The following is a 111,850-nucleotide window of genomic DNA, read 5'->3' as shown; positions in this document are numbered from 1 at the left end:
ACACAAGCAGGGGGAACACCAGGCAAAGGGAGAAGGCAGGGAGCCTGATGCAGGACTCAATTCCAGAACCCTGGAATCATGACCCGAGCTGAAGGCCAAAGCTTAACCAATTGAACCACCGAGGCGTCCCCACGCTTTGGTATTTTTAAAACGCATTTGTCAAAGTCATCCAGCCGTGCATTTAAGATCTGCGCATCCTACTTGTATGTAAATTATATCTGAAAATACAAGTTCCCCAGGGGGACTCTACCAGCCAGCGCAGAGAATGACTGGTCTAGGCCAGGGACCCTGGAGTTTGAGAAGACACTACGTGCCTCTTTCCTATCGTCATACCAACACGCTTCTCTGGACTTTGCTCAGAACTGGAGCGTCCAGGGTTCAGAGGGCCACGAGATTTGACCCAAAGGCAACAGCTCCCTTAGCATCTCTGCTTCCTCCCTAGCAACCAGCTCTCCGAAGCTTCTGATTGGCTGGGGAACGCAAGGGCGGCTAATCGCTCCAGATTTTCTATTCGTAACTCTTTATTGGCCAAGAGGAACGTTAGTCCGTCCTGTAATTGGCCAGTCGGGGTCGAAACTCGGCGGCGACTGGCCTAGCCGAGTTTGGGGACAAGGCGAGGGCTAGGTCTTCATTGGTCCCCTACCCTCGGCGGCGGCCGAGATTTACCCTTTATTCCAGGTCCCGTTAGGTCGAGGCCGCGCTCCTCTCCGAGGTACTTGCCCCCATTGGCCCACGGGCCAGGCCGTAACTCCGCCCCCCGGCCCTCCCGGCGCGCCGATTGGCCGCTGCGGGGCACGGGGCGGGCTGCGGGCCGGCGCGCCGTGCCCGCGGAGGGAGAGCGGCGCGGCGCGGGCGTGCGGGCGGCCAGCCGGCTGCATGGCGCGCTGCGAGCGGCTGCGCGGCGCGGCCCTGCGCGACGTGCTGGGCCGGACGCAGGGGGTCCTGTTCGACTGCGACGGGGTGCTGTGGAACGGCGAGCGCGCCGTGCCGGGCGCCCCGGAGCTGCTGGAGCGGCTGGCGCGGGCCGGCAAGGCGGCGTTGTTCGTGAGCAACAACAGCCGGCGCGCGCGGCCCGAGCTGGCCCTCCGCTTCGCGCGCCTCGGCTTCGGGGGGCTGCGCGCCGAGCAGGTGTTCAGCTCCGCGCTGTGCGCCGCGCGCTTGCTGCGCCAGCGCCTGCTCGGGCCGCCGGGCGCGCCGGGCGCCGTGTTCGTGCTGGGCGGCGAGGGGCTCCGCGCTGAGCTGCGAGCCGCGGGGCTGCGCCTCGCGGGGGACCCCCGCGAGGACCCGGGCGAGGCCCCGCGCGTGCGCGCCGTGCTCGTGGGCTACGACGAGCACTTCACCTTCGCCAAGCTAAGCGAGGCGTGTGCGCACCTGCGTGATCCCGACTGCCTCCTCGTGGCCACCGACCGCGACCCGTGGCACCCGCTCAGCGATGGCAGCCGAACCCCCGGTGAGCGCGGGGCTGGCGGGGAAACCGAGGTGGGGTGGCGACCTGCGCTCTCCCTTCCACGCCTGGGGAGAGGGGCGGGGAGGGGGTGTCTACAGGTGACAGGACACCTGGAGAGACGCGAGGGCCGGTCCCACCCTGCAAGAGCCCGGGCGAGCTTTGTCGTGGCCACGTCTGTTAATTCTTCAAACTGCCACCACTGGAGGGGCAGCAGAAGGGCCCCTATACGGCAGCTGAGAAAACTGAGGCCTGTTGTGGTTCAGGGGGTTGCAGGCGGATACCCAGCCCTTGCCTTCCTGAACCTGTCTCAGGGACCCCTGTCATTTTGTCCCCCTCATCAGTCAGGGGTTGAGGCCGGAGTGTTGGAAACAGCCTGAAAGGACTGTGTCCCCCGCCCCGTTGAGCTGTTGGAACACCACTGGCAGCCGCTGATTGTAGGCGGGTGTGTGATGAGCATAGGGAGGTGGATGGAGTTTGACCTGAGTTCCAGTTCCAGCTCCAGGGCTCAGTAATCTGAAGTTACATAACCTCGGAGCATCGCTGTCCTGGGTGTAAAATGGGAAGGCTCTCCATGCCAGTTTCCTCCCAGAGGAGAGTGAGCAGGGTGACTGCCAGGCACATAGTAGGTGTGGGTTGTACCCAGACCCCTCTCCTAGTATTACAGAGTTTTGTGAAGTACCTTGCGGTTTGTTCTTAGTTCCAAATTACTCCGGAAGTGTCCCATTTCTCAGTTAAAGTAACTGAGGCCAAGAGAGGGGAATTGAGCTGCCCCAAAACAGGAGGACCTGAACTTGGCTCTTGTGGCCACCCCACCCCCATCCAAGGTACCCTTTACTGCTGTCATCTGGGTATTCAGGCCTTCAGAGGAGGCAAGAGCAGGTGGAGACTCCCACATTTTGGAGGGTTTGAGTTAGTCAAGAACAGATGGTAGCAGCAGCTAACTGCCAGGGGTAAGTGTGTGTGGACAAGTCAGTGCCCCAGCCAGTAGGCTGAGGGTGGGGACGATTTCCATCACGCCCTGCTTGCTGGCCACTGATTTAGACTGTCACTAATACCAAATTTTGGGGGAGTGGGTCTGGCATTGACAGAGGAATAGACATGGTATTGTGATGGGGTGGCAAGGAGGGCCTAGAGTCAGGCGGATCTGGGAAGGGTTCCTGGAGGAGGCATCCTACAGGGCAGGGCAGTCGGGGATGAAATGTGGAGCCGGGCGTGGGCCATGGCAGAACTGATTCCAGGCCCAGAGTCTATAATTCTAGGCTAGTTCTGTCCTCGCTTTGTTGCAGACCTACTTGCTGCATATTCCGGTCTCCCCAAAAATCCAAGCTGAGGGCTCTGGTCAGGGCTTTCTGCTGTCGCAGCTGCTGCCTGTCCTGGGCCATGCTGTGAAAAGCGAGTTACTCCCTGAAGGCTTCAAAGTTCGGGTTAAGACTGTGGGTTAAGAGGCCCCCCACTCAGGAAAGGTGGGTTGGAGGAGCTGGAGACCAGCCAGGCCCTGCCCATATGGCTCCGCCCCTTTCATCTCAGTCCCCACCTGCTGTGTCGCACAGGCCCTGTTGATCTCTCCCAGACCTAGAGGGGGTGGTAGAAGCTTGGCTATAACACGGATGTCCTGTTTGTACATAGCTGAGTGATGTGGCTTTGAAACAGTGGTATAAAAATATTAATAAAGGCCCCGATATGTATAAAATCTGAAAGAATGCAAGTCTGTCACCCCAATGCCTCCATCCCCTTCCCCTGTGGGTCTCCTAAATTGTGTGTTTACCCTCTTGCCGCATGGCAGCCACTTGAACTGGCAAATAGAAGTGCCTGCTGTCTTAGAAAGATGTCACCACCAAAACGTGTCAGCCTTGGATTACAGGATGTTGTTGTTGTTGTTGTTTAAAGATTATATTTTAGGGGCGCTTGGGTGGCTCAGTTAAGTCTCTGCCTTCGGCTTGGGTCATGATCTCAGTCAGGGTCCTGGGATCGAGCCCTGCATCAGGCTCTCTGCTCAACAGGGAGCCTGCTTCCCCCGACCCCCCTGTCTGCCTCTCTGCCTACTTGTAATTTCTCTCTCTCTGTGTCAAATATATAAAGAAAATCCTTAAAAAATATATATATATATTTTATTTTAGAGAGAGCATAGAGCAGGGAATGGGGCAGAGGGGGAGGGGCAGAAGCAGGGGGAAAGGGAGACCAGACTCTCGGTTGAGCACAGAGCTGGACATGGGGCTTGACCTCACAACCCTGAGATCATGACCCAAGCTGAAACCAAGAGTCAGACACTTAAGTGAGCCACGCAGGCGCCCCACATTACAGCATGTTCAGTGAAGTAGCATAATGGTGGTCTGAGGACAGAGCTATGTTCTTAGATGCTTCTGCTAGGACACTCACTCCCCTAGGGTAGACACCGTGTCCCTCGCGCTGCTCTATGCCCAGTGCCTAGCAGAGTGCCTGGCGGGTAGTTGGGCCTCAGTAAATATTAGCCGAGCGGATAAAGTAGGACATGGGGGCGCCCAGGGTGATCAGCTCCATGGTGGTGGGAGAGGGCATTGCTGATGCGGCTGAGACCATTCTGGAGGTGAGAAAAACACTTTGGGGTGACTCACTTGAGCCCTACCCATCCTGGAAGGAATTTCTAACCAACAGGGCAAATGGCTTCTCTTCCCTACCCACTTACCCGAGAAAACAAACAAGCAAGCTCTAGGTCAGATGTCAGGCAGAACCTCCCAGCAGAGTTGCCCTGGGTCAGCTCGTGACCTGAGTCAGGTCGTGTCCTGATCTCGTGACACTGGGGAATTTCCCCCTCCTCGTGTGGGGGCTGGGCGGGCCGAGGATTCTTGCTATTTGTGCCCACTCTTCTGTTCTGTAACTTTGACTTAATGCCACGGAATGTCCTCCCCTGTGAAGGGAGACAAGACCCAGAGCGTTCGGGGGGTCTGCCCCGTGTTGTACCGATGAACGTTTGATAACTGGGGGGGGGGGGGGGGGCTTGATCTATACCATTTCCCAATCTCTGTGGTGATAGCCAGGTTCAAGTCTGCAACATTAAGTCACTGAATGTGGAGTTGGGAAGATCTGAGCACAGCGTTATGTAGTATTTCCATCATTATAGATGTAAAGAATCTCCAGAGCATAGATAATGGCAAAATACTTGGGAACTAATGAGCTTTGAGACTTTATTCTCTTTATTTTAAACATAATTAGACCATCAGTTTATATAAGTTGACTTTTCATAGTGGCTTTCACAGCGAGCTCACGAAATCCCTGAAAATGAAATATTCGGCGCTCCCAAGCCAGGACAAACTGGCCCAGCACATGACTGGGTCGGACGCATCTGAGCACGTACCCTGTCTCTCCCATTATGAGGCTGTGCAACCCTGGATAAGTTACTTAATGGCACTGAGCGGTCAGCTTTCCCATCTGTAAAATGGGCTTCCGTGAGCAGCCAGCACAGCCCCTGGCGCGTTAGAATGTGCTCAGTAAATTGCGATCCTCATCATCATTGGTTCAGGGACATTAATGTGAAGGCTGAAACTTGCAGCACAAGGACGGGCCTGTGGGACGGACACAGTGGACTTATTGTGCAGGGGGCCGCATGGTCCTGGGCTGAGAGTCAGGACTGTCCTTTTCTAAACAGTCTTCCTATTGTTAAACACTTGGGCGTGTTCACAGTTTTGCTTATTATAGCTACTGGGGCCACGGACATCCTCAAGCATGTCGCTTTTTGTCTCCAGCTTGAATTCTCTCCCTGTGATCACTTTCCCGGCCACCGAGGCTGCCTGGGGCCGGGGGATGAGCATTCCTGTGCCCTGCCACGTTCTAAAAGGGCTGTGCCCATCTCTGCAGCCAGGAGCCCCCATTCTCGCAGCAGCAACCACATCTCCTGTTTCCCAAGCACTTGCCCCCTTCAATACCCACAGCTCCTCTTTGAACGTAGGCCTGACTTGGATCCCCCTGTTCCAAGCAAGGACTGACTGAGCCAAGCCCAGTTACATACCATATGGCTCATTCAGCCCCTGCAGGGCCATATTAGAAATGGGGAAACTGAGGCACGGAGAGGCACAATGGCTGGCCTAAGAAGGGTGGAGGTGATGAGGTCTGAACTCAGGCAGTTGGTTGCAGGATCTGTACCTATACTTAGCGCTATGCTAAGCCTTGGAAGACTTTTAACTCATTTCGGTGCCTCCTCTAACCCCCCATGCCAAGCGGCCTCCCTGGAAGTCCAGCGTCTGAGCCTGACTGCCCCTCCCCCACCCACCCCCCCTGTCCCCTCTGCCACTGGGCACTGACCACGTCTCCATCTCCCTGCAGGCACCGGGAGCCTGGCTGCTGCAGTGGAGACGGCCTCGGGCCGCCAGGCCCTGGTGGTGGGCAAGCCCAGCCCTTACATGTTCGAGTGTATCACGGAGCACTTCAGCGTGGACCCCGCACGCACGCTTATGGTGGGCGACCGCCTCGAGACCGACATCCTCTTCGGCCACCGCTGTGGCATGACCACCCTGCTCACGCTCACAGGCGTCTCCCGCCTAGAGGAGGCCCAGGCCTACCTGGCATCCGGCCAGCACGATCTCGTGCCCCATTACTATGTGGAGAGCATCGCGGACTTGATGGAGGGGTTGGAGGACTGAGCCCATGTGACCGGCACTGCAGCCCCATCCCTCCCCGACCCTGATCCTGTAGATGGAGGCAAGAGGCCAAGAGCTGCCGGCTCCTGGGCCCCGTTTACTGCAGCCTGGTGGGGTTGGGACCCAGGGAAGGAGTTAGGGCCCTCGCATCCCCTCCCCGTGGTGGCTGGGCACTCTGCTGTTCCAGAAGCTGTCTGCCCCATCATCCACCAGTTCGCACTGGCCTGACCCAGCCAGGTGGCCTTATTTCCTCCCTTGTGACCTCCCCCCTTGGAAATCTGGGCCTTGATGCTCACTGAAGATTTCCCCCAACCCTGAGCACTTAACCCCCCACGCCCTCCCAGACTGGGGTGAGGGGGGCGGGGTTTGCCTCTAGAGCTGTACCTGCCCCTCCAGCGGCCTTGGGTTCCTGTTGACCAATCAAAGGCCTAGGTAACCAACCTGCTCCCTGAATGGACCAATCAGAAGGCTAAGTGAGAGTGACCCATCGATGGGTCTGTCCTGAAGGGTTTCATTGGGAACCCAAGTGACACTGACTCTTTGAAACCCGTCAGAAGGCTAAGTGACAATGCGCCTTTAATGTCCCTGGTCCTGAGTTGGACCAAGCAGAACACCAGGTAATAATGACCTGTTGGTCTCTTAGATCCTGAAGAGAACCATTCAGAAACGGAGACATCATGGTCCCTTGACAATCCGGATCTCACTGGACCAGCTATGGGTCCAGATTTCCGTCTGTAAGGGTCCAAGGGCTGAAGACACTCCTCCGCAAAGGCGGTGATCATGGGGTCCACACAGTGGCTCTGCGGGGGTCTGTAGTGGAGCGCCCCGCCCTTCCCTGATGATGGTACCGGTCCAGCGTAGACGGTGGCCATGGCTCCAGAGGACGGGGCTTCCGTGTCCCTCCCTGTGCCGTCCGTGTTTGCTGTGCCACCTGCCCCTAATGCCCACCCCCCTATTTATTTATTTATTTGTTTGTTTATTATCGTGTGCCAGTGATGGTGGGAGTGGGGGCTGGGCCTTCCCACTGCTTCCACCCGTTGTAACTCGTCCTCCCGTACTTAATAAAGTGCGAGCGGAATGTCTGTGTGGGCTCCGGTGTGTGTGTGTGTGGGCAGCACTGTAGGAGGAGGACCCGCTCCCCATGCCCGGTCTGCACAGACCTGGCCCAGTGAGTGCTCCTTTCTCCTGCAGGAAATGACCCACTGCAGGCCCAGAGCATTTTTCTGTGTGTAGTACTTACTGCCCTAACCCCATGGCACTCTGGGCCTCATGGGGGCTTTAGATACCAATGTTTTTCAGGCCTTCAGAAGACAGCGAGCTTGTCTTACTGGGCTCATTTTACCACTTGGGGAAGGAGGATTAGAAATAGCGGCGTTAGGGGGCGCCTGGGAGGCTCAGTCAGTTAAGGAGTCCATGATCTAGGCTCCGGTCTTGATCTCAGGGTCATGAGTTCAAGCCCTGCTACTTAAAAATGATGAGGATACTCTAAGAATGTGGGGTTAACTTACACAGTGGCACATATCTAGAAAGCGTGATCTCCCGAGGCAGGATTTGAACTGGAGTCGGCTGATCCATGAGGGGGCAGCTCCCACTCCGCCTGGACTGACGGGAAATGGTTCTGTAAATGTTTCCCTCACTTTTAAAGAAGTGCCTGGATGGAGGAAGGAAGCATTCTTCTGGGCTTTGGGTGTGGAAGCTGTTGCAGCCATTCTGTGATCGTGAGGCCAACCCCACATACTTCTCCCCTCATGCCTCTGCTTCAGGTGGCAGAGCAGGAAGATGGGAAGAGCATGGTGGGGACCAAAACTTTTTTTTATTCTTTTACAAGATTTTATTTTTAAGGAATCTCTACACCCGATATGGAGCTCCAACTCACAACCCCAAGGGCAAGGGTCCCATGCTCTACCCACCGAGTCAGCCAGTGGTCCTTCCCCAACTTTTTTTTTTTTTTTTAAGATTTTATTTATTTATCAGAGAGAGAGAGAGGAGCGAGTGAGCACAAGCAGACAGAGTGGAAAGCAGAGGTAGAGGAGCCCGATGTGGGACTCGATCCCAGGACGCTGGGATCATGACCTGAGCCGAAGGGAGCTGCTTAACCAACTGAGCCACCCAGGAGTCCCCTTCCCCAACTTTTAATTCAGAAAACTTCAAACAGGTAGAAAAAGTGCAAGAACAGCACAACACCCGTATGCCCTTCCCGCGGATTCCCAGTTAATATTTCAGGAAGCTGATGACACCAGTCCACAAAAGGAAAGAACTCCTTCCCACTCCACTCCCTGGTCTCAATTGTTTTCCTGGTTTTGCCATCCCCCTATTGACTCGCCTCTTGGTGACCAGAGGCCTTAGAGGGAATTTCTGTTGACTGCATACATTTTTCCTATGGAGGTGGCTTTGAGGCTAGGGGCTGAAATGCAAATTTGTTGAAATCAGCTTGGTCCAGCACCAGCGTCCGCCCAGCACTCCCTTGATTTCATTTTAGCTACTACGGATAACCATGACCAGGGGATGATCTATGTGGCTCTTTTTCACATTTCCTTACATGTCCGGTATACTGAATGGGGAGTTGGAGCCATCTCTAAATTCCATTGGTCACTTATACCATGAGTAACAGTTCAGCACCGATGCCACGCAGCTCTGTGGCCACCCGGGAATCAGAGGTTCCCCTTCCCAGCCCTGCCTTTCTCTTCCCAAACCACATCTTTCCATGAGCCTGGGCAGTTCTAGCAAATCCCACTCTTCTGACGCCAACTAAAACGGAAAACTTTCCTCTACCCACAGAACCCTTCTGCCACCAAAGGTGTGGGTTTTCTGCACCAAGCAAGTCTGTAGTTTTAGGCAGACCCCAGCTACGTGTCCTAGAATTCAATTCAACTCTGGCACTGAGTCAAGTTCATGCAGGCCCCTCAGCTTAAGGGTTCAATCCCACAAGACTCCCTGCCCGTCCCCCTTCAGATGCCATCCCTAAGTCCCCAGGCATCACTTGTGCCTCTGACCAACTAGCTATAAATTGGAGATTCCCAAAGCCCCCTTCTCAGATTCAGTCATTTGCTGTTACAGCTCAGGAAACTCAGGGAAACATTTGTGTTTACTGGTAACAAACCAGTAACAAACGGGATATGGAATGATACAGATGAAGAGCTGAATGCAGAGACGATCTAGAAGGGCAAGTTCCAGAAGGTTGCCAAGTGCAGGAATGTCCCCATGGAGTTAGGGTGTGTCGCCCTCCCAGCATGGACATGGTTCACCAGCCCACAAGCTCCAAACCCTATAACTTAGGGAGGTTTTTTTATGGAACCTTCATCACATAGACATGATCAATCATAGTTCAATCTTCAGCCCCTACTCAGCATCAGAGCCACTGAATTAACAGCTATGGAGGGGCGCCTGGGTGGCTCAGTGGGTTAAAGCCTCTGCCTTTGGCTCAGGTCATGATCCCAGGGTCCTGGGATTGAGCCCTGCCTCAGGCTCCCCCCCACACACACATTGGGCTCTCTGCTCAGCAGGGAGCCTGCTTCCTCCTCTCTCTGCCTGCTTCTCTGCCTACTTGTGATCTCTGTCTGTCAAATAAACAGCCGCGGAAATCTCCTCCTTCCAAATTTGTTCATTTTAAAGCAATTTCCTTTGCATTTTCTGTGGCTTGCTGCCCCAAACTCTCCTGATATGCAGGCCTCAGGCACCTTATTTAAAACAGTAAAATGGGGGGCGCCTGGGTGGCTCAGTGGGTTAAGCCGCTGCCTTCGGCTCAGGTCATGATCTCAGGGTCCTGGGATCGAGTCCCGCATCAGGCTCTGTGCTCAGCAGGGAGCCTGCTTCCTTCTCTCTCTCTCTCTGCCTGCCTCTCTGCCTACTTGTGATCTCTCTCTGTCGAATAATTAAATAAAATCTTTAAAAAAAAAAAAAAAAAAAAAGATGACTTCTGGGGCACCTGGGTGGCTCAGTGGGTTAAAGCCTCTGCCTTCAGCTCAGGTCATGATCCCAGAGTCCTGGGATGGAGCCCCGCATCGGGATCTCTGCTCAGCAGGGGCCTGCTTCCTCCTCTCTCTCTCTGCCTGCCTCTCTGCCTACTTGTGATCTCTGTCTGTCAAATAAATAAATAAAATCTTTAAAAAAATAAAAAATAAAAAATAAAACAGTAAAATGCACCCACTTCCCGGAAAGTTAAATATATGTGGGTTTTTTTGGCTATACAGTTTCAAACTATTTTTCGACGTTTATTTTTTATTTTATTTATTTATTTTTTAAAGTAGGCTCCACAACGAGCCAGGAGCCCAACACAGGGCTTGAACTCACGACCCTGAGATCGAGACCTGAGCTGAGCTCGAGAGTCGCTCATTTAACTGACTGAGCCACCCATGCACCCCTGTATGTTTGTTTTAAACATTATGTGACTTGGGGGATCTAAGGTAGGCGTGCCCAACCTCTAGGAAGACTTGGACACACTTTGGAAATAAGAAAATTCAACCCTGGAGAACTGGTCTCCAATGTTTCCACTTTTATGATGAGCAGGGTTTACGTCTGAGCACCCTAAATGCTGATTGGCTTCAGCTTTGCAGTTTTGGCCTTTTGGAGCCAATGTATTTTTTTTTTCTTCAGGTCTCAAATATTTTATAAGCTCTCAAAAAGCTCTCAGCTTCCTGTGAGTCTATAATTATGTCAAAAGAGAAACATGAAAAAAATTAAACGACTCCTGCCAGAGCCCTAGTGGGCTGATAAATGGTACGATCCCACCCAGACCTCGTATGAGAGAAGGGATGGCTCCCCAAAGATGACTGAGGGTCTGTAATCAGAAGGGGGACAGACAGCAGGTGGGAAGGCAAAAGAACGCCACTGTGTTTGGAGAGATGGCTGTCTGGGCAGGTAGAAGAGCACAGCAAAGGCCGGGAGGTAAAAACAGACACTCAAGGTAAGTGGGGGTTGGAAGAGCCCCTAAGGTTGGGGGCCATCTCCCTCCCCCGCCCCAGTTCTTTCTATACTTCATGGAGCAAGTGGAAAAAAAAAATTTTTTTTTTTTTTTTTTTGAGGTCCAGATATCCCAGGACCACAGTGTTCTTCTCTCCTTAGCTCAGGAGATGGAAAGCAGGTCAGCCCTGGCTCCCTGCGTGACCTTGGCCAAGTGGCCAGCCTCTTAGGGTGGTTTCTGCATCATTAAATGAGGGAGTGGGTCAGGTGCAGAATCTCTGGGGCCCATTCCCACTCTGACTTGTAGGACTCTGGAGCTGGCTCTGATCAGCCCCACCATCCCTGGCTGGGCCAGCCAGGTTGGCTGAGGGGTGTGGATGGTGTTTCCGTGGGCCTGGCAGCCCTCCCAGCCACTGCCCACTGGAGGAGGAGGCACAGCCTTCCCGTGGGCAGGGCAGGCAGGAGTGGGCAGGCTGGGAAGGGCCATGCTGGCCTGGATCCCCTGTCCATGGGTACGGAGCTCGAATCTCACCACAGCGGCCAAAGTCCAGCCTGTAGGATGGAGGAATTCCACAGAGTTCTCTGCCTCCACTGCAGGGCAACGAGGGAGGAGGAGTCCCAGGACGGGGGACCCTTGACCTTGGGGGAGCAGAAGAGAGGACAAATGCTGAGCCCCCCCCCCCCATCACCTCTGTAATCCAACCGCTAGGGAATGGTAATGTTCCCACTTTCCAGGCCTGGAAACAGGTTCAAAGAGTTCAAGGACCTTGGCCACCGTCACAGTCAGGCAGCCCCCAAATTAGGACTTGCCTTCCCTTCTGATTCATTTCAGGTTCATTTCAGGGCCCAGAGCAGCTTCACTGTGCGGTCCATTCCAGTTGACAGGCACGAGGCCTAGGATGGTGGTGGCGGGGGGAGGCGTAGATGGAAAGAGGTAATGTTTGAAAGCAAGGAGATAAGGTGCCCATTTATCCGCGCAGGGCCTGGCAGATTAAGTGGGTGCCACCTCTAAGAAGCCCTGAGGACTGGGTGGGGGTGGGGTGCACAGGGGCCCCTGTCACCCAGGAAAACCATGGTCCCTGTTACAGGAAGCTGGGGAGACTTGCTGCCCCAGAGTAGGCAGGAGGGCACTGTTGGGGATGAGGTAGCGAGGGGTGAGGGGGAGACCTCCCGGCAGTGTGGACCCCAGGAAGGTAACCTCAGCCTAGGAGAAGAGACAAGAGGGAAGCCAAACCCTTCTGAGACTGTGGGGGAAAAAAAAATCACTATTTAGTTCAACAGCCATGAACTCCAACCTGGACTAGCTTTGTGCGGGGAGCAGGGTTTCACCTCCCCCAGTTTCCAGATAGGGAGGCCACCTTGGGAACGGCGTGGCAGGGCTAGGACCCGAATCCAACTCTCGGGACTCCGCAAGGGGCCTTTCCGGAGGCCTGTTCATGCCATGGCACCCCTCTACCGGCCCAGAGCCAGCCGAAACTGCCCATCGTCCAGCAGCATGCACTTCCTGACACTGGGCCCATCCTCCAGGTTGGAGGAAGCATGGGAGCAGCTCCCGAGGCCCTGAGAGCTCAGGACTGGACCTGGACCAGAGCAGCCTGCCAGCCCCACGTCACAGCAGCCGGGCTAGGACCGTGCCCACACCACCTCCGCTCCTCGGTCAGAGCTCCCCAGATGCCCGCCTTCCCTGATTCAGGCAGAGAGTGCCTGTGGCACTTGGAGGGGAAACGCAGAGGAAAAGCAGCCCAGCAGCTCGGCTCCACGCATCCCTCCCTGTGCTGAGGTTGAGGGGAGGCCCCGGAGGAAAAAATGAAAGAGCTGGGCTTGGTTTCTGAGGCTTGGTCTTGGAGGAGGGATGAGAGCCTGCCTCAAGGCCTAGGGCACTCCCCACCACTCCTCCTGTGCCAGGGTGGGGATTAGTCATCTGTGGGGGTGTGGGGGGCAGGGGAGAGGGCAGTGGAGGACCTGGCTTCCAGATGTGAGTCCCTCCTGGTCCACATCTTCCTCCCTCTTCAGTGCTGGCAGTTTCGGAAGGGAGAGGGCAATGTGCAGAAGGAGGTCCCGGTGTCAAGTCTCCTAACAAGCGCCCCCACCTTGCCCAGTGCTCCCCACACCCCTCTCTCCTAGTTCCTGGCTATGAGGTGAGCACCCCTCTAACCCACCCACGCTCAGTTCTGTTGCTCCAGCGATCTTCCCCGCACCCCACGTCTGCTCTCAGTACTTACCTTCCCTACAACCTTCCATGGCTGCCGCTTCCTGACGGCACACGGGAGAAGAACGAGGCATGAACAAGTCAGGTACAAGAGAGAGGGGAGGCACCTGGGTAGCTCAGTGGGTTAAAGCCTCTGCCTTCAGCTCAGGTCATGGTCCTGGGGTCCTGGGATCAAGCCCCGCATGGGGCTCTCTGCTCGGTAGGGAGCCTGCTTCCCCCTCCTCTCTCTGCCTGCCTCTCTGCCTACTTGGGATCTCTGTCTGTCAAATAAATAAATAAATCTGAAAAAAGAAAAAGAGAGAGGGAGCAGGGGGCGACAGGAGAAATGACTGTCGCCCGGAACAACTCCTCAGTCCCGTATTTATTAGACATAGACAGCTCCCACAAAGGAGCTGAAGAAGGGTGTACATTAATCATCTGCCTCATAGATAAATAAGAAGGAAGGCAAAATATATCTGGCCAAGCAGCATAAAGTTTGTATTTGAGCAGCACATTCAGAGGGAGCATCTGATTAGCCACAGGTGCTCTAACGGAAAAATGCAGCAGGCGGCATCTGCCCTGAGCAGGTCGGGCATCCTGGCCACTCGGCCTCAAGGATGGATATTGTCCTCTCCCCCAAAGACCTGTTGCCTGTCCATGGTTTTCTTAAGGCCATATCTAAACATGCTCGTAACTAGTATAATTTCTCATGGGTCCTGATGAAGGAGCAGGAGGTTGGCTGAGGACAAAGCAAAAGCTGGCGCCTTGCACCCCCTCTTCACCCACTCCCCTCCATATGTGTAGCATTCCTCAGGCACCCCTGATTGCCATAAAACGATAAATAGTTAACTTGCGGAGATCGCAATCCTGCAGAACAGGAATCTCCCTTGCTCTACAGATGTCCTAGAGACCTAAATAGGGAGATTACCTTATCAATAGCACAAATTTCCAGAGGCAAAGAACTCTTGGTTCCTGAAGCCCTAATGTCTCCCTCCCCACCGTAAACTGGAGGAGACTGAGGTAGAAGGGAATGTAAATGACAGCAGGATCATAACACTGCACCAAGAATCTCCCAACAATCTTGATGTTAATGCCTGACCTAAGGACGACATTGATCAAGCCATAAGGGCAAGGCCTCCCCCACCCAGCACCTTGTAGGCCCTCCCTAACATGTGAGAACTCTGTTGAAATCTCCCATCCCTTCACCACCTCCCCCCAACCGTGGGGTATATAACATGCCGACCCTCACAACCCGGGGCAGCAGCTCTTCCTGCCCACGGGTCCTTCCCCGTGCTTTAATAAACCACCATTTTGCACCAACGACGTCTTAAGAATTCTTTCTTTAGTCGTCGGCTCCGAACCTCCTCACCCCACCGAACCTGACTTAGGTTCTGGGACTTCATCAGGTCCTATTTTAAGTAATACATTATTCTGAGGGACAGTTACACATGGCTCCCCAGCACCCTCCGTTAAAATAATGGCCCAGCCCCTGGAATGAGGCCCTTCCTGATCCAGATGCTGTCGGCCTCCCATCTCATGCCCGGACTTCCCCAGCATACCCGAAACTTCAGCAGTGCCCAGATGCTCCCTGTTCCCCAGAAGTGCGCTTTCTCACGTCTGAGCCTTTGCTCATGCTGGAATGCCAGCTCTTCACCCATCCTGCAAGACCCACCTCGGGGGCACCTGGGTGGCTCCGTTGGTTGAGCGTCTGACTTCAGCTCTGGTCATGATCCCAGGGTCCTGGGATCGAGCCCCGCATGGGGCTCTCTGCACGGCGGGGAGCCTGCTTCCCCCTCTCTCTCTGCCTACCTCTCTGACTACTTGTGATCTCTCTCTCTGTGTCAAATAAATAAATTAAAAATCTTAAAAAAAAAAAAATGAACAGAGAAGGGAAAGCCCGGGCCTAGCCTTGGAGAGAGAGATGTGAAGAGGAGTGGAAGGGAAGGGGGCAAGAGCCAGACACCCAACCCCTCCTGGCCTGGCCCACCCCGGGGCCCCCTCTCAGGCCTGACTCAGGCCTGACGCTGTCAGGCAGGAGCCCTTGGAGGCTCCGCAGCAGGCCCCTCAGGAGGGCTGAGGCATGAAGCCTGAGGCCTGGCACCCGGCCCAGGCTTTCTTTAGCGCTAAATGAGGAGCGCCAGCAGCAGCCACAATCCCAGCTTCCGGGGAGGCCCGGGTGGGGCCAGGGCCTTGTGGTTCAAGGTCCCGGGCCCTCTGCAGAGGCCTGCAGTGCAGGCCACGCCCTGGTCCCTGCAGGGAGCAGCCACATGAACCCCAGTTCTAATCCGCTGAGGGACCCTGGATCCCTTCAGCCATCTTCTCTGGGTAGCCCCTGAGCTCGGCCTGCTGGCCCTAGGCCCCCTTCCCGCCAACTCTAGTGCCTAACTCATCCTCAAACTATTTTCCACTGGCTCCCCCCACCCCCAATCCCTGCCACAGCACAATTTTTTTGGTGGGGGTGGGGAGGGATGAAGGGGAATGGAAGGTGGAGCCTGGACCCTGGGGGAGTGGTTAAGGAAGACGGTGGGGGGGGGGCTTGCCACTCTGATTGGTCACCTCTGCTCCAGAAAGTCTTCAAAATTCCATTGACCCCGCCTCCAGTGGGCCCCCATCCCTGTCCTGCCTTACAATTGGCTGGGATTCTAGGGGGCGGGACTTACCGGAGCCCGGTCCCGTTAAAAGGGTGGGAGCGGCCCAGGGTCCCACCTCTCCCCTTGAGTCTTGAGACAGCTGGTGTGGCAGGCATTCCGCGGGAACATCCTCTGGTCCTCAGTCATGGCTTGTGTGAGTGTGGGGATCCCGTCCCAATGCCCAGGGATGGTGGGGGGGCAGACAGCTGGGGGAGGGGGGGGGTAGATGAAGATCTGAGTTTTAGTCCCTGGGGTGTGGCTTTGACCGAGTACCTTCTCTTTGCTGTGCCTCAGTGGCCGCGTCTGTAAAATGGGGGTGGGCGCCATGGCCCCTAAAGGCCCTTCCTGGCCTAAGAATTATCTGAGTTCCTCCGGGGTCTGACAGCACAGTTATTTCCGCCAGGGTTTGACAGTCTGCAGCACTCCGATACTGGGAGAGAGAAGGGTGTGGCAAACTGGTGGGGTGTTGACTTTGATGACACCCAGCCTGCTGTCCCTTCCCCCTCCTTCACCCCAGAGAGCCTCCTGTCCCTTCCCCCCCTGCAGCTGTCCCCAGTCACTGGGCCAGGGCAGAGTCATCCTCTGCTCTAGAGAGCTCTGAAAAGTCGCCAAGATTTGACCGGCTGCCCGAGAGGGCGCCTGCTTGGGTTAGTGGGTGGAGGGTGGTTCTGTGCAGGGTAGTCAGGTGGGGGCTGGGTAATTCCCATCCCCCTCCACACACACATTCTCCATGCCTGCAGATGGGGTGCTAAAGGGAAGAGAAGGAGGCTAGAATCTTCTGCAGGCCCCAAGGAAAGGGGTTCAAGTTTGTAGCAGAAGGAACCACTCACACCAGTTAGCCTGTGCGGTCAATCTTAATATTGCTGAGCTGGCCGGGCTACCGAGTCTGGCCCTTGGCCGCTCACTCTTCCTTCTGCACAGGAGCCTGGCTGCGCCCCTTAGGGGTCTCCTCTCCAACCCCTGCGCCTTTCTGTACGGAGGGGCTTGAAGGGGACGGTGGGGGATCTCCCAGCCCCGGGTTGCCTCTTCTCCAGCAGGGGGGCCAACCCAGGTGCCTTTCTTTGCCACCCAGTCGCAGTGTCACTCATTCTGAGTCCGATTCTCTCCATCCATCTATTAAATGAAGGAATGGAACATATCATCTCACCTCCCAAGCCGCTCTGAATCTAAAATCCCCAAGCTGAATCGCAAAAACTTCTAGATCTTGCCTTCCACAACCTCGGCAGTGGTAACAGACAGGAAATGGACCCGGCTGGGAGCAGCGACTTATCCGGGACCACACGGAGAAAGAGAGTCTAGAACTTGCTCCAGATTCCCCAGGCTTCCCGCGGGCGGGGCCAGAGGATCCAGGGCGGGCACGCCCCCGCCCCTCCCCCTCCCGCACTGTGTCCTCTAACCCCGCTGGGTGGGTCTCCTCGTTGCAGGGTCTGATCGCCAGCAACCTGAATCTCAAACCTGGGCAGTGCCTCAGAGTGCAGGGCGAGGTGGCCCCCGAAGCCAAGAGGTGAGAGGGTGAAGGTTGGGGTAGCAGGCCGCAGGGGCCCGGGCTGCGGAACCCGGCGGAGCGGGGCGGCGGAGCGGGCCCCGCTCTGGGAGGGGCGTGGAGTCCCCGGTCAGACTGCCCAGTCCAGACCACCAGCTGGGGGACTCACTGAGCCGGGAGACTCTAGTTCTGGCCCTGCCGCCTCCTGTGTGACGGAGGCCCCGCACCTCCCTCCCGCGGCGAGGGGGTTAACGGCAGCCGCGTTCTCTGGGTGAGTCACTTCCTCCGCGCGGGGTCTGGATGCCCCCACTACAGTCGCCCCCATCCCTCCCCGCTGGAGCCTCCTAAGCTAAACCAGCTGCAGCCTCGGCCTCTACCTTGCCTGCCCCGCCCCCACTGTGGGCGGGAGCCGAGGTCCCTGGGGGCCTGGGAGAGGGAATGGGGGCGCCGCTCCCCTGCTGGTCCGCTCCCCTGCTGGTTCTAGGAGGTCCTCTCCTCTTGCCCCCACCCTCTTCACTCACTCAAACTTTCACTCCTTCAGCCCTTCTTCCAAGCTGCCTAGTCTCTCCGCAGCCGTGTGACCTTGGACCCGTCAACCCACCGCACTGCACTGCACTGCGCTCCAATCAGTTGTCAGTTCCCTGCTTGGGGAGGTGGTTGTGTGGAGAAAGTGAGATGCTGGGTCGCTCGGTGACCGGTGACCGTGACGCTGACCAGCTGATCTTAGAAAGAGCCGCACACATCGTGTGCTTTATGCTTTTCATGCCTACCAAACCCTCCGAGAGACATAACGCTCTTCTCTCCACTTAGCAAATGCGTTTTGGATGATGATGATGGGTTTGCTAGCCACCCCCCCCACCCCCCACCCCACCCCCGCTCTTGAGCACCTACCGCGGGCTGTCCTGCTGGGCACCAGGAGCACAGAGATACACAAGGCAGACAGGACATGCGCCCTCCCAGAGGTCACCGTGCGGAGGAGGTCTGTTGGTCCGTGACCAGAGGGACACAAAGTCATGTCTGTAAGAGTCTGGGCTTGGCCATCCGCACAGTCAGACCCTTAGCGATTCCTCCTGGACAGCCCCCATGGGGCAGATGAGGAGACTGAGGCCCAGAGAAGGGCAGGGACTTGCTCAAGGTCACACAGCCAGGAGGCGGCAGGGCCAGAACTAGAGCCTCCTCCCTGCTCCCCCAGCTGGTGGCCTGGACTGGGCAGTCCGAGGGGGGACTGCGGCCGGCTGCAAAGGTCTCAGTGCCCCCTGCTCCCCGCAGCTTCGCCCTGAACCTGGGCAAAGATGGCAACAACCTGTGCCTGCACTTCAACCCCCGCTTCGAAGCGCACGGGGACGTCAACACCATCGTGTGTAACAGCAGAAGCGAAGGGGCCTGGGGCGAGGAGCTTCGAGAGTCTAACTTCCCCTTCCTGCCTGGGAGCCCCATGGAGGTGGGCTGGGGCCTGGGGCCAGGGGCGAGGGGTGGCTGGCAGAGCAGTCCTTAGCAGCTACAGACCTAGATCCCACCCTGCCCTCCCTCCCATCCCCTGTCCCCTCTCTCCCCTCCCCTGCTGTGATCAGGCCGGTGAGCACCAGCCCCTCTCCCAGGGAGCCTGTGTCCTGGGACCTGCAGGCCAGCTGTGACCGCAGAGCCCAGGCTCCCGATTCAGGGCCCCTGCCACTCCCTGCCCCTCTCCATCCTCCAGGTGTGCGTCTCCTTCGATAATGCCGACCTGACCATCAAGCTGCCGGATGGATACTCCTTCAAGTTCCCCAACCGCCTCAACCTGGAGGCCATCGAGTACCTGTCGGCTGATGGGGACATGAAAATTAGGTGTCTGGCTTTCGACTAAGGGCAGCCCGGACGTGGCCCCTAATAAAGGCAGCTGCCTCTGCTGCCTCTGGACCAGCCTTCTGTGTGTGTGTTGGTGGGGAGGGGCGCGGTGGAAGGGGAGGTTGCCACCAACTCCCGCAGGCTCCCCCTCCTTTCCCTCCATTTGCATGGGAGGGAGCTGGAGGCTGATGAAAGAAACCCAGTCACAGCCCTCCCAACGGCTCCCAACCCAGGGAGCCCCAGCACACACTAGGTACTCAGAAGAGGAAAAATCAACGAAACCAGGGGGAAAGAGGCAAGGGAGGACTGATGGGTGCCGTGGTAGCTGGCGGCAGAGAGGGAGGTGGAGGGAAGAATCATGGGCTCCTCGACGGCTCTCAGGAGCTAGAAAGAGATGGGGTTCAGAGCTGTGTGTCCTGGTGCGTGTGAACTGACCTCTCTGAGCCTTTGGTTTATGTACCTATACAAGGCAGGGTTTGAGAGCACATAGCCTATCAGAGGGCTGTCTGAGAAGATTACATGAGACCTGAGAAGCAATTCAAGTTCAATGCCTGGCACAGGGCAAATGCCCGATGATGGACGTTGGCTTCCTGTCCCTGCTGCATTAGCACACGATGTTATCAATGTGGTTTTCGAATATAAGTGAAATTGGGTGGGATGGGGCATGGAGATGGCCCCCAAGAAAATTCTAAAGACGTATTTGGTGTGAAAAGCACGGTCCCATGAGCAGAAAGAGATGCCTGGGGTTGTGAGGAGTGGCCCATGATCCTTTCAAGTTGGGAGGGGGTTAAAGTCTTAGTCATAAGACCCTTCAGATGTATATCAGTGGGCCATATGCTTGGGGATGATTGTCAACACGTATCTTGGAGGGGTTAGAGATAAAAGGAAGTTTCCAAAGGAATTTTTTTTTTTAAGATTTTATTTATTTAGTTGACAGAGATCACAAGTAGGCAGAGAGAAAGGAAGGGAAGCAGGCTCCCCGCTGAGCAGAAAGCACGATGCTGGGCTGGATCCCAGGACTCTGGGATCATGACCTGAGCTGAAGGCAGAGGCTTTAACCCACTGAGCCACTCAGGCGCCCCACCAAAGGAATTTTTATATGGTAAAGTAGACCTGGGGTGGGATGTGTGTCAGTCAGGCTAGGTTTGCCTTTTGCCCTTAGCAGAGTTTTAACATTGAGGCAGTTGTGTCCCTGGAGGAATGTCACTCCGCCTATTTCAAGGACTTGTCAGTGGGCTGTAGTTAGAAAGGAATTTTTTTTTAAAGATTTTATTTATTTGACAGAGATCACAAGTAGGCAGAGGCAGGCAGAGAGAAAGGGGGAAGCAGGCTCCTTCTGAGCAGAGAGCCCGATGATGTGGGGCTCGATCTCAGGCCCCTGAGACCATGACTGAGCCAAAGGCAGAGGCTTTAACCCACTGAGCCACCCAGGTGCCCCGACAGTAAAGAAATTTAATAATTTTTCTTCTGCCTTTGTTCCCCACATCAAAGAGGACCTACAAGATAACGCTAAAGGGAACCTACAAGATACTGCTAAAGAGGCCTTGCCACTGTCAAGTTAAGGTTGTTTACCCCTCTACAAAGGTATTAACATTAAGATAATTGGGAGCTTTCTGGAGGAATGTCACACTAGTCCCACCCAGGCGTGGGAGTTGGGGGGGGAAGGTTGTAGAGTGTCAGCTCCTGTGTCTTCAGACAGGCTTCTGCTCCCTCATCGATCAGCCCAGTTTGAAGGGAAGGAAAACCGCTCTGCAGGATGGCATGGCTGCCTGGTCTGCACCGGCCCCGCTGAGAGCTGCGAGGCGGCCCAGACAGCCCAGCCTTGTGGTTCCAGGCCACATGCCACCACGCTGGAGCCCAAGGGCGACCAGGTCTGGAAGCTGCTGGTTCTGTGACAATGGCAGAACCCTCATCCTGACACTGGGGAGAGGGGCTCAGGCAATGATGCTGGCTCAACTCCTGGCCCGTTCCCCCACCCACCCAGAAGTTTGTTCATTTGCTTATAATCGCTGTACCAAACCTGGGGCTTGAACTCATGACCCCAAGATCCAGAGTCACATGCTCTGCGGACTAAGCCAGCCGGGCACCCCTGTTGGCCAGGTTCTGTATAGGAGGAACTGGGGCATGGGGTGTGGGGGGGACATGCCAACCCCCCCCACCACAAGGAACTGGGTAGAGGCAGGCAGTCTCCCTGCTCCCAGAGGTCCCTTTCGTGCAGAGCAGAGGAGTTCAGGGAAACTCAGTTGGCCTGGGAGGAGGTCTCCAGGAGCCCCTCCTCTCTTGGATTCCAAAGAGGACATGTCTTGCAAGACCCACCAGGCTCGACTCCCCCAGAGGGCATTGATTATTATTTTATTTTATTAAATATTTTTATTTATTTGACAGAGAGCGAGACAAGAGAGGAAACATGAGCAGGGGCAGAGAGAAAGGGAGAAGCAGGCTTCCTGAAGAGCAGGGAGCCAGACGCGCGGCTAAATCCCCGGACCCTGGGATCAATCCCCGGACCCTGGGATCATGACCTGAGCCAAAGGCAGATGCTCAACAACCAATCCACCCAGGCGCCCCAGAGGGCATGTTTAACCCAGCCCAGCATACTCACTTATATAAGTGATGGGACCTGGGATGAGGGCCAGGCAACCCGGCAGACTGACCATCCCCTGGCTCCTTTTTGCTTCCTGCTCCCTGTTCCAGGGCCCCTACCTCCCTGGGAAACAGCCCCTAGACCTGAGCCAATGTTCAGGATGACTTAGTATGAAAACGTCCCACGGGCTCCCCCCAAACCACAGGGCGCTGTCACCTGACGTGTGGAGGGTGGGAGCCTGGCCAATTTCGGTCTCCAGGAGAGCCAGCACTAGGTGGGACCTAGTGTGGGACCTGTGGGACCCAGGGTGGCGCTCCGCCACCCACCCCCCAGCCTTAGTTTCCTCATCTGTAAAATGGGGGTCGTTATTTGCACCTGAGCCCTTTTGGGTGGATAATCCCCATCTCAGGGGGAAGCACGTCTCTAGAGGAGAGCCCAGGAGGATGGAGTGTACACGCTGGGAGCTACCCCGAGCCTCAGGCAATCTCCAGGGCCAGCCAGAGAGAAACGGCTTTGGAAGTCTGGCTGTGACGGAGCGCCCTCTGCTGGACGTCAGAGAAAGTGTCTCTTGGACCTCCTTTCTCTGGTCTTCTTGGTTCAGCGCCACAGATTCTGGACAGACCCGCTGAACTCCCACAATACTCCAGGACTGGGAGGGACTACAACCTGGCAGAGGAAAGTCCTGGGGCAGAGAGGAAAGGAAACCACCGTATCTGGGCTCGGAGTCAAACAATCTTGTGTTCAAACCCCAGCTCCATCCCTGTGTGCCCCTGGATCAGTTAGGAGAGAACTCTCTGAACCTCAGTTGCTTCAACATCATGTTGCATGAATACTCTTATCTACCCCATGGGGCTGTTGCAAGGATTAGCTGAGATAAGGTGGAGAAATGCCCAGTTCCTAGCACACAGTAGTGAAGTAGGAAAGACGTTAGAGTTTGAAGCCAACGGACAAGAATTCTTGAGATGTCTTTAGTGCAAAAAAGGTGTTGTTGTTGTTGTTGTTTTTTAAAAGATTTTACTTTTTTATTTGACAGACAGAGATCATAAGTAGGCAGAGAGGCAGGCAGAGAGAGAGGAGGAAGCAGGCTCCCCGTTGAGCAGAGAGCCTGAAGCAGGGCTTGATCCCAGGACCCTGGGATCCTGACCTGAGCTGAAGGCAAAGGCTTAACCCACTGAGCCACCCAGGTGCCCCCAAAACGGTGGTTTTATTAAAGCACAGCAACAGGACCTGGGGGCAGAAAGACCTGCACCGGAGTCATAAAAAGTGGCCCACTATATACTTTCTAGTTGGTAGGGGGTTAGGGAAAGCTTAAGTCTCTAAGGAACTTGGAAGCAAGGTTTCCAGGACCTTGAGGGGGCTAGCTATTATTAGGAAAAAGGTCATTTTACTGTCTAGTAAAACCTTAGTCATGAGACCCTCCAGATGTATACCGGTGGGCCATATGCTTGGGGATGATTGCCAACACATATCTTGGGGGTTTAGAGATAAAAGAAATTTTCTTTCTTTCTTTCTTTTTTTTTTTTTAAAGATTTTATTTATTTATTTGAGAGAGAGACAGTGAGAGAGAGCATGAGAGGCGAGAAGGTCAGAGGGAGAAGCAGACTCCCCGTGGAGCTGGGAGCCTGATGCGGGACTCGATCCCGGGACTCTGGGACCGTGACCTGAGCCGAAGGCAGTTGCTTAACCAACTGAGCCACCCAGGTGCCCAACATAAAAGAAATTTCTAAAGGAATTTTTGTATGTTAAAGTAGACTTATAGGTGGGGGAAAGAGTTGGGCTAAGATTTTGTCCTTAGCAAAGCATTAACATTGAGTCCCTAGGAACTGTCACTCTGCCTGTTCCAAGGACTTGTCAATGGGCTGTGCCTACTCAGCAAATTTAGTAATTTTTTTCTTGTGCCTTTATCTTCCACATCAAGTAGATGCTCAATAAACAAAAAAGTGATTCAAGGTGAAACCAATTCAAAGAATTATTATTAAGATTTATTAATTTATTTGACAGAGATGCCCGCGTGCCCAAGTAGGGGGAGGGGCAGAGAGCCAGGGACAGAAGCAGACTCCTGACTGGGCAGGGGTCTGACCCAGGGCTCAACTGGGGCTCCCTCTCATGACCCTGAGATCATGACCTGAGCCCAAACCAAGAGTCAGACACTTGACAGACTGAGCCACCCAGGCACCCCCAAAGAGTGGTGGGTGTTTCTGGAGTGTCTTTCTGGAGTCTGGAGTCTGGGTGTGGTCCCAGTCCCTTGGCTCCTCTCCTGGGGCAAGGGGATCTGAAATCCCCTGGGAAGTGTGAAGCAATGGTCCCTGCCTGAGGTGGAGGGCTTCACGCTGCACTGGGTGGGGGCTTTTGCACAGGAGGCCTCCCGGAGCGCTCTGCCACCCCCACCCCGGGGGGAGGGCAGGCAGGCAGCAACGGCTAGGTGGGCTACAAGGGCCAACCAACCGCCCAGAGCTCCCTGATCTCCCTAGCCTGGAAGCTCAGCGAGGGCAGCAGCCGGAGAACGGCTCCATACACCGCTTACCTACTGGGCGACTTCCCCGCCTGAGCCTCCCTTTCCTCACCTGTATAACGGCCTTGGAAACAGCACCAGGAGGGTCAGTTGGCTGGCTCGGGGCAGCACGACACTCTTGATCTCTAGATGGTAAGTTCAAGCCCCACCTTGGGTGTAGAGATAGCTAAAAAAAAATAAAATCTTTAAAACAAAAGAAAGAGGGCCGCCTGGGTGGCTCAGTCGGTTAAGCCTCTGCCTTCAGCTCAGGTCATGATCTCAGGGTCGTAGGATCGAGCCCTACATGGGACTCCCCGCTCAGCGGGGAGCCCGCTTCTGCCTCTCCCTCTGCTTCTCCCCCAGCTCCTGCCTGCACACTCCCTCTTTCTTTCTTGCTCACACTTTCTCAAATAAATAAATAAATACCTTAAAAAAAAAATAAAAAGAGAGAGAGGAAGGAAGGGAGGGGAGGAGGGAAGGCACAAGCACCGACCTCACAGGGCCCTTGTGAGGATTCACTGGAATAATCCACGGGAGACCCTGAGAACATTCCTCAGCACAGGAGGAGACAGACTAGTCCTGTAACCCCCGACAAGTTGCCTCCACTTTCTGAGAGAACAGGTAGGTCCCTTCTCTGGGTGCCTGGCACACAGTAGGTGCTCAATACATGTATACTTACTTATCTCCCGGCCCCAGTCACTTGTCCAAGGAGAAGGGGGGGGTGCTTTAAGAGTCTGATAATCTTCAGATATTCCTACTCTCAGCCCGTTCTGGGGTCACTTCCTCTGGTGGCCCTCTGGCAGCCTCCTGGGCTCCCCGCGGGAGAGGTACCACCCCTGCGCTATAATGATCACCAGCTCTGCCAGACTGGCCAGTCTTTCAAGGCGAGGGCAGCCGTCCCGCCGCAGCGCCGCTGCAGGGATGAAAATTGAGAATGGGGCGTTCAGGCATACGATCCCAGTTACTAAGATTCCCCTTCAGGTGGTGGTTTACTGAATGCCTTCACACACCCGCGCTCATCTTCCGTAAAGGTTGTGTTATTATGACACCCCCAGGCCACACCGGGGGAAACGGAGGCACAGAGAGGGGAGATGGCTTGTGTAGCAAACACTAGTGTGGCACGTGTTACTTACACACAATGTTACACAACTCACGTGTCCTCCTCATCGTGGTTCTCACAGTGTGGGCCAGGAGTTCCAACATCCCCTGACAACTTGTTAGTGTTGCAGATTACGGGGTTCACTGTAGACCCGCGGAATCAGAAACTCTAGGGTGGGGCCGAGCGGTCTGGGTTTCAGCAAGCCCTCCAGGGGATCCTGATAAACGCCGAAGTTTGAAAACCATTGTCTTGCACAACCCTACCAAAGTCACTATAATTATCCCTATTTTACAAATAGGGTAATTGTGGCCAAGCGAAGGCAATCAGTGCAGAACCACAGCTGTAATTGGGAGTACCAGGATTCTAATCCAGGGAGTGTGGCGCCAGAAATGGGTTCATGGAGACCACTAACGATTTGACATCAGAATCAGAAGTACGATCAACAATATTTGGCCATTTGCTAATTCCGTATGGAGCGGCTACTGCGTGCCCAGGCACCGTGCTAAACTCTGGGACGTCTCTTTCTCCGTTGCTGGCCTAGGAGGGGTACTGGGGTTAGGAATCACCTAGGAGGGGTAGGTATCTGATTGTTACACTCAGAAAGTACGCACCGGGAGGCGGGGTCCGCGGCCCCTTTAAAAGGCGGGGCCTGAGCAACGGAACTGAGGAGCGTAAGTGCGACACGTGCCCGAGAGGCTAAGAAGGATACACCCGGAAGTCTCTGAGGCGTGCTGGAACCGCGCCGCCGGAGGCCTCGCAGCTATGGGCCGCAACAAGAAGAAGAAGCGAGATGGCGACGACCGGCGGCCGCGGCTCGTTCTCAGCTTTGATGAAGAGAAGCGGCGGTGAGTGTCAAGGCTGGAGCGGATTTCCTTGGGGCCGCTGGCCGGGGCGGGCGGCTGATGCTCACGCAGAGGTCCCTTCCGGCCCCTCCCTCCCGGCGTGGCCCGGCTCCCCTCCGGCATCCCCCTCCCCTGCGGAATGGAAGCGGCCGCGCTCGGCCCCCGCGCCCAGGGGATGGAATCGCCCGCCCCACCCTCCCTTCGCTCGGTCGGCGCTCGGGCTGGCCTGGCTCCTGCTGCGCGCGCAGCGGGAGGGCGGGTTTGGGGACCCGGAGCTGAGGCGTGGACGTTCCGGACCCAGCCCGGCGGCGCCCCACGCGGTAGACTCAGCTGTTGTTGATGAATGAGGAGGGAGTGAGACGAGCGTCGCTTAAGTTGATTTATGCCCGCATCACAGGTGTCCCGAGTTCCTTCGGTGTGTGGGTGCCAGATCTCAGGACGCCCGAGCTGCACCCCTAAGCATCAGATGTTTCCCGCTCAGAGCGCCACTTTGCCATGTGGTAGTCAGCGAAAAGCCTCGTGTTGGGGCCCCAGAACCTTTGGAAATGATGCGGCCAGCACTAGAGAGATGAGGAGCCCCGATCAGATAGGGGAGGGGAATGCGGGGTGCGGGGGCACCCACGGGCCCTACAGATGGGTCGGGGGGCAGGTGTTCTGGGGAAATGGGGTGCCAGGCCAGTGGAAAGTTTGTGGACGACGGGGTGAGGGTGTGCTCTTTTTTTTTTTTTAATTTTATTTATTTATTTGACACAGAGAGATCACAAGTAGGCAGAGAGGCAGGCAGAGGTAGAGGGGGAAGCGGCTCCCCGCTGAGCAGAGAGCCTGATGCGGGGCTCCATCCCAGGACCCTGAGATCATCCATGACCCGAGCAGAAGGCAGAGGCTTTAACCCACTGAGCCACCTAGGCGCCCCGTGTGAGGGTGTCCTTAAGAGCCTACTAGAAGTGGCTTAATTGACTGGGTCAAGGAATCTGGCAACATAGAAGGGGCCCCACCTGTCCTGCTCACGTACCTGGCCCTGTTACCTGAGGCTGAGAGCCCTGGAGGGAGGTGGATGGAAGAGGTAGCATCTCCCTCTTTCTCCGGACCTTACACTCTCTATGACTTTTGGCAAACAGCCTCGCTTCTCTGTGCCTCAGTGGCCCCATGCGTGAAATGGGGATCGGTTACCTACCACATAGGTTGTTGTGAGGAATACTTGAGGTAAGACACACACTTTTTAAAAAAATTTATTTGAGAGAGAGAGCGAGCACACAGAAGCAGCACGGGTGGGGGTGAGGATGAGCAGAGGGAGAGAGAGAAGCCGACTCCTTGCTGAGCAGGGAGCCCGATATGGGACTTGATCCCAGGACCCTGGGACCTTGACCTGCCCAAAGGCAGACGCTTAAACGACTGAGGCATCCAGGCACCCCTGTGTACATTTTTATAGCGTACGGTATTAGGGGTTTTTCTCTTCCTGGCATGAGCCTTTCTTTCCTTGTGTCTCCTCCTGACTCTTCATGCTTCTCTCCTGCAGGGAGTACCTGACTGGCTTCCATAAGAGGAAGGTAGAGCGGAAGAAGGCAGCCATTGAGGAGATCAAGCACCGGCTCAAGGAGGAGCAGAAGAAGCTCCGGGAGGAGGTGCAAAGGGCGGGGAAGGGTGCGGGAATGGGGGTAGGGAGGGAGAGAGAGTGTGTGTATAAAATCTGACTCTTAAGGGGTTTGCATCCTTGGATGGCCTTAATAGGGGCATCTGCAGGAATGAGGGAAGGCGTGGGGAACAGTCTGTACAGGTAGAATCATGGTGGGCCCTGGTCTGGGGAAGGTTGAGGATGGAATCTTCTGGTGTTTCACCAGGAGTCAGTCCGTCATGGTCTCACTCACCCTGGAGACGAGCAGCGCTCCTGCCTGGGGTTGGCAGGAGAGGCCACACTCAACTGTGTTCCCTTCCCTTTTGGTTTCAGCGGCATCAGGAATACTTGAAGATGCTGGCAGAGAGAGAGGAGGCCCTGGGTAAGTCCCCTGACCTTGGGGGTCAGGCCAACAGGCCTAGGCTTATTTATTCTTTTGTTGGGTGGAAGCGGAGAGGTGTGGGGGCTGGTCAGAAGCTAACTTCCCTAGCTCTAGGGGTCTTGGTGGTGAGGCAAGGGCCAGGGGTGGTCTTCACTGACCTCTAAAAGTGAGTGGATCAGACAGACACAGGGAGGACCAGCCTCTTGGTGAAGTGACCCTGAACAGAAAGCCCAGTTCCGGAGGCCTGGACGGACTAGGGATAGAGGGGAGGGGGCAGCAGCAGCTGCTGGGGTCACACCAGGTTTTTCCTAGATGAGAACCAGATGGTCTGAGGTCTCCCCGAAGCATCAAGGGAGGAGTTGAATCATTTACATTTGTCTGCAGGCCGGACTCTGGAGCTGGTGACTTCCTGGAGAGGGGCCACTGCACTCTAGGGCTGGGCAGGGGGTGATAGTCCGGTTACGTGCGCTCTGAGGCTGAGACCCGGTTCTGTGCCCACCTTGCGCAGAGGAGGCAGATGAACTGGACAGGCTGGTGACGGCAAAGACAGAGTCGGTGCAGTATGACCACCCCAACCACACAGTCACCGTGACCACCATCAGCGACCTAGACCTCTCGGGGGCCCGCCTGCTGGGATTGCCTCCACTGGAGGTAGGTATAACTTCCAGCCCTAGGGAAGATGGGTCCCAGGTGCAGACGGCCTGTCGGCAGTGCTGAGTGCTGCTCCCCGTTACGGGGATTCCAGTGCAGGGGCTCTTTCCCTCCTGGGCACTCTTTCCGGCCTGGACAAAATCCCTGACCCTGGGGCTTGTCGAAGCCGGTTCTATGACTCAGCGGCTTTGGGCACATGGGCAGGTATCTTCGCCAGTAAGTTGGGAGGGGGTGCAGCAGTGGAGTCCTGGGTGATAACACCTGTCTCGTGGCATTGCTGAGAGTGTAAAAGTGGTCCATCCAAGGGAAGCACTGGTGATAGGGGTGTGTGGTGGTCACTCCAGTACGTGGGCACAGCAGTAACATGGCCCAGCCACGCACACGAACGGTGAGTTTGCAGCTGTGAATGGGGAGAGACTCACAAATTGCAACCAACATTTATTTACTTAAGTAGGCAGAGAGAGAGGGAGGAAGCAGGCTCCCCACAGAGCAGAGAGCCTGATGTGAGGCTCGATCCCAGGACCCTGAGATCATGACCTGAGTCGAAGGCAGAGGTTTTAACCCACTGAGCCACCCAGGTGCCCCTGCAACCAACATTTAAAAAAGAAAAAAAGGATCCCCCTTTTATTTATTTATTTTTTAAGATTTTATTTATTTATTTGATAGGGAGAAACACAGCGAGAGAGGGAACACCGGAGGCAGAGTGGGAGAGGGAAAAGCAGGCTTCCTGGCAAGCAGGGAGCCCAATGCGGGGCTCAATCCCCGGACCCTGGGATCATGACCTGCGCCGAAGGCAGACGCTTAACTGACTATGCCACCCAGGTGCCCCAGGATCCCCTTTTTAAAAGCGCTCGGTGGGCCCTGATCGGGAGTCACGGAGCCTTCCAGAAAGGGCAGAGGAAAGCACTGCTTTCAGGTGAAGCAGCAGCGTGTTGTGTTGTTTTGCTTGAGTTGGTGTGACCCGGTGTTCCCCCTCGGTGGCGGCGACGAGCTGCTGGGGAGCATGAGCGAGGGAGAGGCTTTGGGAGCGCGAGGGAAATGTTAACACAGTCAGCACTGCCTAATAAGCTCTCAAAACAGCAACAACAACAAAAACAAAATTAAAAGGTCTTAAAAGTTAAAAAGAAAAAAGGAAATAAATAGAGCAGAATGTCACTAAAATAATCAGAAAGCCTCCCAGTGAAGTACTGTCTCTCGAAACGGTTGTTTCCGTTGGAGCAGCGTCCGTCTGGGTGGGGTGGGCCCTTCAGTCCCTGTCCATCCCCAGTCCACGGCAGAGCACGTCTCCTGCCACGGGGGAGCCCAGAGCCAGCGCTTCTGGCGTCCCTACTGCGCTCCCGCTCCTTCTCTATCTCACACTCATTCTTCTGAGTCCTCCTGGCCTCTGCAGCGGACGTGCGGACGCTCACAGCTGAAGGAAGGGCACAAGGCTGGGAAACTCGGCTCTTCCTGTGTCATCTCTGCTGCAGGGCTGTGTGTGGCTTGTCCACTGTGGTCTTCTCTGAGCCCTGAGCCAGGCCTCCAGGCAGCAGGACGTGCCCCTCCCTGGCAGAGCCGGGACAGCTGGTGTCAGGTCCTTTGATCTACCGCTCTGTGTGACAGTCCTTGTTCTCTGCTTCTTTAGCAAGGGACTGGCCACAGGCCCGAGGAAGAGGTGTCCTCCACGGAAAAGCCGACCAGAGCCTTACCCCGGAAATCCAGAGATCCCCTCCTGTCCCAGCGGTGAGCCCTGGCCTGTCCTCCCCTAGGCTTCTGCTTCCTCGTGACTGACAGTGGTGACGGGGCCGGTGGAGCCACCTCTGGCTGGCCGGTGGCGGGTGGCATGGGGCAGCGACTCTGCTCTGCCTGTCGAGTGTCCCTCCTCCCCAACAGTGGCCATCCATGGGTGTCCTTAGTGCCTGTGGTAAGGGCGCTTTTTATGAGCCGAGGAACTGGCAGGCCCTCTGGGATCCGAGCGGCCGCCTTTGGCATGGATTTGGTGTTCCCGGCATTCCAGGCCTGTATGACTTCCTCCGCGAGTCAGGCGGTCCGTCGTCCTCCCCGGCCCAACCTTCCCCGCACGCCCCGAGAGTAAATGCGGCCCCAGCCTCACCAGCCTCGCACCTCCTACAGGATCTCCGCTCTCACGGCATCACTGCACGCACACAGCCGCAAGAAGACCAAGAGGAAACGTCCCCGACGGGCCCCGGACTCCACCAAGAAGCCCCCAAGTGCCACCCGTACGAGCAAGACCCAGCGCCGCCGGCTGACAGGCATGGCCCGGCACGGCGCAGAGTGAGCCCCAAGAACCAGGCTGTGCCCAGCCCGGGCTGAAAGCTTGGCTGTCCCAGGAACCCAGCCCCAAGGGGGCAATTCTGCGGCCCAGGCCTGGGAGGCCAGCACCTCTGGCCCGGAGCTGGGACTCGGGAGGGGGCAGGCAGCTGAGAGGTGGCTCCCGGCGGGAGGAGCCTTCAGAGCCGAATCGTGGGCATCTTCTTATCTGTGTCCGCACGGAGCCGTCATCAGATTTGTGAAGCTGAGTGCGCTCTTGGTCTTGTTTGTCCCTGACCCTCACGCCACGTGCCAGGGGCCGGCTTCTGAGGTAGATGAAATGGTCAGGCGAGGGGGTCTACCCTCACGGTCCAGCAGTGTCCGTGTGGGTGTGAGAAAGTGGTAGAATCCAGTCACCCCACCGCTGCGAGAAGCCGCTGCTGGGCGGGGGGCAGGGGCGCGGTGCCAGACTCCCCCTTTTACTGGCTGCGACTCTGGGTTTGTCCCTTCCTGGCCTCTCTTCAGCCGGAACTGAAGTGGTGGGAGCAGGTGAGTTCCAGGAGTTCTCACTGGTCCCCACCCAGCTGGGGACCAGTGAGAGACAGGAAGGTGACAGGAGAAGCTACATGTCCCACCTGGCCCCGGGGTGGGGGTGGGGGTGGGGCTGCTGGCAGGAGGGGAGCTGAAGTCCCAAAGCGGGCTTCTTTCTGCTCAGCCCACGCAGGGCTGCCGTTGGGGAGGCTCAGGAACAGGGGCTCCGTAGGCTGTGTCTCGGGGGGACTGGCACTCTCCCGTGTCACCATCCAGACCCGACATCTGGTGCCTGTGTGAAGGCCACACCTGGACATGGGAACGCGAAGCTCAGGGCGTATGGGTGGGAGACACTGTGACCCGGCCCTTTGGCTCTTCCACTGGCTCTTCCTGCTAGCTTCCCTCTTCTTGGGGTGGGGTGACTCGCTCTGCTGGGCTGCATCCATCCTGGGCAGAGGCTGGGGCCTGCTAGCAAGCTCGCCGGGTGCTTCTAGTGCTCAACCCGGGGTGGGGAGTGTGAGCCTTGCCCTCACCCGCCCCCCGGGAGCAGAATACATCCTGGGCCCAAGGGATTAGTGCACAGGGGTGGGCGTGGGTTTGAATCTTCATTCTGCCACTTGGCCTCTGTGTGGGCACTTTGCTGTGCTGACCTCTCTGGGCATATCCCCACAAGTAAGAAGTCAAGACACCCCCTTCCTAGGGCTGCCCCAAGGCTGCCAGGAGCCCTGAGCACGAGCCACCTCCTGCAGCCCCTGGCATCCCGGCCTCTGCTGACCCCTGCGATGGCTGACCCACAGCTCTTCTCCCGTCCCCAGTGCCACAGGGTCATTTACCATTTAGATCTACACGTTGTGATGTTTAAAAATATTAAATTCTCATTCGCGCTCTTCTGTGTGCACCGTCAATTCTCACAACAGCCCAAGGAGACTGAGTCTGCGATTTTGTCCCATCTTGCGATCGGAAGTGGCGGAATCAGAGCCCTCTGGAGGACTTGCCTTTTCTCCCCGGAGCCTCTCTCTCCGTGCTCCACACCAGGATTCTTTCCTCGCCGCTCTCCCATCTGGTGGGCCTCCTGGCCTTGGGGCTTCTAGGAGCAGTGTAAAGAAGGATTCAGTTTAGCTATATACAATAGAAAACAAATTTTAAAAACAACAGGCTTATATCAGAGGTTAACAGGGAAATAACTAGCCTGGAGCTGGGGGCATGGGGACTTGGGAGGCTGGGATGGCAGGCTTTTAGCTCTTTGTTTTGTGCCTTTTTCAACCTGTGGCTTCCACCTCATGGTCCAAGATGGCTGCTTGAGCTCCAGCCGTCATACTTGCCTTTCAGCCAGCAGGAAGGAGGAAGGGTTGAAGAACATGTCCCTCCCTTTTTTAAAGAACATTTGACGCTTGTTTTGTGCCATGGATTGGGCAGAGGCAAAGACAAGGGGTAGGAGGAAGAGGGAGCTCCTGGCTATGGGGAAGGCCGGGTCCTGTGGTTCATTCTGGGGAACCATGTTCCCAAATAAGAATTGAGGGTTGTGTGGGGCACTTGGATGGCTCTGGTCATGACCCCCTGAGTCCTGGGATGGAGCCCTAGGGAATCTGCTTCCTCTCCCTCTGCCCTTCCCCACTGCCCGTGCTCTCCCTCTCACTGGCACTCTCTCTCTGCCTCTCAAATAAAAATCTTGGATACAAGCAGCAGAGTCTCCCGCAGAAGCCTGATACATAAGGAAAGGACTGTCATGACCCAGCTGTACGGAACCAAAGCCACAGCAGACACTCGCTTTTCTGTTCCTTGGTTACTGTGGTGAACTTCCCCGATGCTACTAGAAGGAGCAGGGCCTCTCAGCTTGTAGAGGCAAGACCCTCCCGGTAGGACAGGATGTATTTTCAGGTGGCTGAGTCCTCTGCAGGGGGATGAGTGGGGGTCCTGCTGGCCCTGCCCGCCTGGCCCCAGAGCTATAGAGAAGAGGGTTCCATGCCAGGGAAGCTGAGGCTTTCCTGCTCTCTGAAGTCCCCCGGACCTCAGAGGCTCGGAGCCACCAGGTTTGAACTGTCGACCTCAGTGGCTCTGGCCTGGGGTTCCCAGTTTGTCCTGAGCTGGAGACCTCGCTGCCTGTTCCGTTGTGAGCGGCGCCAGCATGACAAAAGTCTCCCAGGTCTCAAGCTGACACCTTGCAGAAGTCGGAGACGGAGACACCCTTTAGATGTTCACGGGCTGCTCACGCCTCACTCTGCCTGTGAGCCACCTCCTCAGAGAAGCCTTCCCTGACCCCTCCCCCAGCCCTGGGAATCGATCCTTCCCACCCCCTCCCCACGTGGGCTCCAGTGATACTGTGTTTCCTTCTCGTGAACACTGACCACATCTGTAACCCGCTTATGTCTGTCCCCTCTGTCCCCACTAGCAGACCATGAGCCTTTTTTTTTTTTTTTAAGATTTTATTTATTTGACAGACAAGAGATCACAAGTAGGCAGAGAGGCAGGCAGAGAGAGGAAGGGTAGCAGGCTCCCTGCTGAGCAGAGAGCCAGATGTGGGGCTCCATCCCAGGACCCTGGGATCATGATCTGAGCCAAAGGCAGAGGCTTAACCCACTGAGCCACCCAGGGGCCCCCAGACCATGGGCCTTCTGAGTGAGAAGTTGGGTCTCTCTGAAGTTGCTGTGTCTGCTCCTGGCACAGGGCCCATCTCCCCATAGGTCCTGAGCCGGTCCTGGCTGAGTGACATGGGACCCAATCCCCCACCCCACAGGTGCTCCCAATAACCCTTGGAATAATCTGTTCTAGAATTTTCTTGGCTGCACTGCCATGTTTGCCTGTCTGCAAGCTTCTGAATCTGTTTTTTCTTTTTGTTTTTCCCCTTCCCTTCACCACATCCATCTGTCCTGGGCGAACTTTGCCCTCTCCCTTGCACCCTAGTTAGCACGATTGCCAAATAACAACCAAGAGAAAGCAGATGGGAAAAGCAATTTATCAAGCACTTCTCATGTGCTGGTCACATTATTAACTCAGAAGCATTGCAAAGTGGAAATTACCTCCATTTGACAGGTGAGAAAACTGAGTCTCCACTTACATAATGTCAGAAGTTATCTGTCACAGCTAATAAGACATGGTCCTTGCATCCCACGGAGGGACAGACACATGGATGTCCCTCTGGAGGTCAGGGGTTCAACAAAGTGTCAGAGAGCAGGCATCCTTACAACCCAGAGGCAGAGAGGAAGGCATCCAAGAAGGCTTCCGAGAGGAGGTGAGCCTTGATCTGAATCTTGAAAGATGATCTGGGTTGGCCAGGCAGCTGAGGGAGGGGATGGGCAGGTAGAAGGCCCTGGTGAGCAAAGGTGGGGAGTAGCCAAAGGTGGGGAAGCAGCTGCAGAGGCCCATGGGCCCCAGACCCTGAAAGGCCTCAGACTTGAGCTGAGGACCTAGACCCTTATCCTGTGGGCAGTGGGAGCCCCTGAGGTGGGGCTGGGGAGTCGCCAGGGGCAAGTCAGGGTCAGTGATTGATTTAGAGAGATCTCCCTGGTGGCAGTGTGGAGGCTCCAAGACACGGTTGTAGTTATTCCAGGAGAGGCTGGGAGGCCCTCCTTTCATGCAGGCAGCCATTCACTCTCTTGCCAAGTATTTATTGAGCACCTCTGAAGTCCCAGTCACTGGGGTACATTGATGAGCAAGAAGGGGTGGTCCCTGCCCTCCAGCCACTTATATTTCATGAGCTGTAGCTGTAGGGACTCAGTGGAGGAGAGAGAATAATGGTAGCATTTATTGAGCACTTACTGTATACCAGCCACTCTTTTTTTTTTTTTTTTTTTTAAAGACTTTATTTATTTGTTGCGGGGACATGGGGAGAGAGAGAGAGAGAGAGAAAGCGCACGCAACCAAGCAGAGTGGCAGGCAGAGGCAGAGAGAGAAGCAGGCTCCCCGCTGAGCAAGAAGCCCAATGCAGGACTCAATCCCAGGACCCTGGGATTATGACCTGAGCTGAAGGCAGCAGCTTAACCGACTGAGCCACCCAAGCATCCCAGTATACCAGTCACTCTTTACAGGGTTTAACTCTGAATTCTCACAGTAACCCCACAGGCTACGCAACTCCATTAAGCCCATTTTGCAGTTGAGGTACATGGAGGTGGCCCCCTCAGGAAGCAGGTCACTCCCTAGATACAGACATTAATACTGTCTGGCGAACAAGCTGAGTTTTACCTTCAAGGGGCGCCCTCACAAGGTCCAGAATGGGAAAGACGCCCCAGGAACCATGTGGGTCCTGCACAGGATCTCTGCTCAGTGCAGTGAGACCTTAAGGCTGGGGAAACCAGGGAGGGCTTCTTGGAGGGGGTGGCATTTAAGTTATCACTAAGGGAATGAAAAATCTATGATTTACCATTTCAGAAACACTGCATAGGATAGAAGGCCTGAACATTAGTTTGGTTTGACTCACAGAGTATTTAAAAACAGCTTGACTAGAGGCACCTGGGTGGCTCAATCCATCGAGCATCTGCCTTTGGCTCAGGTCATGATCTTGGGGTCCTGGGATCGAGCCCCACGTCGGGCTGCCTGCTCAGTGGAGAATCTGCTTCTCCCTTTCCCTCTGCCCCTTCCCCTACTCATGTTCTCTCTCTATTTCTCCTCAAATACATAAATAAAATCTTTAAAAAAGAAGAAGAAGAAGAAGAATTCTGTGAAAGGCAACGATTCTGAATGTTTACCCAATTTTTTGAGGCGAAAACCAAAACCAAAATAGGTTGACTTTGCCATATTTTCAGATGTTGCAATTTCATGCGGAAGTTCGGGTTTCTGGCTTCTTCAGTAAAAGTAGGCCTGGCTGCACCCGATCACCACTTCCCAGTGTCACCGTGCACTGGAGTCAGCCCTGGTGACCCTGTGAGACACTTGGGCCTTTCTGCTTCTGCTCCATGGGGCCACCGCCCCCCGCCCCGGCATGTCTACCTGGCCCGCACACAGCGTGGGATCCTCCGACAGGCCTGTGGACATGGTGGGCTGGGAGGAAACTGAGGTCAGAGGGGTGGAGTGGGGCTAGAAGTGTTCGTGATGGTTTAGCCACCACCATCCCACCCGCGAATCCTGGCCACGGGGAAGAGCATGAGAAAAGGTGGAGGTGAGCAGGCGCAGACCCTGCAGGGAGCAGAAGGGGGGTGGCGTCACCAGAATAAATGGTGACAAGGGTGACACACTGCCCTGGCTGCCTTGCGTCCTTAACCCTGAGTCATCTGAGCCACACCACAGGACTCCGGGAGTGTGTTTTTTAGACCAGGCTCTGTCAACAAGTAACTGAGCAGCTTCGGGCAACTTGCTTCAGCCGGCGTGAGTTTCACTGCTGCATGATGCGGATGGTGACAGCTGTCCTTCTCTTCACAGGGAGGTGTTGGGAGAAACCCGACTGTGTACGCAGAGAGGCCGGCTTTGCCCCCTCGGGGGAAAAGGAGGGACTGTTACCCTCAACCAGTCTTAGAGCCACTGTCCCCCCACCCCCAAGAGGGTGACCTCTTCCAGTAGTCCCCGGAGCTCCCTGGCCCCCTCCTCCTGCCTCCTTCCAGTCATCTCTCCTCCACTCTGCCGGCTGCTGCCCACCTCCCTGCTGTCTCCTCCTGCCCTCAGGGCCCAGCCAGGCGGCTCCAGAGCTAGGGGCAGCCCTCGGGACAACCCCTGGCTTGCCCCTTGACTTTTCCCTTCCCCTCTCCCCCTCCTCAACCTCACCACTTGGTCCCCCTCCACCAGACTGTTTATCCCCCCGGGGCCGGCAGCCTCACTCCCTCTCCCCTAGGGCTTTGCTCGGATGTCACCATCTCAGCGAGGCCTTCCCTGACCCCCTTATTTCAAGTGTAATACCCGCCCCACCCAGCCACTTCCACCCCCTTCCTGGCTTCCTGGTTCTCCTTAGCACCTCTCACCAGCCTTCATACTCCATATCTTGCTTATTTAATCTTGTTTGGCATCGGGGCGCCTGGGCGGCTCAGTGGGTTGAGTTCCTGACTCTTGATCTCGGCTTGGGCCCTGATCTCAGGGTTGTGGGATGGAGCCCCGAGAAGAGCCCCACATTGTACTGGGCTCCCTGCTGAACGGGAAGTCTGCTTGGGATTCTTTCTCTCCCTCAGCCCCTCCTCCCCCTCCCTCTCTCTAATAAATAAATAAATCTTTATCTTTTGGGGGGTCTGTTTGTCTCCGCTAGAATGTAAGCACCAAGGAATCACGAAATTCAGTCTTTTGTTCACTAAGTATCCTCAGTACACAACTAAGTAGGAGCTCCATAAGTATTTAATGAATTGAAACGTCAAGAGGGCCACCCTGGGTTAGCTCCAGGTTTTACTGATTGGTGGGAGCAAGAGGGTGGGGGGATGTGGCTAAAGTGCCCCAGCGGTGTCCTGACCCTCAAACTCAAACCAAATGTCTAACTCACACCAGGCTCAGAGAGGTCAAGTAACTTTCTCAAGATCACATAGCCAAGAAGTGCTAGATCCAGATGCCAAATCTCAGTCTCACAACTTCCTGTTTTGCTCACAGTAACTGGGATCAAGCTAAAAGCTCATTATCCTTGCTACTAAACTTGCTACTAAACCCATTCCATCCTGGGCCAGGATGACCTGTTCAGGGGCTATCTCTTCCACCGGTCAGTGGGGTTCTCATCTCAGGAGGCACATTTTATCCATGTTGCCATCTCCCCAATGCCCAGCAGATATACGTGTGAAAGTTTGAACTAGTGAATGAAGATGTTCTGTGGGGCTAGTGGAGTCAGACACACCAGGGTTTTAGTCTCGGCTCTGTCTTGTACTAGCTGTATGACCCTGGCAAGTTAATTGTCCTTAGCTGTAGTGAAATGAAGATCTTGGTACTTAGCTCTTTGGGTTACTGTATCCCAATGAATGTGAAGACTTTGGAACAGGGGCCAGTACATAGTACAGAATAAATGTTATCTTAAAAAGGGGACAGATTAGGGGCGCCTGGGTGGCTCAGTGGGTTAAGCCGCTGCCTTCTGCTCAGGTCATGATCTCAGAGTCCTGGGATCGAGTCCCGCATCGGGCTCTCTGCTCAGCGGAGAGCCTGCTTTCCTCTCTCTCTCTGCCTGCCTCTCTATCTACTTGTGATTTCTCTCTGTCAAATAAATAAATAAAATTAAAAAAAAAAAAGGGGGACAGATTAAAAAAAAAAAAAAGGAGAGTTGCACATTTTGTGAGTGAGTTCTGCATCAGTGGAAGCGAGCGAATGGAGGCTGAAAACCCCTGGGCATTTCGTTTCATCCCGGCAGGTACTACTACTCTTCCTATTTTATAGATAGGAAAACTGAGGCACAGAGAATTTAAGTCTCTAGCCCAACATTTGGAGTAAGGCAAGTGCAGGGAACTGTATCGAGAATGCACCGGCGGGAAAGAGATCAGGGGGAGCCAGACCCATCACTGCCAGCCCTCTAAAGGGTCCCTTGGGAGCCCTGACCCAGCAGCGGCTCAAGCTAGACGTGCGGCCGGTCCCGCGCTCAGAGGCATCTGGGCGCCGCCCGCCTCCGCCCCGCCCCCTTGCCCTCGGGTTGTCCAATCCCGCAGCCTTTATGTAAATGAGGCTCCTAGATCGAGCCTATGCAAGAGCGGCAGGGGAGTGGTCTTCGTCCACCTCCCGGGCGAAGATCTGATTCATTGTTAAAATAGAAGCTGTGACCCCCAGCACCCCACCCCGGTACCCCCTGTGCGTGGAAACCGGAGCCGAGGTCAGTAGTACTGCGCGGCGGAAAGGGGGGACGGGGGCGGGGAGAAGACGCTACCGGGGTAAGGTAGAGGGGCGAGGCATACGGAGAGGGACTGGGTGACCCTCTGGAGAGGTCCAGGAGTCCATTCTCCGGGTGGGGCATGATTGTCCGCCGAAGGTTTTTCATTGTTACAGCCACACCTAATGTGCATTTTAGAGGATTCTGCCAATTGTCTGGGGAAAAGGAGGAGGAGGAAGCGGGAGCAGTGAGGGGCACGTGAAATAGAGCCCCCAACATCCCCCAGGGAAATGAGCCGCCCTCTCTGTCTCAGGCGATGGTCCTTTTTGTGGTCAGAGCAGGAAAGAACCGCCCAAGCTGGGCGGGACCGGTGCGCGCCCCGTTCCACCGATGGGGCAGGGTCGTTGCGGGGAGATGATGGCCCAGGGAGGATTAAGGGGCCAGTGGGTACCCCTGTCTCTCTCTCACACACACACACTGGCTCCTGCCACCTCCCCAGGTCTGATGGTGGAGAAGCTGGGAACCTTCGCCCTGGCTGCCCCAGGGGAGGATGTGAAATTCCGCAGGTCTCAGCTGAGATTGGCCACCAAGGCCTTATGTCCTGGTATGCTTTGGAGGAAACTCACCAGGTGAGGACCAGTGTGTGGGCAGATGACCTGGGGGCACCGCAGGGTACTTGGGGTTTGGGAATATGGGTTCATCTTCTGCGCCACTTGCCTCCTGGGGCTCTCTGTGAGCAAGAAAGGCATCTTCAAGTCACTCTTATTGGGGTCTACCTCTTCTCCCCCATCTCAGAGCCCTCAGTGGCCTCACCCAGATGGGAGGGCCCCGTGCTCAAGTCAGAGCACCAGGGCTTCTTTTTGGCTAAACCAGGCTGCCTCCTTGCTGTGTGACCTGAGGTGGTTCACTTTTGGCCATGACTTTGTCCTCAACTCTGAAAATACCTGCTGGCCTTTTGCTTCACTCCCAGCGTTGCCCAAGGAACTTGTGTGAACTGGCGGTGTGATCCAGTGCCCCTCATTTCCACCTCCGAGAGGGTGGGGAGGGGCACAGACCTGGGCTGGAATCCAGATCAGCCCCTGGGGCCTAGAGCAAGGTGTGGACTCTCGGTGAGCCTTAGTTGCTTCGTCTGAAATTGGCATTGAATTCATCTACAATGTGGTAACTTTAAGGCCAGGGTCCTCAAACTTTGGGGTGCATTACATCGCCTGGGAAACTTGTAAATGCACAACTGCAGATCTCCTTCAAGAGATTCTCACTGAGTGGCTCTGGGGTGGGAATTGGGAATATGTTTTTATTTTTATTTTTATTTTTTTAAGTAATCTCTTTGCCCAACTTGGGGCTCAAACTCACAACCCCCAGATCAAGAGTCGCATGCTCCACTGACTGAGCCCGCCAGGAGCTCTAGGAATGAGCATTTTATGAGCAGCTCAGCTGAGTCTAATGCAGTGTCCTTGGAACACACTCTGAATAGCACTGCAGTGATGACTAGAAATCTCGGGACAAGTGCTTGGCAGAGTGCCTGGTGCATAGTAGGTGCTTAATGAGTGTTTACCAAGTGAATGGATGAACAGCTACATGAATGTAGTCCTTATCTGTCTGGGGGCAGCTAAGGCTGGGTTCTGGGGGACGCTGCCAGCCAGTTACCTGGGTCTTGCCCTCTCCCCCCGCCCCATTCTTCCTAGGTCCCCCCATAGGATCGCAGGAGCTACTTAAGCCTGACTTAACCAATATGCAGGAAGACACTGGGAATGCCCCATGTGAATACTCTGAGGTCAACGTGCTTGCCCAGAGCTGCTGTCAAAGCTGCTTCCACCCCGAGGAGGCCCACAGACCAAGGCAGGAGGTAGGCCAGCTTTCCTGAGAGGTTGTGGTGGTCTGGGATGGGGGTGTCCGTGACAGGCTGCGCCTTGTGGGCCACTAACTTGTCGCCGAACACAGACACCAAACCAAGAGGTTCTGCCCTCGTACAATGAGCTGGTGAGACCACGTTGTGTTTCCCAAGTGCAAGTCATTCTCCTTCTGCTTTTGCGATTTTTTTGCCATGGCCTCATGTAATCTAGTACTTGTTTTATTCTCCTTCTTTTTTTTTTTTAGATTTTATTTTTATTTATTTATTTGAGAGAGAGAGAATGAGAGGGGAAATGTCAGAGGGAGAAGCAGACTCACTGCTGAGCAGGGAGCCTGATGTGGGACTTGATCTCAGGACTCCAGGATCATGACCTGAGCTGAAGGCCATCGTTTAACCAACTGAGTCACCCAGGCGCCCCTTATTTCATTATTCTTAAAATAAACACTACTCCTTTTTTTTTTTTTTTTTTAGATTTTATCTATTTATTTGACAGAGACCACAAGTAGGCAGAGAGGCAGGCAGAGAGAGAGGAAGGGAAGCAGGCTCCCCAGTGAGCAGGGAGCCTGATGCTGGGCTTGATCCCAGGACCCTGGGATCATGACCTGAGCTGAAGGCAGAGGCTTTAACCCACTGAGCCACCCAGGCGCCTCAATAAACACCCTTTAAAAAAATTTATACTAAAATAAAACTTTATGTCATCACCATAAATAGGAGACTAGAAGTATATCCTTTATATAGAAGGTGAAAAGGGAAGAAAGAAAAGGAAGAAAATCAGAAAGGTCATTAAATTCTAACTAGAGAGTATTGTCAGCTGAAGGCTTTAAGCCTGAGTCTTGCTGTCTGTCTTTATTTTTTTTTTAAGATTTTATTTATTTATTTGACAGACAGAGATCACAAGTAGGCAAAGAGGTAGGCAGAGAGAGAGAGAGAGGAAGAAGCAGGTTCCTGCTAAGCAGAGAGCCCGATGTGGGGCTCTCGATCCCAGGACCCTGGGATCATGACCTGAGCCAAAGGCAGAAGCTTTAACCCACTGAGCCACCCAGGCACCCCACTGTCTCTCTTTAAAAAGAGAGACTGGGGGCACCTGGGTGGCTCAGTGGGTTAAGCAACTGCCTTCAGCTCTGGTCATGGTCCTGGAGTCCTGGGATCGAGTCCCACATCGGGCTTGTGTTTCCACGGGGAGTCTGCTTCTCCCTCTGACCTTCTCCTCTCTCATGCTCTCTCTCATTGTCTCTCTCTCAAATAAATAAATAAAATCTTTAAAAAAATAAAAAGAGAGATTGGTAGGTGTTAGGGAGGCATTAAAGGTACCCCAGCATCTACGGGAGACTTGTCCCTAGAGGTACTGAATGAGTGAAAGGGGAGAGGTTTTCTCACTTTGCCATCCTCATGGTCTTAGGCCAAGCCCCGCTATGTGTAAACCCAGAACTCCTGGTACAGAAGCTACAAGAAGCATGGGAGTGTGAGTCTCCATGGACCCCTTCAGGCTTGACACCCCCCCTCCCACCCATGGCTCCCTCATTCCCAGCGGGTCCCAAGGCTCCTCCTGAGCCTGGGGCAGCTCCACGCAGGATGTTAGGCTCCACGAAGTGGCCTTCGTAAGGAAGTTCCTGTTAGCTTCAGAGCCAGGCAAGCCAGAGTCCCAGTCCTAGGTTTGCCATTTACCAGCCGTGTGACCTGGTTCTTACTGTCTCTGGCTTCCCTCTCCTAACAGGGGAAGTGGGGCAACAGAGCCTTCTCACTGTGGCACCGTTTAGTCCAAGGACATGTGGCTAATTCAATACACGTTAGTTTCCTCTCTTCCTCCTTCCCGACCCAAAAAATAAACGTGGGAGAGAATTTTCTACATGTGCTGATCCCTCCAAGAATAGCTCTCTCCCCTTAGTGCCAAGTTCAGAGAAACATGCCCCGCCAGTCTGTCTCTGACACCTGTGCCCTTCTGCAGCGGGTGGGGAGACGCCAAGTGTGGAACTGGGAAAAATTTGGATTCAGACAGGTCTGAGTTCTATGTCAGTCCGGGCTGAGACTTTAGGCCAGCTCGTGTGTTCGCACATAAGGACCAGGTGCCTAAAATGTGCTAACCAGGAATGTGCAGACGTGGGCCCAGGTCCCAGGGCAGCCCTCTCCCTGAGGCTTTCTCTAGCTCCCCTAGGAGTCTGGGTGCTGGATGCCTCCCTTCTCTGCTCTCAGCAGAGCCTCCCCCAGGCCAGGGTGGTGAGTGGTTATCCCTGGAAATCAGGAAGCCTGGACCAGACCACAGAAAGGATCTGTAGAGGGAGGATGGGCTAGGGGGGAGGGTCCTGCTGTCTGCCAGGCACCACACATCCCTTTTCAATGGATTTATTGTTTTGTTTTGTTTTTTTAAGATTTATTTATTAATTTGAGAGAGAGAGAGAGAGCATGAGCTGGGGGAGGGGGAGAGAGAGAATCCCAAGCAGACGCCCCACTGAGCTGGTAGCCCGACAAGGGGCTTGTCATGGGGTTCTTCCAGGGGTTCGATCCCAGGACCCCTGAGATCATGACCTGAGCCCAAACCAAGAGGTGGATATGCTCAACGGATCGAACCACCCAGGAGCCCTTTCAATGTATTTATTCTTTTTTTTTTTTTAAGATTTTATTTATTTATTTGACAGAGAGAAATTACAAGTACACTGAGAGGCAGGCAGAGAGAGAGAGAGAGAAGGAAGCAGGCTCCCTGCCGAGCAGAGAGCCCGATGCGGGACTCGATCCCAGGTCCCTGAGATCATGACCTGAGCCGAAGGCAGCGGCTTAACCCACTGAGCCACCCAGGCGCCCCTCAATGTATTTATTCTTAAACGTATTTAACATTCTATTGATTCAACACTAATAAAATTCTATTTAATGTCTTCACATTATTTATTATATTGGAGATGTGCAGACCAGGCACTGTTCTCCGTCCTTCACAAATGCTGACCTATTTAATCCTCCTGATGTCCCTAGGAGGGATCTTATCATTCCAGTTTTGGAAATGAGAAAACCAGGCTCAGAGAGGGAAACCACCAGGCTGAGGTCACCCAGCTGGGAAGTGGAGGCGCCAGGATTGGGCCCGATGTCTGTCTGAGGCCAGAGCCCGTGCTGACCCGCCAGACGGGAAATCAGAGCCAGGGACTGGCCATGGGGCCGGCTCAGGTGGGCAATAGGCAGCGATGGGGGCTGCGGATGGAAGTAGGGAGGAGGTGCCGAGACAGGCTGGGGGTCCTGCTTGGGCCCAGCTGGGCTGGACCCCTTGGTGGTACCCAACCAGCTGCTTCCTCGCTCATGTGGCAAGGTCCCCAGGGCGGCCAAGGCGCCAGGCTGGGCTGTGGATCTGACACCTCCCGCTGTCGAGCTGTGATCAGAATCTGGCTCCAGGGCAGGGGGCGAAACTGAACCCGCACGGGCCTCCTCTGGCTTGGAGGGCCCTGCAGACACCCTGGGTCCACTCCTTGGCACCGTCCAGGGGTCCGCTCACAGGGGCTTTCTCGGAACTCGGGGCGCCGGTGCCCACCCTGCCCTGTGGCCGGGCTGTGGCCTCAGCCCTGAGCGCTGAGCTCCAGGGTCCCTGGGGAGCCCGCGCCCAGTCTCCCCCCCGCACCCCACGCCGGGCTCTCAGGTGAGCGGCAGGGATCATGTTCCTGCGGTTTCATGTCCCGCATTGTTCTTGGCTGGGCCCCGGCTTATGAAAGAGTAATGAGGGGCCCCTGCTCGCTGCCGGCCCCCTCTAAGGTTTCCACTGCCTCGGCTGCCGCCGCCACGGCCCAGAGTCGGGGCCTGGGAGGGCGGCAGCGTGGGGGCCTGAGCCGGAGCCCCCCGGGGACGAGGGTGCTGACAGCCGCCAGCCGCCACCGCCAGAGCCCGCCGCCCAGGTAACCTGAGAGGAGGCGGGGTGCAGGGTGCCTCGGCCACCGGCTCCCACCACCAGGGAGGGCCCGCCACCCCGGCGACGTGGGGAGGAATGGGGGGGCCCTCCCGCAGGTGAGCTGCCGCCGTTCCCCCCGGGTGAGCCCAGCAGGTGCCTCTGCAGGTGTGGCCTGGCCGAGGGCGGGCAGGGGAGAGAAGGGCCACCGACTCAGGGCCCCACCTCCACCCCCAGGTCCTGGACCCTCCTGAGCTGAGCCCCCTGTGTCCCCCGCATCCCCTGGAGCAAGGCCAACCTCCCCTTCTGAGGTCTTACTTTCCCGTCCCCTCAGACTTCCTCTTTCTCCCTCAGACCCTTTCCTGAGCTCTCCAGGTGGGCTTCGCCCCTCCTCCTCATGCTCTGCCCTTGACCTTGTCTTCCAGACGCAGAAGACCCGTTTGGGCCCCTTTGTTTCCTTCACACCCTCTGGCACACACGCACACGCACCGACACACATGTAGAAATAAGCTCACGTGCATTAATGTGCTCCCCCGCCACCTTGCAGACACATGCACGTGTGCACGTTTGCACACCTACAGGCCTTTCTACGCACACCTACCTGTACACACACGTGTGCTTGCACACACTCTGTGCCTCTGCTAGCCCCCGGCTTGGGTCCCCAGAGGCGCTGCCGGCCTGACGGACAGCTCTCCTTGAGAAGCCTGAGATCCCAGGAGGAGATGCCCGGACACTCTTCTCCGTGGCCAGCTGGGGGGAGGGGCTGCCCAGGGGGAGGGGAACCCCCACGTGGGCCAGGAGCTGCCTCCTCTCTCCAACTCTGCCCCAGGAGCCAGGGAACCCTCCCAGTGCTGAGCCGCCTTACTGTGACTTGCCTCGCCGCCCACCTGCCTCTGAGGACCCTCCCCGTTCCTCAGCCTCCGGCTGCCCGTCGGTGGTGGGCCCGGGCCTTGGGCCAGGGCTGCAGAGGTAGGTAGAGCCGCAGGGCTTGGGGAGGGGCTCCCTAGAGGAGGATGCCTTCACCCACGCCACCCTTCACCCTTTCGTGATGGTGGCGGCCGCGGGCATGGGTCACATGGGTGGGTCACGCAGCCTGGGCATGGGCCAGCAGTGGGCATGGTCCTCAGACCCCAGCTGAGTCTGCCCCAGGGAATGGAGCAGCCCAGCACCCATCCTTCAGGGGGTGAGGTCCCCGGCCCGCTCACGTTTCCTGGTTCCTTTGGTACAGCTTTAAAAGATCAAACAGGTGGGCGCCTGACCGCGAGGTGCTCTGGGCGCTGGGATTCCCTCCACTCCAGGCCCGAGCTGAGCTGAAGTCACGGTGCCTTGGGAGGCCATGGCCAAGGGCCCAAAAACCTGGGTTCCAGCCTCAGCTCCATTCCTGATGGCCTAAGGGAATAAGTCAGTCCCTCCTTGATGCCTCAGTTTCCCTGTTTATCAAATAAGAGGAATCGAATCAAATCAGCTTTGCTTTGGGAACATGTATGCCTCACAGACAAGTATTACTTAAAAAAAAAAAAACGAAACCAGCTCTGCTATTGAGTTTGTTTCAGAAAGGCCAGGATAAACTAATTTGAATATCTTTCTTGCAAGACTTGTCAGAACCTTTAGTTTGCTAGCAGGCCTTGTGCTTTTGCGTAGGGAGGTAGAAGTGTGCCGTACGTCGCAAACTCATCTGATCACAGACCTCTTTTTAGGGGCCGTCATCCCTTTCCATCTTGTAGGTTGACCTGTGGGTCACTCTTTGGGGACACTGCCATCTGCCTACCTGGGCCTGTGGCCATCCTGACTGCCTTCTCTAAAGCCCTCTCTAAAGGGCTTTCTATTGCCACTCCCTCCCTTGGCATCCAGACTAGTGACCCTGTCATTACCCCCGGAGCTCTGCTACCTCCTGAAGCCCCGCTTTAGCCCAGTACACTTGTCATCTCACTTTTACTGAGCTGGGGGTGGAGGGTCCCACTCCTGCTCCAGTGACAGAGGATTAGCTCTGGGATCACAGGTATGGTTCACCATGTAGCTCTCCCCCTTCCTAGCTCTGTGACCTTGGCCAGTCCCTTGAGCTCTCTGAGCCTCGGTGTCTTCATCTGTAAAATGGGTGCCATGACACATATTCAAAGGGACCCTGTTACAACTGAATGAGGCTGCCCAGCACAGCGAGGCCTGAGTGTTTGCTCCCTCCTTTGGTCTAGTGTGAGGTGTGTGTGTGTATCTGGCTGGGGATATTGGTCCCTAATTCCCCTGACTTTTGGGGGAAGAAGTCATAGGTCTGTCTCTTCTCCCAGGGGTCCGTCAGCAGGGTCCTCAGCAGAGGTCCCCACCGCTGCCTCCGGGAGCCAGAGCCAGGAATTGGAGGCAGGACCCTCTCTGGAGGATCTGGCCTCCTGCCTGGGTGGCAGCTTTGACGAAGGCCTTGACTCTGGCACCAGCTCCAGCCCTGACCACGACACCCCTGATGATACCAGCGACTCGTCCTCCGTGGTGAGCTGGGGAGGGCAAGATCGCCCCTCCGTGCCAGCCCTGGGGTCCCACCCAGACCTCCAGACAATCCTTGTACACCAGGGAACTGGGCCACGGCCCTCGGAGACTTAGCCGTCTCCTCAGCCCGCCTGGACCAACCGCCTGGGAGGGGCAGGGGTCTCGTCCATGAAAAAAGACTGAAGGAGTATCAATGGGCAGGGAGATCCGCGTCAATCACGAATGGGGTCAGGCTGCCAAATACAGCGGGCCGGGATGTTGGGCGTGCTGTCCAGAGCGAGGATGAGACTGGTTCTGGGCTTTGTTCTGGCCACACACCTCTGAGCTCCATGACCTGCCCTGGCATAGATCTCTGGGGGACAGGGGAGAGGGAGCAGGCTGGGGAGCCTAGGCTGGGGGCCATTTGGCTGGGAGAAGAGAAGATTCGGGAACTTTCTGGGGGTATTCGCCCCTCGAAGGGCTGTCGCAGGGCAGGAGAGGCAGGTTATCTGTGAGACCTCCGAGGGAAAGTGATGGGACGGCAGGCGTGGGCTCGAGAAGGCTCACCACCTGCTCTGAGGTAGGGATTTTCATGGCCCCATTCCAGGGCAAGAAAACTGAGGCTCAGAGAAGGGAAGCAGCTTACCCGAGGCCATGTGTCTGGGAAGCAGAGAAGCAAGGCTTTGAACCCACTTCTGTGTGCATCCTGGGGATGTCTCTGGGGACGCCTTTCTACGGCAGGGAGTCCAAATGCCCTGGGTTCAAGTTCCCTCCTGCCTAAACCATTTCCCAGCTGCATGACTTTGGGCAAGTTCTTAGCTCTGACGTACATGCCTGCCTCAAGGGTTGATGGAAGATTAGCTAAGTTCAGCAAAGAGCCCCTCGGGGTCCTGAGTATACAGCAGGTGCTCCTCAATGTCAATGCCTTCCCCCTTATCTACCTATCTCCTGCTGGGAGCCCAGGTCCTAGGGGCTCCAAACACGCTTTCTCCTCCCTTCCCCCTCCCGCAGGACTGGAACACTGTTGCAAGGCAGGAGGAGGCCCCCAGCTGGGACGAGCTCACCGTGATGATCCCGAGAAAGCCACAGGAAGGGCCAAGAGCTGACAGTGCCCGAAAGGCTCCATCTCTCCTCACCCGGTCTCCCGTAGGAGGGGATGCTGCAGGCCAGAGAAAGGAAGGTAAGTCCTGGCTAGGCCAGCTTGGTCACTGTGACCACAGGTGTGGTGATGGCCTGGGGCCTGGCCAGATCTCCCTGGCCATCTGGGTCCTCCGGCACTTCTTACTTTGGTGACCTGAGTAACAACAGTACAGTCCCCATGTAATTATGGAGCAGCCACAGTGTGCCATGTGACCTGCTTTAAATACATCATCTCACAACTGGTTGGTTAGGATCAGGTTGCAACTGACAGAAACCAACTGAAGATAAATGAAATGACTCACAGAAGTAAAAAAATTAGGCAGCTGTGACTTCAGGTATGGCTGGATCCAGGTGTTCAAATAGTATGAGAAATAGGGTCTCTGCTGTGTTTTCTTCTGCTTTGGCTTCATTCTCAGCCAGACCTTACTCCTGGTCTTGGCATGATGAGCCCCAGCAGGACCAGGCCATATCGTACCTACAGATCAGCTCCCAGGAAAGAGGGTACAGTCTTCCCAGTAGGGTTTTCCCTGGGACCCAGCGTGGGTCCTATGCCCAACCTGGTAATCAGGGATGGGGTCGGGCCCCAGCGCACATCTCATGGCCTGAGAGTAGGGGAAGAGATTGCCTACAGGAAATCAGGGGGATTGTTTGGAGAGAAAAGGAAAAGGCCAGTGGGCAGGCCAAGCCCCTAGATGCCTTTGACCCATAATATGAGCCCGGTATGGGTGATGGGAGCACATGGAACATGGGAGTCCGGGGGGAGAGAGAAGCCTAATGTGGGGGGCACCCACACTCTGACCCTCCCTCCAAACCTGTTTTTCCTGCTGTCTGTTCCATGTCACCACCATTCTGATGACTTAGGCCCCAAGTCTTGTGTTCTCCTGATTTCTCCATTTCTTCACCTTTGCATTCAACCCACAGTTCTGGTTAGCTTCACCTGCAGAGCACACCTCAAATCTGTCTCCTTTTTGCCATCTGTACCAGTACTCCCTGGCCAAGCCACCAGTGCCCCTGCTGGGATTGTCACCAGAGTCCCCTACAAGCCTCCGGGTTCTGCCCGGCCTTCTGGGTCCATTCCCCACAGCAGTTGGAGCCACCTTTAAAAACGTGAGGGGCACCTGGGGGGCTCAATTGGTTATGCATCTGAGTTTTGATTTCGGCTCAGGTCATGTTCTCAGGGTCATGAGATCGAGCCCTGCATTGGGCTCCGTGCTGAGTATGGAGCCTGCCTGAGATTCTCTCTCTCTCCCTCTGCGCCTTCCCCTCTCACATGCATGTGTGCTCCCTCTCTCTCTATCTCTAAAAAAAAAAAAACAAACAAACAAAAGCAGGAATCAGATCTTATCACTGCCTCACCCCCACCGCCTGGCCCTCTCAGGCCCTGGGGAGAGGGTGCGTGGGAAGAAGTAAGATCACAGAGGAAAGAGGGAGCCAAATGTCTCCCTGGAGTGAGAGCGGCTAATAGGCAGTCGGGATTTTGTATGACATATCTGCTTTCTTGCTTCTCATGCAGGGCATGTGGCGGGGGGGGTGTGCCCGTCACTCTGAGCCCTGCTTGATCAAAGGTAGCCTCGGAAGGACAGGCTACACAGAGTCCCAGCACATCTGTAGAGCCTGCCCTCTGTGCACATAGGGGCGCTGCGGGACAGAAGTCAGATCCTGGGGGGGCGCTGGGCCAACAGGGATGCCCGAGATGGGCAGGCAAGGAAGAAGGTTGGCGGGGATGGTGACCCAGCGGTGAGGCCTGGGGAGCTGTGGGAGCCCTGCTCGGCCGGCCCTGCCTCAAAGGGCGAGGCAGACGCTACAGGAGGATGGAGCCTTTCCAACATGCACTTCCCTCAGCCTAGAAGGCGGGGCCCCTCCCCCGATGGAGCAGGGATGCCCTTAGGGGTGGCCAGAGCCTCACCAGCCTTGGGAAATCCCTGGATTTTCTTTGAAATGCCGCTGGGAGGCCCTGAGGTTTTTGCCATCTTTGATTTAGAGATAGTTTTGGATTTATAGCAGAGTGGCAGAGAGTCGAGAGAGAGTTTCCATGATACCCGTTGCCCGGTTCGCCTAATGTTGACATCTTACAAAAGCAAAGTCCGACTACCAAACTTAAGAAATGAACATCGATAGAGCACCGCTGTCTAAACTATAGACTTTATGTGGGTTCGCCTGTCTTTCCCACAAATGCCCCTCTGTGGTCCTGAGCACCCATCCAGGACCCCCACTGCGTGGACACAACGTGTCTCCCAGTCTCCTCCAGTCTGATAGCTTTCTTGTCCTTCCTTGTAAGCAGGGGCGATCTAGCTGGGCTTGCTTTTGGGACGATGATCCAGGCCCCCAGAGCAACCATCTAGTCAAGGGATGCAGGTGGCTGATGGGATTGGGGAGGCTGGGAGAACAGGATTTGGAACAACATGGGGCGTCAGTTCATCAGACAACAACGAAAACCTGAAGTGCTACTCTGTGCTTGGTTCTGGTTCCTTGCTAGGTGCTAGAAATTCAGACTTCGGGGACAGCAGCTCAGAAAGTCGGGAGGAAGCAGAGCTTTCCAAGCAGGAGGGAGGCCATCTTAAGCATGGCCTTTATTTTATTTTATTAAGATTTTATTTACTTATCCGAGGGAGAGAGAACGCGTGAGAGAGCTAGCCCAAGCTGAGGGGGTGGGGGAGGGGCAGAGGGAAGGGGAGAGGCAAACTCCTCACTAAGCAGGGAGCCCAACACCCGGCTTGATCCCAGGACCCCAAGATCATGATCTGAGCCGAAGGCAGACACTTAACCCACTGAGCCCCACGGGCGCCCCTTAAGCAAGACCCTTAATGAAAGCAGTCGTGGCTCCTTCTGGAGGAGGCCACTGTACTCTTTACCCCTCTCCTGAAGCTCTGGCCCAGGGACATGTACACAGCTGGGGGCCACCCCATGCTGGGTGACCAAGGGCTGAGGGGGCTGGAGGGGGACTGAGGTCATGGTGGTCCGTCCCTGGGGATGGGAGTTGGAAGGGGTGCCTGTTTAGGGCAGTTGCAGTAATGTCTCCGACCAGGGCTGCTTATACTGTAATATGCTTGCACATTACCAGGTAAGCTTCTTAAAATGTAGATTCTGCGCAGTGCTCCCAGGGGTGGGCCCTGAGAGTCTGCATTTCTAGCAAACTCCCAGGTGAGGCCTACTACAGGTTCACAAAAGCCCATCCCAGGCTCATGGCAGCCCTGAGAGCCTCTGGGCCAGGAGCCTGTCTGGGTTGAAGGAATGGGAGCTTTCTAGAGCTATCGCACATGATGGAGCCTCATTAGAAGAGATATTGGGGGGAGGGTCACAGAACCCCTTTGCAGGCAGTAGGATAGGGAAAGGGAAGTTGCTAGGTAGCTGCCACCAGACCCACCTCTCCTGCTCTCGGGTCACGTGGGCGATTGTCTGAACCGCTCTGGGGACCCCCAGTCTATGTGCCCTTCCAGCTCTAAGAGCCTACGTCCCAGTGACCAGTCAGGCAGGGTTTCCATTTCCAATTCTGAGCCTCAGCTTAAGAGAGGCCTTGGAGCTTTCTCCGATCGAACTCGCTCCAAGGGGTGGAGTCACTTGGCCTGGACAGCGGATCCTCTAAGAAGGGGCTCTGGGCTCTGCCTTCCTCATCTGTCCCAGGGGTCGTGTGTGAGGTCCCTCCCCGTACCTTGAACCAGCCTCTCCTCTCTCCAGACCCCTGCAGTGGGAGCCGAAGTGCCGGACAGCACTGGGCGAAGCTCCGGGGAGAAAGTGGGCACTTCCTGGAGCGGCACCGGTCGGCGCTAACCCAGGTTTCCCGTGCGACACTGCCGGGCGGACCTCGCGGTGCCAGCCCCCAGGCTTCCTCTCTTCATCGTTCTGCCCAGAAGGACGCTGCCCAGACTGCTTCCACACAGGTCGATACCCCCCGAGCCTCCTCTCCCACACAAATCGCCCAACGGGAGAAGCCCAGGACCTCGTCCACCCAACAGGACATCCCCAGGCCTGCCTTCACACAGCACAACACCCCCAGAGCCTCCTCTCCCTCAAGAATCGCCCAACGGGATGACCCCAGAACCTCCTCCGTCCAACGGAGCAACCTTCGAGTTTCCTCTCCCACCAGAACCACCAAACAAGACAACTCTAGAACCTCCTCTGTTCAACAGGACAACATTCAGACTTCTTTTCCCACGTGTACTTCTCAGAGGGACAATCCCAGAGGCCCCTCTCCCAATAGAACCACCCCGCGGGACAACTCCCGGGTGTCCTGTCCCCAGCGAGACAATCCCAGAGGCGCCTCTCCCAACAGAAGCACCCAGCGGGACAACCCGCGGACACCCTGTCCCCAACGGGACAATCCCAGAGGCCCCTCTCCCAACAGAACCACCCCGCGGGACAACTCCCGGGCACCCTGTCCCCAGCAGGACAATCCCAGAGGCGCCTCTCCCAGCAGAACCACCCCGCGGGACAACCCCCGAACACCCTGTCCCCAACGGGACAATCCCAGAGGCGCCTCTCCCAACAGAACCACCCCGCGGGACAACTCCCGGGCACCCTGTCCCCAACGGGACAATCCCAGAGGCGCCTCTCCCAACAGAAGCACCCAGCGGGACAACCCCCGAACACCCTGTCCCCAACGGGACAATCCCAGAGGCCCCTCTCCCAACAGAACCACCCCGCGGGACAACTCCCGGGCACCCTGTCCCCAGCAGGACAATCCCAGAGGCGCCTCTCCCAGCAGAACCACCCCGCGGGACAACCCCCGAACACCCTGTCCCCAACGGGACAATCCCAGAGGCTCCTCTCCCAACAGAACCACCCAGCGGGACAACCCCCGGACACCCTGTCCCCAACGGGACAATCCCAGAGGTGCCTCTCCCAGCAGAACCACCCAGCGGGACAACCCCCGGACACCCTGTCCCCAACGGGACAATCCCAGAGGCTCCTCTCCCAACAGAACCACCCAGCGGGACAACCCCCGGACACCCTGTCCCCAACGGGACAATCCCAGAGGCTCCTCTCCCAACAGAACCACCCCGCGGGACAACTCCCGGGCACCCTGTCCCCAACGGGACAATCCCAGAGGCGCCTCTCCCAGCAGAACCACCCCGCGGGACAACCCGAAAGCTTCTTGTATTCAACAGAACAACCCTAGGACCTCTTCTAGTCAACGAGACAATCCACAGTCTTCCTCTCAGCGGGACAGCCCTGGAGCATCCTCCCCTCGATGCTGCCCGAAACGGGACCACCCTGGACCGTCACCTCCCCATCGCTCCGCCCAACGGAACAACCCCAGGAATTCTTCACCCCATCGTACTAACAAAGACATCCCCTGGGCCTCCTTTCCCCTCCGCCCAACCCAGAGCGAAGGCCCCCGAACCTCTTCCCCATCTCGCTCCAAGCAAAGTGAGGTTCCCTGGGCCTCCATTGCCCTTCGGCCAACCCAAGGGGACAGGCCTCCTCAGACCTCCTCTCCCACTAGGCCAGCTCAGCGCGACCCACCTCTGTCCTCCTCCGGATCTGCCCAGCACAGCTCGCCATCTCAGGCTGCGTCCTCCTTCCATAACCCGGGCCCCCACAGTGCCTCCCGGACCTCTTCCCCTCTGTACCCTGCTACCCGCGGGGCACCCCAGACCTCTCCGGAGCCCTCCCAGCCCCCATGCTCGGTCTGTATTGGGCATCGGGACGCCCCTCGAGCTTCTTCACCTCCTCGCTACTTGCAACATGACCCATTCCCCTTCTTCCCAGAACCCCACGCATCTGAGACAGAATTGCCCCACCACACCCCCCCCTACATACCTCCAGCCGTGTGCATTGGACACCGGGATGCCCCCCGGGCTTCCTCACCCCCCCGCCACACCCAGTTTGACCCCTTCCCCTTCCTCCCAGACACATCTGATACTGAGACTCAGTCCACCCAGCACGACCCTCCTCAGCTCCCCCCACCTGTGTGTATTGGGTACCGGGATGCACCCCGGGCCTCCTCTCCGCCACGCCAGCCCCCAGAACCCTTCCTGTTATTCCAGGATCTTCCCAGGGCCAGCACTGAGAGCCTCGGCCCCTCCACAGACTCTCTGCACGAGCCCCCCCACATGCCCACCCCCGTGTGCATCGGGCACCGGGATGCGCCCTCCTTCTCATCCCCACCACGCCAGGCCCCGGAGCCCTCCCTCTTTTTTCAGGATCTCCCAGGGACTAGTATGGAGAGCCTGGCCCCCTCCACTGACTCTCTGCAGGGCTCCCCCGTGCTGCCTCCCCAAGTGTGCATCGGGCACCGGGATGCACCCCGAGCCTCCTCCCCACCCCGCCACCCCCCCAGTGACCTAGCACTCCTGGCACCGTCACCTCCGCCAGGCAGCTCAGGGGGCTCCCGGGGCTCAGCAGCCCCTGGGGAGACCAGGCACAACCTGGAGAGGGAGGAGTACACCATGCTGGCCGATCTGCCCCCGCCCAGGAGGCTGGCGCAGAGGGAGCCAGGGCCCCAGTGCAGCAACGGCGGCCGCACCCGCAGCCCTGGCCGTGCGGAGGTGGAGCGCCTCTTCGGGCAAGAGCGCAGGTGAGCTCAGGGCGGGGCCAGCCAGGTGGGCTGGGGAAGAGGCTCAGTGGCAGGACAGGTGGAAGCTCCACAGGCTTAGGTGGCAGATGGAAAGGGTTCAGACCCCCACCGTGCCACTGACTGGCTGTGTAACCTTGGGCAAGTCACTTCTCTGTGTTTCCACATTTTAGGAGGTTTTTTTGGACAACGGAGTGATACTGTGTGTAGCCTAGTGGTTAAGATCAAAGGCCAGGGTCAGGCGGGCTGAGTTCAAATCCTGGGTCAAACCCACCCCAACAAACTATATGACCTCGTGAAGTGATTTAACCTCCCTGAGCCTCAGTTTCCTTATCTGTAAAATGGGGATAATGTTAGTACAGTAATTTCAATAAGGTTAAACTCTCAAACCCTTTCTTTGATCCAGACTCACAGGTTTATTTTTTTTTCCTTCTTACATGAGAGAAAAGGAAGTACTTATGATATTTTTTCTGCTTTAAAAAATCTAAAATTTTAAATTTAAAAAATTTTAAAAAATTTTTAAATTAAAAAAAATTTTTTAATTCTTTTTTTTTTTTTTTCTGCTTTAACCAAGAAAACTCATGGGTCACCTTGAACTTCAGAGAACAGAGATGTCAGTTTAAAATGAATGGCCAAAACCACATATTTTAAATAAGAGAACTCCCAGAATTACAAATTTTGTAGAAGTTACATGTCACTTTTGTGAGACATGGCAACAGTGTCAGAAGTCCTTTCCATGTGTCCCACAGTGACCTTGGTCAGCAGGGACACACAGGTGGTTTATGACCCAGAGCATTGGCTTTGGCATAGCTGTGGGGAGGGAAAACATTTTCTCCTGATCTGGCTGAGATTCCTTTCTCTGGCAGTTGCAGCGTCAAGAGTTTTCAAGAATCGGGGCTGGAATTCCATGAGTTAAGGTTAAGAGAACCTGAAAAAGTAGGTCTGGAAGTCTCAAAACTTAGGGTATATAATTCAGTGCATTATAGTGTATTGACTGAGACGTAAAACCTCATTTGAGAACTTTCCACCACCCCAGGAGTGGGTCATATTTTGCATTCCAGAATTTTTCTGTTTTCCTTGGGGCAATGTTTTCTCTTAGATTTGAATGTACTAGAGCAACCTTACCTCTGATTCTTCAAATTTCCTTCTCCAGTTAAGTTTTATCCATTTACTACCACCCAGGTGAAAACCTGTGGGGTCTCCATCATTAATGTAATTCTCTCTTTGGCCTTAAAAGAAACCACACATACACACACATTTAAAAAAATTTTTTAGTTAATATATACTGGGTTATTTGCTTCGGGGGTACAGGTCTGTGAATCATCAGGCTTACACATTTCACAGTACTCACCACAGCACATTCCCTCTCCCTACCCCCCTGCCTTCAGCAACCCTCAGTTTGTTTCCTGAGATTAAGAGTCTCTTATGGTTTGTCTCCCTCCCTTGTTCCATCTTGTTTCATTTTTTTCCCTCCCTACCTGCCATGACCCTCCGCCCTGCCTCTCAAATTCCTCATATCAGAGAGATCATATGATAATTGTCTTTCTCTGATTGACTGACTTCGCTCAGCACAATACCCTCTCGTTCCATCCACGTCGCAAATGGCAAGATTTCGTGGGTTTTTTGATGGCTACGTAGTATTCCGTTGTATGCATCTACCACATCTTCTTTATCCATTCATCTGTTGATGGACATCTGGATTCATTCCATAGTTTGGCTGTCGTGAACACACACACATTTGAATTTTCTTAGGGCAGCTTTGGGTTCATAGCAAAATTGAGTCGAAAGTACAGAGATTTCCCATTCAGCCCCTACCCCACCTGTACTTGCAGCATCCCTCTCCCCAACCCCGACTACAACAGCCCCCGCCAGAGTGGAGCGTTTTTTATAAACCCTGAACCTACATTGACACGTCATTATTACCCACAGTCCATACTTTACAGCAGGACTCCCTTCTGATGGGGCACATTCTGTGTGTTTGGACAAATGTATAATGACATGTATCTACCATTACGCTGTTACACAGAATATTGAACTGCCCTAAAAACCCCCATTTCTTTGTTTTTTTATGATTACTATTTTTGGTCCAATATCAATTTGCTTAACTTCGATTTTATCTGATAATTCAGCAGGGACACTAAAGGTCTTTAAACCACAGTTATATTTTCTTCTTCTCGTACTTTTTTTTTTTTTTCTTATGGGGATAACTTTGAGAGAGAGAAAGCATTTATAAGAGAAGTCAGGAATATGTTTATAATCTTGTTAACCGCTTAATTATTTTTCCATAGGTACTTATATTCATTTTATTTTACTCTTTTTAAAGTTGTTTACCTTTTTAAAACATTATGGTAGTATAATTGATAGACAAGAAAAATTGCATATATTTCATGTCTACATTTTGGTGAAGTAAACTATCTACTTTTTAACCAAGGCTTTATAACTCTACTGAAGACTTAAAGTTTTTTTTTCTCATGTATGGCACTTTTTCCAAATAGAAAAACATTTGCTGTCTGAAGATAAAATTTTAAAACCTATTTAAATATCTGTAAGGGACTGAAAGTTTTGAGTGGGTGGCTAGAGGATCATGCTTTTATGTTCTCCTATATATCAATTCAACATGTGTTTATTGAGCATCTACTCTGTCTAAGCATTGTGTAACTGAGCCTGGAAAATTTCTCTTAACGGGCTATCACATTAAAGCATTAGGCGTTTTGGCTTGAGACTTCATTTTTCTCCCCTAGATGCCTTTGGAATCCCTTATCTTAGCATCATATAAATACTTTGTAATTTCTTGAATTTAAAACAGAGCCTTCATGGAATTTGCTAGACTTGATGACTTTTGTTCTTCTTAAACGATTTTATTTATTTATTTGACAGACAGAAATCTCAAGTAGGCAGAGAGGCAGATAGAGAGAGAGGGGGAGGCAGGCTCCCCACTGAGCAGAGAGCCCGATGCGGGCCTCGATCCCAGGACCCTGAGATCATGACCTAAGCCAAAGGCAAAGGCTTTAACCCACTGAGCCACCCAGGCACCTTGCCTTCTGTTTTTTAATACCCCCTCTAAGTAGAGTAGAGCCCATCCAAACCTCCAGAGGAAACATGTTTCCTTTGCCACACCAACACTGAGGAAGAGGCAGCCCAAGGGGATGGGCTTCTCCTTTGGCTTCTCAGAATGTTCTTGAATCCTTTCTTCCTATCTCTTGATTCCACATAGGGGAAACTTCTCAGAAGGGATGAGGGTTGGGCAAGCTGGAGTTTATACGGAGAGTGCTTCCACGCAAAAGATCACCCATTCTCCTGTCCGCCCTGCACTCAGTGGTTTTCTCTATTCTCCTCCCCAACCGAGTCACGTTTGGGGCTTTCGCTTTGTGGAGCCTCCAACGTCTGGTTCTGGGGAAAACTCCCTCTGAGGCCTCAGATCTCGCAGAGCAAGGAACCCCCCTAGTCTCAGATAGATCAAAAATGGAAGCGGATCAGGCCGCACTCAAACACAGAAGCCCTAACTCCAGAGGAGAGAAATTTGGTTTCTTGTGAGTCTTCTGCTCAGAACTCAAAAGAAAAACTTGATGTTTTTAAAAATATTTTATTTATTTATGTGAGATCGAGAGTGAGCGAGCATGAGCAGGGGGAGATGCAGAGGGAGAGGGAGAAGCGGACTCCCCGCTGAGCGCAGAGCTCGATGCGGGGCTCCATCCCAGGACCCTGAGATCTTGACCTGGCCGAAGGCAGATGCTTAGCCCACTGAGCCACCCCGGTGCCCCTATGGGTCTGATTCACGGCTACCCCAGTAAGCAGGACAATGAACTGGAACGAGGGACTTTTTACAGCTTAGAGGTTGGATGTGGCAACAATGCCCGGAGTCCAGGCGTCTTAGAAGTGACATTTGCGTGGACAGTTTACGTTGGCCTTTCCGGGAATGTAGAGGATGTTTCTTCCTTCTGATCTTGCTCAGAGCTCTTTTACCAGCAGCTACGGTGGCCTGGGATGTTCAAGGCTAAGTGCTAGAAAGCTCTTAGTTAGCGAGGGGGAGGAAAGGCGAGCCTGGGAAATCCCAAACTCACCATGTGGACAGGAAAAGGGCAGTGAGAATGGGATATGGGGGCACGTAACTCTCTACATCTCCCCTCCCACCTCAGGGGGTGCATGGACAAACTGGGATGGTCAAGGGCTTGGTACCTGGAACATAGGAAGGGCTCAGTTAGTGTTTGCTGTTATGATCATGTGTGCACAGTGCCTGGCACACAGTAGATGCTCAATAAATCTTAATTCCCAAAAGGTCCAGTCTAAACTTTGTCTAGGGGTGAGTGGTGGGCTGCTCGTGGGGTGGTAGTCAGAAACAGTAAGTATTAAGTGAGACAGGAGGTAGTTGAGGCCAAGGCTAAGCGCCCCCCCACACACACCTGTACTTAAATTTTTCCCCACTTCATCGCCCTCCGAGGTAGATAGATTAGAGCGGTCGACCATCCTCATTTTTCAGAAGGGGAAACTGAGAACCTGAGAGGATCATCCCTTACTTGGGGCCCTTTGATGTGGTCATCCCAGGGCCCAGTGGGATGTGGGGCTTCCCAGTCTCCCACATCTCCTCCTGTTGTGGGCGGGAGTAGAGGAGCAGGGATGCTGGGAGTGGGACAGCCCCAAGGTCCCTCAGAGGGGGGGCTGCGTTTGCTCATAGGAAGTCCGAGGCACCGGGGGCCTTCCAGGCCCGGGACGAGGGGCGGTCGCAGCGGCCCAGCCAAGGTCAGAGCCAACTTCTCCGAAGACAGTCCAGCCCTGCCCTCAGCAGGGAGGTGAGCACTGCCAGTCTGCCTCGGGGCCCCTGCACCCCCGAGATATGGGCCACTGCTTCTCCTCTCCCCCAGGAACCAGGCAGGGGTCTTGGGAGGGGAGGTCCTTTATGAAAGGGTCAGAGTTCCCATCATGGGCATCCGGCTTCCCATTCTCCCAAAGAGCCAGCAGCTCTTGGCAAAATTGAGAAGGACCCCACGTTAGTCCTTTGAAGATAGCCCTTCTTCAAGGGCTTAGGCACCTGCTATGTTGAGGCGTTTTCAGGGAAAGCTCTGGATGCGTCATTCCGGCTTTAAGGGCTTTCTCTTCCAAAGTGGCAAGTCATATTTTTAAAGAAACTCTTAGAGAGCAAGGCCGACCCAGTGGAGTGGGGTATTGGTGGTGAAAATTCCGGAACCTGATAGCGCAGGTTGGAATCAGTACCTTGGCCCAGGGGGTGCGGGGGAGCAGGAAAGTAAGCAGCATTTTAAAGATCTCTTTCTGAAAGTGAGGAGACGGGGTGAAAGGAAAGAGCTGACCCCCCCAGGGAGGGAAATCAGGGACCCTAGGTGCTTTGCGACCTGCTGTCCTCCAGGCTGCTGCGGAGACAGACTGCCTCTCCCCAGGCCTGGTGAGGACCAGTCTGTCCTACAGAGGGGCTGCCCGGTCAGGGTCCTGGAGCCTCACCGAGCCCCTCACCTCATCCTCAGGTAACCAAGCCCCTTGCGAAGCAGGCAGAACCGGCCCGGCGGAGTCAAGCGGAGCCCTGTCGTCCCAGGAGCCCTGAGAGGCGGCCTGAAGGGGACCGGCGGCTCCAGGGGACCTCGCTGCCCCCAAGGACATCAGCCAGGACCCCTGAGAGGGAGCGGCGGACAGAGAGACCTCTGGAAAGTGGCCGGGCAGGCCCAAGACAGCCTCTGGGGGGGTGGCGGAGTCAGGAGGGGCCTCCAGGAACCCAGGGCCCTCACAGACATCTGGAGAGAGGGTGCAGCAGCCCGCAGGAGGGCCCAGGCCTGGGGGGCTGGCAAGGACTTGGGGAGCCCAGCCGGGGGCTTGCCAGAGCCCCAGAGGGAACTTGGAGGGGCCCTCTCAGGGAGTCCGAGGAGAGCTGGGAGCAGGAGGGTGGCCCGACTGGCCACAGGGGGCAGGCAGAGGCCTGGGAGGAGCCCCCCGGGAATAGGTTTCGGGAGGCCCCTGACAGGCCTGCTCTCAGAGGCTGGGCCAGCCTGCAGGAGCTGCCCAGTGCCCACCAGACTAAGAGCCCCCCAGAGAACTCCAGGGTAGGCCCAGAAGAGTTCTTGAAATCCCAGAGGCCTGAGATACCCACTACCATGGGCTGGGGGGCTGAGGGAACGCGCCCACCCCTGCACAGTCCTGAGAGGCGATCCGAGCTCTACTGGAAGGACCTTGTGGGCCTTCTCGGGGCGCCCAGAGAAGGGGCCTGGGGCCGGATAGAGGAGTCAATGCTCACCTCCCACCTTCCCAGGTTGGACTGGGAAGGCCTCCTAGAGCTCCTACGGGCCCAGCTGCCCCGCAAGGACCCAGCTGGACACTGGGGTCCCCCGGCCCCAGCTTCAGGGGGTCCCCCGGCCCCGGCTTCAGGGCCAGAAGTGGGTTCCCCAGGCACAAATGGCACCCCGGAGCTAGAGCGACAGGGCCAGCCTGATGGCTGGGAGGAGTCCACCCTGGTCAACGGACAGAGCCAGAGCGCTGGGCAGTGGCCCGGGAGCTCCGCCCAGCCGCCCAGCCCTGCCTGCACCTCCACCCAGTGGCCAAAGACCAGAGTGACGAGGGGACCAGAGACCTCACCTATGGCTGGTCTGGAAGAGATGGGCCAGCTGGGGAGCAGGAGCCCTGCAGAGGGTCCCAGCTTGCCAGAGTGGGAGGTAAGTTCATCTCCCGTGCAAGGGGCAGCCTGACAATCTGCCCCACCCAGACAAGTATCCTTCGAAAGGCCTCCCTCCGGCTCCTGCACACCCTCCGAGGCTCAGCCCTAACCCTCCCTCCTGACCAGCACTTTCCCAGCCCCCAAACTGGGCAGCAGTGATAACGACCCACACTCTTTGATGAGCAGCATTAGCTCCCATCTAAGCCCGGGTCTGAATGTTTTCTGATATTTTCCTCATTTAATCTCCATAGCAACCTGATGAGAAAGGCACCGTGTATTCACAGATCAGGAACCTGAGGCCCAGAGAGCACACAGCTAGTGAGGGCTGGGGCGGGCAGGCAAGCAAGGTGCTCTGCCCAGGGCGTGCCCCTTTCCATGCTGCTCAGGCTCTGCTTCCTGTGGCCTCTGGTGGCTCCCACCTGACCCTGGCTGGGACCGCAACCAGTGTGGTCAAGTCCCCTCCCCCACTGCCCTATTCAAAGTTCCTCAAAGTCCAGACAGTATCACTTAGCCCTCTCTGGCCCCTACAGCTTCTCTTAGGCACAGGGAAGAGGTTGTGCCAATGCTGATTGGGTTGAGCCAAGAGCTAAGCCCTGCTGTTTAAATCAGGGCACGTGTGCAAGGTAGGCCCAGGGCCTGGCACAGAGTGGGAGTTCACTAGGTCCCTTCCCTGCCTCCTTCGCCCCAGCAGCAGGGACCCTCTGCCATTGCCTGGAGCCTCTACCTGAAGATGGTGGCCAGGGAGGGTCCCGGAGGCCAGAACGGGGCCTCAGCTCCCTGGAAACACAGCACATGCTTTGGGGCACCGAGCTTCTCTTGCCCTGTAAAATGGGACCAGATGCTTCCCATCTAGCCTTCGCAGGGGTGGTATGGAGGCTCTGCCTGATCACCCAAACTCCCTCACTTCCTGATGTCCCACCCGCCGCCGCCGCCTTCCTGGACGACAGGGATGGTTCATGCTGTCCCGGGTTCTGAGCGTGGTGCTTCACACCTTATGCCTCCCATGCCTCCACCTGAGAGAAGGCTTGGCCTCATCCAGCATTTACTAAGGATCATGCATGTATCAGTTGTCCCCAGTGACCAAAACCCCGGTTTTTAACTGCCATGTTGTAAATCCTCTGAGCACAGGGCCTGCCCGGGAGCCCCTTTCTCTGTATTTCTCTGAGGCTTTTGTCTGCTGGCTCTCCAGTCGACTCAGTGTGGACAAAAGAGTTGCAGGGATGAACCAGCTTGGTCCTGCTGTCTTGGCCAGAGGGAGTTCCGGGAATTTGGAGCCCCCCACCCCAAAAAGCTGTCAGGCTAATCAGGGAGGCAGATGGACCCCAGGCAGCTCGGGGAGGAGGGGTGCTCGGTCGCAGTGGATGCTGGGACACGGCTGCCTGGCCCCGCTCTGCTGGAAAGATCCTTCTCCTGCATTTGCTCAGTGGTGAGGCCTTAGGAAGTTAGCCATTGCCTCCAGGGAGGGGCGGGAGCAACAGGTATTTAAGGGCATTTCACGAATGACATCGCAGAGGTATTTACCAGGTTGCTGGGGTGCCATTTGGTCCCCCTCTTTGCAAATCCTTGGCCTGACCTCCCTCTGGCCTTCCTCCCACCCCTCATTCGCTCTCTCTTTGTGGAGCTGTTGGCAGAGCTCCGCGGGACCATCTCATCTCCCTACCTTTGCACGGGCTTTTCCCATTGCTTAAAATGCTCTTCCCTTCCCTCTTCAGTCACCAAACACTCGTTCATTGTTCAAGTCTTAGACCAGGTGCGATGCTCTGAGATACCTTCCCTGAGTACCCACCCCGCCTCTACATTGGTAATGCTTTCCTTCTAGGCTCAGTGGTTCTGCTCCCCTCCATCTGGCCACACTCAGTTACCATTTCCCCCATAAGAAAGACGGGCTGCATGGGGGCGGGAGCTGTGTCTACTTTATCTCTGCCCTTCTGGCCCCTGGCCCAGGACGTGACACAAAGGAGGAGCTCAACTCGATGGATGATTGATCAGGGAATCCATGAACCTTGAGTGCATGCAAGAAACAAATGGAGGGTGGGTCCATCATCATGGGTAGATGATGGATAAATGGTGGACAGTAGTTGTGTAAGTGGGCGATGGACAGATAAATAAGTAAATATACTATATAAAGGGCTGTTGGGTCGAAAGTTGGGTGGGTGATGGTGGAACAGGTAATAGGAGTTGGATAGATGATGTTGCTTAGATGACAGATGGGATGATGAACTGATGGAGGGATGAATGTGAGTAGAAAATAGATGGATGGATGGTGTGTGGAAGGGTAAATGTGGCACATGGATGATGGGCGATGAATGAATGTTGGAAGATGATGGATGGTTGGATGTTGGATGGGTTGAGAAAGGCTACATGGATGGAGGACGGATGGATGAGTAGGATGATGGATGTTGAATAGGTTAGTGAGTAGATAATATAGGGGTAGACTTTGGCTGGTTGGATGGATTATACATGGGTCTATGGATGTTGGATGCTAGATGGGTGTTGGATGGATGGATGACGAATGGTTGGATAAGAAGGTGGATACAGTCTGGGGAATAACATGGGTTAAGCTATGTTCTTTCTTATCTCCAGTTCCAATCAGAGGAGCCCGAGGAGTCAGAACCAAGCAAAGGCCAAGACTCACTGACCGACCAGAAGCATGCAGACTCGGTAGTTGGGTCATGGGTGTGGGCTCATAGGGAGGTAAAGGGAAGGGAAATCAGGTTGGAGGGCTGAGGTCCTCTGATGAGCTTTGGGATGGTCCAGACCAAGGTTGGCTCCACCATGGGGTCATCTGTGTGCCTGGTAGGGCCTTGAGAGGAGGGGCTCCAGAGGTTCTGGGTCGCAGAGCCATCTTTGGGCCTGAGGTTCTGCTTTTGACTTGCAAGGATGCCCTGAAAAGTCACTCCTCTTTTCTGGGCAAATGGCAGCTTGACCCCGGTGATGACTGAAGGCAAGGCCCTTCTGGTTCTGGAGGGCTGGCCAGGCAGGGAGAAGGGGTAGAGATTCCAAGAGCTGGAGCCAGAGAACCACTGAAGAGGGCTAGGAGGTGCTGCTGTCCTCTGAGCCTGCATGGTCTCCAGGGCCCGGGGCGGTTGGGAGAGATGTGTGCAGGGGGCGGGACTCAGCGAGCCTGCCAGGAGGCCTGGCAATCGACTGGAGCCCATCACTGCGCCCCGCCCCTCCCACAACCTGCCAAACAGACTGTTCTCATCACCCTCAGCCTCCAGAGAGGTGAGGTCAGAGCGGATAGCCTGGAGCAGCGGGAGGCAGGGCGAAGGAGACAGACTGCTTGGGGCTGTGCTTTCCTCATCCTGCCCTTGTTGAGCTGTTTCCTCGCTGCCGCCGGAGAAGCTGATTGGTGGTGGTGGGAGGGGGGGAGGCATCTGTCTGGCAGCCTGGAACCCCCTGGTCTGGCCCTGGCGCTCATCAGAGCTGGGCGGGGGCGGATTCTGTCCCTCCCCGTGCAGATGAGGGAACGAGTCATCCCAGGTCACACAGCGAGGCAGAGGCTGACCTCCAGCTAGAAGCTGGAGCTCGGGACCCCCATCCTGCAGTCCCTTTGATTGCTGGTTCTGTCCCGATTCCTCAAGTGGCCTCCCCCAATGGCAGCGAGATTTTCATGGCTCAGTGGCCCGTCTCCCCGTCTGTGACACGAGAGGGGACAGAGGACTGGTCACTAAAGGTGCTTCTAGCTCTCACAGGGGCTCCGGCAACTTTGCTCTTCCTCTTTCTGGGTTATTTCTTCATACTTCCTGGGGCCAGAGTTTGGTGAACAAGGAAGAAATAGCCATCTAGGGGTCCCCTGATAATCTCCACCAACGTGGAAACCTCTCAGTATAGCCCCAGGCAACCAGGACTGGACAGAGCCGATGCCTGTCTTGTTCGCTCATTCGTTCATTCATTCATTCATCCATCCATTTATTCATTCATCCACGTACACTTAACCAGCACCTTCTGTATGCCTGGGTATGGGCCGGGAGCCAACTGGATGCATGGAGCTCCTGGTCCAGTGGCCAGAGCTGTGCCGGGGGAATGTGGTGGCAAGGTGGGGGAGAAGCCCCTCCCCCAAAGCCATCCTAGGCCTGTGCTCTGATGCTTTAGGTCCCATTGCCAGATGATCTCTTGCTTCTGAAAAGTGGGGATACCTGGACTCTGTCCTTCCTCTCTGCCAGTAAGCTGCGCCTCTGCTTCTCTGTGGCCTGTCTCCCCAAGGATGTCTGCAAAGGGGCCGCATTTGGGGGGCCTGCCAGGGGTGGTTGCAAAAGTCTGTGACTCATTCTTTTCCTGGGGGGGAGAGGAAGGCAGATGGGGGGGTACTTGTGTGACCTTTTGGTTACCGTGGGATATATGTTAATCTCCTGATTCTTTAACATTGGAACCTAACGCAAAATAATCTGAAAACCCTATGCAGGCTGAACACATGGCAGGGGTTTGCACGCCCCTCCGACTGGACACCGGTGGTCTGACTTTAGGGTGGTGAAGGGCATGTGTCCAAAGGCGCTGAGCCCCAAGAACCCTATCAGGCGAACACCCCGTAGTGTGAATGAGTTAACAAGCTCTTTCCTTGGCAGCTCTGTGAGACGAGAAAGATGGGGGCCCTGGGCCTTTGAGGTGGGCGTGGCAGAATAGGCAGGAGAGACTGTACTCAGGGACCTGCCCTCCATCCCACCAAAAGGACCTGGGGGCCAACACTGGACCCTGTTTGACAGGCAGACAAGAGGCCAGCGGAGGGCAAGGCTGGGAGCCCACTCAAGGGCCGACTGGTGACCTCATGGCGGATGCCCGGGGACCGTCCCACGCTGTTCAATCCGTTCCTGCTGTCCCTGGGGGTCCTCAGGTGGCAAAGGGTAGGCTGGCTCCAGTGGGGTGGGAGGGATGAGGGCGGGAGAGAGTGGGAGGGGAGAAAGGACGTCAAGAGAGGGAGAGTGGGGGTTGGGGGGTTGGAGGCGCCTACACGAGCAAGGAGAGATGGAAGCAGAGTCCTAAGGCCCCCGTGGTCTCTACGAGTGACTGCGATTTCCCACTTCCTGGACAAGACTGGGGCTGCTTTTGGTTTTCGGGGTCAGGTGGGATTGAACACACAGCTGAAAGCTCCCAGTCAGCACCTGGGCCAAGGGGAGCCAGGCTGGGGGAGGAACGGAGAGAGGCATGGCCTGCGGGGGGCTCTGGGATTGCAAAGTGTGTCTCAGACCTGGGCCCGAGCCTGTTTCACAAACATCTGGCATTACGTAAGCTACCCGCTGCCCTGAGAGGCCTGTAAACACTCGGGCCTCTGGTTCAGGGTTTCCTCAAGGGCGGGGAGGGGAGGCAGCTGTGACCCACTCCCTCCTGCCCCCTTCACAGCAGAGACAAGCGGCCTGGCCTCCCCAGGGACCACTGGCAGGCTCGAGGGCTCTCTCTTCTCTTAGTGACAGGCCGACTCTTGTACTCTCGTTGGCTCTGGGTCTGGCACTAGGCTGGGCACCTTAGGGACAGGACACTCATTTTGCAGATGATGGCACGGAGGCTCATGGAGGTGAGCTGACTGGCTGGTGTTGCATTGCTAGGGCTTAGAGGAGCCAGCCTCTTGCTGATTTTCCTCCTTCTTAGATGAGAGGATGCCTGCCGCGAACCACCCCAAGCCTCAGTGGCCACATCTGCGTAATGGGGAAAAGTCGATAGCGACTCTCAAGGCTGCAGAGAGAGCTCAGGGAGATCCGGATGCACAGAGATGGGGGGGGGCGTGTCCAAACACTACCTTTCCCAGCCACTGCATGATTGCCTCTATGCGGCTTTTGGTGATCAGACAAACATGTTAGCCGGGCACGGTGGGACCTTCAAGCCCTGGGTGAGATGATAACCAGCATGTATTGGGTGCCTCTGTGCTCAGTTCTGCGTCCCGTATGTGACATGCCGTGGTCATGCCGGATCGCGTGGACTCCTCAGCACCAGGCACGCTGAGTACGGTGCACACTGTCCATTTTACAGATGAGAACATGAAGCTCAGTGAGGAGAGAGACTGTTCTAGGTCACACAGGGGCAGAGCTGAGATTCGGTCCCTACTCGCCTTGACCGCAGAGCCCTCCCATCTCCGTGCTTCCTGCTCTCTTCCGAGCTGCTTGCAGCCCTGAGAATCTTCACGGATTTCCCCCATTACACAGATGTGGCTACGGAGGCTCATGAGTTGGCAGCCGGTTTCTCATCTGGGAGGGAGAACAGTCAGGAGCGATGGGATGGAACTGCCAGCAGGGACTCCCAGACAGTTCCTTAGAGTGGCTTCAAACATCTCTTGGGTTGGAGAGTGAAATCGGTCCCAGGTCAAGAGCCAGGAAGCCCAGGCTTGAGTTCTGTCTCTGTCCCTAACGTGTATGGCTTTGAGCCATCATCACCCTCTCTGAGCCTCACGGTGTTATCCTCAATCGAGTAACAGTTGGAGATGGATAACCCTGCAGTTTGGTGGTGGCCCTGGGTCCCCGGGTCTGTGCCATCTCTGTCTGAACAGGACAAGCTGTGGCAAGGGAGTCATTCCTTCGTTGTGCGTGCCTTCATCGGACCTCTGTTTACTGAGGACCTACTGTGGGCTGAGGCCCTGGGCTGGTCTCCAAGATAGAGGCAAAAACACTCTTGTCTCTGCCCACGAGAAGCTCAGTGTGATGAGGACACTGACACGGAACTGGTAAGAACACAGCGTGGTCATCCCTTTAGTGGCCGGATATACAGACTAGCAGGGAGCACCGGACCAGGAGAGTCTCTGTGCTGGAGGCACTTCGGCTTCCTTTGGACTGAGACCTGGAGGGTGAGGAGGCATTTTCTGAGCAAACAAACATTTGGAGAGACGGAAGGGAGGGGCAGGAGAGAGAGGGAGAGTGTATGTGTGTGTTGGGGCACAGAGGACAGGAAGAGAAGTGTTCCAGACCCGGTGGGGAATGCATCATGTAGTCCCATCTGAGGTACAAAGGACCTGACTTATTCTGAGAATTCCCAGTGGCTCCATGTTCTGTATCCCTGGCATGTACAATATGTGTGTATAATAATGGAATACAACAGGTAAGGGTCCGATTATGATGGACGCTGACTGCTTGGCACAAGTAGGCAGAGCTGATCTACTAGCACTGGGGAGGTGTTGAACTTGGAGCAGGGAAGTGATCTGACAATCGCTGGGTTGAGGGTACTACAAGAGGAGTCCCAGAGGCCAGGAAAGCAGCAAGGAGGCTGGTGCTATCAGGGGCCACTGGGCCAGAGTGCTGGTGGCTGGGGAGGTCTTCTGTTTATTCATTCACTCTACCAAGGACCAGACGCCTGAGTGAGGTACAGGGGCAGAGTGGGAAGACTCAGCATGTGGAGGCAGGAAGGCGTGTCTAAAGGAAGATAGGCTGGTTTTCAGCCTCATTCCTCAAGGGTGGAGGAGAGGCACCCAGAGGGAAATGCAGGGAAAAAACTTCAGCTCCCTGAGCCTCTGTTTCTTTATCTGTGAAGTAGGGAGAGTAATTAGAGTTTTGTGGGTTTTTAAAAGATGTTATTTATTTATTTGACAGAGAGAAACGCAGCAAGAGAGGGAACACAGGCAGGGGGAGTGGGAGAGGGAGAAGGTTTCCTGCAGAGCAGGGAGGCTGATGCAGGGCTGGATCCCATCTGGGATCGTGACCTGAGCCCAAGGCAGATGCTTAACGACTGAGCCTCCCAGGCGCCCCGAGAGTAAGTATAGTCATGACAGCAATAATTTTTGAACTCCAAACTGAGATGGGAAAAAATTTAAAGGGCAATTATTCCAAGCTCTCCTGTACCCCGCCCCCAAACGTTAGCTAGCTAGGGCTAAAGGGGTTGTTCTAGGCGCTTTACTTAAATTAACACTTCATCCTTACAGGAACATCACGACAAAAGAGCATTATTCCCTTTTACAGAGGGTGAAGTTGAGGCCCAGAGAGGCCGAGTACCCTGCTGAAGGTAACACAGGGTTTGAATCACAATTCAACAAATTCCACGGCTGCAAGGCTCAGAGGAGCTCCTGCAGGCAAAAGGCCTCTTACAACCTGCCAAGTGCTGGGAATGTGAGAAACGGGTGTAGCCCACATCCAAGAACCCAAAACCGGGTTCTTAAGCCCAGAAAGACCGGCTTGGGAGGAGGCGCCATTTGGGGAATGCCCTACCGTTCCAGAAGTCACTTTGCGCTTAGATTACGTGCTAGGAATCCCGTCTCTTCTTACTATGACCTTGGGCAAGTCGGCCCACCTCTCTGAGCCTCTCTTTTCTCATTACTAAAATGGGGACGGGGACACCTCCCTGTCAGGTCTTTGGTGAGGCAGAAACTAGGTGACACAGGTAACGAGCGGGGCTGGGCGAGGGGGACCCGCTGAGCTGTTGGGACTGGGTGCACTGCCCACGTCTCCGTCAAACCGAGGGGCCGAGCCGTTAGTGGACCCATCGCTCCGTCCGGCGGCTCGCGGGAGCCATAACAGGGCGACTGGGTGCCACACCCGGCTGCCCCCGCCCAGCACTGCAGCGCCCGGGCCGGGCCGAGTCACCTGCACGTTGAGTCCTTCCTTCCTCGCTGCGCGCCCGTGGCCGGAGTCCGGCCCCCGGCTCCCTCCGCCCCCATCCGCCCGCCCAGACCGCCCTCGCGCGCCCGTCCCGTCGCGGCAGGCCCCGCCCCCGGGCCGGCCCGCGCTCCCATTGGTCCGCCCGCGGCCCCCGCCGCTGTTTGTCCTGGCTTTCTCGCCGCCCATTGGCCCTCCCGGGTCCTCCCAGGAAGTTTGAAAAAAAAAAAAAAAAAGTTTTATGGGCGGATGGAAGGGGCCGGGGCAGCGCCGGGGAAGGGAAGGGCCGGAGGAGCGGCGGCGGGCGGCCGAGAGGGGCGGCGGCGGCGGCGGCGGCGGCGGGGGGATTCCCGCGCTGCTGGGCCCGGCCCGAGAGCCCTTACCACCTTCCTGCCTCCTGCTCCCGCCGCCCCGGGGCGCCGCCATGACGGTGAGTGCCCCCGCGGGGCAGCCCCTCTGCGCCCCAGGCCGGGCGGAGAGCGACGGCCCGAGCCAGAGCCGAGCCGTTCCCCTCCGGGGCACCCCCTTCACTTCCCGGAGGCGAGAGGAGGTCTCGGCCGGAAGACAGGGCGACCCCAGCAGCACAGGCCGGCCGACCTGCCTCAACTAACCCCCAATTTCTTCCTCACCTTTCCCGGCGAGGAGCCAGGGCGACCTCGACGCAGTGGGAACTCTCTGTCCTGGGCAGCCCCTTCCGACACCCCCCCCCCCCGACCCACCGCAACTTTAGGTGGACCAGTCGCGGGCAATTTGGGATGGCCGTTTCCCACCTCCCCTCCAGCTCCCTTGCATTCTCCCGAACTGCCGGACCGGTAGGGACTCCCAAGGCTCCAGGCAGTGGGAGGGAACGAGGATGGGCCTGGTTTGGGTCTGGGGTCTCATCCGGGGCTGGAGAGAGGCGCTCCCCGGCTCGAATGGTTCGCACAGAACCATTCGAGGTCTGGGAGGGCTGCCTACCCGTGTGGGCGCTGGCCCGAGGTTGGGTGGGTGAGAAGGAGCCGCCTCTTTGCGCCCCGTCCGGGAGCCCATGCTGGGATTTTTGAAGGGGCGCTGGGGCCTTGGGTGGGGCAAGTCCACGAGCGACGTGGGGGACACGATGGCAGAGATTCGTCTTTCTCTTGGGGATGGACATTACCCAAGTCACTACCTGTACCTTAATGATCACATCGGGCCCCACAGCCGAGTTCACCATTATTCCCATTTCACATTTGGGTAAATTGAGGCATGAGGGATGAGGGATGGTGTTGCCCTGGGTTACCCTGAGCGTAAAGGAAGGAGTAGCCTCTTTCCAGGTCAGTCTGGCCCCTTGACCATGATGTTCTGGAAGGGAGGGGCGGGGCTGCTTTTGGTTTCTGGCTAGCGCCTTAGGGAGGCTCTGACAGCCTGGACGGGTGGGGTGATGGAGTGGAGCTGGGTGTGTTTGCGCATGCGCACCTCCCCTTTCCTCGGCTAGTGGAGACCCTGACAAGAAGTGGGCTGGGCTGCTGAGGGTTGGCCCTAAGGGCCCCTGCCCCTGTGAGTGTGATGACCTGGCCGCTGCTTGGACTTCCTCGGCCTCCGCACATCCTGCCACCTCCCTGCTGGCTCTTCCTGTAGTCAGCGTCCTCCCTTTGGTCAGTGAGCAGAGAGGGATGTGGGGGGAGGCGCTGAGTCAGTGTCCTGGCCACCCACCCTCAGGCCCCCAGGCCCCGGGAAGGATGTTTGCATTTACTGCGGGCTGCCTGCCAGACCCTGAAGTGGGTGCTTTCACGTTACCAGAGTTGATCCTTTAAGGTCGATGATTTTAACTTCCCATCTAACAGATGAGAACGCTGAGGTATAGAGAGGGGAAGTAACCTGCCCGGGTGACATAACCAGTTAGATAGCCCCAGTTTTCTTTCTGGGGCTAGATAGAAATGTACTGTTGCCTTTCAAGGGGAAAGCGCATGGTGAGGGGACTGCTTCAGGCCGCCTGTGGGGGTACTTGGAGGGACAGCATATCCCTGCGGTGGGAGGGGGCTTCCAAAGGAAGACACCCTCCCGTGATTGGAGGATTTTGTCAGATGGAAATGGACTGGGGGAGGGAAGAGTGTAGACAGACACCTTGGTTGTGTTTGGGGAAAGGTGAGAACATAGAAAAGGGGCCTCGAAAGGAGGGCTTCAAAGGCCAGGAGAAGCAGTTTGGGCTTTGATCAGGGGCACTGGGGAGCCAAGAAAAGTTTTGGAGCAGAGAGATGGCTCATGATCTCTGCTGACAGCGTTTGCTGGGTTCATCATGGCTGCCTTCATGCCTGAGCCTGCCCCAGCCTGGTGTCCCTCCTGTGTCTTCTTCACACCCTTTCCCTCTCTCCTGACCCCCAGCCCTGAGCTCAGAGATCTGTAGGGAGCATGTGGTAAAGTTGCCGTGAATGGGTAAAGCCAGGCCTGGAGGCCAGATCTGCCCCACCTCCTTTAGCTTTCACCCAGTGCAACCCTGCCCTTGGAGCCTCCTGCCTTAGCCACTGCCTGGCATCAAATTATATACCTGTCCACTTGTTTATTGTCTGTCTGTTTCCTGAGTTCCACCAGGGCAGGGGCCAATCTCCCCTTCGCAGCTGATTTCCTGGTCTCAAACAGTGCCCGGTGCTTTAAAAAAAAATGTTTTTCAACAAACATTCCCTTAGACTGGAGGGTGAACAGGCATGTCCCTAACGGTGAGTTGCTCCTATTCTGGCCTGTGAGGGATAAGTGAATGGCTTCGAGACCAACACAAACACAGCAGAGGCTGCAGGAGGGCACTTTCTGGCATGGTGTGTGGTGTGTACTGGGAAAGGGGCCACAGAAGTGGCAGTTAAGCTGGGTCTTAACGCACGAGTAGGGGTTTGCCTGGTCCCGGGTGGAGGAGGAAGCCTGGTATTTCAGCAGAGGACATGGGCTGGTGTGGAGGGCCTGGAGTCCTGATGTGTTGCCGATCAGAGAGCATATGTGGTGACGATATAAAGATGGGGTTCCCTGTGCAAGGGGGATGCTGGCTGGACGGGTGAGCTGAAGCTTGTGCGCTGTCAGGCAGCCAGACCTCGTTTTGCAGCCCCCTGGAGGTTTGAAGCAGACTTGTGACACTTAGGCCTTTTTGAGGGGGTCTGCCCGCCAAGCTTGTGTTTAGAGGGGTCCGTGTCAGTGATCCAGGCAGGTGGGAGGCTGTGCTGACCTGTGGCCGTGGCCATGACCCAAAGGAGGAGAGAGCTGGTCGGTACCCCTGGAGGGACAAAGGGCAGGTGAGCTTTCTCAGGTGGAGGAAGGGTGGCTGGGCCCTAGAGGCCATGTGGGAAGGGACAGCAGGAGAGGTCTAGGCTGGCAGACCTGTTGACCCTGGACAGGGGTTCCCAGGTTACTGCAGGACCTTCCCTGTCAGCTGATTTAAAATCTCATTTTGGCAGCCTCCTCCCCTCCTTAAGGTCAGCGTGCTTTCTAGCACCCGGGGTGGTGAGCAGCTTCCAGAAGGTCACTGAGCTTCTCCATGTGTAGCTCATTCAGCCCTCTCACAAAGCTTGGGAGAGTGCAGGACCTGCCCCCCCAATATGTCAGGGGTCAGGGAGGAGATGTGATGTCCGCCCCACCCTCTGCTTTCCAGGCAGCGCTTGGGGTCCCAGCCTGTCATCCTAGTTGCTCTCTCCTGGAAGCCTATGGCCAACCTCCCAACCCTGGCCCAGTCTATGGGCTGGGTGGTCCACTGGTCCCTTCCCAGGAGCTTTCCCCTGGACCAGCACAGGGGTTTAGACCAGGAAGGTAAAGGAGGGTAATATTTATTCAGCAGGCTTTTGCTGACACCCAGTCACAGCATGCCAGCCTTGGGGTCACTGGAGGTCCCCATCTGAATGGAGGTCACCCAGGTGATTTGGTGGCCCCGAGTGTAGCTGCCAGTCTTCGGTCTTAGTTTGGGACTGTCCTAAGCAGCCTCTGGCACTGGTGGGGAGCAGGGTAAGGGCAGATGGAGAGAGACAGGACGAACACAGCCCGAGGGTTTCCCAGCTCCTGAGAGCAGAGCCCGGGTCCCCTCCCTCATACAGGTAGGCAGGGAGGGGCTGCCCTGCAGGGGTGGGGATGCGGGCCTGCGGAGATCCAAGGGCTCTGGCCCCACAGCCCGGGCTCTGGATGGCTCCGGATGGCTCTGGATGTCCAGGCTGCTGGCACAAGCCCCTCGTGGGCCACTTCCTCCACCTGCAGAAGAGGAGAATGGGGAGGAAGGCGGGTCAGGGGAGGTAGCCAAGTCAGGTGGCTCCGGTTACCAGCTGCTGTCTCTGCTGCCCACCCCACTGAGCCCTGCTGCAGGCTCCTTCCACGCAACCAGCAACCAGACACCTTGGCCTGGTGAGGCCATGATGCCGGTGCTGATAGGTGGGCTCAGGGCCATGGCAACAGGTGGCCGCCTCCTTCCTGCCCTGCAGCCTGGCCCGCCCCACTCTCCACCCAGCCAGGGAGCAGGGGCTGACACTCTGCTGAGGGGACCAGGACCTACAGAAGTCTGCGCCTGGGCCAGGAGGGTCTGGTGGCTGGAGCCCATCAGATGGGCGTGGCCAGAGAAAATGCCTGGATGAATGGCTGCTTCATCTAGGCCCTGGGTGTTGGGGGGAAGAGAGGGGGTACCTAGCCCACAGCCCTCTGTGGAACATGCTGCAGCTGGGAGCCCCCAGACCCCGGGCCCGCATCCCACTGGGCAGCACCCACCAGGTGGGGCTTGCCAGGACTGAGGTACCACCTTCTTGGTCCTTCCAGAGATCTGGAGGGCACCAGAGGATCTCTGACCCTAGCCTGGGCCTGACTCCCATCTTTCAGGGTCTCCAGGAGGCATGGAAAGGGCAGGCTGGTCAGAACACGGGAGAGTCAGTGAGTGGGGGATGAACACATGAAGGCGTTTTCCTCGTGGGCCTCCCGGCCTCTTCAGTGAGGGCAGCTGGACAGTTGGCTTGGCCCTTCTGGTCCAGGCTGTTCTCAGTGCTCTCTGGCATCTGTAGGCAGAGCCACTCTGTCTCTCACTGTTCGGTGAGGAGGTAGGCTGGTTGCAGGGGGGAGCCTGGACATCTACGGTGGATGTCACCTTGCCTGCCCTCTTGGCTCTCAGAGACTGTTGGGGAAAGGGGCCAGGTCTGCCTCAGTGCCTGAGAGCCTACCTGGAATTGGGGGTTACCTGGGTCCTCAGCGCCCACATCTCCTGGTCTCTCTGGGGGGCAAGATGGGTGCCCACTCCTCCCCAGTTCTGGTTGGCTCTCCACCAGCCCTAAATCACCTGCCTGCTCATCTTCCCACAGCCCGATCTGCTCAACTTCAAGAAGGGATGGATGTCGATCTTGGACGAGCCTGGAGAGGTAGGAGGGCTGCAGCGAGAGTGGAGGGGGTGGCCTGGGCAGCTTTGGGGCCCCAGTAGGTCCCTGGGGGCAGCCCAGCAGGCTGAGCTGCTTCCGCGGCTTATCCACACCTCTGGATAGCCTGGCCTCTGAGTGGAGGGGGGCCAGGGGGGCCCAGAGTGGGCACCGTGAGGGCGGGGGTTTCTCGTTCAGTCCCAGAGGGCCTTGGGCTGGGGGCGTGGGAAGGCAGAGGCTGCGGTCATCTCGGCCTGCTAGAACAGTCCACAGGCCTGCAGGGCCTCAGGACTAGAGACCTCCTCGCCCCTCATCCCCATGTGTCATCGAGAGGCCCTGGGCCCTCTCCCCTCTTGACGACGCTGGCTGAGTCTGGGATGGAAGGGCTCCAAGAGATCAACTGTCCTGAGACTGCGGATTCCCAAGGCCTCAGCCATGCAGGAGCCTCTCCCTCCCCACAGAAGTGGGCCTCAGAGGACCAGCCTGGGGCTCCATTGGTCGATCCAGAGCTTCCTCTGGCCTCAGGAGCCACATCTGTGGAATGGGCATGAGGGACAATGACGATTCTTTCCAGGGTGGACAACAGGGTCAGGGAGGTCGAGACATGTAGGGTCCCTGACAGAGCTCAGCCAGTAACCCTTCCCTTTGTCTAATGCGTCCATCCTTAGAACGAGGAGGGACAGCGGCCTCTCGCTGGCTCTGCCCTTTCAGCTGCCAGGCTGGATGGAGTCTGGGAGCTGGAACTGGCTTCCTGCCCACTCAGCCCGGGAGGGGACGGCTCCCCGCCCCTGTCCTGCATGCGCCCGTGGCTCGGCCTGCGTGCAGCCCGCATGCCTGGGAGGGCTCAGAGCCAAAGGGAATCTCATTGTGTTTCCTACCCACATGTTTTATTCCCTCCAGCCCACAGCCTTCCGTTCCTGCTGCCTGCTCGCCAGTCGGCGGCTGGCTGTGCTCCAGGATCACACAAGGCCTGGCACCCTGCCAGTGACCCCTCTCAGCCTCCCCACCCAGGGTCTCTGGAGGGCAGAGATGATGGGCCCCACCCAGAACTGGCCGCTGCTCATCTTCTTTCGCAGGGTTTTGGAATGTCCAAGCTGGAAGGGCCCTGGGAGTTCAGCCAGCTCAGCCCCTGGGTACACAGACAGGGGACAGGCCCACATCTGAGCTTCCAGCTCTTCTGGGCCTAGTAGCCCCTGCAGTAGAGCCAGGCCTAGAACTAGGGCTGCCTAAGGCCACGGAACTCCATCTGACTCCTATCTCAGCCATTGTAAATTAGGCCAAATTAGGCAGGGGCCAAAGAGACGATTTGGCACGGAAGCCCTGCCCTGCTTTGTAGAGGGACAGTTGAGGTCCTGAGTGGCAACTCAGGCCATTGCTAGGACAGTCCCCAGTAACCTAGTGCCTGACCCTATGCTAAGTGCCATGAGAGACATACAAGGAAGGGATAGATACTTCTAACTTCACAAGAGGGCTTAGAAGACTTCTTATTAGTCCCGCTTGCCAAGCCAAGAAGAATAAAACTCAGAGAGGTCAGGATACCTGATCAAAGACACACAGCTAGCAAGGGATAAAATAATTGTAACCTAGGTCTCTTGGATGCTAAACCCTATTTCTTAGGAGAGGCTATGTGCAAAGAAGTCGGAAGTGTCATTCTGGCACATCCTTGAAAACTTGCCATCTTCTTAAGGAAAAAACACTAAGTATTTAGCCTTAGACTTGGGTAGAGTTTGTTGGTGTGGGGGAGCCCCTGGGGGGGCGAGGACGGTGTGGCATGTTCTGACCCTGGGAGTGGGCGGACTTCGACTGGCATTCCAGTCAATGGCCAGAAGCCCAGGGATGGGCTGAGCTTGGAGTATTTAATAATGAGCTGTTCTGCCACCCCTCCCCTGCCCTCCACGGCCTGCCTGCCGGCCTCACCCCACTGGAGCAGACAGGCACTGCAGAAAGGGGCCCAAGTCATGAATGTGCAGAGAATATCCTCTCACAAGCTGAACACGTGTGTAACCAACACCCGGCTCAGCGAACAGAATAGGACCCACGTTCAGACGCCTCCCCCCAGGCCACCTTCCATTCACTCTGAGACACTTGACCTTGGCTACTGAGGTGACCTAGAGGGGTCTAGGGGAAGAGACATGTAAAGTTCTGCTCCCTGACTTGCCAGGCGAATGACCTTACACAGGTCACAGCCCCTTCCTCGTCTGCACTGGAGGGATTGCGTGTAGGAACCACGGTGATCTCGATGGAGAGGGTCAGGAGGGCTACAGGACTGCCAGCACATCAGAGAAGGGCTCCCGGAAGGATAGGGAAGGTGTCGGCACTGAGGAAAAGCCAACCCATTTCATAGATGCGGCCCCTGGAGGGGCCAGGCTTCAGATCTGGAGTTTCTGTCACTGCTCTGTCCCCTGCCCCCTGGGCCATCAGCAGGGCAGAAGAAGGTGCCGTCAACCCAGCAGCACCGAGGACAGCTGCAGAATGGTGCTCACACCCCCCCGTTTTGTCATCCCCCGCCCCACAGCCCCTCTCCCCTTGCTCATTTTTCCCTCTCCTTCGCAGTGGAAGAAGCACTGGTTTGTGCTGACGGATTCCAGCCTTAAGTACTACCGGGACTCCACCGCCGAGGAGGTGAGACCGAGTAGGGGCGTTCTCTGCCCCTGTCAGGTGCTGGGGGGCCCTGGAAGGGGATCGGGGCGGGGGGCCCGGGGCGGGGCAGTGGAGGGTGTGGACCATCGTGGGCCTCCCTGCGGCAGGCCGATGAGCTGGATGGTGAGATCGACCTGCGCTCCTGTACGGATGTCACCGAGTACGCCGTGCAACGCAACTATGGCTTCCAGATCCACGTGAGCCTCGTGCAGCCGGGGTGGCATGGGGGGGCTGGGGCGGGCTTCGTGACTGGCTCCTGTCACCTGTTGTCCCGGAGGTGGTCCTCAGAGCTGGTCAGAAGCTCTGCTGCCAACGCCTGGCGTGTCTGGGGAGGCCCCAGAGATCACAGGTGGCGGGGGAGGGCGGGATGTTGGGGAGATCCTGGAGCCACCGGTGGAGGGAGCTTTGGCAACCGCCCCCCCCCAGCTCCTCCCTGGGGCAGGACCTCAGGTTCCGTCCTGCGGGGAAAGGACCACCCTCCATGGGGTGCGCAGTGGCGAGGGAGCAGGGGTGGGGGGCAGGGCTGGCCATGTGGCAAACCTGCCTGCGGGGTGGACTTGCAGACTAAGGATGCCGTCTATACCTTGTCGGCCATGACCTCGGGTATCCGGCGAAACTGGATTGAGGCTCTGAGGAAGACTGTGCGACCCACCACGGCCCCGGATGTCACCAAGTATGTGCCAAGCCGGCCTGGGACCTTGAGGGAGGCACCCACCCCTGTGTCCCTGAGTGGGGTTTTGGCACCCAGCTGAAGGCCCCGTGGTTGTACCTCCGGGGCCTCAGTTCCTCCATCAACAGAATGGAGAGAGGCAGTGAGCATTGTTGGCACTCACCCGGAAATACTTGGAGGATCTGAGGTTTGCCTGCCATCCCGTTGTGGTCCCCACATCCTGAAAGGAGGGGAGGGGACCTTGACTCTTTGGAGAAGATGCCAGTGAGTCAAAGGCCCCCGAGAGGTAGCCGACTGTCTGGAAGCCGTGGGAGCCGTGTCTAAGCCTGTGCTGGGGAGAATGTGTGGTTAGGTCATCTGGGTGAGGTTCTCACCCCACCCGAGGTCGCCATGCAGGGGGGTAGGGGGACTGGGCTGCTGGGAGAGCCCCCACACAGTATAAACGCTCGCTCCCTGCAGGGGGCTGGGAACCACAGCAGTTGGATAGCACGAGCGGCGTGTGGTGGTGGGGGACCCACGTCTGAGCCCCACTCCTGGGCCAAACTTTAGCTATTCAACCCCAGGCCAGTGACTTCCTTGTCTGAGGGTCCGATTTCTCATCTGTTGTGCTGAGCGTGACGTCGGCTTCATAGGAGGGATGTGCGCAGAAGCCCCCTGTGGACTCGGGGGCCTTCGCGGCTGGACTTTCAGTTAGTCTGTAGGCCTGGCGGCTCTAACAAAGAAGCCCCCCACACACACACACACAAAGAGGCAAAAATAAGGGAGCACTTGCTTTCTGTCTCTAGAACAATCCAGAGGTGCATGATCCAGACCTGGTGGGGCAGCTCCGTGGCCCAGAGCTCACACCTTTGCATCTGGCTTGGTTCTCACGGAGTCCCAGCCCGGAGTCCAGCCAGGGCATGGCCCGTCCTTTAAAGGGAACCACACCCCTGGCCAGAATGTAGTCACGGGGCCCCGCAGCTGCAAGGGGTGCTAGGGGCGGGGTTGGCTGGCTCACTTATGTACCCCGCTGTTACTAATGGAGCAAGGGGAGGCCTGCCGCAGTCGGCGCTCCGGTCACCGTCCAGCTCCTCACCACCATTCACCTCGTCTTCCCTCTTCTCCCATGAGCCCCTGGGGCCCCGGACCATGCCTTAAACCACACTTCTGGTGACGATTCTATGACCAGCACTGGCCAAGGGCCCTGGTTGCTTTGCACGCTTGCCCTCCCCGGGACCTCATGTCCGTTCTGTGAGCGGCTTTGTGGGCCCATGTTACAGATGAGGTCCCTGGGGGCCCAACAGGGAACCCAGCTCTCCTGGTGCCTCTGCTGCTGAGCGTGGGCCCTGGAATGGTTGCCAGGGTCTGTTGGTGACGAAGCCCAGGTCCTAACCTCTAGATGGGGGTCCGGCCCTGGCTGGTGGTGGGCAGCGGTGTGTGCTTCACTCCATCCCCTGACGAGGCTCTGCTGCCCACCCCCCCCACCAGGCTCTCGGACTGCAACAAGGAGAACGCGCTGCACGGCTACAGCACCCAGAAGGGCTCCCTGAAGGCGGGAGAACAGCGGGGGGGCTCTGAGGTCATCGGTCGGGGCGGCTCACGGAAGGCGGACGGGCAGCGGCAGGCCCTGGACTACGTGGAGCTGTCCCCGCTGACGCAGGGCGCCCCGCAGCGGGTCCGCGGCCCGGCCCGCATGCTCGACCGCCCGGCCAAGCAAGAGGAGCTGGAGCGGGACCTGGCCCAGCGCTCCGAGGAGCGACGCAAGTGGTTTGAGGCCACGGACGGCCGGCCCCCGGAGACCGCCGCTGGCGAGGGGCCGCGCCGGGGTCTGGGCGCCCCGCTGACTGAGGACCAGCAGAACCGGCTCAGTGAGGAGATTGAGAAGAAGTGGCAGGAGCTGGAGAAGCTGCCCCTGCGGGAGAACAAGCGGGTGCCTCTCACCGCCCTACTCAACCAGAGCCGTGGGGAGCGCCGGGGGCCCCCAGGTGACAGCCACGAGGCCCTGGAGAAGGAGGTAGGCATCATCGCTGGCCTCCGGGAGCCCCCTCGTGCCACCAGCACCCCACCTATGCCTGCGGTCACACTGTGGCATTTATCTGGCATACCTAGTGAGGGGGAGCCCAGCCCTGATTCGCTGAGACCGCAGACTCTTAGAAACTGAAGTCTTCTTTCCTGGACCTCGGTGTTTCTTGTTTTGGGGCGTTTTTTCCTTCTTCGTTTTGTCTTCAGCAACCACAGAGAAAGGAAGAGGGAGAGACCACTTATTAAGCACCTTCTGTATACCTCCTCCTCGGTCTCCTTTACCTGTATTGGCTCCCTGAGCAGTCTCAGAGTCCCAGAGGGTAGACCTCGTCACGGTTGGACTGGTGGGAAACTGAGGCTCAGAGACCACCTCCTACGTAATGTGATCAGTGTCTGTGACCACAGTGTCCTGCTCCCAACCCTGTTTAGTCTTCTCTGGGACAAAGTTCTCCTGGGTCACTGACCTGGACATCCAGGAAGCAGCTGAAATGTCCCCTTTACCTGCATTTCCACCACCGGCTGCTTCCCCTGCTCAAACCAGGGCTCCTCACTGCCTCACAGCATCCCTTTCCCAGCTTCTGGCTTCTCACTGACCAACCCCCACCCTCACCCCCTTATAGGTCCAGTCTCTTCGTGCCCAGCTGGAGGCATGGCGTCTTCAGGGAGAAGTTCCACAGGGTGCACCCCGGTCCCAGGAAGATGGCCACATCCCCCCAGGCTACATCTCGCAGGTGAGGCCAAGGGGCTGTTCTGTGGGGGCTGCGGGCAGGCTTCTGGTTGCTGAGCTTTCGGAGAACAGCCAATGTTCTGGGAGTGTTTTGACACCCATGGGTGTCATTTGACCTGCAATGTCTCATTAAAAGCGCCCCTCGGGTAGACGTGATCACTGTGCCCATTTTTCAGACAAGCCACTGAGCTTATGGGACTGTGCCCATTTTACAGACAAGCCACTGAGGTTATGGGACTTGCCCGAGGTCAGCTGAGCTGCAGAGGTCAGAGGTGGGATGTGAGTTCGGTTCCGGCTGACTGCAGAGCCCATGTGTGAGCTCCCCGTGACACTCTGCACTTGGACCCCTTCTCCCATACCGCCCAGGAAGGAGACCCAGTGGGGAGTGGGATCCCCAACGGGCAGGCCTCCAGGGTTGCTGCCTCAGGCCAGAGAGATCCCGCTCGTGCCTGTCAGGTCAAGACCCTACGGCAGGTGGCCTGCAGGATGTGGGACCCTCTGGTAGCCCCCAGGGGACACCTGTTCTGCCTGGGACAAGTGGTTCTCAGCTAGGGCTGATTTTGTTCCTCTGGGGACATTTGGCCATGGCTTACTATCAATTTTACTGATATAAAGGACATTTAGGATACAGTGTACAAATACAAAATATATCCCTTTCCTTGTGAATTCCATATATAGCGAGCTGACTCGTGTCAGAATACTTTTCACTGGTGTTTCCGAATGCTTATATCGTCAGCTAATCGGCAAACGAGGATTGTTTTAACGTGAATGTTGCTTGACAGTTTTGTTCACGTCATTGAGTAAAATGCGAAGACATATGTCAGAACTTTACTTGGTCAATGTCATGAGTAACTTCTTGACCGAACTGGATAATAGTTTTCTTTTGAGAAAATTCCGTTTAGGAGTATGTTCTCAGGTTTGTGTTCTAGTTCCAGTGTGATGGTTAAAAATTTGGCAGACATAGGAGTTTAGTCTGCATTATTAGCATCTTCTCAGCCCTTGCTAACGTCCAGACAATCACAAAACGATATATCAAGCCCTGATTTGTGATGTTCCCCAACTTCCATGGTGTAAATACTCCCGCTGTGGCTGATGTCCCCAAACACCGATATGGGAAGAGATATGTGCACAGAATCGTAGAGCATTTCCACCAGACAAGATGCAGAAGATGTAAATAAACCTGAGAGCACATGGGTGCCCTGGCTGGCTCCGTCCGTGGAGCACGGGACTCCTGATCTCGGGGTCCTTGAGTCCCAGCCCCCACGTTGGGTGTAGAGATCACTTAAAAATAAAATCTTAAAAAAAACAAAAACAAAAACAAAACACAAAAACCTCAAGAGCATAGACAATAATAAAATGCAGTGAAATAATTAAGAAGTGATGAATTTTGAGTATCACCTTTGTTTTCCGTAAATTATAAGTTTATATAATTTAATTTTTTAAACGACTTCGCTTACCAAATATGTGACAGAGTTGTGAAGAGTAGACCGTCGGTCGCCTCCAGTCAGCACACCGTTGCCTGAAGTAGAAGAGGCTGCTGGGGTCCTGGGCTCTGAGCGCGGGGCCTTCTAGAAGTTTCAGGGTTGGAGGTGGCTGTGCGGAGCGGTTTTGGGGTGGGGGCACGGGCCGGGGCAGAAGGTGGAGGGCTGGTAGGTATCTACAGTGAAGACGTCCAGCAAGCCAAGGAGCTGGGCTCTCATTCCGCAGACCTGAGGGGGTTTGGGGTCTGACAATGGTATCAGGAAAGTGGTGTTGGCGTGGAGGGGAGTTTGGGAGGGGGCAAAGGTGATGTCAGGGGCTAGGATGGGGGCTGGAGGAGAGAGGGCTTCAGGAGGGTGTGTGCAGGGAGGACTGGGTGACTGAGCCCAAGGAAGACAGTGGGGAGCCTCCCAGGGGCCCTGAGTCTGGGCCACTGTGGAAGGCCAGGGAGCCCCATGGGGCTGAGTGGTGGGTGGAGTGTTCAGGTAAAGGGAGACCAGGGTCAAGGGGAATTGGGACCTGGCTGGGGGAGGGGAGCTAGCTTTGGGGGTCACCTGATGTGGAGAGGGGAATGGAGCAGGATAGGCCGGAGGAGTGGGTGGGGCTTCTTCAGGCTGCGCGAGGCCCCACATGCCCCTGGTGCCCCAGGCATCTGGGACACCCTCAGAGACCCCCACCCAGAGGGCTTCAAAGTATACTCGGAGCCCCTGGACGCCCCAGGAGCTGCCTTTCTGGGTGGTCCCATTCACAGCCATCGGTATCTGGCATCAGAGCAGCCTTATCTGTTTTACGTTGGAACCTACATTAGATTTCCTTTGGGAAAAGATTTCTCACTTAAATGAAGTTTGGAAAGCACTGCTTTGATTGCTCAGCTTATGGGTGGGGAAACTGAGGCATAGGAAGTGAGACCTTCAAGCTAGAGGCAGACCTGTGTTTGCAGTCCAGGCTTCCTGGTCCCCAGGGGGCCACTGGGCACACAAAGGGCTGTCAGCCATTTCATCGCATTAGGTTGGGATGGGCAGGGGTGCAGATGGAATTGAGGGGTGCAGGTGAGAAGGGATAAGAAAACAGAGCCAAAGACGGGTAGAGGAGGGGCCCCAGAGGTGGGGGCGCCGGAGAAGAGGAGCTGAGCCATCTCTATCCCCTCCGACCGGGGAGGAGGTGGCTGGGGATTCAGGGGACCCTGGAGAGGTGACTGCTGGGGAGGGGTTCGGCACCTGATATCTTTGTCTGGGTGGGCGCCTCTCTTTCAGCTTGTGGAGCTGACCACATAGGACAGTAGCTGGGGTTGGGGGTGCTGTTCTGGGGCTTCGCCGGCCAGGGCTCCTGTGTCTCCTCTATGCCCCCTCCCCCAGCTTCCTGCAGAGTAACGGGCATTTCCTGGTCTACTTGGATCCCTATCCGAGGTGGCCGCTGGACACCTCGGGCCCTCCTGAAGGTAGATCAGAGAGAGCCGCACTGGGCCTTCTAGGAGCCCCTCCTTCCTCGGGGGCTGGTTCCTGCCTCTGGACCCCCTGTTAGCTGCCAGGTCAGCCTGCGTCATTGGGCCCATCTCTGTAGGTGGGCTTATCTTAGGGACCCTCATGAGTTGGTCTTATGGGCCTGTTTTATAGAGGAGGACACGGAGGCTCCGTGGGGAAGGGGCTCATTCAAGTTCACTCTGGTACAGCGAGGATCAGGACCCGGTCTGTGAAACCCCAAAGCCATGTTCCCTTGTTCTGACTGGAGGGGGACAGGCGTCACCTGTCCCCCCACTCAGAACACCTGGCCCTTCCCCCAGACCGGTCCTTGTAGCCCCCGGTGCAGCTGCTGGAGAGGTGGGGGTCAGTCCCCCCCACACCGCAAGGTACGCTGTGGCCTGGGATATATTCTCGTATCTGGCTCTCGGCTTCAGTTTCCTCCAGGGCTCTTCCCCTTTCCTTAGTGCTCTTAAATCTCATTACATAAAAAATACATTTATGTCTTCAAAAATTCAATTCAATTAAAAGGTTAGAAATGACCACGGGGGCTCTGCTTCCCCTGCCTGCTCTGCCCCCTCCAGGGGTCAACTTGCTCCCCATCGGAGCACATCCCAGGAGTTTCCTGTTGCTGCTGGAACAAATCACTGCAGCTTATAACAAGGATGTATTTTGTCATGGACTTGAAGTGGGGAAGCTTAACCAGGGTCTCACTGGGCTCAAATCCTTTCCACGGGTTCTGGGTGGGACCTGTCTCCTCGCCTTTTCCAGCAGCTTCTAACCCCCTGCATTCCTGGGCTCCTGGCCCCATCTACAAAGCCCGCAGTGGAGAGTCAGGCCCCTTAACTTTCCGTCACTGCCCTCCTGCCTCCACTTCCGCATCCGAGGCCCCGTGACTCCACTGGGTCCAGAGGCTAATCCCTGATAGTCTCCTTATTTTAAGGTCAGCTGATTAGCAACCTTAATGCCCGGCTTCCACATAAGGTGACACATTCAGAGGTTTTAGAGAGTAGGACATGGGCATCCCTGGGCACCCCTGCTGTACCCCTACGGCGTCCCCCACACGTTCCGCTGTGTTTGACGCGTGTGGACTGGGATGTGTGCCTCTGTATTGTTTCGGTGAATGGGATCACACAGTATGTGTTGTCAGAAACAAGCTTGAGTCACCTAACTTTGGGACACCTTTCCACAGCTGTCCACGTGGGCAGCTCTGCTTTTCCCCATCTGCCCAGGGGCCTTTGTAGGGTTTGATCCCATCATTTATTTAAGGGCTCCCTTGCTAGGTATCGTTTCTGGTTTTCATCTCTTACCAACCTTCCCGTAGGGAATATCCCTGTCCGAGAATCTTTGTACACATGTGACTTCTTTGTAGTCAATGGGGGGTTACTAAAAATGTGGTGACAACACCCAACTGCCCCCCCCCTCCACGCACGTGTCACAGGTGACTCTCCCAAGCAGTGTGTGTATCAGTTTTTTAAACACTTGTCGGCCTTGTCTACAGGCCCTGTTCTGTGATGTCACCAGTGTCAGCTCCCTCAGCACCTGTCACCTGTCAGGCTCTGGTCCGGACCCTGCGGGGCTCCGAGCTGGATCAGGTCTTCCTTGTCTTTGGAGAATGTATAGTCTGGCGGAGCCAAGGCAGAGGCTGTCCAGAGATAGAGCAGGGAGGACATTAAGCTGGACTGCAGGCCAAGTCCATTACCCTGGAAGAGAAAGTTGCAGAAGAACGTTCCAGGCAGAGGGCTTAGCCTTAGCCAAAACTCAGAGCTGTGACCATGCCACGAATGATTTCTTCTAACTGGAGTTCCTTGGGGAAAGGCCTGGCCTGAGGCCACGAGGGTCAGACACAGGAGCAGGGATTTGACCCCATGGGACAGGAGCCCCTGAAGGACTGGGAAGAGAGTGACAGGGTGAGGTTTGTGGATTCTTGGAGCAGGGGCAGGTGTGGTAGGTGGGGCCCAGCTCCAGAGAGGAGAGGTGGAGAGGACTGGCCTGGGGCGGGTGTGACCCTGAGGCTGGGGAACGGCCACCATCCTGGCAGTGGGGGCAGCTCTGGGACCCAGCTGGACTCCTGCCCGCAGGAAGCGTGCGAGCGCAGCCTGGCCGAGATGGAGTCCTCGCACCAGCAGGTCATGGCGGAGCTGCAGCGGCATCACGAGCGCGAGCTACAGCGGCTGCAGCAGGAGAAGGAGTGGCTCCTGGCTGAGGAGACCGCAGCCACGGCCTCAGGTGAGGACCCTGGGCCCCACCAGCCTCCTGCGGCGGGTCCGCGCTGAAATCGGGGAGGACTTTAAATAAGGTGGGGGGAGTCTAGGGCCAAACTTGGGGAAGGGGTCTAGGAGGGGGTGGAACCCCCAGAACTGGCCTCTGCTTCTACATGAGAAGGGGAAACCGAGGCAGCAAAAGCCCCCCTGAACCCCCACGTCCTCCTGGGTTGTAGCTCCTCTCCCTCAGGGGCCCACAGCCACTGGGGATCTCACCCTAAGGTGCACACCCACACTGGGTGCCAACTCCATGCCCAGGTGCGCACCATTTGCTGGGGCACAGACTGCTCAGCTGGGGCCCTGGGAGTGGGGCGGGCTGGACCCTGGGGAGGGCAGGAGCAAAGCTGTGAGCTGCTGCTAAGCCATGTTCCCCACGCAAGCACCCCTAGCTCTTTGCGGTGCCTGACGGAGGGACCCCATTTCACAGATGAGGAAACGGGGACTCAGAGAGGTTAGTGACTTGTCCTAGATGGCACAACTTGGAGAGGGCAGAGCGGGAGTTAGAACTCAGAGCACCCTGACTGCAGAGCCGGGCCCTGAACCCCACCCTCTGCTCTCCCAAGCCAGAAACAGGAACGCCCGAGATGTTGAACATCTCCCTCCCTCCCCGTGTTCCCTGCATACCTCCCTTGTGGGTCTGGCACATCCCAGGAACTCCCATGGGGTTTCCAGAATCACGGCAGTGATGAGAGAAGTCCCTTGATCTAGAACTTTCCACCTGCCAGCACTGAGCCACGTGCTTCATGCATTCAGGCCCACAGCCCCTCATCCCAAACCCTGGAGTCAGTGTGTTCTGCACTTTAGGGAGATAACCTAGTACAACCATGAGATATCCTTCCCAGCAGAGTCTGGGCTTTTCTGTGAAATCTAGTGCAAAGGTTTTCACCAAGAAACTTCTGAGTCCTGCTTAAGTGGGCTGTGAATGACCACAGATGGCCTTGCGTCTGTTCAGGTCAGGGTTTGCCACCGAAAGAGTTATGAAAAACTTCCAATGTTCTGAGCCTTTGGATTTTAGAATTATGGATAAGATTATGGACGAGGCGTGTTTAATCCTCCCAACCACCCTGTGTGAGTGTGAAAACACTTGATCCTTGGTTGCTGGCAGTCTGGAAAATAAGCCAGCGGGAGCTCTCTGCTCATCTGCTCTGGGCCGGACGTTGTTCTGAATGCTCTCTGCACAGCTTCCGTAACCCACAAGAGAAGGTGCTGTTGTTCACCCCGTTTTCCGACAAAGGACCCGAGGCACAGGGGGGTTAAGTCCCCGGTGAAAGGTTGCCGCATTTGTACCAGCTGCAGTCCTTGTGTTGAGAACGATCAGCGGGCTGGGCCGGAGAGCTCAGCCCAGGCTCTGCAGGGCTGGTGGGCTGTGTGGGGTCCCACCCGGACGTCAGTGACAAGAGGTTCCAGTGGTCAGATACTGAGGTGTCTCCCCAGGGCTGTCCCATCCCAACAGACCGTGATTGGTACCTTCCCTCAATAGACAGGCTCAGAGAGGTCAAACAACTTCCCCAAAGCCACTTGGTGCCTGATACAGGCCGGCTCAGTGCTCTTTGGCCCTGTCTGCATGGTCCGGGTTGGGGCTTGGAGGAGGTGGAGCTTGCTGCTTCTGACCCCTCCCCAAGCTCCCCCATGCCCTTGCCCTGCTTCTAGCCATCGAAGCCATGAAGAAGGCCTACCAGGAGGAGCTAAGCCGGGAACTGAGCAAGACACGGAGTCTCCAGCAGGGCCCCGATGGCCTTCGCAAGCAGCACCAGTAAGATGGCACCCGGACTCCGGGGTCTGCGGGCTGGTCCTCGTTCTGAGCTAGGGGCTGCCCACCCTGGTGTCGAGGCAGGAACCTGTGCTGAGGTCCCTTGACAGAGGACATGACATTTTGCCCCCAGCTGAGACTCCCGATCCAGTCACCTGACACAGGGAACAGCGGCAGGGGGCCCTCAGCCAGACCCCCATGCCAGTGCCCCAAGATAGTTCCTTAGGCCCCCTTGGTGTCCAACTGGTCTCAGGCGGCTTCTGGTTGTGTCCCCTAGAGCTGGGCTGCAGTACCACCCTCAGCCAGTAGGTGTCCCCACCACAGAGGGTGGTTCTGGAACGTTAGGGCTGCCGAGGCCTTTGAGGCTTAACCCCTACCTCATGGAGGGGGCATCTGCTGCCCAAGGAGCCTGTCACCAGTTCCCAGCCCTGCAGCAGGCTGAAGGCAAAACCAGAGCGGGGAACATGAAGTCCGGAGCTGCTTTGCGTCTCTCCTGAGCTGAGTCTCACGCCATCCGTGCCCTCCTCTGCCCCCGGGACAGGTCCGACGTGGCGGCGCTGAAGCGGGAGCTGCAGGTGCTGTCGGAGCAGTACTCGCAGAAGTGCCTGGAGATCGGGGCCCTGACGAGGCAGGCTGAGGAGCGGGAGCACACGCTGCGACGCTGCCAGCAGGAGGGCCAGGAGCTGCTGCGCCACAACCAGGTGAGCCCGGCCCGCGGTGGGGGGTGCGGTGGCCGTCCTCCCTGCACTGACTGCCCGTGCCTCCCAGGAGCTGCACGCCCGCCTGTCAGAGGAAATCGACCGGCTGCGCAGCTTCATCGCCTCGCAGGGCACCGGGGATGGCTGTGGGCGAGGCAGCGAGCGGAGCTCTTGTGAGCTGGAGGTAAGCCTACCCGCATGCCAGGCAGCCTGGCTGCTTCTCAGCCCCCCGGCAGGCTGGCTGTGCCCTGCAGCCGGGAATGGCATGGCCCCGCCAGCCCAGGCCCCAGGGAGAAGCCACTGCTGCTGGGACGGCCATCTGTGACAAAACCCTCCTGCCAGAGTCCAGCCCTGCCATCCGGGGCCTGCCACCTAGCTGCTGGTGGCCACGACAAGTCACCCCACCAATCTGAGCCCCAGGAGCTCATCTGTAAAAGGAGGCTAGCATCCCCCTTACTAGGAGAAGCTGGAGTAAGAAAATGTGTGTGATCCCAGGATCCCCTAGTATTTTATTTTATTTTATTTTACTTTATTTTATGAATATTTATTTATGGTCTTACTCTGTATTTGGAACGTCTGGAAGGCCTTCATATCTGTTAACTCATTGAATCTCTGTGACAGTCATACAAGGCAGATATTATCACTGTCCCTGTTTACAGATGAGGGCACTGAGACGTAGGGAGGTCAAGTGCCTTGCCAGATCTCTCGCAGGTAGTCACGGCAGAGTTGTGATTTGAACCTGGCAGTCCGGCTTCGGCGTCAAAGCTTTTAAGCCTCCCCAGTCCTGGCTGAACCTGTCTCTGACTTGGTCAAGTCAGAATAGCAAGCCCTGCCCCTTGGGGTTTGGGGAGGGGTTAATGAAGTATTTTGTAGGGATGCCTGCCCTCTCTGGCTCCCTGGGGGGGCTACACTCTGGTCACCCTCTTTGCCCTCAAGTTGAGGGTGGGGTGCTGTGTTAGGACAGCAGCAGAAGTGATCATGAGACACCCACTTGCTAGTATGGACAGAGGTGAGACAGCAAGGAGAAATCAGAGAGGGCTTCCTGGAGGAGCCTGGCCCTGGGGTGTGGTGCATTTTGGTGCAGGTTGGGAGTTACATTCTGGGGGCCTGAAGCAGAGAAGTCAGCTCTCAGGGTGCTGTGGCCCTGGGTCAGCCCGGTCCCCATGACCCTAGGTGCTGCTGCGAGTGAAGGAGAACGAGCTCCAGTACCTGAAGAAGGAGGTACAGTGTCTCCGGGACGAGCTGCAGATGCTCCAGAAGGTAGGGTCTGACTCAGAGCTGGTGGACAGGAGCCCTCCGGTCCGCCTCAGTGCCCCATCCCTAGAGCACCCACTCTGCCAGCTGGCCTGCTTCCTCTCATTCACGGCTTTCTTGGTGTCCTTTCCCTATGTATACGTGTCCTTGTCCCTATTTATAGACAAAGACACTGAGGCTAAGAGAGGGTAAGCAACTTGCCCATGGCCACACTTGGCTTTATTTAGTCAGCAGATACTTAATTGAGCACCTACTGTGATCCGGGCACCGTGCTCAGTGCTGGGGAGACAGCTGTGAATGAAAAAGACCCAAGGCCCCGTGCAGGGGCACCCACGCTCCAGTGAGGAGTGAGCCGTGCGGCGGGCAGTGGGAAGGGCCAGGATTTGGGCCCAGGGCTGTGTCCCTGTGGGTTTGACACCCCCGGGTGTTGGTGGCTCTGGGAGGATGTGTGAGTCACACTCAAAGAAGGGGCCCCAGCCCCGGGCCAGACTGACCAGGTTCGCACCTTGGCCACTCATTGCCATGTGGTCTTAGACAAAAGCTTCCCCTCCCTAAGCCGCAGCTCCCATCTTGAGGGATGGCTGATCTTGAGTGATGCTGTACGCCATCCCTGGGCCATGCTGGGAGGGTGCACCCGGGCCAGGGGGCTGCCGAGGGAGCATCTGGAGGGACTGGGCCACCGGGGCGTGGAGGAGCCTGGAGGCTTCGTGCTGGCTGGCAGGGGCACGGTGGGTGTGGGCCCGGTAGGCAGGGCCAGGAAAGGGGCCTCCGCACCCTCATGGCCCTTGGACGCCCTCCCAGGACAAGCGCTTCACCTCCGGGAAGTACCAGGATGTGTACGTGGAGCTGAACCACATCAAGACGCGGTCGGAGCGGGAGATCGAGCAGCTGAAGGAGCACCTGCGCCTCGCCACGGCCGCGCTGCAGGAGAAGGAGTCCATGCGCAACAGCCTGGCTGAGTAGAGGTGAGTGCTAAGGGGAGGGGAGAGGAGGGGAGAGGCTGGGCCGAGCTGGGGGGAGGCCTGGTGGGGCACTGGGCCCAGAGCGGGGAGCTCAAGGCTCACCCTCACCTGACTCGTGGCGCCATCTCCCCTGGGACTCTCCCTTGCTGTGGCCTGGGTTTCCCTCTCTGTAAGCGGGGATGGTGGCACTAGCCGCTGGGGGCCGGGGGGCTGGGAAGTGGACCTGGGCGTGTTCTTCAGAGGAGGGCATTTCCAGGGGCCCGATCGTGGCCATGTGCCCCCTGCCACAGCAGGCACTTAGCGCAGTGCCCGCCTGCAGCCTGCCGAGCCCGTACCCCTTGTCAGGGCCCCCTGGGGACCCCAGCAAATGCGGCTTGCCGGCCCCACCTTCCAAGCTGGTGGCATGGCCCATGTCACCGATCAATGATGGCATTCCTTCCACCGAGTTCCATGCCGCCGATGTCACGGTCGGGGCTGGGCCCGCCCCAGAGACAGTCTCACGGCCGTCCTTGATGTCCTAGACTCCAGAGCTTTCTTACGCTGCCTCTCCTGATGCCAGATCTGCCACTGGGGCTTCTGCTTTCGGATCGACCCCTGTGGACTTCCTGAGGCAGTCGGGAGAGGCTGCCCTGGGGGCCAGGCTCGGGAGGGAGAAGCCCAGAGGAACAGGAACAGGTCTGGCCCAGCCTTCCGGGCCACCGTACTCGGCCTGAGCCCGCAGCTCCCCAACTCTTGTCTTCCAGGTCCTGGTGGCCCAGCGGTGCCAGCACACCCTCCCCCGGCCTGAGGGGACCAGTCAGTCGCCCTCCTTCCTGCTGGATGGAAGTCAGAAGCCAAGCTTTCTCGCCACCCTCTGTGGGCCGCACATGCACTCATACCCACCACACACACACACACACACACGCACACACACACGCACACACACATCCACACACACACTCTGCGTATCTGAGCGCGCCCCTCGCACTGGGTCTTACCTTGCACCTTCTTCAGGATTTTATATGTGAAGAGATTGTTATATAGATTTTTTTCCCTTTTTTTTTCCAAAACACGTTATACTTTGAGAAAAGCAATTCCTGGAGGCCATGTGCCTCCGGCTCTAGCCGCCTGCCCGGGCTTCTGGGCCCGCAGGCCTGCCCCAGGGACAGGGGCCTAGCAAACGCCCAGCAGCGGTCGTGGCAGGGTGGACTCTGGTGGGAGAGGCAGGGAGCCAGCCGCCCTCTTCCTACCCTACCTCCCACTAACTACTTCCTGCCCTGAGGCACCCCACAGCGTGGGACTCTGGACAGAGGGACAGACGGGCAGAGGGAGCCGGCAGCTGTCCCTAAGTTCTCATCTCCTCATCCGGGGGTGGGGTGCTGGACAGGGAACTGCCCGAGCCGCCCCATGAAGGCTTCTCTCCTGCTCCATGAGCCTTCTTAACTTAATAAAATGTTCCCGCAGCTCTGGTGTCCAGGCTGGCTGGGGCAGGGTGGGTTATGAAGGTGGGGGCCCACCACCCACGCCCCCCCAGCGCTCCACCCTTCCTGAAGGGAGGCGTGGGAGCTCCCAGGGCGGAGGCGAGAATCGAGTTTGTCCTCTCCGCGTGGACCACCAGTCACAGCCAGGTCCCCAGGGAGCCAGTTAGAAATACCAGGTCTGGACCCCGCGGTGATTCATGTGCATCTCTATGTCTGAGAAGGCCCAGGGTGGGCCCTGGGCCCAGGCCTCAGAGAGAGGTTGGGACCAACCAACCAGCTTTGTCCCTGATGGGGCAAGCCACACCCCCTCTCTAAGCCTTCATTTGCTTCCGTGTCAGATGGGTGCCTTTTGGGCCCAAGTCCTATGTTGAGGTTGTGCTCAGAGGTCACGGCCAGCCCCGGGCAAGGTTGGGGGGTTGGTGGACGTGGCCACCCCAGGCCCACCAGGCTGGAAGCCTCCTCCCAGGGCTGCCAGCTGTGCTGCTTCAGAACCTTGGCCCTGGTTGTGAGCCCCGGCAAGCCCAGGCCAGGTGGTGCGATCTGCAGGGCTGTGGCCAAGATTCGGGATGATGAGTGACCCGGCCTTGCCTGCCCCTCACTGCCTTTCCTGGTAGTCCAGGCTGGGCCCTGGGGATGCTGATCAAGGACTGGCCTTGCCACCACCGAGGCCACAGACACAGGTTGGGGCCCACACTCTGTGGGGTCCCAGAGGCTGTGGGCACCCCAAGAAGACCCCGACCCATGCTGGGGATAGAAGAGGGCTTCAGGAAGTGACTCTAAGATAGTTCTTTTCTAGGTAGAAAAATCCAGAAGAGCATTTCAAGTGGGGGAACAGCATGAGCAAATACCCTATGAACATCCCCAGTGTGTTCAGGGAAAGACCACAGGGGAGCAACTGTATAGGCTATGGGGAAAATGTACCCCTCCCCCAGCCAGTGATGAGTTTATGAATGGGCCTGTGGGGTGGTTCCAGTCACTGAGATGCTGGGGGAAGCCTTGAGTGGGGGTGGAGGGCTGGAGGGGGTCATCTGGGAAGTGTTCCTTGCTCTTACAAGAAAGGGAGTCCCTCTCTCCCAGCCTTTGGACAGTTTTGGGTGAAGTTCCCATATTGCTACCATTCTGCCTTGTCGATCTGCTAAAAATGGCCAAGTAGAAGGGGCGCCTGGGGGGCTCGGTCAGTTGAACGTCCAACTTGATTTCGGCTCAAGTCATGATACTGAGCCCTGCATCGGGCTCTGCACTCAGGGTGAGAGTCTGCTTACAACTCTCTCTCTCTCTCCTGGCTCTACCCCCACTCACCCATGCTCTCGAACTCTCAAATCTTAAAAAAAAAAAAAAAAAAAGGTCAAGTAGAAGGAAGGAAGGGCCGGGCGTGGCATTGCCCCCTGTCTCGATGAGAGAAGGAGCATCCCTGAGCCACTCGGAGAGGGGACATCTGCCACCGGCCACCCCAGGATCCAGACAGTTGACCCCAGAGCCCTGCCCATCCTCGCCATGCTCTGTTGCCTCCCACCAGCCCTCCTGACGTCCCTCGGCTTCCATCCTCTGCCTCAGCCCCACTCGCGCCTCCCGCTCCCCCACACCTCCCGGGCTGTGGCCACATCCCCCTCGGTGACCGCCTCCCACCCACCCACTCCTCCGTGGCCCAGACAAGCTAAAACATCAGCCCAACATGGGGAAGGGCATTCCACCTCAGTCATTTAAAAACAGTGGCCCAGCAGTCCCTCCACTAGAGCAATGACAAGGGCCCAAACATACGGAGCGTCAGCGAGGGTGTCGAGAACCAGAATTGGAGAACCAGAATTCTCCCGCACTGCCCGTGGAGGTGGTCTGACGGCTGGGGGAGCCTGGCGGTCCCTTCAGGAAGGGTCGCAGACGTCCACCCATCCCGTGACCTGGCATTTCTGTGCCAGGGGGGCACAGATGCCCCCAAGAGAAAGGAGCACTTGAGTCTGCGAAGCGACTCGTACAATGATACTCCTATCAGCTTCACAGTAGCCCAGGTCGGAGAACCAGGCAAATGTCCAAATGAATGAGTAGACTGTGGGGTAGTCCTCCCTCAGGAAGCTACATGGTAATAGAAAAGAACCCGAAATATGGGGATGAATCTTCCAGATCATGTTGAGAAGAAGCCAGACACAAAGGAGCACATGCTGTCCGATTGCATTTGTGTGAAATTCAAGAATGGGCAAAGCAGTCACTGTGGTGATGGGCATCAGAACACTGGGGACCTCTGGGCCCAGGCAGGGGAGGACATGGGCTGGCAGTGAGCACAAGGGACGTTTCTGGGGTGCCAGGAATGTTCTAGATCTGGGTGGTGGTCACAGGCGTAGATGCATGTAAAGCGTCCCCTGCTGTATGTGTAACAGTTCATGCATTTGACTATGTGTGACTCATGTCTCAGTGGAAAAAACCCCAGTGACCTGTCACACAGGGAATTTGGGCCAAACCTTGTGGTGGGGCTGCGGGTGTGGTGTCCGGCAGCCAGGCACGTGCTGCAGGAAGGGCAGAGGCAGAGGTACTAGACAAACCTGCCCTTCAAACCCCAACCCCTGCCTCCGGCGGGCTGCGGAAACCTCACTGAGTCACACCCCTCTCTGGGCCTTGTGTCCCCATCTGTTAAATGGGGACAATAATGTCTACCCTGGAGGGCTGTTCCGGTACTAAATTACCCAAGGTTTCAATGATCTATTGTGGTTTAACCAGTTACTATAGACTTCATGGCTTAGAAAAGCTTTTTTATGATCACTCGTGGTCCTGTGGATGGACTGGGCTCAACCGGGCAGTTGTCATGGTGTCTTTTTTGCAGCTGTGTCCAGCGGTGACTGGGCTGGAGTCATTTGAAGGCTCCTTTGGGTAGGACATCCAAGATGGCTTTTTCCCTCATAGGTCTACAGCCTCAGCTGAGCGGCTGGGACAGCTGGTGGGGTAGGGGGCACTTGACAGCTCTCGCCCTTTCTCCATATGGCCACTTCACATGCCTAACTTGGGCTTCCTCACAGCATGGCAGCCTCAGGGGCAGTCTGCTGTCTGATTTCTTACATGGTAGTTGACTTTCCTGAAAGAATTTCAAGAGACCTGGGTGCAGCCTACAAACTTCTTATGACTGAGGCTTGGAAGTGTTCTGGTATCACTTCTATCACATTAGCCAAAAACAGGTCATAGAGGGGTGCCTGCGTGGCTAAGTCGGTTAAGTGTCTGCCTTCTCTTTAGGTCATGATCCCAGAATCCTGGGATCGAATCCCACCTGGGCTCCCTGCTCAACAGGGAGTCTGCTTCTCCTTCTCCTGCTCCCCCTGCTTGTGCTCTCTCTGTCAAATAAATAAATAAATGAAATCTTAAAAAAAAAAAAAAAAGTCACAGGACCAGCCCAGATTCAAGGGGAGGGGACAGTATCAGGGCGTGAATGCTGGCAGTGGCCCACTGGGCTCCATCTTTCTCCCCGCCTCCCGCTTCTCCCCCTCCCTCTCCATCTTCCACTTCTCCGTCTCCGTAGAGTTCTGTTCTTCCGTGCAGCCCTGTAATTCTGGAGTTCCCCGGGGTCTGTCCCCAGTCTCCTGCCGCCTTCTACCTGTTCTCCTGTGACAACCTTGACTGCAGTTCTCAGATGCGCAAATCCTTGCCTCTTGTCTGTCTCCAGCCCAGATCTTTCGCAGGAACTCCAGACCTGAGCAGCTTCAGTCTCAAGGCCAAGGTTTTTTCTTCCCTCCAACCCGCTGCTCTATGGTTAGTTACAAGGAGCCACAGTTAGCACAGAGGATGCAGCAGACCCGACCTGAGAGGTCAGGGGAGGCTTCTTGGAGGAGAGGGTGCTGGAGCTGAGCCGAAACTAGTGAGGCTAGGAGGCCAGAGAGCATGTTCCAGGTCAGGAGAAAGCATCTTCAAAGGCACTTAGAAAAGTAAAGACCATTCAGGGGCAGGACGGGTCGGTTTGGCTAGAAGGATGCATAGAAGAATTCGAAATGAACCCAGAGGGGCAGGCCAGGGCTCGAATCTGATTGCAAAGACAGTGGGAACCAGGGGTCCGGTGCTCTAACTTGATTCTTAACCCGGTGGGGAGCCACAGGGAGCAGCGCGGAGGATAGGACTCCCGGGGCCAGCAGAAGCTAGATCCACAGCAGCCAGAGGATGCAGGACTCCAGGACTGAGTGGCCAGCAGGGGCTGGAGGTCAAGGCCCACAAAGAGGCCACGGAATTTTGTCAGGCCACAGAAGGTGGGAAGCTGCATGGGCTACAGGGTGCTGTCAGGGAAGACAGAGTTTTGTCACTTCCTTGACGCCAATGAGTCAGACCCTGCCTCCCTTTATGGAGCTATAGTCACCCAGCCACACCCCATTTGGGGCCCTGCGACCCCCATCCACACTCAGCCCCAAGGACCTGCCACTGCTCTGATGGGACAATGTCACCCCACAGTGGCCCCCTCAGGAAGCACTACTGGTGCGAAACGCCCCCCCCCCCGCCCCGCCCCCTGCCAGCCTCTTTCTTCTCCCAACTGCCCCTGTTCGAGCCTGGACTCCCCTCCCTCCTCCGGAGGCAGGAGTGAGATCTTAGTCCAGGTCCCCATCCATCGGCAGCCAGGCTCCATCGCCCCCTCACTCCCAGCGCTGCCACATCTGGCAAATTCCATAACTTTTCTGTGCCACCTCCATGCTTTTCTGTGCCAACCAGTAAGTTGGGGATCGTAGTGCATACCTCCCAGAGCTATGTGAAGATCTGAAATGAACAGGGCCTCGTAGCCCAGGGCAGATGGTGCCCAGTGCTCTCACGTGCTGGTCGTTACAGTTACGGGGGTTCAGGAGGGTCACCAAAATAATGGGAAAATGCAGGGCCCAGGGCTTGGAACACAGTGGATATTTGAGAAACAACAGCTATTATTTTATGGTTATTAGTCGGAAGCCAGCTGGATGCCCCCGCGCTCCCCAGGAGGTCTGGTTAAACTTGGTCCAAACCCCAATTCCAAGGCCCATGAGAATCCAGATCTCTGCCTTCTGTTTTGGCCGGTTCCCACCTGTTGCTTTTCAGGGTTTGCTGAGACTTCCTTTCTCTCAAGGCGAGATGTGTTACCAGGTACAAGGCCAGACCCTTCAGTGCAAAAAAAAATCCTCTCGAAGGGTGTCCTATTAAGAAACTCAAAACAGCTCGTTCTGCGCCATCTCGACCGCTGGCAGGTGGGGGGCCTCAGGTGGTCTGGGGGGAGCCCAGCCTGGCCAGCGGGTAGTGCCTGACGCCGCCTCTGCACTGAGCCCCTGCCCCTCGCTCCTGGATGCAGCTGGGCCCCAGTCTCTGGCTCTTCCCCTCCTGTCCGACCCACACCCCACAGCACGGTCTTCCTAAAACAGGGAGCCGGCTGGCTGCTGTTCCCCTTCACGAAGTCCTCCCCAGTCCCCTCCAGTCTTGGCACAGGAGCACCTCAGCCTGCCCCAGCGCCTCTCTCTGCCCCTTTGGGCTCCGGGCTTCCCCACGAAGCCGCCCCCATCTCCCGAGGATTCTCAGCCGCGCACCCAGCTGTCCTCACTGCTTCACACATGCCTGCCCACTCCCCGCCCCTCCCCTGCTAGAGTCCGGACTCAGACTGGTCATCATCTGCCACCTCTGGGAAGCCCTCCCAGATACCCCAGAGGGGGCTGAATGACTGCTCTGGCTTCCATAGCTTCTCCACTTAATATGTTCTCTCCGCTGGCTCTCCCAGACTGTGAGACCACCCGAGGCCAGGGTCCAGCTCTGATTCTCTTCGGTTTCCCCAGGTGCCCTGCACGGAGCACATGGGGTCTCCGCTGATTGTGTGTGTGTTGACTGATGGACTGACCGACGGATCAGAAACAAGTGTCTACCCAGCCGGGCGCCCTCTAGACCAGGCACAGCCATGGCCTCGGCCTCCCCGGCATGCCAAGTGGCGACGGGCTGGGTCTCCTCATAAACCAACTGGGAAGCCTGGAAGCCAGCCTGAGAGTCCGGGAGCCGATGGCGGCTTGTGGTACCTCAAAGGGCTGGGGCGGAACTCTGAGTCATCCCTGTCATGCCAGCGTCCCGTCTGGACTTTACGAGGGCCCCCGCCGCAGGGCTCGAGGGACCGGCTCTGACAGAGCTCCTGCCGGGAGCAAACACTCTGGACGGCATCCCCGTTCCTGCCCACGATAACACTTTGAAGTACCCACCGCTGTGCCCATTTTATAGGGAAACTGAGGCTCAGAAAGGGGACATGACTCATCAAGGTCAGTAATTCCGTGGTTCACCTCTTGACACATCTGTCTCCAGCCCCCAAATCTCCTGCCTCACACGGTCCCCCCAACAGTGGTAACAGCTGCTGCTGGCGGATCTCGGCTGTGTGTCCGGCCCTGTAACAAACATTCTGCCTTCCTGATCTCTTTTCTTCTCCAGAACAGCCCAGCGAGACACGACTGTCCCCACTTTACAGTGAAGGGGACCGGGACTCAGAGCACCAAAATGAGTCACCGGGTCACAGAGCTAGTCAGGTCTGTGGGTGTCGCTGCACGGGGCGGTGTCTTCCTGATCTGCCCGAGGTCTTCTCCTTGGAGACTGCCCAGACCCCTGAGGCTTTGGGTCCCCTACTTGGGTGTAGGTGTGGGGACAGGTCTGGGTGCGCCTCCGCTGGGCTGACTTGGATGGCTATCCTAGAAAAGCCGAGCAAGAGTTTCGTCCCATGGGGGCCAGAAAGGCTGGAGACCCCCCGGGAAGGGCAGGGTGGTGTTCCCACGGTGGTCCCGTCATTGGCTGGCTCTCACGCCCTCGCCATCCTGCAGCTCTGGACCCACCCTAGGTGCCATGGAGGGTGCCAAAAAGCTCCTGCAGGGTTGACCTCTATCCTCGCTCCCTCCTCTCCCACGCCAGGCCTGCCCAGCTGGGTAGGGGGTAGTGTGACTAGATACAGCCCATTGCCTTCTCCAAGCTCCCTTGTTGCTCCTTAAGGCCGGTGGCCATCTCTGGGGTTCCACCCCCTCTACCAGCGCAGGACCAGGAGCCTACTTCCCAAAGATGGTCACCCGGGCCTGAGTCCTGGCCTGACCCCTCGCTGGTCCTGTGCCCTGAGTCGAAGCCTCTCCAGAGCGCGGCCGTACCTGCGGAGTGGGGCAGCTGGCTGTGCCGGCCAAGCGAGACCGAACAGTGGGTGCCCCTCACCAGCAGGGTGACGCAGGGGACTGAGGGCCGGTGGGGGGGAGGGCAGCTAGCTGGGATCCTCTGCCCCCACCCCGGCAGATCCTCACGCTCTCCTGCATCCTTAGGGAGACAGGGGGCAGGTTCCTCCAGCCCCAGGCCCGGGGTGCCCCAGGACTCAGGCCCCAACGTCTCCCTGTCACATCTTCCCTCACTCGTTCAGTGACCATCAGCGTTTGCACTAGAACACGCAGTAGCGCGCTGGAAGGAGGCAGCGTTCTAAGTAAATTCACCACCACATGAGCCACGCGGTCACGAGCCCGTGAGGAAGCTCTCAGATGCTGACCCGGCAAGATCTCCAAGATGAACTGTGAGGGAAACAAAGTCAGGTGCCCAGCAGCTGTGGGATGTGGCGCTATGGGTGTGAGAAGGGAAAGACGGAGGCGCAGGGGGCATATGTGTTTCTAGATGTTTAAAACCTCTCAGGGGCTGGGGGCGGGGGCACACATATACACACACACACGCACACGCACACAGGGCGAGCAAACCCACTGGGAAGGGGGCCCCAGACATACAGGAGACGGGCAGAGCGGTTGCCTCCGGGGGTAGGGGAGCGGAGGGACCCTTATTTCAAGATGACACGCTTTCATAGATCCTGAATTGTTTCTCGGGGGCATGCGACACCTACTCCAAAATCAGTAGAAGTTGGGGCGCCTGGGTGGCTCAGCCGGCTAAGCGTTCATCTCGAGGCTCAGGTCATGATCTCAGGGCTATGGGGTCGAGCCCCCCACCCCACCCCGGTTGGGCTCTGTGCTCTGACGGCATCTGCTTGAGATCCTTGCTCTCCCTCCACTCCTCTTCCCTGGACTCCTGCTTTCTCTCTCTTTCTCATGTAAATAAATCTTTTTTTTTTTTTTTTAAGATTTTATTTATTTGACAGACAGAGATCACAAGTAGGCAGAAAGGAGGAAGCAGGCTCCCCCCTGAGCATAGAGCCCCATGCAGGCTGAGATCATGACCTGAGCCGAAGGCAGAGGCTTTAACCCACTGAGCCACCTAGATGCCCCTAAATAAATCTTTAAATAAGTTTAAAAAAATATATGAAACAGCCCCAAAGGGAGCTCTGTATGGGGCAAACAGAGCTGGAGCCTGGTTCCGCGTGTCCCTGCTCCTGTCACTGAGCCTTTGAGATCCTGTTTCCTGCACACGGGAGATGGGGTTGATGACTGGGACTCAGGGAGATTGGGAGGGAGTCACTCCTGCACACACGGCTGCCACAGCCACCACGCCCACGGACTGGCAGCTGTTGTCATTACCGTGAACGTCATGGTCGGGCCTGTTCCTGGCACCAGGTGACACAGATGTGAAGGGACACACCCTTACCCTGCTTGAGGACAACAGCGCCAGGGAGGGCCGATGACGCTCCTGATCCGGCTGGAGGAGCCAGGACTGGACACAGGCAGAGGCGACACACGTGAGCCTGGTCTCCAGAGATAAGTAGGCAGGATCCGGGGACAGAAGGGAGGAAGTGTTTCCCAGGCTGGGGTGGGGAGGGGGAGAGGGGACAGGCTGGACACACCTGTAGCCACACCACACAAAGAGAGTGGACACGTGGTTGTGAGCACCTGTATGCACGTCCAGCCCGTCCCACACATGGCCCTTGCACTAGCCTGCGGGGGCTCCTGGGGCTCGCAAGCAGGTTGTGCATGGAGGGCGGGGCACCGTGGGGTCCACGCCATCCCGGGGGCTGGGGACAGACTTCAGCCAGCCTGTGTGACCGCAAGCATGTCACTTAACCTCTCTGTGCCTCAGTTCCCTCCCCTCTAACCTGGGGATCCTAACAGTACCGACCTCACAGGGACATCGTGAGGTCTCCATGAGGCGGTTCCCCTACGGTTCATGGCTGTTCACTGGTCTGATTTCTAAGGCTCCTATTAACACATTTAAAGTACTTAATAATATCGTAGTATCACTACATCGTATGTTCGTGTTTCATAGTATATGTTCACGTTCTCTTACGCACATGCCAAGTGTGCACGTATTAGCTATCCACACAAAAGCCTCTATGCACCCCCCCATACATCTCATGCACACCCACATGCGTGAGTGTGTGTACACGTGCACACTCACTCCATCACACACATACTATCAGACACACACACATGCAGACACACATATGTGCATGCACACATGCACCCTCTCCATGTGTTCACTCTGCCTCCGCCCTCTCCTGCCGAGCTGAACGTCCACGCAGAGCAGTGGGAGAGGTCGTCCCCCGTGTTCCCCCAGGCTGAGCCCGGCCAGTCCCCCAGGCTCCAGCTGCCTTCCCAGACCCACTAAGAAGGGCGGACCCAGACTGATGCCGGGGATGGCATTTGAGACCTGCTGGGTCAGAGGCTGCTGCTCTGGATGGAGAGAAGACTCTCCAGATTCAACGGTGTGTTTTAGCCAAGGAGCCCCTGGAAGGCTAGCACAGGTGTCCCTGCACACAGCACAGCTCCTGGTGCTGAGCAGGAGGCCTAGCTCGTGGCAAGAACTCTATGGAAAATAGAGTTGCCTTGGGATTGTCCATTTCATCTTCATCTTGCCTCCGGAGCTGTGAGTTTTGTGAAAATAGGGCTCATGCGTGACTTGTCTTTGTCCCCAGAACCAGCTTCTGGCAAAGAGTGGTCATCAATGAGTGGATTAGCTAGGGTATAGTTGATTGTGAGAAGAAATGACAGTAAAAAAGAAAGATTTATTTTAGGCAGAAAAGTCTGAAGGGAGGGTTCCCAGGCTGAGCCACAGTGTCTGGGATCCAGGCTCCTTCTATATTTACATCTAGGACCTAGACTCTGTCATGCAAAGCCTCCCTTCACAAATGCACCTCATGGTCCAAGATGGCTGCTCTGGTTCCATTCAATACATCTGCATCCCAGCCAGCAGATAGAAGTGAAATGAAGGAGGGACAAAGGACTTAAGCCAGCTTTCTCTTAAGGAAGCTCTAGCACAACGCTTCCACTTACATTTCTTTGGTCAGAACTTGGGCACATGGCCACTTCTAACTGCAAAGAAGCTGGGAAAGGCAGTCTCCACTTTAGGTGGTCGTGCATCAAGATAAACCTCCAACGCTGTATCACTGTGCTCCGAGGGGGACACGGATCCTGGCGCCACCATTATCAGGATTTGCTAACTCAGCTGTCTGAGATGCAGAGGGCACCTGGGGAATTCTTTGTCAGGCTGGGGACGCATCAACAGTAGTCAAAGAAGGAGGGAGCCTAGTGGTAGCCCAGCACGTACGCCTGTGCACGGAGGGGCTGGCAGGAACTCTTGCTACCCAGAGCTCAGAGGAAGAGTGAGAAGGGCCAGATAATGGCGAAACACACTCTCCTTAGGACCCAACATGTTTTGATTCTGACTTTGGCACCTGTCACCTGTGTGCCGGTGGCTGGATCCCTTACCTTCTCTGAGCCTCCACTACCACGTTTATAAAACAGAAAGAATCATCTCTTCCTCAAAGGAAGGTCGTGAAGATGCAGTAGTGTCATGAACACAGGGCTCTTAGACCCTGAGGGGACCCTCAGAAAATTCCTTTGGGGGGAGCAGAATGGGGCTCCTTGATCAGGCAAATCTTGGGGAACTGAGGTGGGGCTTAGGTTCAGCCACCACGGGTCCTGGAGTTCTCAGAGTATAGCAGAAACCAATTTTTTTTTTGCCACTTTTAATATAACTTAATATTATATATAATATAATTATATATAATACAATATATAATTATATAATATAACTTTACTATAACTTTTACTATAGTCCCTGTGAGTTTAAAAAACTTATTTACTATACACGTGAGCTACGTGACTTTTTGAAAGTAAAGATGAGCAAATGAGCTAAAAGAAAAAAGAATCATTCAAAACCCACCACCTGGAGCTAAACATTATTCATTTGTCAAATAGCGTGTCAGTCTGTTTTACGACCCTATGTATATACAAAACTACTCACGCTTATACACTTCTTTTAATGTATATACTTTTGACAGGATTGCACTACACACAGGCTACTTCAAAACCTCAAAATGAGGGTTACCTGGGGGGTGCAGTCAGTTAAGTGTCTGCCTTTGGCTCAAGTCAGGGTCTGGGAACCCCAGGATGGAGCCCCCAGCCTTGGGTTCCCTGCCCAGCAGGAGTCTGCTTCTCCCTCTCCCTCTGCCCCTCCACGCGCCTCCCCGACTTGGTCTCTCTCTTTCTCAAATAAAGAGAATCTTAAAAGAAAAAAATGCAGTGGTGGATATCCTTGTACACAAATATTGTGTGAATTTCTCCTTATTTCCTTAGGTTAGATTCCCGTATGTGGGTCTCTCCCCATGTTTTAAAATTTTTGGCCTCTCGGGGCACCTGGGTGGCTCCGTGGGTTAAGCCTCTGCCTTTGGCTCAGGTCAGGATCTCAGGGTCCTGGGATCAAGCCCCGAATCAGGCTCTCTGCTCAGCAGGGAGCCTGCTTCCCCCTCTCTCTCTGCTACTTGTGATCTCTGTCTGTCAAATGAATAAAATTTAAAAATCTAAAAAAATAAAATAAAATAAAAGTTTTGGCTTCTCAAACCAATTTCAGAAATAAAAAAATCCTACATTTAAAAAAAAAATAAGCAAAGCCATAGGGAACAGAGCTTTGGATCAGCAGGAGAAATCCACTGCTCCCACACGGAATTGACATAAATCATAGCCAAACGGAAAGACACTCAACACGTCTGAGAGTCTCTACAGCCTTCTTGTGGGTAAACACATCGTTTCTGTCCAGGAGTCTGAAATACCAAGAGTGAGAACAACAGCTAACATTTACACCATGCTGACCATGCGTCAGGCACTCTTCTAAGTGATAGACATGTGATACACATCATATGATAGTATCATTTTTAAAAATATTTTATTTATTTGACAGGCAGAAATCACAAGTAGGCAGACAGGCAGGCAGAGAGAGAGGAGGAAGCAGGCTCCCTGCTGAGCAGAGAGCCCGATATGGGGCTCGATCCCAGGACCCCGAGACCAAGACCTGAGCTGAAGGCAGAGGCTTTAACCCACTGAGCCACCCAGGCGCCCCTATATATCATTTTGTATATATAGATAGACAGACCTATCTATATATATATAGAGAGAGAGGCCTATCTCTCTCTCTCTATATATATATATATATCATACACATTATGTTGTATACATACCCAGGCGCTCCTGTTTCTTTATTTTTAGAGATCTATCTATTTATTTGAGAGAGAGAAAGGGAGGGTGTGCATGTGCACACATGCGTGCGAGCTGGGGGTGGGGGAGGGGTAGAGGGAGCGAGTCTCAAGCAGACTCCCTGCTGTGCGAGGAACCCCTGCAGAGCTCGATCTCACCACCCTGACATCATGACCGGAGCAAAAACCAAGAGTCGCACACTTCACCAACTAAGCCACCTAGGCATCCAGCAAACCGTGAGTTTTTAAGAGAGCACATGGGCCCAGAGAGGGTTAGAAAACTACTTTGGAGGAGGGCGCCTGGGTGGCTCAGTTGTTAAGCATCTGACTTCTGCTCGGGTCATGATCCCAGGGTCCTGGAATCAAGCCCCGAATCGGGCTCTCTGCTCAGCAGGGAGCCTGCTTCTCCCTCTCCCACCCCCCTGCTTGTGTTCCTGCTCTCGCTGTCTCTCTCTGTCACATAAATAAATCTTTAAAAAAATAAAAATTAAAAAGGAAAGCTGCTTTGGGTACACAGCAGTTCTGGGGGCTTTGCCCACCCTGCTTGCCTTCCACAGGGTGTGAACCCCCTTAGTGCCCATGGGAAACTGGCCTACACCTTTCTAAAGCCCCGGTGACCCAAGCTTGCACCCACTCCTTCCTGCGAGCAGGGCTTTGCTTTCTACGAACACCTGCGGGGCTCGGTGCCAGCTGCTAGGGCCCTAAGTGGGCGTGACCCTTGCTGGCTAGCCGCCAGACCTGGTGCGTGGGCCTGCTTCCACCCGTGGCATCCCCACCTCAGCGCCAGATGCCTTTGGCCGCTGGTGATGGTCAGGGCTCCAGTTCGTGGATCTGAGTGTGGTGCACGGGGTGGAAAAACAGTATTTGCTTATCTGCCTACATGCTTTCTGGCTGTAAGAGATTGTGATTCTACTAGTCTACATTTTAGAATTCTAGTATTAAGAAAGAATTCTAATATAAGGGAGTACAGATTTCCCAGCTTCCATAATTGGATTATCTGGTATTCTTGGGATTCTAGGAGTCTGTCTTTTATTCCCAAAAGCTGGGGTGAAGGAAGGCCATGGCTCCTTCCTCCAGGCAGTCAGGAAGTGGGCGTGCCTGGAGGACACTCAAACAGCGGGGGACAGCTGGCTTGGGGCTCTCAGAGGAAAGGAGCCGTGACCGTGTATTTTGCCATCTTTTCCTGGAACCTCTGATCTTGTTTTGTGTGTTGCTTTCAGATGCCGGAGGCCCCCCCCCGACCCAGGCCCCTCTCCTTATCTCCTTCTTCAGGCGGGCTCTTGCTTCTGTGAGGGGCCCCAAGGTCAAGCTCAGCTGACTGCTTTGATAGCAGAGCACGTGTCCTGAGGTTGGGAAAACAGCTGGTGCCGATGTTGGTATTACAGTTTTTTGGTAAATAAAAGAGAAACACAAATGGACCTTCCATGGGTCCCTGGGCATCATCAGCAGGCCCCACATGCTGAGGGACAGAAGCAGGGCCTCCTCCAGGGGACCCCCACCACCACCACCTCCAGAGCCTTCCATGACCTTCTGGGCTGTGACTGCCCAGCCAAAGCTTGTCCATGGTGGGAAAGGACACACACCCCAAGTACTAGGGAAGATGGAGGGGCAAGTCCAGCAACGAAATGGCCCCAGAGCTGGGCTAAGGCAGGGACTCAGGCAAGACCCCGGGCAGAGCCACGATTGAGAGCCACTGTCCTTGACACAAGCCAGGTGTGAGTGCTGAGCTCCAGGACAGGATTGCAAATTGGCCTCATCCTGAGTCTGATGTGGGGGATGAGGGGTGGTTAGAAAGGACTGTTCCAGGGGTCCGGAATGGGGCCCTAGGGTGGGGGAGGCAGCCCATGGCAGGAACCCCCAGAGAGGGTCCTGCGGGGTGGGACTCTAAGGACCAGGGAGAGCAAGAGTGGGGAGGGGCAGCGGCCTTCCTGGCACCCTGCCTCTCTCCCGCAGGTATAGGGCTGAGAACAGGCACTGCGCTGGACTCGGCCTTGAACACTGGTCCTCCAACTTACTCTCTACATTTTCACCCTCCATATGAGCCACTAGAAGAGGGCAACAAACACTTCCCCATCCTTTGCCCCAGCTCACCAGCTGTCCAAAGTCTGTCCCCTTTGTTTCTCTCCTGTGGCTCTCTGTCACACCTGTGCCCGCATACATACGCGTTGCGGACATCATTACACTCTCTCTCAACCCTTCCAAGTTCATCTCCGACATAAACAACACTGTCCTACGTCATCACCATCTGCGGCTCGTGTAGGAACTCGAACCCAGGTACTAGAGGCTCTAAAACACAGCCCGCATTCAAATTTCCCCCACCTGTTTCCGTGATGTCACTTAGAATTGGTTCTTTTTAGAATGCAAGCTCCAGGGGTGCCTGGGGGTCTCAGTTGGTTAAGCATCTGCCTTTGACTCATGTCAGGATCCCGGAGTCCTAGGATCGAGTCCAGCACTGGGCTCCCAGCTCCATGGGCAGCCTGCTTCTCCCTCTGACCCTCCCTCTCATGCTCTATCTCACTCTGTCTCTCTCTCTCAAATAAATAAATAAAATCTTAAAAAAAAAAAAAAAAAAAAAAAGACCTGTAAGCCCTCTTCTGTATGCCACAGATAGTTTCCATTCATCATGTTTCCTCTGGAGGGTTTTTTACTATGCTATTTTTTGTCTTTTCATCTTATGTATGTTTTTGGACATTATGAAGGTTCTGTTTTCATTATAAAATATGTCCTTATCATTTTCCAAATTAAAACAATATAGAACTATCTTAAATCACAAGTTTAACAAAATAGAACTGTATAAAAGTAAAAACTAGGGCTGTCTGGGTGGCTCAGAGTGTTAAGCCTCTGCCTTCGGCTCAGGTCAGGATCTCAGGGTCCTGGGATGGAGCCCCGCATCGGGCTCTCTGCTCAGCGGGGAGCCTGCTTCCCCCTCTCTCTCTGCCTGCCTGTCTGCCTACTTGTGATCTCTGTGTCAAATAAATAACATCTTAAAAAAAAAAAAAAGTAAAAACTAAGAGCCCACCCTGACCCTGGTCCCCTTGTCAGAGGAAACAGTCTGTAATAACATGAGGGTAAGTGCGCACACCTCCTGGCTCACTTGCCCGGCTTGGAGAACCACGCTGGTTCACGCTGCGCGGTTCTTTTTTTTTTTTTAAACCAATCTCTCACGCACCGGCATGCGTTTATTGGTAAGAAGCCCAGTGCCTCCCTCTTGAGGTTTCTTCCAGAATAGTCTGAGAGTACCAGGGGATCACTCAGTCCAGAGGCCAGTCTCACTTCCACGGTGCCAAGTCCTGCCTGCCCTTGCGCCCCAAGGTTACAGCCCGCTCGTTCATACCAGCGTCTGTCCTCGCTCTTGGAAGTGGGAATGACGCCAGAATGGGTGGGTCCGCTGTGGCCACTGGCCCAAGTCACCCATGGCGTCTCCCCCCAACCCCACCCCCATGAGGCATTGTGAAATGCCCAGCCTCTCGCCCTGGGCTCCAGTTACCTGGCCACACCCCTTTTCCCACAGAGCAAATTCCCTCTTTTGAGGCATAAGTGGTCAGGACTGTCCCAATTCAGATGGTGGCTAATCTGACCCACTGACCTGCTCAAGGGAGAGCTTGGGGACCAGAGCTCATCCCTCCTGAGGCTCCCCCAGGGCAACAACAAATTTGCCGGCCTCATTCCCAGATTAAGGGAGTTAAGAGCATGGGGCCAGACCCGCTTCGGGAAAGTTCCTTCCCCATCCGTCCAAGGAAGTGAGAACAACAGCAGAAGATCCAACGCACCAGGACCAATGGATAGAGCCCTTAGTACAGCGCCCGGCACACAGAAACTCTCGATAAGTGTGAACTATTATTTTATGCCTAATATACATGGGAACTCTCCAATTTCCCTGTTCTATAAAAATGAGAGACACACACACCCCATTTTTCTTGGCTTGCTTTTCTCAAGCACACCGTAGGCACTTCCCATATCTGCATGGGGGAGCCTCTGCTCCCGGGAGAGAGGTGCAGAGCCCTCCAAAGGATGGCGTCCACACAGCGGATTACACCATCTCTGTGAAGTCAAAAGCCTCGGTCTTTTCCTTGGTGATGTCGCCCATTGCATTACATCTTAGAAAATTAAAGTCTGACTGCGAAGCTGTCACCTGCATTTTTTTTTTTTTTCTTTTTTAAGTAGGCTCCATGGCCAGTGTGAGGCTTGAACTCATCATCACCCTGAGATTCAGGGTCTTATGCTCTGGGGCTCCTGGGTGGCTCCTTTGGTTAAGTTTGTGACTCTTGATGTCGGTTCAGGTCAGGATCTCAGGTCATGATCTCAGGGTCGTGGGACTGTGCCCCACGTTGGGGCTCTGCACTCAGCGTGGGTCTGCTTAAGAGTCCCTCCTTCTGTCTCTACCCTCCCGAAAGAAAGTGAAGAAGGGGAAAGAAAGGAAAGGGCAGGGCAGGGAGGGGAGTTGCATGATTGACTGATGAGCCAGCAGGCACCCCATCCCCTGCACTTTTGTTCCTTTGTCCTGTGAATATTTGTCTTTTTCTCCGTCATTTGGCTCTCAGTCCCCGTGGGGTTGCCCATGTTCTCCTCCTTTGGAAGAAGCTAGGGAGAGGTCAGCTTCCACAGCAGGAAGAGGGAGCAGGAGAGCTGTCAGGGAAGGAGAAGGGAAGGCCAGCCAAGCAAGGGTCCGAGTCTCAGCACCCCTGGCTGCCACCATCTCGGGACCCACCCTTGCTTCTGCTCCAGGAAACTGGGAGTCTATCTGGTTCTTCCCTCTCCCCTAACCACAGCCCCTTTAGCAAACCCTGCGGACTTGGTTCTCCTAAATAGTTCTCACACGTGCTCCTTCTTTCCCCTTCCAGGCCCCTCTTTAGTTCAGTCCCTGCCCAGCTGAGATGGCCCTGGAGGGTCTGACCACCCTCACTCGGCCCTTCCCCAACGCACCATCCATGCTGCAGCCCGTGGGAAGCAGCCGGCACGAGCTGGGACAGCGGAAGCTCCCCTTATTACTACTCCTTCCTGTTGGCCCCAGGACACTTGCTCTAGAAAAGTCACCACAACATTGTCTGGAAAGCCAGACCCAAGAAACTGGAAACAACCCAACTCTCCGACCAGTACAGTAGCGTATGAGTTTCTTGAGGCGGCTATAACAAATTACCCCAGATGTGGTGGCTTCAAACCACACAACTTATTACCTCACAGTTCTGGAGGTCAGAAGTCCAGAATGGGTCTCACTGGGCTGTCAGCAGGTATCTGTTCCTTGGAGGCTCTCAGGGAAGAGTGTCGCCTTTCCCGGCTTCCAGAAGCCTCCAGGAACCAAGCACTCCAACAGAGGCAGCTCAGAGGACCCATGGCTCACAGACGCCCTGGGTTCTGTCAGGTTTGGACATTTGGAAGATGGGACAAGTGTGGGGGATGGACAGACCTGAGTTCCTACCTGAACTTCCCCCTTTACAAATCACTAATAATACCCATTATACAGGTTTTTGTGTGAGAGTTAAATGTGAGAGCGTGTGTGTGTATGTATGCACCTGGGATTCAACAGATGTTCATCTCTGGAAAAGAAAGAAAGAAGGAAGATGAAAGATGGGAGGGAGGAAGAAAAGAAAAAAAATTGTTCCAAACTCGGAGGCTTGTGGGCTCTTTCCATCTTAAAGTCTGCAGTGACGGCTAATCCAGGCTAGTTCCCATCTCAAGGTCAACAACCTTAACTCCATCTCCAACCTTACTTCCTCCTTGCTACGTAACAGAACCCATACACAGGATCCAGGGATGAGGACATGGACGTCTTCGGGAATATTCTATCACAGGAGAACAGAGACAAACTGTGGTCTTTTCCTCTAGTGGAACAGAGCATAGCCTGGGACGGATTCCCTGGGCAACTGATCTCACTGAACACCTAGGGCCCCTTCCTTGGCAAGGCCCTGTGAGGGAATCCCCAAGTCCCTGGCGAGGCCTGAGAAAGCCACCAGCAGTGTGACTCAGATGGTCAAATCACAAGCAGGGGCAGTGGGACAGAGAGAAGCAGGCTTCCCACTGAGCAGGGAGCCCCATGTGGGGCTCATTCCCAGGACCCCGGTGTCACAGCCTGAGCCGAAGGCAGATGCTTAACGACTGAGCCACCAGGGTGCCCCTATTTATCAGCTTTAAAAAAAAAAAAAAAATCTGTCATTGTTATGAATTCCTTTCTCATTCTAAATATAGTTTTTACCTAATATTGTATTCTAATCTTATATATCTTTAAAAGGACCTCCCAGATGGTATACACTTCAGGCCCATACAACCAGAATGTGCTCTGACCGTAGGAGCAAAGATGAAGGAACCACGGGGACTGGCCGGGGATGACTTCAAAATACACTGAGAGAGAGAAGCAGGTCACAGAGAAGAACGCTGCCGCGCGACACCTTTGTATGCGGCCCCCCGCCGGGCACAGCTAAGCTATAAAGTGTGTGGGGATGCGTACATATATGGTGAAACTACAGAAACCAGAGAATTCTTTACATGATTCAGGATAGAGGCACGGCAATGCGACCAGGGAGGGGAACAGAGGGCACTTCTGAGGGACTGGTAGGGTTGAGAAAGGGAACCTGAGAGATGAAACACACTTCTGTTTCCCTATTACCTTTAGAATTGTGTACAGCTGTTGCATACGCTCTTGTATGAATGATGTGCTTCATAATTTAAATTTGTGTTTTA

General features: G+C 56.0%; 4 protein-coding genes across 7 annotated transcripts; all 4 read left to right on the top strand.

Annotated features, from left to right (window-relative positions):
• The first annotated feature begins 818 nt into the window (after window positions 1-818).
• PDXP (pyridoxal phosphatase) lies at window positions 819-7,139 on the top strand. Its single transcript, XM_082740171.1, has 2 exons — window positions 819-1,450; window positions 5,744-7,139. The coding sequence occupies exons 1-2, from the start codon at window positions 877-879 to the stop codon at window positions 6,058-6,060; spliced, it is 891 nt and encodes a 296-aa protein (XP_082596297.1). The 5' UTR covers window positions 819-876; the 3' UTR covers window positions 6,061-7,139.
• Window positions 7,140-15,597: 8,458 nt separating this feature from the next.
• LGALS1 (galectin 1) lies at window positions 15,598-19,158 on the top strand. 2 transcript variants are annotated; one of them, XM_082740170.1, is made up of 4 exons: window positions 15,820-15,928; window positions 17,199-17,278; window positions 18,527-18,698; window positions 18,954-19,158. In XM_082740170.1, exons 1-4 carry the CDS (start codon window positions 15,920-15,922, stop codon window positions 19,098-19,100), a joined length of 408 nt encoding a protein of 135 aa, XP_082596296.1. In that variant the 5' UTR covers window positions 15,820-15,919; the 3' UTR covers window positions 19,101-19,158. The 2 variants fall into 2 exon arrangements, with proteins under 2 accessions (XP_082596295.1, XP_082596296.1); XM_082740169.1 differs by lacking the exon at window positions 18,527-18,698 and having other exon boundaries at window positions 15,598-15,928.
• Window positions 19,159-25,935: 6,777 nt separating this feature from the next.
• On the top strand, window positions 25,936-32,407 carry NOL12 (nucleolar protein 12). Of its 2 annotated transcripts, none has more exons than XM_082740168.1 (6): window positions 25,936-26,097; window positions 27,611-27,716; window positions 28,040-28,088; window positions 28,597-28,739; window positions 30,364-30,461; window positions 30,852-32,407. In XM_082740168.1, the coding sequence occupies exons 1-6, from the start codon at window positions 26,015-26,017 to the stop codon at window positions 31,015-31,017; spliced, it is 645 nt and encodes a 214-aa protein (XP_082596294.1). In that variant the 5' UTR covers window positions 25,936-26,014; the 3' UTR covers window positions 31,018-32,407. The 2 variants fall into 2 exon arrangements, with proteins under 2 accessions (XP_082596294.1, XP_082596293.1); XM_082740167.1 differs by lacking the exon at window positions 25,936-26,097 and adding an exon at window positions 27,231-27,297.
• Window positions 32,408-40,924: 8,517 nt separating this feature from the next.
• Window positions 40,925-92,841, top strand: TRIOBP (TRIO and F-actin binding protein). 2 transcript variants are annotated; one of them, XM_082740166.1, is made up of 22 exons: window positions 40,925-41,053; window positions 45,745-45,884; window positions 47,198-47,393; window positions 48,381-48,549; window positions 52,185-55,026; window positions 59,696-59,810; window positions 60,498-61,673; window positions 64,259-64,336; window positions 66,379-66,516; window positions 75,447-75,503; window positions 78,051-78,119; window positions 78,245-78,334; window positions 78,701-78,810; window positions 80,275-80,800; window positions 81,429-81,539; window positions 86,553-86,700; window positions 88,386-88,488; window positions 89,027-89,186; window positions 89,254-89,367; window positions 90,357-90,443; window positions 91,239-91,402; window positions 92,143-92,841. In XM_082740166.1, the coding sequence occupies exons 1-21, from the start codon at window positions 40,940-40,942 to the stop codon at window positions 91,398-91,400; spliced, it is 6,705 nt and encodes a 2,234-aa protein (XP_082596292.1). In that variant the 5' UTR covers window positions 40,925-40,939; the 3' UTR covers window positions 91,401-91,402; window positions 92,143-92,841. The 2 variants fall into 2 exon arrangements, with proteins under 2 accessions (XP_082596292.1, XP_082596291.1); XM_082740165.1 differs by lacking the exons at window positions 40,925-41,053; window positions 45,745-45,884; window positions 47,198-47,393; ... (4 more) ...; window positions 64,259-64,336; window positions 66,379-66,516 and adding an exon at window positions 70,409-70,612.
• The last annotated feature ends 19,009 nt before the right edge of the window (window positions 92,842-111,850 follow it).

This window comes from Mustela nivalis, assembly GCF_964662115.1.
Source record: "Mustela nivalis genome assembly, chromosome: 7".
NCBI classification, from domain to species: domain Eukaryota; kingdom Metazoa; phylum Chordata; class Mammalia; order Carnivora; family Mustelidae; genus Mustela; species Mustela nivalis.
The sequence above is the reverse complement of the archived record's forward strand: the minus strand, read 5'-3'. Positions and strand labels throughout refer to the sequence as shown.

Bases quoted from the DNA above. Each gene is read 5' to 3' on its own strand.
- PDXP (XM_082740171.1), top strand. From the start codon at position 877: ATGGCGCGCTGCGAGCGGCTGCGCGGCGCGGCCCTGCGCGACGTGCTG. The intron at 1,451-5,743 runs GTGAGCGCGGGG...ATCTCCCTGCAG, and splicing joins CGATGGCAGCCGAACCCCCG to GCACCGGGAGCCTGGCTGCT.
- NOL12 (XM_082740168.1), top strand. From the start codon at position 26,015: ATGGGCCGCAACAAGAAGAAGAAGCGAGATGGCGACGACCGGCGGCCG. The intron at 27,717-28,039 runs GTGCAAAGGGCG...TTTTGGTTTCAG, and splicing joins AGAAGAAGCTCCGGGAGGAG to CGGCATCAGGAATACTTGAA. The intron at 30,462-30,851 runs GTGAGCCCTGGC...CACCTCCTACAG, and splicing joins GATCCCCTCCTGTCCCAGCG to GATCTCCGCTCTCACGGCAT.
- TRIOBP (XM_082740166.1), top strand. From the start codon at position 40,940: ATGCAGGAAGACACTGGGAATGCCCCATGTGAATACTCTGAGGTCAAC. The intron at 41,054-45,744 runs GTAGGCCAGCTT...ACTCTGCCCCAG, and splicing joins CCCACAGACCAAGGCAGGAG to GAGCCAGGGAACCCTCCCAG. The intron at 80,801-81,428 runs GTAGGCATCATC...ACCCCCTTATAG, and splicing joins ACGAGGCCCTGGAGAAGGAG to GTCCAGTCTCTTCGTGCCCA.
- LGALS1 (XM_082740169.1), top strand. From the start codon at position 15,613: ATGAAGGGGAATGGAAGGTGGAGCCTGGACCCTGGGGGAGTGGTTAAG. The intron at 15,929-17,198 runs GTGAGTGTGGGG...TCCTCGTTGCAG, and splicing joins GGTCCTCAGTCATGGCTTGT to GGTCTGATCGCCAGCAACCT. The intron at 17,279-18,953 runs GTGAGAGGGTGA...TCCATCCTCCAG, and splicing joins GTGGCCCCCGAAGCCAAGAG to GTGTGCGTCTCCTTCGATAA.